A 116,897-nucleotide genomic window follows, 5' to 3' on the forward strand; every position below is an offset into this window, starting at 1 on the left:
AAAAGTCTTGAGTCCGGTTTACAGAAGTGGGAGATCGTCCAATGAGATAAAGCGTCTAACAAAACACTACTATTTGACAAAATGGCGACCACAAATCAACTCGCCCCGCCTCTTTAACGATTGTCTGCCCCTTTTTCATGTCCATGTCTGGTATTGGTTCTCTGTTCAATTTCTTTCTTCTTTTTAACCCGAGCTTTAAGCTGATCTGTCTTGTAATTCTTTTGTTTTATAGCTATCACTTGTCTGTGAAATATTGAGAGCTACTGTAATCTAAGGATTTTGCGAATACTTCAGACCGTAGACAATAATTCGATTTTTTTAATAAAATTCGACGCTTGTTTTTGTAACGGGGTTAAAAGTGTGTCGAAGTGAGCACAATTATTTCAGTAATATTGGTAATTTATGCAACAAAAGCATGAATTTGCAGTTTTCTTCCACATATTTATTAACTTGTTATTATAAAATTAATTTATGTTATAATGAGACAAGAGATCATTTAATTTTTTTTAACGGTTTTACCATAGGTCATGCAAACTAGGGAAAATCTTGTAACTCTATGAAAGTATTAAATTATATAGCTAGTTGTGTAATTAAATTTACATAATATATGTAGGTACTAACATATTTAAATGGTACAATTTAAGTACAATTTTAGTTGCATACAAAAATACATATAAAAGGGTAAAATTTCTGCAAACATTTTGTTTTTTAGGTCAATGCTAAAAAATCTAAAAATTAATTGATTTTTTATCTATCGCAAATAGTACAAGATAGAAACACACCCAAAGTTTACTTTTTTTTTAATGTGGGCACAATGCGTCAAATTTGACAGTTTGCAAAATGAAATAAATTCTAGTATAGCTATAGCTGTCAAGATAATTCAGTTGGAGCCTTTGAGTTACAAATACATATCTACCCATAAGAATAATAGTGTATTTTTTTCACGCCAAAATAAATTATTTTTTATTTGAGTAATATTATTCTGATTCGATGTGTTAAATAATTTTACAAACACGTGATGACCAAAAATCCATTAAATAAGTTTGATATAAAATCAATATCCTCCAACTAAATATTTTATGTTTTCTGAATTTTACGTCTTTATTTATACATAAATATGAAATAAGCATCTGACTTTTATAAATACATATAAAAATACTCCAAAATATGCGGTTTCAACAGGATGACGCCATCGCACACCAAAAACAATTTGCAAATTATTTCGCATATCCAGGACTTTTTCAATTCTCAAGGATTTTAAGGGATTTTTTAAAAATGTTGGAACCCTGAATTCTGATTCTGATTCTGTCAATTATATTAAATTTAAATTAAAAAAATTCTGGTAATATTTATAAAAATTCTGATAAAGATTCATAAGGTTCTAATAGCTATTTATGTAATAGTAAATATGTAGTAACTACATAATTTTTTCCGATTTTGCGAGCGAGTCGAATAAATAGGGCGAGTCTTCTAAGCCTAATTAAATTACTCGTATGTACGAATTACATTCAAGACTTTATGTCTTTCGAAAGAATGAGATTTGGCATCAAAATTTCTAACTTCTTTAAAGTGCCTTTTTTAGTGTTATGATTACAACAAATTTTGTTTACACTTGAAGTGCAAGTGAAAAAAACTTTAATCGTGCAAACCAATGAATCTCTTCTTCCTACCAAGTTTTGAAGTGAGTATGGAAAAATTTAGAAGGCATATAGGAGATTAAATTGTATTTTAACATTAATTTAGGTATTTCTAATTATTTGATACTGACAAACGGCCGTTTTACTTTATCATTACGGATGCTATCTATAAAGAGCCACATTATGGATGCTACACGATATCCTAAAATATAGATTATTATGCAATCGAACATATTTAAAAAAAAAAAAACAAAAAAATCAAAAAATTAAAAGTTTTACAAAGAATTCAAGAAAGTGGAAGGACATAGAAAAGACAAAAAAACGAAAACGTAAAATATCTAGAAATAATTCTGTAAAATAAAAAAAAAACAGCGACAGAACCAACGAAATCCAAAAAAAATTGAAAGGTCCAAGGACTTTGAAACAAAATCATTGGAATTAAAAAAATTCTTAGAATAACGGTTCATATAAAGCTCAAAAATATACCTAAAGAATAGAAAAAACGAATTTAGAAAATCCAAAAGATTCCTGGAGAACCCTAAAAAAGTCGAAAAAATCTCAAAGAATCAGGAAGAAATCTTATAGAATTCTAAAACACTTGCAAATTTTAAAGAAATAAAAAATGATCCAATAAAATGTTTCAAAGAATTCAAAGTAAATTTAAAGAATCTAGAGATAGGCAACAATTTTTATTTATTTGAAATTTAATCAAACAATTTACAAACTCAAAGCGTAATTTAATGCATATAAGTAAGACATAATTTCACCTCCACAATAATAATTTTCAAACGCTCTCTTATCATGTCTGATCTAGTCAAATTTACATAAACTCCAGATCCAGTTTTTTAATAAACATGATTCAAAAATTATGCAGTTTTCAACGTGGCCGTCCTTTTTGCACAATTTTAATATATTATACAATAGCTATGCTACATCTGCAATTCAACTAATCCTACACTTGAATATTCATAATGAATGAATAGTTTATCAAGATCTAAGTTTATCTATTTTTAATTTGCATACATCAACGGGAAGCATTGTTTAAATCAAAATTTGTAAGAATACGGAACAACTTTCCAAACTACAAAAAGTGGTAAATTTGCATAACCACGACAATAAAGCAAAAGTCGTGGGTTGTTACTAAATGTTAAATGTTTAAATCATTGTTAAATTAGACAATATTATATTAAGTTCGCTTACATCGCTCGTAAATTTCGTGTTTTTTCATTTTAATAAACCAATTAATTTAAAATTTCATCAAAACAATATGATTCATTAAAGTTGCAATCTCCAATCTTGACAGTTAGGAAGTATGGCATTTGAGATGGTTATAATTAAGTAAATATTTCGACATCATCGGACGTTTTGTTCGATTAAAAATGAAATTACCAAGACCACGATATTATGCAAAGAGCGTTCATAAACCAATCAACAGCTTCTAATTTAATTTGGATACGTCATTATTAATAATTGCCCATTTAATTTGTTTATGAAAATAATTTCGATTTTAAATTAAGCAAATCCCCAACGATCGAGGAATTTCATCTATAGGAGCAGATAAAATCTCGATACAAATAATATTGAAAGCAGCACACATTGCACGCGTACAACCTCATCCAGCAGGTTATAATTAAGCAACAATGGCTCGGACCATCCTAAAGAATATAGAGCAAAAGCCACAGGGGCCACATCACAACATTTTAAGAATCAAATTATATGTTATTAAAATTAAAAATCGACCCGGTGCATTTAGCCAGTTCTATTCAGCATTTTGAGGGAGCGTCCTGACGATACCACCAAAAAATTGAAAAATTGGAGGATTGTAGACTAAATTTGAGGTGGTTACCTCTAGAATTTGCTCCTTTTTGGTGGCGAAAATCGCGGAAATGACAGAGAAATGAGGTCTCTTCGGCGAGTTCTTAATAAAGTTATTAATGTTCCGCTCGCTGTGGATTGTGACAAGTTATGTCCGTAAGTGGTAATGATTCAGCATTTCGCCTAATGCCCGAGAGTATTAGCTGATGTTCGAATCTTTAGTATCTATCCGAACTATGCACTAAAACTAATAATAGTCCACCGAACTACGCCATCTTGATATAATGCCTGTTATTTAGTTTGCATTCCTGTTAGAGAAGGGGGCGCAATTTTGGAGTGTCTGACACCGAATTGGCAACTTTGAAGTAGACTTGATTTTTATTTTATTTATTACCTGTTCCTCTGTACCCGTCGAAAGATAAAGTTGAAAGTTGTTGAAACGAGTGGGTGGTTTGTTTTAAGTCCGCGTCGGCTCCCCTACTTATTTAATTGCTTATCGTGCCGTCCATAAATCCGCGAAACTTTGGTGAAATTTTCGTCCGAAACGCACATAAAATAATAATTTAAAATTTTAATTGCAAACAGTCCCCCATTAGATTTATGCTCACGATTCCAGAATTCCCTTTTTTAGTTTTATCTCGTAAAATATGTTTGTGTTAAATAAATCAAAACGGTTATATATACGTGAAATTTATGTGTAAAAGAACGCGCGTGGTGCCGGCAAAAGTGAACCATGGGGTGGGTGGAACACTGCGGCTGAGCACAATAGAAACGGGGGAATCCGTTCTTTGGAAAAGTTCAGCTATTTTCCGTGGAGGGCAATTTATTTTTCCAACCCCGGCGTTCTTATCTAAACAGCAGCGAAAATAATATCGCGCTGATAAAACTCACTGTGGCATCGGTACACTCGGGGACCTCCACAAGATAACTCATATGGAAAAATTTATAACGTTTATAAACGACTACGAAAACGTAAAAAAGACACTCCGAACGGAATTTCAACGTTTCGAGGCCACAAAAGAGAATCATCAACGCACTGAATGTCAAAATTTTGATAATTAGAGTTTTAGTGAGTGATTAGAAGGAGTCTTCCTTCCTGGAGTGGTGTAGATTTTTCCCAATTTATTTCCGCTCAATTAAAACTTCCATCGTTATAAAACCGCTCGGAAAAACGTCGAGAGTGGTGTCGTGGACTGTACCGAACGTTATATACGCCGCCCCCGGAGTGTGTTTTAAAAGTTGCCGCTATAAATTGTCCCGGAGCGATCCCCGGATCTCGCTCTTATCAGTCCCAGTGCCTCTTCTTAGTTTTCTCCTCCTCACCCCTTCGAAACTTGACAACGAATCTCCCTCTGCATTCTCCGCCAACCGCCGCACCTAACAGCCCCTTCTTGTCCTTAATGACAGCAGCTTTGCTAATTTCCCATCGTCAAAATATGGAAAGTGTGATTTGAATTGATTCTTTTTTTAGTGAGGGTGCCGAGACGGTCATTGAACACGACACAAGCTTTCAGGTCAGCATTTCATCCGTAGGTACTTGGACCGAATCGTGTTCTATCAGTAATCAACAGATACAATGTCGGTCCCTCTTTTACTAGGCGTTCAATGGAATCGATACAATTTCATTGAAAAGTACTCCGACTGACAGTGGGCATGAATACCATTAAAACATTGCTTCGTTTCAAAGGGTGGAAAGCATTTTACTGATTAAATGGAGCCGGAGACAAAAAGTTCCAATATGGATAATGAAGACACGTTCGATATCGGGAAATAAAGAGTCGTAGAGAAATTCTTGGCAATTTTATTACCAACCATCGAGTGGAATACGCTTATTAGTTTTATTAGAATAATTGCTTTAATCTATTTATCTATTGCCATAAATTGTAGAGTGTTAGATATCTTTTCTCCCACAGTGCAGACCGGCGATTCCCGCAGAAACCTTCTTACATTATCCCTGCAGTTGTAATGTGTTATTACAGATTCAAACCGAGCAATAAATATAATTTGCACATTGTTATTAAAATATAGCCTAGAAATAGCTTCGCCAATCGCTTATACGTGATAAACAACTCGACATCCATACAATTAGATAAAATCATATCCGGTGATTTACAAGGAATTAGCATACGCCAGTAATAACAACATTATCTAATCAGTCTGCTAACGTATCATTAATTAATTACCAATTAATTAATATCAGACGGGACAATCTGATTTACAATTGCCCGTTGCTGTTAAATCAAATGACGAAAAGGGAGAAGAGCATCGCATCTCCTTAGACAAACAAAATTAATTTTTGAAATGAATATTTTAGAAAGTTTCCTCGCTGATATTAGCACGAGCTTAAACAGAATTTTTAAATTACTTTCGCGAAACTTTTTCATAATGAATATCATTCCCTTTTCACGATTGAAATTTTCCCCGAGTTGCTGCTGACGGAATAAGATCTTTCGGAGGTGGAGATCTGCAATCGACACTTTAAGCTTTGTTGTAATATTTCGTTACAGCAGGCACGCTTCTGATTTTAGAATGAAGATAAGATGCGACCGCAGATAGGTCAGCTACACAGGTAAAACTTCTGGTCAACTGGAAACTGCCAAAATAGGCCGATTTGTACAATGCTCAACCAACTATTGTCCCACTACAATTGTTTCACTTATCTTCGACAGCATCGATATGTGTGGATTTTATTGTACAGATCCCGAGAGAAAATTTACTCTCATCAGAGCACAACCGCACTAATGCACGAAAGGACACCTTTGGATACCTAGAAATCGAAGCCGATTGTTCGGGGATGACAGATTTTTGACCATTTCTGCACAAATTTACCCAACTTCTCATTGATTTTACATTTTTTAATCTTCCGGTGCAAAATTTAATCTTTTTATTATCCACGCTTATGTCCTGTCCCTATAATTTTTTTTTTCAAAATTTCAAAAATACTTAAATTTTTAATTATTGTTATTTTCTTCAGTTTCTCAGATTTGACTATTTTGCAGTTTTTATGGCTGTTTCAATTTTTAGGTTTCTGTTTGGCTTAAAGATTTTTGGAGTTTTCCAAGTGTTCGAATATTCAATCAATTTAAAAAAATCAGAGGATTAAGATAATCTAAAGTTAATCTAAAAAGCACTAAGAACTCTAAAGATAATCAAAGAAAAATCAAAAATAAAATTATGAATTTATAGAACATCTTGAATTATTTTGAGAAATAATCAAAGAGAATCCAAAGAAAATTCAATAACAATTTTTCGCCGTTTAGAAAAACATAAAATCCAGAAAGAATTTAGAAAATTAAAAAATATTTAAACTATATGTGAAAAAAATATGAAAAATATCTGAAGAGTGTAAAAAGAGTTAATTTAAGGAGAATCTAACGGGAATTAAAAGAATCTAAGACAAATTTAGACAATCTAGAAGAATTTAATGCTTTAAAAAGGTTAAAAGTAAGCATTCCAAAAGAAAAAAATTATATAGAATAATAAAATTGAAAATTAACTAAGATGAAAGAAAAAGATTTTTTTAAAATCCAAGGCTCTAAAAATATCCATAAGAATTTAGAGAATCGAGAGAAACCAGCAAGAAGAATCAGAGGAAATCCAAAGTGTCTAAAGAAATATTTGAATATTTAATATTTGAACTGAAAATTTAAACTGCACAGTGATTAGAAAAAAATCTGCAAAGAGAATTACAATGTAGAGAAAGTAGAAAAAAATTCAATTAATCTAAAAACAATTATTAGAGAATTTAAAGCTAATTTAAGAAAAATCAATAAAAAAAATTATTTACAAGCCAGCGAAAAGCTAAAGAGAACGTAAAGAGAACCGAGAAAATTCAAAAACTCTAAATACTCCAAAAATTAAAATAATCTAGAAAAAATATTCAAATTATATTAAGAAAGCCCAAACAGACTGGATAGAAACTTATAAAAAAAATTAAAAAAAAAATGTTTTTAAAATAATTTGTAAATACTAGAAAATTCAGACAGAACCGAAAAATTATATTGGCATTCTGAAAAAAATATAAGAAAAATTTTTAAATAATTTAAATAAAATTTAAATTTTACTTTTAATTTGGCTTTTTAAGAGGTCCAATATAAACAATATTTGTGACTCGGGACCTAAATCAATCTTAATCAGTTTTTTACTTTGCAATTTTAAATACATAACTACCAATTAGTTTTAAAATCTATTTTATTTTTTAGCTAAAAATCTAAAAGAAAATTTAAACAATAGAGTAACTAGAAAATTCAGACAAAACCGAAAATTTATAATGGGATTCTAAAGACAAAATAAATGAAAAATTTTAAGATATTATTTTTCAGTTCTCTTTTTAAAGAAGCCCAAAATAGCAAATATTTTAGGTTCGGTTCCTAAACCGACCTTAATCCGCTTCTGGACCTATTTTGCAATTTTTCAGGTTTGTTTCTATTTGAATTTTAATATTTAAATATTTTCTATTTTTTAGTTGTTTCATTCTTTATTTTCTTATCTAATTTTTAATTTGATATACAAATTTAATTTAAAATAAATTTTAATTTTCAGCTTAATTTGTGTGTGTTAAATTACTTTTTTATTTTGTATTGTTCCTTTTAATTTGTTTTTCCTATTCGTCAGTTTCTATCTTCTGAGATATCTTCAAAATATTAAAATTCGTAATGAGTTTCGCTAAATTTCCCATTAAACATTTTTATTTTGTCTGTAAAATTTTAATCTTCTGGAAAATATTTTACATAGTTCTTACGTTTTAAATTTTTATTTATTTATTTTATTTTTCTGCATAAATCTGTTTTTATATATACAATTTATAATATAGTCCCTCACTAATATTATTATATTTTAAAGATAATCTCTAATCTGAAAAAACCACAAGCTTCCCTAACGTTTTTGATAAACCTTATCAATCCGATTCATCAAAGATAAACTGCCAAAATGTAACGACATTGTTATTGTTGTGAAAGAAAGTTATCTTTGACATGTCGCTTCGTCCTGACTGTTCCAACATTTCCCGGAAACTTGTCCAATCATTGTCAAGTTTTTAATTCATTTATTCGTCAATACAATCTCTCCTGTTTTAATTCGAAATGAAAAGTAAGAAATGGTAAGTAAATATTGGATCGATGTTCCATCTTCAGAAAGTAATCTTTTCATGTCTTCTAACTCCGCAGCATTTAAGCAAATGCGTTCGCCCCCTTCAACACACATCAAACATCCATCCTATTGAGCTGGGGGATCGAGGGTCCTCCGAAGCCTGTACTAGCTAGTAGTGGCCGTCATTGTAGGGCCTCACAGTCGTTATCGTGCGGACTGTCATGCCAAAACACGGGCCCAGAATGTTATCAGAGATCTCTTTCAAATCTTGCTGAATGCATAAGGGCGGCCGTGATGTTATCGCCGTCGCCGCTTGCTGCAGGCGCGGCAGCTGGGACTCAACCATCGCCGTCCCTCCACTTCTTCGCGTCTTCTTCAACTGGAATCTAGAACGTAATTTCAGCAATTTTACGAATTTTCCGCGTTTCAAACTTGCGGAGAGTTGGAGTTGGTGTGTTTGACATCTTCATCTGCTTTAACTGCGGATAAAGAGATGTATCTGGGAGATAATCCAGAGATGGAATGATAAGGTTGGCAGCGGTGTGCACCCGGCTTCACACGGCATACACGCAGCCAGTCTTTCTGTTAGTGTTCTTTTATGTCAACTCTACTCAGCTTACAATGCCACAAATTTGTTCGTACAATGAGGACGCGTATGTTCATTATGTCGTACGACATCAAAGGGGTTCTCTGGGACGGCACTCGAGGACTTAATTTATGGAAATTTATTGTTTATGTGCGGTAAAGCTCGGAAAACATGAATTACCTGCATTTTTTCACCCAGTTCGAATTTCGTGGAGCATTCTTTAATTACGAGCCAAAAAACTAAAGTGTAAAGACGGTGCCTCATATAATTATAGACCGCGTGTTGGCCTAATGCAGGGGCGGAATGGGCCGCCCCAGTCGCGCCTCAGTGTCATTCTTAGACCTGCCAGGAGATGGAAGCGCCAGTAGCAGGTCACGACCCACAGACTTACCTATAATTAAACTAAAAAGTGATGAGAGACTTGTTAATGGCTCCAAACCGCCGGTTTTGTGTCACATTGCAGCTGTTGGACGTTTTAATCCGAATTTCACAGCTGGTAAATCCGTTTTCTTAATTATGTAGATTTTTGTGCGTGGAGAGAAGGATTGGCCCATTCTTGGTCCCACCCAGATGTCTGCTGTCTCCAGGGGATGATAATTTAATAAAAGAGTATATTAATCATCTGTCGGGGTGCTGGTGGGACGGACTCCTGTCCATAATTGCCGTATTGTCAAAACACTGACCGAACCCAGCATGAACAGTGAAGGACCACACGTAATTTCGAAGAAGTACACCCCCATGGATTAATTCATCCACGGCTGTGTTGAGTACATACAGCGATAAATACAAACTAAACCAATATGGGACAAAAAAGCAGTCAAGAACCTGGAGAGACGCTACACAAAGAAAAGAAATACCAACACATAATGGACAAAACTGTGAACTGAATTCCATCAAGCCAGCCTACATTTCACAGCTCCCTCACAATGGTTAATCCGAAGTTTTGACAGATACACAATATCTGTAATTATGTGTTTGGTGGAAAATATTCACAAACAATAACCGTTTACCTGTGCTGGTTTATTTAGCGGCGCCTCCACTACTTTTCGGGTAGCCCGGCGATGACCGGCAAGTGTAACATAATACTTTACAATACAGCTCTATTAGAGACACGTTTGCTTTGTTAAATTGGCAAAAATCAAAAATGTCGAACGAGGAACACAATAAAAGTGAAAACATGTCAGATTTTCGTCACGTTACCTTTTAGTCGGGACAATTAAGGACAATGCTAATGGACAAATTATGGGATGGACTAAGGGGGAAAACGGAGGCGTCATTTATAAAGTGAAATTGTTCTCCTCTTCGTCTTCTACCTTTTTAAGTCTCCAGTTCGTATGATTTTTTATCAAGTTCTTCAAAAGTACTCTTTTATTCTTTCATCAATAGATTTTTATCTGGCTCTAGCCAATTCTACCATGAACTTTTTTTCTAATCTTTAGCTTCATTTTTTCTATTTTTTATACATTTTACTTTTTAAACATTTCTTTTTTTAGACAACTTCTTATTTTGTCACTTTGTCACTTTTATAGTTGTTTACTGCTTAAGGAAATATAAAGAATCTAAGGAAAATCCAACAAACGAGTTTAGAGATTTTAAGAAATATTTGAAAACATTTGAACAATGTAAAAAAATCAAAGGAAAATCTACTGAAAATCCAAAGTCTGCTAAAGAAAATCCAAGAAAAAATTATAAGCCGCAAGACGATCCAGAAAGAATTTATGCACAATCTAGAGAAAATTAATATCAAATTCAAGAAAAATCTTGAAGAACAAACATTTGATTGATTTTTCGACAAATTTTTGCGAATTTCATGCTCATTTCGGTCGATTTCTCCAGAATTAACTGTTGAATCTTGATAAAACTTCGTTATTTTATGCATTTTGGTTTGCAGATACAGCTTCAAAAACCGTTTCTTTATAGAGAAAATCATTTGGTTTCAAATTTAGTTGATTTTTTGACGAATTTTAGGGATTTCAAGCACATTTCAACCGATTTCTCCAGATTTAACAGTTGAATCTTAATAAAACTTCATCATTTTATGCATTTCAATCTCTACTTTGTGAATTCAGCCTTAAAAACCGTGTGTAGATATACAGGTGTCCCAGAACTCGCGCCCCAGAGAGCAAGGGAGGGTGCCGACAGCAATACAGATGGTAAATTTCAAAACAAAAATTGACTAAATTTAATAGCATTCAAGAACTGATAAAAAGTTAACAACCAATCCCGAAAGCTTATTCGAGAAGTGGAGTAAAAGGCCATCCCAATTTCCTAGGCAACGAGAGTCTAATGTTTAACTAACCAATGGATGATAGTGTGGGTCCATAGTTACCAATTTTCAAATTCTGTTCAGCTTCGGGATTGGCTACAGTTTTTTTGTCTTATCTCGGTTATTTTTTGAGTTAGACAATTATGGTTTCAAAATTTTGGTTCAGAATTGTTGCCTCCATAAGCCCTTTCTCCCTGGGGCGCGAGTTCTGGGACACCCTGTATAGATAAATTCGTCATTTAGTATTAAATTCAAGAAGAAAGAGAATTTGACAAAAATTTGAAAAAATCTATAAATGTACAAAGAACTAGAGCGAACATAAAGAGAATCCCGGGAATCTATAGAAATTTGAGAAAATCTAAAGACAATTAAAAAAAAAACTTAAAAGAATTATACAAAAACCCTTGAAAGTCAAACGAACATTTGAGGGAAATTCAAAGAAAATTTGAGGACAACAGTCTATAAAAATGAAGAGAAAAATTCAAACAGATTTAAAGTATCTGAGAAAAATACCAAAACATATTAAAAGTAAGTAAATTAAAAGAATTTAGAAAACCTAAAATCAAAAAAATTCCAAAGAATATATAAATCTAAAAATCAAAGCAAAATCTTAAAAAAACTGAATATTAAAACTTAAAAGAATAAAAAAAAACTGCAAAATGTATCGAAAATAATACGAAATTTAACTAATTTAGAAAAAATACAAAGAGAGTTCAAAGAAACCATAGAGAATTTAACGTAAATTTAGTTAAAGTAGATGATGAATCTAAGAAAAATGTCAAAATAATTTAAAGAAAATCTAGAAAATAACGTATTTTTAATAAAAAAAAGTATTATGCATATAGTCTAGAACATCTGTGTAAAAAAATAAAAAAAAACTTGCAAAAATGAAATTAAGCCTAAAAAACTGGGAGCTCTAAAGATGAAATCTAAAAAAATAATGAAAATAAATATTCAAAAAATTAAGAAATTTCTAAAACAATCTTAGAAAATCGTAAAGAAAATTTATCGACAATTTACAGGGTAGGTATTTGGAAAATCTAAAGTAAATCAGTAGAGAATGTAAGAAAAATTCAGAGAGAATCTATAGAGAAAATTGACCAGAACCCAATTTGCTTCTACGCCCAAGACCTCAAGCGAGCTTAAGCCATCTCTGATTAGTGATTATACATTTTTATTGTGTATTGCAATCATTTTGTATTTATCAAGTAACTATAATTTTATACTGACACATTCACATTATTATTTTAGTCACTCAATGCTCTTTATCGCGTAACTCTTAAATCGTAAGTGGCAGCAACGTGTTTAATAGAGCGTCAGATAGCTGAGATTTTACCCTTTTTAATGATGTATTGCAGTAGAAATCAATACAAAAATTTAAGAGTTATGCAGAAATATATTTTAAAATGTTCAACAACTTGATGAGGAGGCAATGATTGCCCTCTTCTCCAATTTTTTATTCATTACCTACAAAAGAAAAAAGCGAGCGAATTGTGCGATGTTTATTGCATTGGATCAGGCAACCCGAAATGAATAATGTCTGTTGATTTATTTAAACCTCCTTGTATAAAAATAAAGTATGAAGTGTTTCCCGTTAATTTATCTTTTGATCCAATTGCTTGGAACGGGATCGTCGAGTCCCCGTAGTTGCGGAACTGTAGGAATAAAATCAAAACAGCAGCGTACAAGCCCGGCCATAATTCACACGGATAAGATCGATTCAAAAGCTCACCTAAAGGACCAATATCGGCGGCGCGTCCGAGTTTAAAATCATATTTACCATGGAAGAGGATGAGTCCAGAGGGATGGGGTGGCATCTACATTTCACGGGGCCCGGCCAAACTATAAAAAGCTCCGATTCCGGGTGACTTTATCTCGTCCATAAATTTGCCAGAAGCGCCACTGATTTATTCGTTCACATAAACGCGACTGTATAGCCTCGCATTTTACTCTTCCTCCCTCTCTCTGTCTGACGGCCGTTATGCACACCCCCCGAAATTAAACCGTACTAAAGACAAAAACAAATAACAAATAACCGACGCGTCGACGAAATATTGTGTTATCTCTGCCACTAAACCCGAACAGTATCTACTTTTTGTCCTGGGATTCCGATGTTGCAAAAGGGCGAACAAAAAACATGCGTGTAGCCAACATGCAATAATGATAAATAAAGGATATTCGACGCCAGAAAAACAAAAATTACGACGTCTCTGTAACCCGCAATCTCAAATCATTGCCTCATTGGTTTTACCAATAAACCCTCGCTCCAGAGGAAATGTGACGGTCGAAATTTTGGCCCCGATGGCACGTCATTTTCGCGTCACATCTTAATGGACTTTCGAAATCCGCAATCCACCTTCCAGGTAATTAGTCCTAATGGACTTCAAGGTGAAAGTCTGACCGTTGGGGATGATCCAGGACCAGACAGCACCGCCCTATTCAAACCGCATTGTTACCTGATGATGCAGAAATTAAATAGGCGCCAACAAGAAGTAAATTTTTTGTCACAACATGAATTGTTTAAATCAAATTCCAACATGGTTGAAATCCGAGCCACATTCTTAACTGACAGTTAATTTGTGTGTTCGTAGAAAGTTTTCTTATTGCCGTTCGATCAACCCTCATCTTTATTGACGTTTTAAAAACTCGTTATTGAAACGTCAATTAATCTAAGATTCGATGTGACAATTCCGGACGGACGAAATGCGCAGAGTGTCTATTTATCTGATAGATTGTTTATTTTTAATCCTTGTCCTGTTTGACTACTTGAAATTAATACCGGGTAATCGGGTTGAAGCGATTAGTGCTGGAGATTATGTTTTGATAATAATGGAAGGACCTAATTTGGGATAATAAAACTAAAACAAAAATTTACTGATTATAAAAAAACACAAAATAATCAGTTTAATTAATCGAACATTAGAGCATTATGTAAATGTCTCACACTATAATTTACACTGATGCAATTCGATTATAATGATAGATGGAAACGTTAATAACTCATTCTAAACTGTTTTGTCGCAGTGGAAAATTGAATAGTTGATCCATAGCCTAAGGCAAGAAAATTAAGTTTGTCGTTTAATTGATAGATTGTACATTTCTAGTTTGATCCGGTCAGATAACCAATATCTGATAATGACAGGTTATGTAAATTGATAATAGAGACATTTTATCATATCATACTTATTTATAAATAGTGTGTATAATCAAACTCTTGCTTATCTTTGAAAATAATTTTGTTTATTATGATTGTTATTACAATTACAGTGACAAATTTATACCAAAATAGAACTATAGTTGCGCTTCATAGCTTCAAGTGAAAATAATGCACAGCTAAATGCTTCAACAACAACGAAAATGTTAAATCTTTGTTACCTTAAAATTAATTTCTTCTTCTTCTGTTTGTTAGTTTTCCGTCTTTTTTCGTCTTTACTTTCTCTACTTTTCTTCCACGGCACAATAGTGATGCTTTTTATATAGAACGATTTTATGTGATCTTAAATTTCAAGAGCTTTCTAAATTTTATCCCCAAAAAATATACAAAATTTAAAAAATAGAACCTAAAGAAGATCAAGAAAGTCCAACAAAAATCTTTATAATACAGAATCTAAAATGGCTAAATGTATTTATAAAGAGAATTTGGAGACTAAAAAATCATAAAATGAGCTAATTGGCGTAAAAGCAAACTAAAAAAGTGAAATTTGAAAACAATTTAAGAAAATATAAACAATCTAAAAAAGCAGAAATATTAAAAAATGTATTTAAAGTAGGTATCTAAAAAAATCCTGAAAAATTTAGATAAAATTAAAGAAAATTTGATTTTGAACATTTGTAATTTATTAAAGAATCGAAAGTAAATCTAAAAAATTAAATGAAAATTTGGACAGAATTATCTAGAAAAGCAGAAAAGCTAGAGAGAATTTACAAAATTTACAAAAAAAAATCTAGAGACAGTAACAGTAAAAAGCCAAAAATATTTATAAAGACAATTTAGAGTGTCTAAAACTATCATAAAAAGTGGAGAAAAACTAAAAAAAAATAAAAAAGTGAAGAAAATCAAATTGGACATCAAGAAATTTTAAAGAAAATTTAAAGACTAGGAAAATCTAAAGAGAATCGAAGTAAACTGTATATAATAAAATTCTAGAAAATCCAATGAAAATATAAACAGAATTGTCTAGAAAAGCGAAAAATCTTGAGAAAATTTACAGAATTTACTAAAAAAATCTACAAACATTAAAGAGAATTTTGACAGAAACTAAGAAGAATAAGCGATTCTCTAAAAAGCCTCTTGGAAATTCCGGCAGATTTGATTGTGAGAAAGAATCTGGAAATTCTAAAGAAGATCGAACATAAAATTTGAGAATTTGGCAAAGGTAAAAAGAATCTAAAAAAAATATAAAAAATGAACTTAGATCTAGATCTAGACCAACGAAAATAAACAGTATCTTGGAAAAAAATCGAGAGTGAATATAAAAAAAAGATACTCACATATAGTAAATATGTAAAAAGAGTCTAAGGAAAGGAAAAAAGAATTTAATGAATTTAAAAAATCTAAAGAGAACGTAGAAAGAATGAAGTGAAAATTCAGAAAAAATCTACAAAAAAGAGCATTACAAAGAATCTAGAGAAAATATAAAGAGAATTGAAAGACATTTTCAAAGTTAATCTAAAAATGTGATGTAAATTTGAGATTTCTTGAAATTTATAATACAATAACTCCCGTTAATTGAAGAAGATACATGTTAAATATTTGTAGAAACTAGAGATTAAGTTTTCAGCCACCCTGTTGCTCTAGGATTTAGCAATTTGCAGTAAAGATCCATCTAATATTACATCAAAAGTGATAACAGCAGAATCTTTCGAATTCAGCAGGGACTAAGGTCTGGACGAAGGGAGTCAGGGGTTGCACAAGGGAGAACTTAATCTGTGCTTCTGGTCGCTTAGATAAGGCAATCGCCACGGGATCGTTGTGTGCTGATGCCCTCGCCCCTCTTGTGCGCCCAGTGAATCACACTACATTATTTAGGGGTTGACACCATCAATTAAACTGTTATCTGAAAATAGTTACAAAATATAATACCAAGGGACGATACGAAAACGATTTTTATTACTCCATTTTTACGACGTCAACCTTCTGAAGGCATTGTAAAATAAACGACAGGATTTTATGTCACATTCCAATAAAAGAAAAAAGCTTTCGATAGAGTTTTTGCCCATAGTTATGGAACTAATTCGGCTTAATGCGACTCATAACTCAAACTAGCGAGACATAATTCTGTGTTAAGCACAGGATGTCATTAGCATAACTTACATGAAATATCTCGTAAAGGAATAAAAACGCAGAGAGACGTCTTCTTGGCTGGGGTAACCCTTCTGGTAATGAATCGCGTTCGGGGCAATTAACAGGGATGAAGTCGGATCGTAAATACAAACAAAACCGATGGGGAACACGATCAAACGTGTGGGTTGTGCAAGAACACAACTTGTCAACAGATGTGGTTATTGCCAGGCCACAGAAACACTCATTACTGAGATTTTATTGCCATCACACGATAAATTTACTGGAACCGAAAAGCTGGGGCGAATCGTCAATACAAGGAAATTAAAAGTTGCCACTGCGCCCACACCAACCGTATAAATTAAGAATCAACAATTACTTGCCGAGCAATTAAATTTGTTACATGTATAAAAACAAATCATAAAAATTATCCATGGAGAACGCCTCGGTCGTTAACAGTGCCAGCGTGTAATTAGACATGACGAATTTTTGTATGGTGTAGTATGGTAGTGGTGGGCAACATCACCAACTCTACACGCACTTTATTGAAGATGAACCATTTATATTCTAACAGCGCACCGTTGATAATTTTATTGCCTTCGGTGTCGTCCGATTAGAATAAGACACGCGCCTCGTCCTGTCCCATTCCGGTTATTTATTAGTCTTCTGTTACCTTTATGTAACATGTTCCCATAGTTGCAATTCTGACAAGTTTACTTTTAATTGCGAGCTAATAAGAAAGTGTCTGCTTCTTCTGGTCGTAAATTTTTATCGCCACTTCTTTCAAATCGTGAAAATATGTTAAGTTTTGATAGATAAGGAGGTTGTCGTGGTCTGTTTATCTTGGGCGCCTTCACCCTCATTTGTATATAGTAGCATTTTATCTATTATTCCGTTTAGTTCTTTCAATGATTTTTATCTCCAATGTTTATTTGGCTCGTGTGAGAACTGGTTACATCGATGTTATCGCCATTGCCAACAACGAAATATCAAATACAAGCTCCATCCTGCCAAAACGCAATCTCAGCATGCAAGCAGCAAGGATTGCATTAGATAGGACGGAAATGCAGCAGCAGACGCTCCCATTCCAAGAAGAATCCAATCTTCTCGGACAAAATATATTAGACACGACCATGATCTCGCAAACCAATTAACCACCCTGCGAATGAGCATCCCATGGTCGGCCCCATAAACTCGTTTTAAATAATCCTAGATCGGTGCGATTTTCAGGATCTTGTTCTGACACTGGCGTCTTGCTGGTTGCTTTGTCTGTTTTCGTGATCAATACTGGGAGGAGGCTGTGACGTCATATCTCGGCCATCTTGTCATATCGGCCTCCATTCCGGGAGATGCGATGCGATGTGATCTGTGCTGAAATGTCCTGAAACCGCCTCCCACCTCCCTTACTCCTGGCGGCGACTTTTCAGACCGCAATCAACGTTCTGCTGAATCATCTCCACTGGAGAGATAAGATTGCAAATTGTATAATTGAAATTCGAATATTTATTGTCCTTAACTGATAACGAGGAGCTTTTGTTTGTATTTTGGGAAAGATGGTGATGTGATTATGGGCTATTGTACGACAGGATCAGGATCGGGTTACCACACGCGCCAAAGAACTAGCCACAGAACAATCCCAATAATTGGATCAACCACCAATCGTTGGGTGGTAAATGATGCCGGGGGGTCTCCTCTTGATAATAAGGATACTCCAAGCACGCGTTTTTAGACAATGCATGAGACACATTGTTTTATAAGTGGTATGGATTGCGGCCACCTCTGCAGCTGCCTCTTCATAATGTTAAAAAGATACGGCACGCGAATGCCAATATACATTTATGCCACTTTTGTCTCGAATGACGCCTCTATAAGAGCCGATTTTTCACCAGGAAGTGCTGTTTAGGGGTTTCGAGTAAACTAGAAGCGCGCTCGAGCAGTTCCTGAAACAGATAGACATCTATTTTGTTCAACATGAAAAGAATCAATCATAAAAGTAATTTACTTGGAAAGCCACTTGAGGCTAGTCTCGTCATCTATTTTTATCGCAGCTGGGGATTTTTGTTTTATCATTACAAATAAGTTGTGTTGGACTCGAAATTTCAAGAAATTGCCGGTGTGTACAAACTGTAAAATTTTATCAATCGATCGCGAACTAAAATTCTAAATTGTCTGTTGTATTTCCGTAGTTGCGTGTAGCCTTAGGCGACTTCACCCTACCACTAGGCGCAATAATTGGTAAACTAAAGTCTGTTAACATATTACACCAAATTATGGGTTGCAAAACAATTAAATTAAGCATATTAAAGTTACCTCGCAAATTAACTTTAGAAACGTAAGGGAAATATGTTAATTGTGACATTAGCATTGCAAAGTAATAACTAATAATTGTTCTTTTACTGTTTACGGAGTGATTTATGTCCACGTGTATTTGACATTTTATTAATTGAATTGTTGCAAAACGTCAGAATAAAGGCACTCCTTTGAAGACTCTCACGTGCACAAATCATGGTGTCCAGATTAGAGATCTAATCAAAAAATTCAAAGTACGGAAGATAAGAAACTCATTAATGAGTAACGAATTAAATGAAATCTGAAACGGCCCCCCAATAAAATAAAACAATTTATTTGACGTCGTTGGTGCACTTTGCTGTGATACATGTCAAACTCGTGTCCCGCTGAGACATCCCTAATAACTGGTAAACCCCCCACTTAGAACACCCTCCGACTCTGGGGACACATTCTCCCAAAGATTATACATTTTATTTGGGTAATTTACCCCGAGCTGGCCACTTGATCTACTGAAAACAATTGCACGACGGAATACATTTTCCCGTCGCTATTGTAGCTTCAACTTATAATTACCCATGTTAACAGCGTATAAATCATATGGAGATACATTTTTAATATCGCTATTAAAATTCTGTAGTTTTTATCTGTCCGGGATCCCCCGCGTAAATCAATTATGATACGTCGAGCGGGGTGCACGGGTGACGTCACAGTCGTTTAATTCTTATCAGTGGCCCACTAAACAAACGCTATTCATATAACGGCGCTTATCAGGCCTCATGCATGACTTTTTACAGATATGTTCTGAATGGAATGGGGATGAGCATTTTTCTGCATGCACTTAAATGCGAAATTAAAACATTCGGGGGTAAAATATGCCGCCAAATCATGGTTTCAATACACCAAATTTACGCAAATTTTTTAAATAAGTCAAGTACTTACAGGTAGGAAAAAAAGAACTCCATAAGCTCAGGGCGTGCATGCAAGTATTGAATATGCAATCACCTTGTAGACTTAAAACATTTTTTTTTTTTAATTTCACACATGTATTTGAATTAAACCCTTCATTTTTGCATCTACCTAACAGATCCTTTAAATGATTTAATTTTTTTTAGTCATTTAAATTTATGGCTTTGGACTTGATGGTAATTCTTAAATTCTCGTCATTCTTTTGATTCTTCACATATTTTAACAATATTATTTAGAATTTTCAAATTTAGATTTTCCTGTCCATTTTTTTACGTCATCTTGATCCTGATTATGATCCTGATTGAATTTTATACAAATTTATAAAATATTTTCATCACTAATAGGTTGAAAACATGTCATTATTATATCATCTGCTTCTGAACTGTGAAATTAAATTTCTCTCCAACAAATAGATAAAAAAGGCGTATTTAGGTTTGCCAGTTTTGAGTTGAATATTTAGTAGGGATGAAATCAAACGTCATGTAATATACGTCAAAAAATATGCTTTTTGGTTTTAGTTTAGTTTTTTTAGTTTCTTTGCTTTTTAAGTTCCTTTTTATAGTGTTATCCTGATCCTTGTTAAAGGATTCATTCTCAAATAGTTAAGTAATTGGATTTTATACGAGTTTACTAAATATTTCATTGCTAGAATTAAAGAAACGAGCTAAGATGAGTGGAGATTAGGAAAGGACCTTTATCAGTACCGACAAATCTAGAACAGTTTCAAAAGCTGTGCTCCTTTTATTTTGCAGATTTTTCTAATTCCATATCATCAGATATTTTCAGATAAATTGACATCTTTTTCTGATTCTCTAAGTTCTTCGAAATTTTAAGATCTGTTGTTTTGAGACAACTTCCTCAGATAGGTACTAAAATTTTTTAGATCATTTGAATCTAGTAGATCTGTTAAATTATTTGAGGTTTCTTCTTTGACTATTTTAAACTTTGACCTGTTTTAAATACATTTAGAATTTGCTGTTTCAAATTCTCTTCAGTCTCCACACGTTACGAAAAATGTTTGACTTTTTCAATCAAAATTAGTTTTTTTCATTAATTTTTTTTGTTGATTCTTCAGATTTTTCATATATTTGCCTTCATATTTTCGATTCATTAGGATTTTTACGTCCTTGAAGCTTCCATATTCTTTAGATCTCAAAATCCTTCAGATTCTTACTACGATTTTTTAGAAGTTTCGAAACTATTTGTTTTTTTAGATGCCCCAAATTTGTTTGAATCTCTTGGATCCTGCTGATCCTTCTTGATCCTTATGGTCATTAGTCGTTTCGTATTTCATAATCCTTGAATTTGTTTGATCAAATCCCTTCAAATACACCGGAAAGTGTGTCCTTCAAAGGGTGGAAGTTCGGAACAAAGTGTTATAAACCATTTTGCCCCAAACTGCGCCCTTTTGAAATTCATTTTTAACTTTAAAACCACCGGTCGTCCACGCAGCTCGGTTTATTAATAAAAGCGATTTACAAAGTTAGTTCACACGAGTGTATAAAGCTGGGGCGAAATAGTAGGTGTGTGCGAAAGCACAGTGCACGCGTGGTGTATGCAAAGCTCAGCCGAGCGAAAGGGAATGGGGATTAGGGCGATATTAGTAGCCACGTCCGCGTATTGTCGTGGTTACTGGTGTGAAAGTGAAACTACCGATCCACGTTCACCCTCTGCAAAAACTTTCTAACCAGATTAAATAAATGAGCCGCAGCATATGCTTCTCAACGGAGACGGGGTTCAAGCTAATCCGAATCGTTGACCGAAATTCAAGTATCATTTTTAAGATTATGGTAAATTTTAAGATTGATTAATTGGGTTTGGGAATTTGATATTTGGTGGCTGTTTTTTGGAGGCGCTTCGCGCCTCGGTTGTTGGTTTTATTACCCTCCAGGTTCTAGTATTACATGCGGTACAAATAACACTTTACATTAATCTTCAATGAAAACTGCGTCCGTCGATATCAAATTTCAACTGGATCGAGCTATTATGCGGTAAAGCCCCTCTATTCAAATCATATCAATATAGGAGCAAAAAGCCCCGGATTTTCCTTCTGGTACTGTTAGGAAGTGTGAATTTAATCCAGAATTAGCCATTTCGCGAAGTCAGTGGGGTAACACGTGACCTCCCCCTAAAGTCACATAAATAGCAGATTAAGTGACCGACTTATGCCGGTCACGTGGCAACGAGCAAAGGGAGAATTGCGACGCCAAATCGCTACATCAATATGGATTAAGGTCGAGTACGTTAATAACAAATGGTAATTCCAACCATAATTTTTCTTGCGTTACGTTTTTGCAGTAAACAAGGCTCGTTTTATCGCATCGACGGAAAAATCGGAAGGATGGCGCGTTATTTATTAAAATTTGATGGAAAATGCCCTCTAGATGGCATCGTCATGAAAAACCACCACTAGTCGGGGTAAAGAGCGCCATGCAATGTCGTTATGTGTGACGTTGCGTCATATTAGGGTGCTGAGCACACGCGCCGTTGGCGACTGAGCAGCGACTATATCGTTAAGATAACGCTAATCCGATAACCGATTGCCAGCCCCCGGATAAACAACACCCCCGACAGCAGATATGACGGGACCCGTGACAATCGCTGCCTCACGCTGATAAGGCCGACGGCCCGTCTTCCCTCTTCAAGACGACGGAGAGGGCGCGACTTGGGCATTGTCTGGCGGGAGATTAAGGGAGATTCACATGCTGCATATTGTTGCAGATATTGTACTTTGGAACCTGCGCAAAATCAAACAGATCTTATAGCTTATAGTTGCTGAAAACTGCCCCCATTTTTTACAATCAGAAAAAAGCTCGACCACAATGATGGGGATTTTCTCAAGAGTCTATAAACACCTTCGACTATTGTCAAACGCAATCCATTATTGCCAACCTAAAAGAACCCACTCGGCTACAGAATTGATACGTTTTGTATGAAGATAAAGCATAATGTAGTTAAATAAATATAAATAGTAGGCGAGAGAATGTGACAAGTGACAGGGTTGTGCGACCCCCTGGGCCTATTGTGGGGAACCTTCCCCGTAGAGCTCCGGTAGCAGACCAGTTTCACAAATAAATCAACCTTTTATATTACTCACGGCGCAGGTAGGTTGGTGTGTCTTTGCCTATTTCACCATAAGCGAGTAAAAAATTTTGTCGAGAGAAAAACATCGTCTGCACCACAGGAATAAAATTGTACATATTCATTACAAACAATATAAATTTCTCTGGATTAAAATTACAACGTCTGTCTTTGTAATGTTGGAATAAAAAAGTATCGCCACTAGCAACGCTTTTGTGGCTCGCTCGGAACTTTCTAAAAATGGAGCGAGTTGTGGTCCAAATGACTATAAATTATTATCGGTCGTAGTTTGTCGTCGATATAATGAAACAGCTTTTTTAGTGACCCATCATTTAGGGGTTTTATTCCACCGTTCAATCTGGCAGTTTATCGAGTTTGACGTATCTAGAAATATTTATTAGGAAATATTTAATATAATTATGTTGAAAGTTGTTGCCCGTTGGCGCCACATTTCAGATAAAATGGCGAAATCGTGAGCATGTCTTATCGCGAAATGTATGCTTTCTCGCATGAGCTTTTTCCCTTTTCCAGAGTTTGTAGTATCATATAATTAATTTATTAATACCTTGTAAAGTTCTTCTGAAATTGAAACGTAACTGAAGCCCTAACACAGTTTGAAGTGAAAATAGACTCATTAGCTTTGTAACTTTTCAAACTGGTATTGTTTATTTTGAACAAAACGAGTTAATCTCTATTGTACCCGAAGGGTTGTAAATCCGGGGGTGGCGTCGTCCAAACTTTCACACACATACTCGTAGCACGCGTTAGTATTATGTCAAGCAGTCGATCAATCACCCCGACATGCGACATACGTTCACTTCGTTTTCACGACACCTCCCTTTTAACAAAAACCGATTTAAATATTCCCTTTTTTAATGTTCACATCTTAATCAGGCATTGTTACATTGTCGTGATTTTAATTAAAGAAACATCAAAATCTCAAACTGGCTACATAACAAGGGGGATGAGAATATATAAGCATTAAAACCAGAAGAAGCGCTTCGGGGGAAACAGAGTGTGCTATGAATATGGCTGAAGCGCACATTAGAGCGCCGAAAGCGGAAATAGGCCGGAGATGAAACTGCGGCGTCATTTCCTCCAGACGCCTCCAGTTGGCGCGTCTTCACCACGACGCCAGAGGTGCTGCTGCATTCACCTATTGTGATGCAAGCCGCGTTAAGTCTTTACAGCTTCATTCCATCAATATTATCTTATTTTAGGCTTTGTGCTAACGCAGCTATAGACTGAAGGATTAATCGACAAAATTTTTACAACAGGGTGGTTTGTTTATGGGGGATTAGGAGGATGATTCTCACTGGTTTGGCTAAGCGTTAAGTCGGGAAGATTTATGGGCTCTTGGGTCACATGGGAGGGAGTGGACAACGCCAAAAGTTTCAATAATAAAGGACAATTGGTACTATCATACTTTGTAATAATGGAGATTATTGAGTGAAGAAATCCCTACTGACCCTTACAAGGAAGTATTTCTGTTTCTATTTTGTTTGCTTGTTAGAATGACTTGTTGATAAATACTGTCTGAATTGAATGGTAAAGGAAAAACAGCTGTACTAGACGAAACCACAAAAAGAAAAATAGATAAAAATCAGAGGACAGTTGGTTTCAATTGAATCGTTTGATTTACTCTGATTGAAAGATCAGATAAATTTGTGCGTCATTAATTGTACCTACGTAGAATTTCGAGCTTCTCACATTTTGTAAGTAAGTTAATTACGATTAATTTTAATAATTTTTCAGTTCTACAGCAAAATCTAATTTGCCAGAGTCTAAAATCTTTCGGTTTCCAGATCTAATTAATTGTACGTAATTGTTCTCCTGTGTCTTTTCAAATTTTTGTTTACATTTTTGGGAATTACTTTACATCCAGCGGTCAAATAAAAACTCATCCTTAGTTATTTTGAGAATTCCATAGCGTGCCTTAATTATCACTTTGACAACTGTCAATTTTGAAGTTATTAGATGAAAATCGTCTTGTAATGCAAAAATGTAAAGCAAATGTACAGTTATGATTAATTTTTCTTAAGAGAACTTTCCAAAATTCGATTCAAACGATTCAAATCTTGTGAAGATCTTTCATTCAAAATTTCACAAAATTTTCAATTTGACAACGTCAAATGAGTTGACTGAAACAAACAAAAAACTGTTTCTTTAATCAAAGACGTAACTTGAAATTTTAAAGGCAACTGAGAATGATATTTTCTTAATTGCATAATAAATCGGAGTAAAAATTGGATAGTTTATAGTTAGTTTTCGTCTATTAAGGCAGCTTTTCTTTTAATCTTTAAAGAAATTTGTTGGATCAAATCTTGGTGTTGTCAAAAATTATCAAAAATATAATTTATTCCCAAACACCAAATTTTGTCAAAAATGATAACGCGCGTTTTGATAGCAATGCTATCATCATCGATCAGCGATTATAAAACTGAGTTAATGGTAGCATTGCTACTATTGCATAATTTGGTGTTTGAGAATAAATTATATTTTTAATACTTTTTAATCTTTAAATGGAACTCTCAAGATTATTCGATGCAATTTTTTGAACATGCAATGCGCAGACCATAAAATAAAAAATGTAAACTAAATCTTTAAAATAACGAGTGAAAGTAGGAGAGAATGCCATAGAATTTTGAGTTCTCGCGATAAATTTTGGTTTTTCATATTTTTTTCTGATGATGTTACCAATATTTTCACTTCGACTTTTCACTGACGGGAAAAAACTTTTTCCTTTAGGTAACTTTTCATAAAAAATAAAAAGAGCATCATTTTTGTATTTTTTGAAACTTTTTCATTTAAAAAAAAAATTTGACATGTCACTTCACTGATCAGGAGTAACTAATTATTTGTGTTTTTAAGAGTAAGTTCGGATGGCCAGCGAAAATTGGTTTTCAAAAATGCTCTGTCGAAACAAACTACAAATGTTCGATTGTATAATAATAAAATCTATGTTTTACAATATCGTTTAGCATCCATAAAGTGGCTCTTTATAGACGGCCTCCGTAGTGATAAAGTAGAACGAACGCTTGTCAGTGTCACATAATTCTATTATAAATAAATTAATGTCAAAATACAATTTAATCTGCTGTACGTGAGTGTTGTAAATTTCTTCAAACACACTTCTGAAATTGGTACATATTTTTCAGCGACGAGTTCTGCCACAATGCATCAGTTCAATTCTTTGCAATAATTTTAACAACACCCTGCACACAAACTAATTTACAGCCGCGAGCTAAAAATTTGATCGTCAACATGCCTGATTTGACGCCAGATATTATAATTACTTGGCGATAACTGTATTTCAATTATTATTAAAAACTACACTAGAAAAACAGACAATAAATTCTCGAAAAAATATCTCCTGATTCTGAATCTCTATTTCATCAATCTCTTGACACTTCAAAATGGTGAGACAGAGGTGGGTTGAGAAGGGTTTGATGGTTCAATATGAAAGGTTATTTAAAAGTGCCATTTTTTAAGTAGATCTAAAAAATTGATTGCTATTATTTAGTAGGTACTAAGAAATTAGTACAAAACTGAAAACCAAAATAAAATTTGTGCTTTTTTAACTAGATAGAAGCTTTGTTTTATAAACGACCAAACTCTGTTTGGATGAATTTTTAATAACAATTTCGTCACATTTTTACAGTTAATGATATTCTGTATCAAAAAAAAGACAAAAAGTGCTTTAAACCAAGTTTCTGAAACTTACCATTTCTTTCTTAGCTTTGTGAAAAAATTTTCAATGTTGCAACATTGAAAAGCTCTTAGTATTAGTTGCTTAGTTACGGAGACTGCCGCATGTAAAATTTTATTAGAAAGAGTTAAGCAGCATTGCCAAGTTATTTCTTAAAAAAACCCATATTGTGAAAAGGAATGGGTTTAAAATTTTGCTTTGATTTTTGAGATGGTTTAACAGAAAAGAACATGCTACTTCTACTCATGGGCACCTTTTTTCATCACCCTGCTGCTTTAAGAGCTTTTTCAATTGTTTCCTCCTCTTTAAAGCAAGTTGTCTTCTTAGGATCAATGTTGCTAAGTAATAATGTAAATGTAAACTAATAAAACTTCTATTCGAATATTGCTTAATAAAACATTTGTGATTGGTTAACTTTAAATTGCTCTAATTTATTATTTTTTTCACAAGTTCACACTACTTATGCAAGACAGAATCTGTGATTAACAGGCTCTTAGTGAGTTTTGAGCCACCCTGTATATTTTATTATCAAAATCTCTCAACGACTTACTTTGCGGTATGCACGATATGTCGTAAATAATTTGAGATATTCATCGGAACAATATTTCTTGATTTTTAAACATAATCTTTCTAAACAAATTCAAATAGAAAACAGTTTTTTGTTAATAATTTTTTTGGAAATTTGTTATTTTAAATTGTTTAAATAGGATGATGTTGGCTGATGTATTTGTTTGTTTGAAATATTACTAGTATGTACAAACGATAATTTTCTTATTGTATTGTGCGGCATGAAGTGCAAGCGGTAAGCATTTAAAAATGGCCACTGGCTTTGTTACAATAAATTGTGAAGCTAGAGGTGTATCTGGATCGTAATCTATTGGCATGCCATTAACATATTTAAAGGAAATAATTATACACTTAACACCACGGTCCGAATGATTTACTTTGCCGTGGTGGTATCTGGGCATAATTTAATGGACAGCCACTTTCGGAGTGAAGAGGTCGATCCGCTAAGTATTCCTCGCCAAAGAATCGCGCAGAGAACTCGAGGCCTCCATTGCAAATTACGGCAATAAATAAAAAGAACACGAGAAATAAACGTGTAAGATAAATGAAATGTTAACCGCGTTGCGGAGAGGGCCTAGCCAGGACTTGATCCACCCACCCCCACAGGGCATAACTCACAACGCAACCCTGTATTTTACGGCGCAACAAAAATGAAAATAAATTAAAGCGGTAATCTACAGCGTGGCTCGTGGCTGCGTTTTTTATATGTGCGGATAAAACTTTAAAAATCTAATACGTCATTTAGATTAGATCTCGAGTTTTAACGCGAGTGCATGTGCGCTGTTAGCTGCTCGTATACACCGGATCAGAAAACGTTCTTGATATAAATACACGAAACGTCAATAATTCACCCAGAACATGGAACGGTCACAACAAAATTACACCCGACAACGCGCAATTATGCTATTGGAAAACTCCAAGGACATGGATCCTTGGCCACTACAAAACCAACTCTTGTTAAAATACTTTTTATTTTGTTTCACACTCAAATTTGTTCACTCCCACTTTATTACAACCCGAAACTCTTATAACACGTAGCGGGAAAAACATGGGGTAGTCGGCTCTCCTTACATATATTACCAACTTTAACAGCACTTGGCGATAAATGGTGAATAGATTAGCGCCAAGCACTCACCCTTGTGTTACTTCCAACACTTCTGGTATTTAAATTAGCACAAGTCTTAATAAAACTTTTACTTCATTTCCTCTGGTTATTGCAGTTCTGCACTTACCAACACTCACGCGAATTTTGAATAATTTACGACTGATAATTTCATCCAATTGCGAATTACATTAAACGGCTATCTTGTTCCTTGCAATCTGGGGCACAATTATGATTGGAATAGAAACGTAGCGACTAGAGAGTCTTGAATTTTTTCACTATATTGGTAGCACTGGTGTAAGATAGATCTGTGTATCTCCATCAATGTTTGACATCAACATGTCGAAGACATTTCGACATAATGAGAAGCAACCGTTGGTACTCTCCCTTCAAAAAAAATGGTCTCGTGAAGTTTGCATGTTGTTTGCGTCAAACAAAATTTACCAGAAGTACGAATTTTCGTAAATGATGCCGAAAATTTTTGGTTTGTCTTAAAAACTAAAATGTCTAAAACTTGTGTCTTTTGCTGTACAATTTTGCAATTTGGTAGTTAATACATGACTCAAAAATAGTAACTTACCCAAATTTCATAGCTGTAACACTGAAATTTCCAAAATGCCAATTTTTTTAAGGCTAATGGAAACTTTTGGTTCGTCTTGAAAGTTAAAATTTCTAAAATTTGTATCTTTCGCTCTAAAATTTTACAATTTGGTAGATTTAATGCACGACTCAAAATTAGTAACTTGCCCAAATTTCATAGATGTAGCACTACAATTACAAAAATTACAATTTTTTTTGAAGAATCTCGCAAACTCTTGGTGCGTTTTGAAAGTTAAAATTTCAAAAATTGATAGTTTTTGCTCTGCGATTTTGTAATTTGGTAGAAATTATATACGACTCAAAAATAGTAATTTGTCTAAATTTCATAGCTGTAGCACTCAAATTTTGCTTCGTTTTTGAAATAAAAATTTCTAAAATTTGTGTCTTTCGCTCTACAGTCTTTCAATTCAATAAAGTTAATACATGCCTCCAAAATAGTAACTTGCCCAAATTTCATAACTGTAGTACTAAAGTTAGCAAAATTACGATTTTTTGGATAATGACGGATTTTTTGGTTTATCTTAAAAATTAAAATTTCTAAAATTAGAGTTTTTTGCTCTATAATTTTGAAACTTGGTAGAGTTAATACACGACTCAAAAATAGTAACTAAAATAGTAATTTTTTTAAGGATGTCGAAAACTTTTAGCGCGTCTTGAAAGTTAAAATTTCTAAAATTCGTGTTTTCGGCTCTACAATGTTGCAATTTGGTAGAGTTAATACACGACCTAAAAATAGTAATTTGCCCAAATTTCATAGCTGTAGCACTCAAATTACCAGAATTACAATTTCTTGTAGAGGATTTCGATAACGTTTGCTTCGTCTTTGAAACAAAAATTTCTAAAATTTGTGTTTTTTGCTCTACAATTTTGCAATTTAGGAGAGTTAATACACGACTCAAAAATAGTAACTTCCTCAAATTTCATAGTTGTAGGAGTTAAATTACCAAAATTACGAATTTTGAAGCTGTTTGTTGCTGTTTTCGTACTTTTTTAGGTTTTTCTTTTTTCAAATTTCTATGTGAAATCTCAAAACGAATTTGGCAATTTGGTAAATTTTTCTACTCAATAATATCGTTAAAAATCCGAATTCGAGAGAATCCGAGAATTCCATCCCATGACAAATTCGTATGAATTAAATAGCGCAAAATATAAATTCGATATAACGCAACTAAATGATAAAATCAGCTTGTAATAGGAAGTATCGAAAATCTGAGCTTTTTCCTTTTGTGTCCATAATAATTCAATACAAATTATCGACTCAACTATCAGATTCGAAAATTTCTCGTAAGGTTTCCATGTTTAATTGAACTCGGTCAAATTAAATCTAAATTACAATCGATTTCAATTATCCATCCATAGACGTAGTCTCTATCTATAAACTGTTTTAATGTCAACAGTTGAAACTGTCATTAAAAATGTAGGCAGTCAGGAACAAATCGATTATGGTTTCACGACTTTATATCTTACCAATTTTCCGTCGCGTTAAAGTAAAATTAAAAATTAATTTTTGCGTGGAAACTCGATTGCCTGTGACTGTACAAAAAAACGTAAGTGAAATAAAAAATCTGAAACAAAAGAAGAAATTCTTCTTAGCAGAATGTTGAATAGGTTTAAGAGAATATAATCTCACTCATCATCTTTGTTAAGAGTCTACACGTAATTTTCTCTGACACTTCTTTAATCCAAAAAAGAAATATCATGAGGTTGTAATAACGCTGTAATTCATGCAAATATAAAGTTAGCGAACTGAGAAATGATCATCAACGAATGATTAATGATGTGGGTATTTTCACACAATTTTAACATTAGTATCCAACATATCTACAACAGCGATCGGTCAATATTAATTAAGAAATTATCTATCATTATAAAAGTCTCAATAAGTAAACAAACCTGACAGTGAATGCTTATAATGCAAATTAAGTAACAAACATCCATTCATAGGGCCTGGGCCGCGCTATGATCCAATATGAATAGCAAATGGCTGATAATCTGAAAATCAAAATGCAATTAATCAAGGACCTCACCATTATTAGCATACGCTATAGCAGAGATTGCATAATTCATCCATTATTCAAAGTTCCCAGTACTACAACACATGACTGATGTGTAATGACTTACTCCGGCCCTGTCTATGAATAACAATCTCTCAGATAATAATTGTTTATTGACTCGATTAAACGCGATTTTTACAACGAGTTGTACAACCAACTAAAGGGGGCTAAATCACGTAGACGGGCGCCGCTTTTTGGCGCCGCGTTCGTCTAAGAGGGTTCCGCAACAATTTTTTATACCTTGTCTAATTATGCGTTGGAAAATTGTACACACAACATTTGGTGTTAACCGAGCATTTGTCAAAGACGCCGCGACTTCTCTACATGTGTTCCATGCAAGTGTGTGCTCGAGTTTGCCACATTATAACATTTAGAACTAGACCACCCACCGTAAATGCTTAGTGCAATTATGCCATTTAGATCAGAGCAATGATAACGTATTATAATGAATAAACTCATTACGGGACAGAAACGGAAAATTTTATTTTAGCAGTTCTAGACTGTCCCGCGGCAAATGCGCTAATTTACATATTATTTTATCGGACGTTTGGATGACAAAGCGCAATTCTTTCTTCAAAAAACTCTTCATTTTTAGATTTAATTTACTAAATAAGTTATTGGATATCAATTTAATTTATTTAAGAAACGAATAATAAAAATTAAATTATAATTCCCAGAGGATTTGGTTCAAATATAAGACGTTGCGCCATCTAGTAGGCAGCGGTCTTACCTCAACAGCGACCAATAGCTGGGGTGTGTTCATAAAGTGAGACGTCTGTTGAAGCGTATGACGTCAGAGTGATGTGGTTAACACTCTAAGATTCGCCAGAGTGTTGTTGCATTTATATGGTTATTAAATGTTCGATAAATAGGTACATCACCTACATACAAAACGCAATTTTCGCAAACATTCGTGACTAAAACTATGGCCAAACTTTGGACATCGATATCTCGCTTATTTTTTAGAGTAAACTTAAGTTGTTTACATCAGTGTACGAAGAATTTTTCGCAGATTCCAAATCTGGGATTTAAATTCAGATCCGACAACTAATAACTGAGTTATGGCCGATCAAAATTTCGGAAAGTTGATTTTCATTTTTTCTCATTTTTCGTAATTTTTAAAGTTAAATATCTTGGAAACTATTTGAGATATTGAGATGCGGTTTACGCCATTCTTTTTCTCGGCTCTTTTTACGTTAGAAAATGTTCTCAAAAGCCAAAAATTCAATAGTCAATTTTTCGCAAAAAAAAATTGCGACTCAAACGATGAAAATTTTTCATTTTTTTTATTTTTGGCCATAACTCGTAAACTATTTGTCCGATAGATCTCAAATTAACCCTGTAGATAGATTTTGAGCTCCTCTTTCGACCGATGTATAATGCAATGCTATTAAACGTCCGTTTTCATTCTGAAAACATTGATTGAAAATCACCCTAAAATGATGTTTTCAAAACAGTTTTGGCCAATTTCTAGTTTATTTATAAAGCAAACTCAACAAATTTGGGTCTTATTTTACGCAGAATTTCACGCTGAATTCAAAAACATGATAATTTTTTAATATTTGTCAATAAATAACCGAGTTATGGCCGTTTGAAATTTTGGGTTGTCGCCAGAGGGCCAAATTTTTGACGGTTCAAAACAATTCGTGCTCGATATCTCGGAAACTATTTCAGATATTGAGATGCGGTTTGCGCCATCGTTTTTCTCGCGATTTTTTACATAAGAAATAGTTCTTTGATTTTTCTACAGTCGAAATTTGCAAATTTTCGCAAAAAATCATTACTAAAACTATGCCAAATTTCTGATATCGGTATCTCGCTTATTTTTTAGAATAAACTTAAGTTATTATACATCAGTGTAACGCAGAATTTTCCGCAGATTCCAAATCCGAGATTTAAGTTCAGATCCGACAACAAATAACTGAGTTATGGCCGATTAAAGTTTCGGAAAGTTGATTTTCATTTTCGTAATTTTTATGAACGCAGCCTTGCAGATTTGACCTCGCGGTACTCGTCAGGCCAATTTCGAAATATGAGAATTTTTTCCAGACAGACAGGTAAAAACAAAAAATTTCAACAATCAGAGTATCAGAAACTTATTACTTTAAAATTACAACAACCGATAAAACTAGGCGTAAATAAATATCTCTTCCTCTTAAAGTCAAAACTCGCGGTGATCGCGGTCGGTAAGTCAGCGCCCTGCTTCGCCTACCTTGCGTGTTGTCCATTTGACAGATTGTCAAAAGTGACAGACGGAGTTGAATAATATGTTTATGTGCCAAAATGTTACAAGAATAGTCGACGACTCGTAAATTACACATTTGTTCGTGTCCAACAGCCGAAGAATGAGTGAAAAGGAGCGAAACTGTTCAAATGAAGCGGTGGAGAAGATCATTGGGAACATGACTGCAGAAATGCAGACTGCTGATGGTCAGTACGCTCCGTTGAGGTTTTCTTCGCCCCCATCAGAACCTCTGAACTGGAATCAAGCACCGTACGTGAATAATTTCGGGTCTTACCATGCAACGCCTGACATCCAAATGGGTTATGTGCCCATTCAACAGTATCCTACACCATACAACTACCTGCAACAACCCCATCATTTTGATATGAATGAGTACAACAAAAATTTGGATCCTCTTAACTTGAAGTACAACATGTATGAGCCCGTGCAGAATGGTAGTAACGACGTTGGAGGCTTTAGAAATGAATTTGCGATACTGAACTCGAATCTGCATCAGCCTGAACGTCACGTGTTGCAGAACCAACATGAGACAGTCCCTCAGACGAGCAACCACACGCATTTAATCGAGAATTTGGTGGGGAATTGGGTGCCCAACACCACAGGCACGTATTCCCCGTTTGGGAATGTGGAGCCTTTCAAACCCAATGTCAGCGTGTTTGAACAACTCTCAGAAAAAGAGAACAATGAACAAAATCTGATCCTGGAACAACCTCTGGAAGACAAGCAAATCAACTTCAATAGAACCAACCGCAAGCCAAGAATGGTGGCTGAAGTCAAACCAATGAGACCCAGCTATTCTGATGTCCTCACAAAACCAGTACCCCCAACCATCAGCAAACAGGCAAAAACCGATACTAAAGAAACCAAGCAGAAGAAAGAAAACAACAAGAAGAACGGCAAAACTGAGAAAACCCAGAAGATTAACAACACTCTCAACAGAAGCAACACAAACGCTGATATCAAAGATATTCCAGTATCTGAGAAAACTGCGTTTATTAAGACCAACAATGATAAAGATAAGCGCGTCAGAAGCACGCAGTTGAACCGTAAATGGGCGTCACTTGATAACATTAACGAGCCGGTTAACAACGCGAAAGTTGATGATGCCAAAAAAAAGAAGAGCGACGACGGGATTAACAACAAGAATTTGATGCAGAAGCCCAACTTCCGCAAGGTCACCAAGAATAACGGAGAGACAACTGAGAATGAGGCCAACAACAGCAGGAGCGAGACTTATGTCAACAAGAATGGCGTGAAAAAGGTCAATAAGTTCTCCAGCAGACCTAAGAACAATGAGTCTTTCGGGAGCAACGAGAGACCTGTGGGGAAGAGGAACCAGCGGACGCGAAAGCGGGAAAACAACGTCTTCTTTGGTGAGTTGGGTCAATTTATGAAAGAAAACTCCAATGTTTACTTAAGGCTTATTTATAACTGATTGCATTATCGACAAAATATATTTAGGTTCAGTTTGGAATTGTTCATTAAGTGGTCATATTTATAAAAACCATCTTACCACCACCGTAATCGTCTAATTCCCTAAGAACAGAAATGTTAACACGTATCACATAGATAAAAAATTTATAGCTTTGATAAGGTTTTTTCAACAAAATATTTTATTGGTACATAATTAATTTTATCAGTGATATCTCGAAGGTCTTGTTTGATTTAATTTAATTTTTTCTTCCTCTCGAATATCCACAAAAACAAAGAGTTTAGATAAGTCAAATCTCCTTATGATGGCTCTTTTTCAAATCACAACAATTTAAACTTGCTTCCATTACAACCATAATTATGGTAATTTCTTGTTGACATGAAAATGCAAGGTTGAAGTGCAAATTCCCTTGCAATTGCACATATTCGGCGTCGGCATTGTTATAAAACTAAATTTCCAGTAGCAACAAAACCATAATTCGGTGCTATATGGGATCCAAATGAGTAAGATTGTTATTCTAATCCTAATTAGTTTTTTGCCAATCAATGCCTTCGCGCTCTCTTAAATATTTTACGATGTTATTGCAGTAGCCTTGATCGCTATAAAAAAGGTCTTAACGAACAATAAAGTGTAAATTTATTATTATGACTGTGTCCATTGTATAATAATGGTTCCGCTGTTTAAACAAAAAACCAGAACCTTGTAAAAACTTCAACGTTTTTCTAGGTATCGCCGGTCAGAAGTTGAAACAATACATGAAAGGATGGTGGAAAATCATCACAGTGTTCCTGTTCTGGCTAATCCATTTGATCTCAGATATCTGCAGTTTAAGCGCTCATATCAGTCGCGACATGGCTTCGAATTTCTGGCTTTGGTTGGTGGTCCATTGGGCTCTTTTCCTAGATACTGTCGTAACAATCGTCAAACGCATTCGTGTATTATCGTGGATATGGGAGAAATTCAAAAAGCCTGAAAAACCGGCGAAAGAAACGAACCGGAGTTTTCTACACAGTGGTCTTCAAAACAATATAAATATGCCGACGACAGGGGAAGAAGCAATGAAAAGACTTTTAGCGTGTAAAGGGAAAGATCCGTATAGTATACTGGGTGTTACGCCAACTTGTACAGATGATGATATAAAAAGGTACTATAAAAGACAGGCTTTCTTGGTGCATCCAGACAAGAACCAACAACCTGGAGCGGAAGAAGCCTTCAAAATATTGGTGCACGCGTTCGATATGATAGGAGAACCCGAAAGGAGAGCTGCCTATGACAAAGGTACCAACTCATATCCGTTTTATGACCACTAAACAATTTGTTTCAGGTGTGGTGGAGTCGGTGCAAGTGGAGCAAGCCTGGAGCGAGCTGACGGAACTCTTAGCCCAATTGCAACAAAAAGTAGAAGCCGCCGCCAACACAATCCGTTGTAGCGCGTGCGGGCTTCGCCATAAAAGAATCAAAGTAGATAGACCATGTTATGCAGCAAGAAACTGCTCATCTTGTAAAATTCACCATTCGGCCCGAGAAGGCGATATTTGGGCAGAAGCTCGTTGTTTCGGCTTTTTATGGCATTATTACGCTTGCATGGAAGGAAACGTTTATGATATCACGGAATGGGCGGGTTGTCAAAAAGACAGTCTGAAACATCTCAGACCTGATTCTCATCAAGTACAATATCGTATCGCTTTAGGTAAACAAAACAGTCAACCGCGTAGACACAGTGGATCTCTGCGAAACGAAAAACCACCGGATCTCGAAAATTTACTTAATACTTTATATGGACAGACGGATATGCCACCAGGGACAACAAAGCGTAGAAATAAAAAAGCTAACAAGTGATTTGTCTGAATTACTACTATGAGTTGTGTTATTTTACTTCGCTATATTATGTGCTATCAGATTTATAAAGTCAATGCGCTTAAAAAGAATAAAAATGTTTACAACACGTGTTACGTAAATAACCATTTCCCGTTTAAATCATGCGGGAAATATTAATTTCTCTTTTAATTAATACTGGAGCGACGATGTGGTAAAAACTAATTACCTAACTGCAGACTCCTTTAAATTGTGTAATTTATGGATACAAAAACCAAGAAAAACTTTTTTAATATTACTCTAAGGCGCCATCAAGGAAACATAAACTCGGGATGTTATCAATAGCAGCATCCACGTCCTTTTTCTGCACTGTTTTGCGTTTACTGAGCCCCATAAACTTCGAAGATTCTTTAGCTAAATGCTCCAGGAACAACTCCTAAAAATACGATTACAGTCGAGTTTAGCAAGTCTTTTACATTACCGTTGACTTTGTGACTAGGAATAAAGCGTCCTGGCTAATTAAGTTACAATCAGGGTCGAGTTTCATGATATGTTTGACTCTAGTTAAAGGCAGTTTTACTAGCTTTAGTTTTTCAGTTGTGACTGCAGGCTCCGTCACCACAGCTGCAGAAACTGAGACTTTTTCACTCTCAACATCTTCAATATCTACATCATTTACTTCTTCCATTTCTGCTGAAAAAATTAAATGTAGTAAAAAAGTAACAACACATAACCTCAATGGCGGGTTTTTTGAACTCATACTACCACAACCGAAAAAATAATTTCCCTACATCAGCCCAAAAAATCGAATTACCTGGGTCTTGAACTCCAGTAAATATCCTCAAAGGCGTAATTAGATCACGTTTAAACCCCCTTTGGAGGTCTTTTATTTGATAACTATCTTGTTAAAAGCGGATTTGTGAAAATACCGAATGTCAAGGAAATTGGCAACCCTGCGCGGCCATAACCTCACACTATGGACGCTGGTCGTATGTCATTATCGAAATAAATACAAAAGGTACCACAGTGAAGTTCTTATCGTTTGTTTCATTCATTGTGTTATAGATGGATGATGGAGCCCCTAAAAGGGGGCGCGGTCGGGGTCGCGGCGGTCGAGGTAGGGGTCGTGGAAGAGGCAGAGGCCGAGGTCGTGGCAAGAAACCCATCAAAGTCATCGAGAGCGACGAAGAACTTGATAACTCCCAATTACAAGAATCCTCAGAGGAAACAGCCCCAAATGAAAACGATTCAAATGAAAATGTGGCTCCCAAAAGTATGTTTAATTTAATTAAAGTCGGCCTTGGATAACAATTGGTTGTTTTAGTTGACTTGGAAGCTGACATTTCGCAGTTAGAAGCGCCGACTTTTACAACAATTAATCGAGGCCCCCCTGAACCAATGCTGCGTTTAGACTGGTCCCACAAGGTGAATCTGATTGGGGAGAAAGTGTTGAATCCAATGATTCATTGCTGTGATAAGTGTTTGAAGCCCATTCTAATCTATGGACGAATGGTACTGTTTTTCTATTGGAATTGAACACAATTTAATTTTTTTTTGTAGATTCCGTGCAAACATGTCTTCTGTCTCTCCTGCGGCAAACAGGAGCAGAGCAAGTGCCCGCGTTGTCTGGACAAAGTGTCAAGAGTGGAACAAACAGGTTTAGGAACAGTTTTCATGTGTACCCATGGGGGCACCCGCTACGGGTCTTCCGGTTGTCGCCGTACTTACTTATCTCAGCGTGATTTGCAAGCCCACATCAATCACCGCCACGTCTCCAATACCATACAACCCATGGAAGTACCAGTAGAACCGGAACGAGTGTCTGTTCGCACTAAAACTAACGATCCAAGATCAAACATTTCAATCTCGTCAAATGTGAGACAGCGCCCCACTTCCATACAAAGTTCTGGAGTTAGGACTAATTTGATTACGGTGCCTATTCAAGATTCGGCACCAACAGTGCACGAAACCACGCAACATAGTTACTATAATTATCAACAGACTGCCACTTATAACCAAGGACTGCCTCCTATGCACATCCCGCCGCCCCAACAGCCCCAATATTACGCTGCACCACCTGCTTATAGCCCCGCTCAAAGTTATAATTATAGTGGTGGGGCTGGGGCTGCGGGGCAGTATGGAGGACAAGGGGCCCCTCAAGGGAGGGCTACTCAGTATGATTATAGTACAGCCCCACCTCCTCAATGGACGAGCAGCCAGCAATATTATAGATGAGAATTCTATGCATGTAGAATATGATCTAAATAAGGACAATTTTATAAAGTATGTATATGGATGTGTAGGTTTTATAAGCTAGCCATTATCACTATAGCTATAAATAAATGTTTTACCTTTAAGGGATGAAATTAGTTGTTTTAGTTAGGGTCCGGGGAATTTTAGAAAATACTTTATTAAACATAACCAATGATTTTTTTCTCTACACAATACCGAACAGAATCATAATGATTTACGAACTCCGTCTATGTCTCAGTTTAAACGAATTAATCTTAACATCTAACGTTTAAATTGCTTGTATCTAAAAATAATTACAACAAAGGAACAACTAAAACAATTATACTAGTAATATTGAACTAAACTTAAAGAAAGACCTTACAAATGCACATTTTGGAGCTGCTTACATTAAAACTCTTTTAAATTACAAACAATAAAAACTGTCAACAGTAGAATAGACACCCCCTCGATCCATCTCCCAGGCGTCATATTAACCCACAGCCATGTTTCTTCGTGATAACTTAGAAGAGCTTTAGCGTAACTTTAGAATCATCTTGGAAAATAAACAAAACTATGTACAAACAGAGGAAATTGTTTATGCAGTTACGGTGTCAGTATCACTAGGAGGCAACGAGTACGGTTTCTGTTTACGTTGACGTCTGCGTTCGCGTCTCTCCCCCATGACGAGACGCAACTGTTCGAGTTTGCCGCGGGTGCGTAGGTTTTGGTCCTCACTACATGTTGACGACGACGGTTCGTCTTCTTGCTCGGGGACAGGTACTGGTTCTTCGGATCCTTTCCGACTTACTCTTCGAAATTCGGGCACGGAGCACAGGAGATCGTTTAGGATGTGGACGATGGTAGCGACGTCGCGACGAGGTCTACCTTTTGGATCTTGTAAGGCTGGGTTCAGGGCACCGCTGAACGTGCCGGAATACACGCTCTCTCGCCGGCCTGGAACCAAATCTAACGCTTTATATTCCAAAATATCCCACTAAATCAAACACACTACTTAATTATTATACAAAAAATTTGTTAAGGTAAGTCGGGTTCTTCCTCGAAAACTGGCAAATCTCGCAAATAGTTTTCATACGTGGTGCTAGTTACGACATGAAAGCAAATGAATTATTGGTAAGTTATGATGGGGAAAAGAAGAAGGAAAAAACAAGTCCTGACAAAGCAAAAACCAGGAAAACAACAAAAGAAAGAATTATTGAAAGATTAAAGATTTTAAAGAAAAAATAGATTATTGGGATTATTGAGAGATGAAGTACTAATAATCCAGGCAAAATAAACATGAACCTCGGAATAATTTGCATAAAGCAGATTTTTTGTGGACTAAAAGAGTTACGCAATGGTAAATGTCAAAAAAAAAACAAATACAGTAGACTCTGGATAATTTGAAGTTTTTTCCCGATCCTCTCGACAAATTGAAAAATGTCAATGTATTTTGGTCCCCTCGTTAATTTGAAGTATAGAATTCCCAGTTTCTTAAGGTTATATTGCTTACGCTATTGTTGTGGAGTCATTCCTCTTTCAATAAGCGAAATTATCCAAACTACCCCCATCATAAATTAAAAATTCTTGCCTGGCTACCTAGTTTACATTTGGCTGTTTCCCCGGATTACAGCAGGCCTTTGATCTACAAGCGTCCCCATCATTTTAACAATGGTACAAATTATGGTGGGTGGCTACCTCTTAAGGGCCCCACAAACCTCGTTCTTGGACGACGTGTTTGAACGACGTTTTCGGCGGTTGGAACGAAACGGTCGGAAAAACCGAGGTCTGTGGGTAAAACTGTCGGTTCAACACGACGGTTTTTGCCCACAGACCTCGGTTTTTCCGAACGTTTCGTTCCAACCGTCGAAACCGTCGTTCAAACACGTCGTGCAAGAATGAGGTTTGTGGGGCCCTTTAAACGAAGTTAAATAGGTTTATGGGGGCCATATAACCTTATTCCACTGGGAATACAATAAAATCGACAACTTTTTCCCCGTCAACACTATAATTTAAATTTTTCCCTCACGAACTCTCGTTAATTTGAAGTCCTTCGCGAGAGCGTACAGGAAAAACAAAAGTTCAAATTCGCAACAAAAAAAGCACAGCATCTTCAAAATAGAGTACTTTGATCGCTTTTTTTATAACAGAATTTATCGAAGAAGTCTAATCCACCAGATTTTCTAACATCACATGAAATTAATCTTCTTCAGACTGAATTTATTTGTGTATATTTTCTCCAAGGAACTTGATATAGTTTCTGAAAGAAATAAAATGGATAATTGTATATCTTCGTTGACATCTCACACAAGTGTTATTTTCATCGGATTTGGGCTAGATGAATCTCGGCATTACAACATATTGTTAAAAAAATTAACTTAACTATCTAATGTGTTTAAATAAAAATATAGTTCTAACTACCATTTTAAAATATAAAATTGAGTAGTTTATCTGAAAAATGATTATATTTGAAAATTGATTATCTCCAAAATGTTACATTTTAGTCTCCATCACTGTAGTTAGAGTCAATTTTGACACTTAACAATATTACGATCTGCCGTCTATAGTGATTTAGTTATCTAGAACGATAGTTTGAAGTATTTGAGCAATTCTTTGTACACAAAATGACAGAAGTGTGTTTCACGTGTACGGAAACGTTGACCGATGGTAAGTTTCTTAATGTATAACAGATAATTTTAGCTTTTAGCATTCACAAACCTATGAAAAATTAACATTTTATTCCAATTTTCGTCCACGTCGTACTGTAACAATATTGTTGCAGCAGAATCTTAAGTAAATGAGTCTAAATTGTACGATTTCAACAAAGATACACATAAAATCCATGCTGTTTTTTTGAGGACTCTCAAAAACTAGAAGAAGTTCTTGAAGAAAATAAGTACCATGAAAAATAATTTGAAGATTATAATTTCATATAAGTTGCTGGAAAATTTCGTGGGTTAAGTTCACTCAATGCTTCCTCAATCTAAAAAAAGGCACTGTGGTGCACAAAAGAATAAAATACTTGAAATTTTGAAAAATACTTATAGGTACATAATGGTAACTCCTACGAAAAATATTATCTTTTTTGTGGGAAATTTGATAAGGTATAATTTTCTTAATAAGTATTTTTGCCATTGAAATCACCAGTGACAAAATATTTTCTAATATTTGCCTTATGGGAATTATTCCGAGCTTTTGAAATTTTTGTGTCTATTTTGCCTGGAGTATAAAAAAAAATGCAAAAAGTAGTTACGAAATTAGTATTCCCAGACAAGATGCTAATTGAAGAAATGAAGGAAATAAATATGAGAATGAGAATTCTGGTTATAAACTCTTTTATTTTCGAGCGAGAAAAACCCCCAATTCGAATAACGTTCATTAATTTTGAGGACTGATTCGTCACTTTGGTTTCACTGTACCGATAAATTAATCGGACACAATTCAGCAGGCACAGTTTACATAAACTGAGACAGTTTCAAAAAATGCGGAAATTAGATAATTTTTTATTCATGCACGGAATGGAAATGCTTTTTACACAACTAAAACACTTTTTTCTCACATTTTTCTAGTGATCAGATTTCCCGGCGACCTTGCAGGCGAACTAAACCTCTAAAAACTTTAATGAAAAGAAAAAAAATCCAATTCCAATTGACAAAAGGATCTTGATTATAGGCAAAGCCGCAGCCTAATAATAATTAGAATGTCTCAAAGATAAAACTTATTAGAAAAGATGAGAGTAAAAGAAGCAAGAAAACTGAAATGAGCAAAGGATGTTGGGAACGGACGGGAGCAAGGCGAGAAACCATAAAGACCCCAACAATGGCCCACAGTGCTGGTGTGCGATCGATGAATCAATGTAAAGTTTCCAGAGTAAAAACGTGGAGTTCTCAATGGCAACGAACCAAAGCAAAAACTGTCGTCTTGTAAATCTATACTTGACCGGTATGAGAATCAATCATGTCCTTGCATAATTTAACAAACAAATATAGAAGACAAACCAAAGGGGAAACGTCCATAATAAAACGCCTTCAATACAAACAAAATCACTTACGCAAAATACAAAGTGCCATTGATTAATAAGTTTATTGTCAGGTTTTATTTATGCAAATGTGCAACAATGGCGAGTGGTTAATAAACAATTCAATTGGATTTTCTCTTTCTTTAATTTTAACGATTCTCCATTTATTGTTGCTGATGAGTGCTGCTTTTAGTCCTTTCTTTAAACAAACAATTCCTCTAGTTAAAATAATACGTGGAAAGGTACTGAAACGGCAACGTATTTTCCTTCGAAATTAAAAGTCATACTTGGAGTTGCATAATCTACTAATATAAAAATTGATTAGTCCACGACTTCAATCACATAAAATTAATTCGACGGTACTAATTCCACCATTAGACCAGCCTAACAAACAAACTCTCAAGTTAATAGACGCCATAAAGTCCCAACAGTTTAAAATTGTTATCACGTCTGTTAACGTGCCATAAATCAGTTAATAAAAAAATTGGTACGAGACTTAAGTAACTCACTGTGTATACACAATTATTTGGTTCTTTGCGTCAGCCTCTCGCCCACTCACCCACTCACCCATTCGACACTGTCCAAATAACAAATTACACGTCTCATTAACTACAGAAACTAAATGTCAATAAAAATCTTAACTAATATACCTTTATCGCGCCCTGAAAATACGTCGGCTGATAGCCTTCTTAAAGTATGTTGAAGGTTCCTAGAAGCTTGTAATAAACTCGGAGGATTTGTAGCTTGAGGTGGTGGCCCGGAGACCACTGGTGGTTTTGTTCCTGAAACGGTGCTCAGTTGCAACTGGATCAACATCATGTGATCCCCCAAACGCATGCTGAGGTTTAATGGAGCTTTCCCACAAAGAAATTCATTCACTTGGGTGTCATTCAGAGATTCTAAGGCTTGCATTATTCCGATTTCAGGACGCTGGGTCTGAAACAACAAAAATTAGTATTATTGGATAAACTTGGCACCTGAATTTGGGGCCACTTCAAGCTTTATTGATTTAAGAAGACTAATGAAGATGTGAATCACGTCAAATTTTGGGATGATAGAAAACTCAACTGCTTGTAATGATAATTATAGAAATTGGGATAATATCGCTGTTCAAACATCTCCACAGCAACGTTCGGTAATACAACAAACCACCATAATGGTAATAGGTTCATTTCCGAGACAAGCGAAACATTCAAATTAGAAAAACCGACGCGTGAAATTCTATCGTTTGATTTTGATGTCTTCTTTTATTCGCAATTGCGTCACTGCCTTTCACCTTTTTTATGTTAAAATTACGGATTCAATATTTCGTCTGAAAATAGCAAAGGACCAGCTGCTTCATGCAATTATAAATTATTACAAAAGAAACGAGTTTTGGTAGAAAAGGACATTTTTAACGCCCGTATTAGTAGCGGTCCAGTGGCTAAAAAGTGGACTTAGCAACACGAAATTTTAGAAATAATTTCAAATTAAAAACACAATTATTTGTAGTACCACGTAAAGTAAAACCATGAAGGCTTTAATTTGGGTTTATCGATATATTATTAAATACGACCACTGCTATTGATTGTGCTTGGAGCTTCAGAGTGTATAATTTTGACGGAATATGAATTGCTGCTTTAATGTTGTGTAAAATAAGTTGTATTGATATATCGAGATGATTACTAAAATTGTAGGATATTTTAATGGTTCCACGTAGTTTTCGTGCTTCTAAATCACAATTTATGAGTCCGAAAAATGAACTACGTGTTGTCACCATTTAACGATTATATAGTCAGCTTTGCATATCATATTTATGTTGGTAGGACTGTTATTTACAGACTTTGACAACAATCAATTAATAAGTGAGGAGTTATTTTTCAAAACTCAATAAATCCAATTTTGATTGACACTGGGTTTGATGTAAAATTGAGATAATTTTGGGCAAATCTAACAATGTGTATTGTTTATTCAGTGAAAAACATCTTGCAAAAACATTGTTACCCTCTTATGCCAAAATAGTTAAAGTAAATTAGAACTTTATTATCGTTTTAATTATAACCCTCAGTCAAAATTTATGACATGGATTTATTGAGTTTTGAAACATAACTCCTCAAGTAAGCTCAAACTGTCATAAAACACATTTCAAATCCAAAGGCCACTTCGTCTTAGCAATGCTTTAAGTGTCTGAAAATGACACTTTTCCTATAAAAGATCTATTTCTTTCAATTTCAGCCGATAAATTGCTTCTATTTATAAGCTATCTAAAGTGGTAACCCTGTTTTAATTATGACAGTAAGAAATGTCAATGATTGGGTAAAAAAAAGGACTACCAACCTATTACATTCCAAAGCCTGCTTGATGTGATTTTTTCCACGAATTTCAGTGGAAAGTACAATTTTTGGCACGACGTAATATTTACCTAATACCTAATACCCATAATAAACATAACTTCTCGACATTTACATTAATTCCTAAACAAAGGTTTAATCCTATTTCTAGGTCATGGACTGGATAATCGTTTTTTACACCTGCAGTCAACACAAAAAAGGAAAAGTACTGCACCAACTTGCAATAATGTAAAAGACATGATTACAATATTACACTATAAAATTATGTAACAAAAACCTTTTTAGGCTCTCATTGTACCATATGAGAAAAACCGCATTAAAGGAGGCTTTGGAATTTGAAATGGGTTGGTAGCCCTTGAATTTGACATTTTAAAACTGTCATTTAGACTGTCGAGTTGACAGAATTTGTTTCAAAGCTCAACATAAATGTCAAGTGACAAGCAGAGGTACCAACGCATTTCAAACTCCAAAGCCCACTTAAATGTAACAAAGGTAATCACAGAATAGCCAAAGATGAGGGTATAAAACCAAAGACCCCATAAGAGACAGAGGGAAACAATACATAATAAATTTCCCTTATTTCTCGAGACAGAAAAGAACAATGGTCGCGTTACACGTTTTTCTTCTTTACGTAAATCCAACAATGGATTATTGAGTATCAAAAACGGTATGGAATTGAAATAAAAAAAAATACGCATAAACGGCCTATAATGGAATGAAGCAGGCTTTGGAATTTGAAACTGTTGGTAGCACTGTTAAGAGGTTTATACGTAAAATGTAAAATTTAGAGCGGCCACTAATTGCAGTGATTTCTTTTGTTATTTAAGTACAATTTAACGACCCTTGGCAAAGGGGAGACAATGGCTACATCCAGTTTTGACAAAGATGGAGATTAGCTAAATAGTTAATTTGGTGGTGGATCAATATCTATCCTACAATAACATTGTAAACTGACAAATTTTAGAGAAAACAGAACGTAATGACAATGATAATGTAAAGAAAACAGTAGTAATGATGTGTAACTAGGAGCAATTATAGTGAATATGAAAGATGGTTTGCATATACATGGTACATTAGCCCCACCCTTGACAATCTCCAAAATGGTAAATTATATAACCTTTTAACATGAGAAGTAATAATAATAGTTTTCTTCATCCCTTCCCTTCACCTCTGTTGTCAAATATTAAAAGTGTTGTAATGAATAATAACAATTAAGTAAACAAAGATTGATGTGGTTAAATGGAGTGTGTGGTTTGAAACAATAATTAACACATGCAGTGTATAAAAATAAAGGTAAAGAAAGTGTAATTGAACATACAATGAGCCCCGTTTCGACATTGGGCAGTAGAGTAACTCTGGAACCGTCCGAGATGCCATGTTGCAATAGACTCCCCTCCTGTAGTTGCCTGAAACACAAAACCACCGAAATAAATCGTAACTGTAAAAATAAAACGTTCATGTCACCCACTTATCGCGAAACAACAAACATATCCTGTCCCTGGGCACCTTGAGTCTTTTCGAGACAAGTTTCTTGAAATTATCGACGCTAATGTCCGGCTCCACAGTGAGGTAAAAGTCGCCCCCTGTGGTGGGGCTCACATGGATGGATATCTGCGAATGTGGGCCACACCCCTGCGAAATGGGGTTAGCGGCCGAGTGCGAGCTGTTCTCCATCGGGGGATTGTCCACACGCACACTACACGGAACACTATAACGTTGGGGTTGCGTTGCAGGGGGCCCAAGCTGCACCAGACACCATTTCAGAACCCACGGATTGCACACACCGACAAAAAAACAATACAGTGATATTACGGTACCAGCAACTCCGGATTCTGACAAGTTTGGTTGCGCTCCAGACCTAGTGGGGGAGTGAGAGCCATTGATGCGAAAGGATATTTGAGTGAGGAAGACGGACTTTGCCGAAGGTCTCCTGTACCAGTGGCCACAAATAGAACCACGCTCAGACTTAAAAATGCAGGTACAGGCTCTGCATCGACCCATTTCATGTGCCACCTCAAAAATTCATTACCTTAGACTTCTTCTTCTTGCACTTCACGCTTCGACACAAAGAAAGGCGCATTCTTATCTCAACATACTAAATATACAGGTGGACCGGCCAGTTTCAAGAATTCGCTTAAAATAATGGAGCAGTGTTTCAATTTAGCTCTGCTAAGATAATAATTGTTAAATTGTAGGGTAAAATTACCCAAAATTAAGGGTTGTCAAGTGTAAATTGACCTTTATGTTTATAATTAGAAAAATTACTTTTGAAGTCTTGAAACATTAAGGACAATTAAATATGGTTCACACTGTTTTTTTCCTTGATTTTTTTCGAAAATATAGAATTTTTAACAGGATTTTTAACTTATGTCAAGAAAAACTAATGTGAATTACACTTTAGTGTCACTGTTACTGATTTTTATGTTACATAACGTCCAAGTTAACTTTTTATAGGGGACATTAAGGTCATTTCACATTTGACGGTAAACATTGTTCAAATTTCATTAACCAAAAAAGTACCAACATGTATAGTAAATCCAGAGAGTAAATAGGATGATTTGAATTGTATGGCATAAAACATGGCAACTTGAAATACTCTAGAATTTTCCGTCTTTTTGGGGATATTAATCTCGATTTAAGTTGGTTATGCAACTACGCCTTCCCGCCTTTTTTAGAAATTTGTCAATGATTTGACATTCACTGACATTCGTCATTTTTTACCACTTTAAGATCCACTTTCCTGGCGGAAGGACTTACCTGACACACAGCTTTAAAGTGTGTAAAAACTGAGGGTTTTTGAGGTTTTCTCTACGTTACCAAATTAATGACAAAACACCGAATTAGTTAGTTTGTTAATTCCCTTTCTATAATCAAGTAATAGGAGCCATTTTTATAGCAGTCAATTTAGTAAAAATAATGAATTTTAAAATTAGCATCATGACAACTATTTTAAATTTGGCGGTTGTTGATACTAGTTTTTATCGCGCAGATTTGGTTAGAAAACTGTCATCTATCTATTCGTTGGACAGACTATAGAAAAAATTACCCGGCGCATTCACCATTTTACAGTCAGGGATGTTTTTTAAAATAATTGGCACAATTTTAATAATTCAACAGAAATGACAGTTATTCTGAGTTTACTACGATGCAAAGAGTAAAAAATGAAATTATTACCATGTCAGTAGGTATCTCTGAAGTGGATTTAAAATTTCTCAATTCTTGAAGCATATTTTTGCATATTTTTTATGTCAAGGCAGAACTTTTGGTCATAGAATTGCAGACAGGACTTTTACGTTATGTCAAAAAAAACTTATGAAAACCATACTTTATTGTCATTATGATTGATGATTCAAAACTTCAAAGTTGACTGTTTATGACGAACATAAATGTCGTTTCACATTTGACGACTGACATTGTCCAAAATTCTCTCACCGTTCTAAAACCGTCAAATGTGAAACGACCTTTATGTTTTTTATGTTCGTGAACTGTCAACTTTAAAGTTATAAACAATCAATCATAATGACACTAAAGTATAGTTCACATTAGAATTTTCAAACATAACGTAAAAATCTAGACAAAAATTGAATGACTGCAAGTCTTGAACGCTCTATTTTTTTCAAAAATTCGTAGTTTATTTATTAATCGGGAATTCAAACATGAACGAAGTAGGCATAATAATTTATTACTGTAGGTTTAACACATTAATAAAAAAAATGAAAATTGATACTTTTTTCAGGAAACTGATTTACAGTCGCGATCAAATTATTTTGGAGTCATTTTTTTGACATTTTGAAAATTTGTGTAGTTTCCGCATTACTGTTAATTTGACATGTGAAACTCACGCAATTTTGTCAAAAGTGACAGTAACAATAAAATAAATAGAAGGTGCTTTACACTTTATAAAATGACTTTGACGTCCAAAATAATTTAATCGATACTTTTGGTCATAGAATTTTGGACAGGATTTTTACGTTATGTAAAGAAAACCAAATGTGAACCATACTTTAATGTCATTATTTTAATTGATGTTTCAAATCTTCAAAATTGACTTTTCATGGAGAAAATAAACGCAAGTTTACACGTGATGGTTGACATTGTCTAAAATTCTATGACCAAAAGTGGTCAACCTGTAATAATACCAGAAAATTATATCAACGAAAATTAAATTAATTAAACTCTGCAAATTGAAAGTTATCTTGACAGAAGTGACATTGACATTACAATTGTCAAAGTAATTAAAATTTATTACCACTATCATAGCATAATTTATTCAAGCAAAAATTAATCATTCTCGAAGTCATAAACCAATTTTTAAGTGAACAAATGTCATTATACTGGAGTATAATACAATATTTTATCCAAAACCTCTGCTAAATGCAATTAAAGCAATAAAAGAATTGACTGAACTGGACAAACTGATTACCATTCAAAAAGCAATATCTGTGTAGCTGTCACGACAATGTGACATGATTTTACTTTATGTCTGAAGAGAGTAAAGAGCACTTTATCTATCTCAAATGGGTGAGTAATGGACCACTTTATTAGTGCATTTTTGTTAATATTATATTTGTCTAACCAATAAAATCTAGTTGAAATTAAGTCAATAGATAATGTCAAAGAATTGAAAATTTATTGCACCCAACTGTAGAAATTTTATAGATTGCTCACTTAAATTGTAATTATTATGTTGCCGCAGTGAGTTTTAAATTTATCGACATGATACAGCTGCGAGCAATAAAGTTCGGACTTCAGTTTATAAAGCTTTTGATTGCTTCAACACTGAAATAAAAACAACCAAAATGACAGCAAAGCTTGATTCCCATTATTTTTAAGAACGACTACTTGTATAAACTTATTCATTTCCATAAATTCGTGCTGTAATAACTCCTGCAGAATAAGAATACAATAATGACCCCTATTAAAATTCAGCGCGCAGATTTGTCTCAACTTAAGTAGCAATAAATTAAGTTTAATTAGCTACTCGTAATATTTTAATGTAATAAAAACAACAATAGCAACGGTACTTTCAGTAAAATTACGAGTACTCATTAATGCTTAATTTAGTGAAACTGAACCATCAAAGCACTCTTTATTTATCCCTCTTCCTCTCTTTTGGGAGCCACTGTTCAAACCACTCGTCCAACTTCGTTGACATTTCGCAGTCCTAAACATGGAGGGGATACTTCACAAGGCCCTGTAATTTGGGTTGCCTAAACAACGGGTTCAATACTCGTAAACTTGACAGGTTCGCCCCCGCACATACTCCACACGCATTTATCTTGAAATGTTTTTTATTCCACCTGGACTTCTCAGCCGATTATTATTTTCGGCTTCGAACGATTCTCTTTGTTTAGGTTCGCGGAACGAAAGCAGGTAGACTGTTGAAGCGGGTTTGTTGCCTTCACCTACCAATGCTAAACAGCACACAATAATAATTGATTTTGGTGGACCTGGCCAATAAAAAGTCGCGCGCAAAATATCCGGCTAAAAATATTTGTTTTTGGTTAAAAACCGAAAGGAAATTTTCAATTTTGATTGTGAAGGTGGTGGGTCGAAATGGTAGGTGAATGAACCACGAAAATTGATAGAAACTATGCGGTTTTGGTGGGAAAGTACCGCATTTACGTTTGTTTTCAGTTTTATCAGGGTTTTACTGTTGTAAACACTGTTAGAAAAATATTGTTTAGATAATAGGAAAATTGCTGATTTCGAGTTAACGGCGCAAAGTTGCGTTGACGCAGTTTCAATGTAAAATTACCAAAATTACGAATTTTAGCCAAAGATGTCAATTTTTGCTTGTTCTAAAAAATAAAAATTAAATTTGAGTTTTTTGCTCTACAATTGTGCAATTTGGTAAAGTTAATAAATTATTGAAAAAAAGTAATTTCACTAAATTTCGTAGCACTAAAATTACCAAAATTACAAATTTTAGTTAAGGAAGTCGAAAATTTTGGTTTGTTTTAAAAATTAAAATTTGCGTTTTTTTGCTTTACAATTTTTGAATTTGGTGGAGTTAATATACGACTCAAAAATAGTAATTTCTCCAAATTTTATAGTTGAAGCACTGAAATTCCTAAAATTAGGAATTTTAGCCCAAGATGTCGTCAATTTTTGCTTGTTCTTAAAAACGAAAATTTCTAAAATTTGAGTCTTTCGTTCAACAATTTTGCAATTTGGTAAAGTGAATAAGCTATTTAAAGAAAGAAACCTCAAATTTTATAGTTGTAGTTCCAAAACTACCAAAATTACGAATTTTAGCTAAAGATGTCGTCAATTTTTGGTTGTTCTAAAAAATACATTTTTTTAAAATTTGAGTCTTTTGCTGTACAATTTTGCAATTTGGTAGAGTATAAACTCTACCAAATTGCAAAATTTTGTGAAATTACTTTTTTTGAATAGTTTATAAAAACTATTCAAAAAAAGTAATTTCACAAAATTTCATAGCTGTAGCGCTAAAACTATCAAAATTACGAATTTTGGCTAAAAATGTCGTCAATTTTTGCTTGGTACTCAAAATAAAAATTCCTAAAATTTGAGTCTATCGATCTACAATTTTGCAATTTAGTAGAGTTAATAAACTATTCAAAAAGAGTAACTTCCTCAAATTTCATAGCTGTAGCACTAAAATTACCAAAATTACGAATTTTAGCCAAAGATTTGCTTGTTCTTAAAAAAATAAAATTTTCTAAAATTTGGGATTTTTGCTCTACAATTTTGCAATTTAGTAGAGTTAATAGACGACTCAAAAAGAGTAACCTCCCCAAATTTCATAGCTGTAGCACTAAAATTACCAAAATTACGAATTTTAGCCCAAGATGTCGTCAATTTCTAAAAAATTCTGTCTGATTCCTAATATTCAATAAAATATGCAATAAAAAAATGAACGTCTGGGTTTCTTGCGTAGATAATAAGTACATAACTTCAATTTTTTGTTAATTAAAGATAACACTTTCAATCTCAAGTACCAATTAAAATTTTAATTAGGTAATTAATATTCAATTTACACTCGTAAAAAATGAATTCTTACCAGTTTCAAGATACGTCGAATCTAAAGGAAACGCTTGACTTTCGTTATAGTTTAATGGTACATTTTAATGACATGAAATATAAGTTAACTTATTAGCCTGACATTTTCAGTTGCGACTAGTATAATTTATCCCCTAAGCAAAAGGCAGCTCTCTTCCGCCGCTCCTGTCTGACCGTACGGTACCTTCCTATTTGGTATTCTAATACAATGCATCATTCCGGAAATAAAAGCCCTAACCCAGCCCATGTGCTGTGGCCCCAATCCATACCTCATTATCATTAATATGGCCGTGCTTGAGTTCGCACGCGACCGACCCCGAACTGTGACCGCACCTAAACTATGACTTCCCATCTAAAACTAGAAAAATTTCGAAGTCTCAGTACTGTTGAGTCCTTCATTTCGCAGTCTAGATAAAATCGGGCGGTATATTTCCGGTGCGAACGGTAAGATCATTCCACGTTCTTGGATTTCCCCATCGAGAATCATTTTCGTGGCAATCGCGGCGGGATATCCCACAGTTTTGGCCATGGCAGAGTATCCATTGTGGTCTCCGTAAACCACGAAGTTGACTCCTCGGAGTTCTTTCTTGTTGTCGGGCCAAGTGATGCCGATTTCGTGGCGGAGGATGACCAAGTCACGTTCGTCTTTCTCTGAAAGATACTCAAAAGTTAAAGTTTCTTTATTGTTTTTGGTTTACCTAGAGCCAGTTTCGTCGATAAGTAATGAGTGAGAGTGTCCAAAGGCGATCCGCACTTCACGACGCCTTTTTCTTCCAACAGACCTAATTCCTCCAGTAAATCGACGGAGAACTCCGAGCCTGTTCGCTCCATAATCTGGTTCTTCAAATTATCGTAGAAAATGTTGTGGTTCTCCAAACCAAGAAGGTTACAGATGAGGTTCCTCCACGTTATATCAGGCCCTTGGTCGTGAAGAGCTGGATGAGGTTCCGGGTCAAGTAGCCCCAAAAATTGTAACATTCTAGCAGCGTGAGCAAAGCCAGAGTACCTGATGGTACCCCTTAACACAGTTAACGCGTCTTCAATTCCGTAGTATTTCGCGTAAATCGTACTATCTCTATTCGGGAACCCTTCTAGATTAAAACCCGGAAGAAAATCTAAACCTTTGGTGGCATTCATCAAATCTCCTCCTGCGCTGATTTCAACAATTTGCCCTTTTCTGAGATACCGAGCTGACGACACGGTATTCAACAACGCTCCTCTTGGAGACCATGAAAACTTATACCTTAGAGGATTATCACTGAACTCCGGTGCTGGAAGACCTCCACAAAAAGACTCAAATGACGTGACTCTTCCACCGGTTGATTGCACCTCTTTGATGCACTCTAGAGCAAGTAAATGATCGATTCCTGGGTCTAAACCCACTTCGTTGACCACAGTAATTCCGGCTTCCACTGCGTTTTTGTGGAGATTTTTCATTTCTTGGCTCATGTAGCTTGCGGTGACCATATGAGTGCCTTCTTTGATGCATGCTTGAGCCACCACATGGTGGAGATTTGCAGGAAGAATGGACACAGCAACATCGGCGTTCTTGACCAAGTCTTCGAGACTGGAGGGACTTTCCAAAGCGTTGAGGTAGAGACTTTGGATTCCAGGAAAAGCACGAGCTAGATTGTCACTTAAGTCTTTCTTTTCGCACGCGACTGTGATTCCAATGGAACTGTTGCGGTGGAGGTACTCTACTAAAGGTGCGGCTACACGACCCGCGCCTATTATTACAACTCGTTTTTCAATTGAAGTGGATTCGTTGCTGTCTTTTTGCCTGTTTTTACTAGAATTTAGTACTTAATTCATTTTTGGCCACGGATTGGTACTTACATTGTTGCTTTTCTTAATTCTTGGATGTACTCGTAGTTTGGTGTTAACTTTCCATTGCTTGCGATGATGGCCTACAAACAAGATAAGCGTTATCTGAAAGGCGCCGGTTATACTTACACCATGCACAGCTGGACTAAACTTGTGGTTCTCTAGAGGCTGTTGCGCATGAGATTTCATGATATCGTGAACAAACGGGAATAAAAGATCCCCGAAGAAATCAGTACTTTCTCTTGGAATTTGAGTCGGCATGTTGTCAATACTACAGACTAGAACTCCCGGACCGTTGAAACTCTTCGTGTCTTTATTTCTATCGGCGTCATACAAACAAAATGGCGTGTCTATGGTCGTACACTCATTCATGAACTCTATAGAACCTCCGGGATCTGCAGAAATATCACAAATTGCCAACATCCGGTGAGGCAGCGCCGGTGCACCTACTGAAGTTGGTAACCATGGAGTGTGTGCAGGTCTTAATAAATATTTAGCGTCTGGAATTGTTAGAAGTTTGGGGCTGTTGACCGCCCAGTAGATCCCGTTGATGAGGATGGAAGCGTACGGTGCTATCTTTTTACTGAATGTTGAAATGTATCTTTCTGGGTGTTCTTCGTATTCTAGAGGGTCGAAACCTCCACCTTCGGCTCGTTCTAAGTAGTGTCTTCTTCTGACTTCACATGCATAAACTTTGTTGAGACTTCCATGCTCTGCTGCTTTTTTAAGTAGCTCAGGAGTGACGTACTCGTGGGGAAGCTCTTGGAAGACTTCTTGGGAGCCTTGGGAGACGTTTCCAGACCCCGTGAAAACCACAGTTAACGGGCCAATGGACTTGGGCATTAGTCCAAGAGCAATTTCGTACCCTGCGTCTCTCACTGCCTGTTTAGCCATGCTAGAGTTCCGATAATTGTGCGCTGGCCCTATATGCATGAAGGGCGTGTGGTGCCCTAGCGCCAACAACCTCAACCCCAAACCATGGAGAATATTGACAGTCCCAGCAATCCCTGCCATTTTCCCAAAAGCAACAACTCTTTGCCCTTTCTCGTCCATTAGTTTCTCGTAGTCAATCAGTCTGATTCTCTTCTCCAGAATAGCGTCCAACAACGGCATGTTGGTTTCTTGTGCTTTGATCGTGTGAGAAAAGATACAGAAGGTTTTGTCAGGTATCAACTGATCTATTGGGACTTGTTTGACACCGAAGATAATGTTGGCTTCGGAAATGTCTTCTTGGACAATCGCTCCAGCGTTGAGGTAGGATTGCATGGGATAAGAACGTCGATTACTGGGCTGAACTATGACTTTAACGCCAGATTTGACCAGTTTACGGACGTGCGAGGGAGAGAAGGGGGCGCGGCGCTCCCAGACGCTCTGGTCTTCGCGCCGGATGGCGATGATTTTTTTGGTGGCCTAGCAAATAGAAATTATTGCAACAGTTGATAATGTTTGATGGTAAATACATATAATATTTTCCAGAATTTGATTAAATTTATTAATAATAATTAGAATTAGATAACTTCCTAAAAATTTAAATTTTGTTTTGTAATTTGGCATTCAATAAATAAGGAAACTATTTTTAGACAACCTGCGGAGGAATCTTTTGTTATTGATAACATGATAACGTTATCAGTTGTATCTGTTTGCATGAACTTGACAGTTGCAATGTTTCGTTGACAATAAACCTCTTATCATGGATTTCAACGACTTGTCATGCAAATACTATAATGACTCGAACTGATGACCCTAGTCTATTTTTAGAAGGATTTCTGAACTAGTTGACGCAAATTTTGCTGACACGACTGAAGTAATGACACTTTTTATTATTCTGTTATTTAACACATATTTAAGTAATAGTTGGAAACTTGATATTTTCAACTGATTAGTGACTATGAATAATAAAAATGTGAAATCAAAAATTTTGAGAGTGTTATAGGAAACTTAGCAACAAAATTCTGCAATGGTTTGTTAAACTTAAGGTCAGTGTTAATTGATTGCAAATTTTTTGCAAACTGATAAGCAGTTTTGGTGTCATCATAGTCATCTGACCATTTAATCAGTTACTAATTTTGTTAAAATGAATAAAATGCAGAATGGGCGTTAATTTTATTTTTAAATAATTGTGTACTTACATAGCACCGAGTCGAAGCTGCGCGCTTCAAACAAACTTTTCCAAATCTATACATTTTTCTGTATTATATTTTTTTCGATTTATTAACTTTTTTAACTTTATTCTCTTTACTTCCTACGTTCACTTCTTGTGTTGGTAAGACAGAACAGCTTCCACCAAGCATTTTCAAAGAACTGACTCTGAAAAATACTTTTATCTGTTGTTGAGTAATTGAGAGTAAAATCAGAAGATAACTCTCGGCTTAACTAACTTGACCTAACATTGAATACTTTAATTGTTATTGTACTCTAATCGATAAGATTCTAATTAGACTAGTGTAATAAACACTTGTATTACAACATAAGAATAGCAACGGGCTGATAGCAAAAGTAAGAAAAATATGATATTAACTGATAACAGCTATGGAAAAAACCAAAGTCGGAATTCCAAGCTCCGCAATAGAAGTGGAAGCAAAATCAGTTCCGGCCAGTCTGGTTCCGGCTCCCGGAAGATCCTTTCAATCAGCGACCTAGTTTACCACTTCTTAGACAGTCATCGTTATTATTTAATGGTCCCGCCGTCAATAGTTTGGAAATGTTAAACGAAATCACCATTTCACTTTCATTTCAGTAGCCATTATCATTTCAATGCGTTTTGAAGAAGTGCGATAATTGGAGGCCCAATTTGTGCGGACACGTTTCTTTGTGAGCACTATACAAAAAAGAACTGTTTAATTTCAACCTTTTACCTTTATCGCGACTTTCGAATTACTCTTGTTTTATAGTTTTGCTGTTTCGATTGACGCAATTTTTTGGTGTGAAATGACACGTGCTTTTGGAAGCGTGTCGGTATTACTGGTGGACTACGTTGTTGAGTTCTCAGAGCTATTTTCACTTGGATTCATGGCTTGTAACCAGTTTTTTTAAGACGAAATATTTCCGAAGATTATAACCCCACACGCTATTATCGGATTGGATTTCGGCATTTCGGTTAACACTTTGGAGAGGAAACAAATAAAATAAACATTGTAACTAATATAACTCGATGGTTGAAACATTAGCAAGTTGCGTGACTACAATAGATCCTACTTTTGTTTGGATCTATCCTTTTCTTATGCTTTCTAGTATTTTTTTTTAAGTTTCTTAAGTTTATCCTCTTTTGGATTTCGAAACATGATTTTTTTTTGGGAAAATTTGTTTCATTATTTACTTCAGTTCCCTTCAGTTTGTATTTTTTTTTCGGTTTCTCTAGTTCTGTTTAGTTTTTTACCTTCAGTTTTTATTTTTTTTTATCTTTTGAATTTTTTAAGTTTTTCATTTTTTTAGTTTCTTCAGTTTATGTGCAAATTTCTTCAGTATTTCAACTGCATAATTTGATTAAATCCTTTCTTCTCTATTTTATTTCTTTAGTGTTTAAAACCTCTTGATGTTTTTTTTTGGTTTCTTCAGTTTTTCTAATATCTTTACTTTAAAGCGTTGGTAATTCACTTACAGTTTCTCTAGTCTCTTCTTTTTCATCTTCACCTCCACCTTCTTGATTTTCTTCAGTTTTTTTTTTTAATATCCACACTCTTTTAAACGTTTTCTATTTCTTTTGTTTCTTATTTTATTTCATTTGATTAGTTTCTTTATTCTCTTCCATTTCTTTAGTTTCTTCACTTCTTATTAATCTTGAAACTTAACCAGTGAAACAGACAGGGCTACCAACACAGATTTCGAACATTTTTTTGAGTTACTTCAGTTACTTCAGTTTCGTTTTGCTTCTCTAATTATGGTTTTCGAGACAATTTTTTTTTAATTTGAAGCTCAATCTCTTCATTTTTTGCTTTGTCTACATTTTAATTTCTTCAATTTCTTTGTTTTTTTTTTATTTCTTGAGGTTGTTCGTTATTTTAAATTTTTGTTGGTTTCTTTAGTTTCTTCAGCTAGTTTGTTTCTACTTTTTTTAGTTTTTGGGTTTATTCACATTTAGATTTCAAAACATGAAATTTTTCTTGGGAAAATTTATTTATTTGTCAGTTTCGTCACATTCTTGAATTTATTTAATATTTTTACTTTTTTGATTTAATTATTAATAGAATTAGTAGTTGACTTATCTTTGGTTGTATCCTTTATCGTAAATTCTTCTTTCTTTGATCTTTCATAGTAATGTTTATTTAAACAAAAGTGTCAAAAATTGCTACAATTTCTGTATTTTCTTCAGAATTTTGTCTTTTACTTACTTTTCTCCATTTTTTGCATATAACTCATAATAATCCTCCACATTGTTTTTAGAACTCCTCCGCAATCTCCCTCTTCGCCCAAACTTCCTCTCCTTTCCCCATAATTAGCGCAATCTCTTCGAAAGTGGCAGCTATGATCCGGATAATGCGTCGTGAGCGCGCCTTTAAATAAACAAAAATCCATTAGTAGGTCTTATTACTGACACATATGTTGGTAGAGAAGAGCCCACCCACGTTCCAGCTGTAACAAATTTACCAACTTTTGTTACAATAGAGATGCTATCACTCCATCGCACTGCTTTGTTCCGCGAATAAAATATTCATAACTCCACTTCTGACTCAGTCCAGTCATGATGGCCGCCCGAAAACCCTTCAGAAAAATGTTCCCCGAATTCGTGAAATTATTTTTCAGCCACAGCACCATTCACGGATTTCCGCATTTAGCGGTAAAAAACCGACACATCGTAGAGATGGTACTGTGGGTTGGAGTCATCGGGGCTGCAATTTACGGAGCTATGGTACTAAGTAGTACGACCCTGAGGCGCTATATTGAAAATCCAACGGTAATTTCCATGGAAAGAGACCGATTTTCTTGGAACACGTCGTTTCCGGCGGCCACCATTTGTCCCGCGACTAAGTTAAACGAGGAGCTTTTGGATTTGTATGTTGAGAGTTCCACGGAGAAGAATAAGACGCTTTTGAGGGAGTTTTTGGTGACTTTGTCGGAAGCCGATTACACGAATTTTGAAACTGTGGTGGAGTACGATGGAATAACTGAGGAAAATTATTTGCAAATTTTATTGGATCTCAGTTTTGATTTTAAGCCGGAAGTTTCCAATTCTGCAGGGAGCGACACGCAGGATTCGCTTCAGAAAATTGTTTCCGAAGCAGGAATCTGTTATAGTTTTAACTCGAAGTTAGCAGTCTACAATTCGCCTGAGTACGTTTTTCTTCGCAGTTCTTCAGTTTAAGTTGAGTTTTAGCTACTGGGACGAAGGGCGATGGGATTTGGTTAAAGGAAACGAGACTTTATTTGTGAATCCTTTAGATGGGGAGGTTTTCACAAACGTCAGAGCCCTGTCAACTGCTTATGATGTACAAAATTAATTGTTGAGAATCACTCTTAAGAGTTCTTGCAGATTTACGTCCATGGTCCGTACGAAGTTGCTGACATCGCCAGTAAGAAGACACACTCCCCGGAAGGTCATTTTCTGCAAATGTCCATGTCGGCTTTAACTATTTTCAGCAGTGACAACATCAAGGGTTTGAGGATTACGCAAAGGAAATGCAGATTTCACGACGAGAGCGATTTGCAACACTCTCCTGCGTACTCCTTTGTGTTGTGCAGAATGGAGTGTCGAGCCGCGATGGCGCAACGGCTCTGTGGATGCGTCCCACATTTCTACAGAAAAACAGGTGAAGACATCTTCGTTTGATTCTAATTCTTCTGATGGTTTTTCAGAAGGACAGAAGGTTTGCAACGTCCGCGGTCTTCACTGCCTGGCTCAACACAAAGAAAAACTCATTCTTTTGGAAGGAGAGTGTTCGTGTCTCCCAAACTGCAACGATGTTAACTACATCATCGTCGATGCGGATTCCAAGGAGTGGTTCTTAGGCACTGATTTGCAATGGGGAATTAGAGACTACCCCGACATGCGTCTCCGTCGCGACATAATTTTCGGTTTTTCCGATCTGCTGGGTACTAATAAAATTTTAGCTTCAAGTTCTAACATTCAGATTTAGTCTACATCGGCGGCATGGCGGGTTTATTTTTGGGCTGCAGTGTCCTCAGCTTCATCGAAATAATTTATTTCTTCACTCTGCGACTTTACTGGTTTGTGGTAAAATATGGTAAAGAAAGAAACTAGGAGGTCCCGAGCTCGAGTTACAAAAACAAATAGTATGTAGATCAAATGAATGAAAATTTTTGCGGAAGATATTTTTTTCAGGTGTAGTCTGGGTGGTCGATGGAGTGACATATGTGATGCAACAATCTAATGGACTTGTGTTTATTTAACAAACTGACAGTAATACGTCACACATCGCACATTGAGACTGTGCTTTCAGGGTACAGCACCACTACTAAAACACTGAAAAATGCACATGTGGAGTTGTAATGAGCACTGAAGAGTTGAAGCCACGTCCACGAATTAAGAAAACTGTTGATAATTCACCCTAATAATACTAAATTGTTTGTTTACTGGTTTAATTGGAGGAAATTTGGGGTTTTTAGCACCGCCTTGTCGTAGTCGCACTGTTCCAAGTAACAGAAGGATTTCTGAAATTAGACTGATTTATTTGTGAGTTACACAGTCAATTAGTGTTACAACCAATGTAAACCCTTCAAAAACCCGTCAAATAAATCACCCATGCTGACTTGCAATTTTTCCGCAATCCGCGTAATACGATTGAAATAGCTCCACCTGAACTTATGAAAATCATGTTTCCCTCGATGCATTATTTTTGTTTTTCTTTCCATTAGGGCGTCGCTTTCAGCAGCGATTGGTGCTTTCAGCATCCTATGTAGACTTCGGCAGGATAACGCTTTATCCTATTGGCTGTATCATGATGCTGTATCTTTGGCATGACTGAAATCTTCAGCTCGTATCTATCTATTCTTGTATTCTTTTATCCTCAGATTGTTATCCGTTCGAGTGTTGCAGTTCTGTTTGCAAATGTTTATTACTGAATAATTTGGAGAAATGTTGGCGAATAGTCGGTCTGCTCGTGTTCCTAAATGTGCAAGATGCAGGAATCATGGGATGATATCGACGCTGAGAGGACATAAGAAACAGTGCATTTATAAAAATTGTTCGTGTGCGAAATGTGGGCTGATTAAGGAGAGGCAGAGGATTATGGCTGCACAGGTTGGAATTGTAATTTGTTTTATATTTTTACAATTTTTGCGTTTTTTTCTTAATTTTTAATTTTTTATTCCTTCCAATTTTACTGTTTTATACTTTTAACTCTTCAATTTGCTGATTTAATTCTTTTCTAATAACTTAATTTACCTAAAACACGTCCAGCATTTTATTCTCAGACGCTGAAACTCAAGCAAATTAACAAACATGGGTTTTATTAATTTAATTAATTAATTAATTAATTAATTAATTTTATTAAAAACACGGGTTAATTTAACTGTTGTAACTAAGCACAGATTAGAAATAGATCGGATCAATAAAAGTAACCAAATTTCATAGCTGTAGCTATAAAATTACCAGAATTACGATATTTTAAGTAAAATTTTAAAATTTTTTATTCCGCAAATAGAAAATTGTAAAATTTGTTCTGTCTGTTGTATAATTTTTTAATTTTGGACAATTAATAATCAGATTAGGAACAATTAACTCTCCAAATTTCATTGCAACAGCGTTAAAATTACCAAAATTACAGGTTTTGGTAAAATTTTTGGAATGATTATGTTATTCCCTGAAATTAAAATATCCAAGTCGTCTCTTTTTCTGAATACTGTTGTAACTAAGCACAGAATAAAAATGGGTCAAATCAATAAAAATCACCAAATTTTACCGCTGTAGCTTTAAAATTACCAGAATTACGATTTTTTAAGTACAAATTTAAAATTTTTAGTTTGTTCCGCAAATAGAAAATTGTAAAATTTATTCTGTTTGCTTTAAAATTTTGTAATTTTAGACAGATAATAATCAGATTAGGGATAATTACCTCTCTAAATTTCATTGCAACAGCGTTAAAAATACCAAAATTACAGGTTTTGGTCAAATTTTTGGAAATGTTTATGTTAATCGCTGAAATAAAAATTTCTAAAATTCGTTTCTTTTGGTATATGCTGTTGGAACTTCGCACAGTTTATAATTGGATCAAGTTAATAAAAATCACCAAATTTTACAGCTGTTGTTTTAAAATTACCAGAATTACGATTTTTTAAGTAAAAAATTGAAATTTTTACATCGTTCTGCAAAAGAAAATTGTCGAGGAATTGTAAAATTTGTTTTGTTTGCTTTACAATTTTGTAATTTTAGGCAGCAAATAATCAGATTAGGAACAATTAACTATCCAAATTTTATTGCAACAGCGTTAAAATGACAAAAATTACAGGTTTTAGTCGAAATTTTGTAAAAATTATGTTGCTGAAATAAAAATTTTCAAAATTCGTTTTTTTTTGTGAATACTGTTATAACTAAGCACAGTTTAAAAATAAATCGGATTAATAAAAATTACCAAATTTCACCGCTGTAGCTTTAAAATTACCAGAATTACGATTATTTATCATTTTTGAAGTTTTTATTTTGTCCTGACAAAAAAATTCTAAAATTTTTCCTGCTTGTAATTTTGTAATTTTGGACAGGTAGTAACCAAAAATTTATGATCAAAACTTTAGAAAGATTGTGTTAAACTTTAGGTACAGTTTATAAACGAACTGAATAGATGAATTTAAAGATTCAGTTTTACTTTAAAGTAAATTGGCGAATGGATTCAATCCCAAAAACAAATCGATTCATTGGTTCGCGTTGTTTTAATCAAAGTAGTTTTTATAACAAAAAACGCACCTTTCGACCAACACGAGCACTTATTTCTTGCGAGACTTTTCGTTGGCTTGATAAGAATAGTTTAAATTGGTAAGGTGCAAAAAAAAGAATCAGTTCATTGGCTTTTACTGCGTTTATTGGTTGATAACAAAATAATTAGCCCAGTGAGGGCCGAATTTTAAGTCAAGAATTTCAACAACGATTTTTTTTTAAATAATAACCAAAACCCTGCACCCCCTTAAAAATCCACTTGTCCTCTGTTTATCCCTCACAAAACATCCCCTGACCACCGATCCACCACCATCATTTAGAACAAAACCATGTAATTCAATATTGTGACAGACTGAAGTGTTTGATCGATATTCCATTAACCAAGTATCGTATATCTCTTCGACAAACATCCACTCATTGGTAATCATTGCAAATCTGATATCACCAAACCCTCACTATCCGATCAATAATTAAATTATTTCTCCCTCTCCCCCAGGTGGCCCTAAAAAGACAACAAGCAGCCGAAGACGCCATAGCCTTACATCTCGCATCTGCAGAGAACGGCACAACTTACGATTACCTTCCTCCTGGTCGTATCTACGGCATGCAGGTAACATCTCCAGAACCAGAAGAAGAAAAACAGGTTGGAAATCAAGAACAACATGATGAGATTTTGGTTAGTCCGGCTTCGATCGACATGTTGAGCAAACTATTTCCTAACAAAAAGAGATCTGTCTTGGAGTTGGTTCTCAAGAGGTGCAATCACGACCTATTGAAAGCAATAGAACATTTTAATCTTAATAATAAAGCGAGTTCTTCAGATTCTGAAACTAGTAGCAAAGAAGAGAACAGTTCGGCGTTCAAACCTGTCGGAGTTGGAAAAACTAAGACGTTTCCGGCGTCACATCAGAGTTCTTTGCCCATGATTTCCGGAAGTAAAGTTTTTATGCATAGTTTGTACCCTTTTTTACCACTTTTTAACCCACAACCGGTTTTACCTAGTCCGGTTTATGTCCCAGGATTTTGCGAGTGCGAACAGTGTAAACATAGTTTGTATGGTAGATTAGAACCTAGACCGTGAATTCTCAATGTGCAATTTAATAAAGTTACCATTAAATTAGAAGTTAGGAAGTGTTGTTTGTCTGTTTAATTTTATCAATTAGCTATAATTTCGTATTGTAGTGATGTGTCCAAAGTAGAACCAATAAAAAGTGTTGTTGAATTATTTCTCGTCTTATTGACTGGTGCGACCTTTCCACTTAAAGGTTACAACAAAAAAAAGCTCAAGACTTCGATCAGCAATAACTAAAGTCAAGGCCGGTTTTTTGAAATGTTAGAACGACGTAAAACAGCGGTACAGTTGAATTTTTTCAACCTCCTTTGGGCACGACTTTCAGTAAAATAAAACTCTCCCTCGAAAGCTCGGAGTTTTTATTAATTCCGAAAGCGTGTCAGTATTGTGTTCATCGCAGATGGAGGTAAATGGCAAATAAACACAAGAGCATCCTTCTTAACTTACAACCCAAACAAAAAGATCGAGTTAGTCGGGTGGTGTGTTACTATAATGAAGTTAGCGAGCGTCACTCGGGAAATAACTAAACCCTTAGTTAAACACCGCCACTTTATTACATCAGATTTTCAACTCTTAGAGAATAAATTGGGCGAATAAATTCAAATTACAATAACACAGAGGAGATATAGAGCGCCGGGGGCGGCGCGTTGAACACTGAAAGCCTCGATATTTCATTTTAATCTGCTTCTTCGTCTATAGAGGAGTAAGTGTTATCTAAAGTAGAGTACGATCGGGGAGTTTTAGCCTCGTTGTCTAGCAGAGCCAAATTCTGATCCTGCAACACGTAATTTGTACCAATTGAATTGAGTATTGATTGTTACCTTCTCTAACTCCAGCAAAAAGGGGCAGAAAATCAAATTTAAAAATCCCATCACTCTCATCAACCACGGGAATCCGAAAATGTGGACAGCTTGTCCTCCTAACAGCGGCCCGAAGGCGTAAGCCAAACTCACAAAAACCTGTTGGAGGGCGTAAACAGGTCCGTACTGGTTGCTACCTTTTTTGTCGACCAAATTTGCGAGAGATGGAACCAGAGCTGCGTCCACAGCCCCCACGCTTAGGCCCAATCCGAAGTGTGGTAACGACAACTGAGACATTGTGGTGGCTAAAGGAAGAGCGCAACAGCTCAATCCTGCAAGAACCAGAGCGCTGAAAGCTATCCTCCAAGACGCAATGGGCAATAAACCTAAAAGATACTCATTTAACTTAAGATAATTAAATTTTTGAGAAGAACCTGCGAAGTGGGAACCGATAAAATATCCAACACTGTCGGGGATGAAGACCGCGCCGAGCTGCCAACGCGAGGGTGGAGGGTTCAAATGGGCGAGCAACCACATGGGGACGCAGGGTTCCAAAATCGCCATACTCGAAGTGCAGATGCAAATAGTGAAAGTTGTAATAAGCAGCTGCTTGTCTTTCAGTAAAGTTAGGAAGTTGCTACACGTGATTTCTTCAGGGGTGACCTCGTTGTTGCTCTCTTCAATGTACAACAACTGAAGAACTAAAATGGGAGTAGCTTGGAATTCAATAGATGTACCTACCTATGTTGATCAGAATAAGAAACGCGATGATGAGGAATGGTGCTGGTTTTCCAAGAAGTTGATACGCCGCTCCTCCTAGAGGGTACCCGATTAAGACGCCGAGAGCGATTCCTCCAAAGGCCAGAGGCATTATTTTCCCTCTCATCTCTTGAGAGACATTTTTGGCCAAGATGGACATGCCGCTGACTGCTATGGCGGCGGAGGAGCTACCATGGAGAGCTCTTGCCAACACCAAGACACCGTACGAATTACCATAAGCAAACACTACAATCACAGGGGTAAAATCTTTTTTTTTCTTTTTTGCGACGTACTGAAAGCTGCCAACAACATGTTGCAAGAACCCAATAAGAGAGGAATGCAACACCCCATGATCTCCGTCAAGTAGCCCATAAACGGGGTAAAAGCCAACTGGACGAAAGCCTTTGAAGCTAGTAAAGCTCCGAGAGGACCATTATCATTCTCCAAAGTCTCAAATTTCTCTTGAAGCGGACTCAGCGACTTTAAACCCAATCGCGTATCCTTCTTGCTGATAATTTGGTTCGAAAACAGATAATCCGGAATGATTGGTACTAAAAGACCGTTACAACACCAATTTGTCTTAATTTAACACTTACCAACGACAGTAAGAAGCACATTGTCTAAGAAAAACGACAGATAAATAATAAGAAATAAGAAAAAATTCGACTGGCGCAACGATTGGACCAGGAACTGCATTCCGGCTCAAGTCTGCGATGACACTAAACTTTTCCAGGGGATGTTAATAGTGGAGCATCTGTCGTAAGAGTTACCGGGAAATTGTGTAAAGTGATTTTCAATGAGAAATTTAACGCTTGGGTTGACCACGATGCTAACGTTGTTATCGGAACCAAGCAGACGAAGCACAGAGTTGGACGTAAAAAATTTATTGACTAGTTCAAGAGCAATACAATAAATTAAAATCAATGGTATACAATACAGGGTGATTAGGAAAACGGGACAATGCAGAAAAATGACACGCGCTAAATGTGAAACTTGCAAATTGCCAGTTTTCACACAGAAACTCGGTCTTAATCAATTTTCAGAAAATCAGAGACGGATTTACCAAAAATTCCGACCTTTTCCATGCAGTGTCGCACATTTCCATTCATCACCAAGCACAGGATGTACAAATAAAATTTCACCTATTGTGAAAACCTAATTAAATCTGCAAGCATCGAATTTATTAAACACCTAAAAACTGAGCCGTGTCCGGAAACTCCGAACAAAACCAGCGACCTTCCACTCTTCACATTGTGCAAATCTCGTAACAAAACAACGACCTCTAAAATCTGGTCACTTTGTCATCAGCAATTGGGGAGTCGCACCGGACGTCGTAATCATCTTCTGGTAAATTCGGACAGGTGTAAAGATCTGGCCGCTGAAGAGACGTGAGTCCGGCCCTGGCCACCGTGACTGCGTTAATCGCGGCCACGTTAACACAATCATACACTGGCTGCAAAATAAAGAAAGTGGAGTATGTCAAGTCCCGTTCATAGAAAGTCAATTACCTGCGTTCCGGCCCTGTAAATATCCATTGCGCTTGTGGTTGCGGCTAACGATGGTATCGCGCTGGTCATTTTCTCCCGAGCTGCGGCTATCGTCATTAAATAGGTGCGTGGTACGAAGATGGTACCCAAAAGAGCACTAGCGGTGGAAACCAAACCGAAACAAAGCGCGGAGTCTTTGTATTGTTCGTCGACGAGAGCGTAGGCTGGGACCCAAAGGCACCAAAGAAGTGAAATTGTTATTGCGGCGAAAGTGAAGTACTTTCCTTCTTTGTAGTTTCTTTGACATTTTAGGATGAGAGGAGAGAGGCACAGGAGGAGGAGAAGCAACATTGCGTTGTACGACAACAGATAAATAAAAGAATAATTTTTGAAGACGTCACCACAACGATTTATCACTTGTAAGCTCAGCGCGGCTTGCACACCGAAGATGAAGAGGCTCAGGAAAGATTGAACGGGACCGGCGACGTGGGACATGAAACCAATTTCTTTAGAAGCAGTCGCTAGAAGAATACTCCGACTCAAAATAAGAGAAAAAGCCGCAGAGAAACTCAGAGTTGTTGATAAAGCGCGGGCTAAACAAACTGTGTCTTTTGAATGTTTGCCACTCTCCAACGACAATGGAAGAATTGAGCAGTACATTAACATCACAGTAATCAAAAGAAGTATTGTCAGAACTGGGTTACCTTCGAGAACGTTTCTTCTACAAATTGAGACCAAAAGAAAAATAAGAATTGCGATGCAAAGTAAGACACCAAGAAGAGACAACGATAAAAACGCGAAAACCCACGACTCTGTCCTGATTCTAATCTCGCAGTCTTGTGGGGCGATATTAAGAGCACCTCGACTTTGAAAGTTTTTGCATCTTTTGCCACAATCACTAACAGGTGAAAAACAAGACACTGTTGTATTATTGTCGGGTTCTACAATAGAAGACAACTGGGTCAAATTGTCAGTAAAAACGTTGTAAATAAAGACTTTAGACAGCAGCAACGAAGAGTTCACAGACTTGTAAATATAATAGTTAATACTTGAGGTTTCAATTTTGAGCAACTCGAAAATCTCCGTTGATTTTAACACAACGGGGCGAAGCCTTCCTAGGAATTTCAAACAGGACTTGGAATTGTTGCAACTCTCGCTAAGAAACTGTTTTAAACTTTGGGCGTAGCTCACCAGAGGAATCGCAATTTCGAACAGTTGAGGGTTTGGGGTGTAGTAGTTTAGCTCTTCATCTGAATTGTGGATGTGATGGCTACTTATCATGTAGCTATTTTCCGGTAGCTCTAAAGAAATCACTTAGTCGTTTAAAAGTTATTAAAGTGAAGAGGTTACCATTTAAAACTGACTCGTCCAACGGCACTAAAATTGCATTTGTTGTGTCCGAGCTCCTTGCAATAGTTGTGAGAAAGTCGCTGCTGCCAAAAATCACGACAAATTCTGACGAGTTTCTTGAGAGTTTGACGGAGCTGGAGGACAAATTTTTTTTTGAAATTCTGGAAAATTCTGATAAAATCGCATACTTACTCGTTCGTAAAATATTCGGTGACACAAATCCCCTCCTTCCTCGAGATCTTCAGAAATTCCTCCAGTGTAACTCCATCGGGGGCAATTAGTGCCACATTTTCCCAATTCAAAGCTCTCAAGAGTGCAATCGTGGCCTTAACTAACGGTAAGGTGCATTTAACGGTTTGTTTGACATTAATTCCTAATGCTTCAACAAACTTTTGAATTTTTATCGATGGTGATGACGTGCTAACTAGACCTAGTAATACTTCTTCGTCCTTTTTTTGAAACAGCTCAAAAATGGTGTCATACTCTTCTTTCTCGTTGCACGTTTTGTAAACGGATAATCCTAGGCTTGTTGGTAAAATATCCGAAGAGTTGAGCTGATGCGTTGTCCATATCGCCGAATTGATGACCGATTGTTCGGTTTCAGTGAGGGTCGCGGTGTTATTACACTCGTTACGTAATATAAGAGCGACGTTGGCGTCGCCGTCTCTTCTAAAAACTTCTTTAGCACCGTCTAACTTGAATGCACTAATACTGATGAGGACGAGAGGGATCAGACGGAAAGAACTCATCTCACTGGCACCTTTTTTCACGTGTGTTTGTGTCGTGTAAATAGAATGTCACACACGCGTTTTCCGGTTCCGTCGAACGCATCAATGCACAATTTCTTGTTTTTATTTTTTAATGTTTGGACTAAATAGAGGACCTTGTTCAAACCCATCCACAACCCCACTGTGTGACTCAGAAATAATTTGCTTAGCAACGAATCGATACAAACTTGTGGGTATTTAAGGATAATGTTGAAAATCGATGGACTTTGGAAGCCCCGTAAAAGGTGGAAAGCTGGGAATTTTTCTTGCTAGATCTCACAGCAAGTACCGTTTCTCTTAAGGAAAGCTAAATATAATGATGTCGTTGACTTTCTCTCCATCAGTACGTTGTGAGAATCTGCACGATGATTGTCTACCACGCGTATCTTAAGTACGTTGCTTTTGCGGTGGCGGCGGTCACGCTTCCAGTTCTGGGGTTGCTTATCTTGAAGATTATACAGAAGTTAACGACTGGCAGATGCAAGAGCTTGGTTTGTTTGAACGGAAAAACGGCCATTGTCACCGGGGGAGCCTCAGGTAATTTTTAACGTTTCAACGGCGCGTTCAAAATTCGCGGAATTTTATTACTGGCCATAAAATCAGTTATAGTTTTATTTCCACACGTGGATTTTTGAGCAGCTATAAAAATAACACGACTGCGGTTATTCTAATCTTGTGGTTTATCAGTTTTATTTCTAAATTACACTCTTTTTAAATTAGCATTATCAGTGGTGTTTAGAGTGTCTTCTTCGCTATTGTCACTGGCAGAAAATTACTTAATTTTTTGCAAGAAAAAAATTTATGTCCAATGAATTTTGCAATGTCAATTTACATAGGTTGTAACAAAGTTTACTTAAAAATTAAATTATTAACAATCATGAAGGGTTTAGTCTGTAATTTATTCTTTATTTTAAAAGTTTATCCTTTTCAATCATTGAAAGGATAAATAGAAAAGCGATAATAAAAATATATCCTTTTATTAGGAACTTTCTCTCCAATTATTGATTTCCATTTGTATCAGTCAAGGATTTCATTTTCTAAAAAGGTCTTTCGCGGTTGATATTACTATCTAAGCATGCTAATTAAAGTTCGTTTTCTTTGCTTTAATTGTTTTGTTAAAATTGCGTGATGATATTAATTTTATTATCGACAAAAAATGCACATATTTAAGTAGAAATAAACACATAACATTGTTTTTATTAGACTATAATTTGTATTTTCTATTTCTAATTTTTTAATTTGTTATTTTTTTATATGTTTATATTTTTTGACAAATTTTCTCTTTTCAGATTCTAAATTCTGGTATTTAAAAATTACATAACCTAAAATTCAAGTTGACCTAATATTTCTCAGAGTCTTAGGACCAGTTTACACCACAATTAAGTTAAATTTGTAACTAATTTAATGATTCCTGACATTTGATTAACGGAAAAACACTTTAAGGGCCGGTTTAAATCTTTAATTTCGATTAACTATTTAACATCATGTTAAAGTGACATGTGATCGTTTATCCGCCAATCAAATGTCAGCAATCATCAAATTACTTGTGGGATTAACTTAATTTCAATCAAATTATTGTGTAAACTAATCCTAAATAAGTGTTGAATATTTAATCTAGGTTCTGTAACTCGGGTCTAATTTAATCTGATGTTAAAGATTTAAGCTAAATTAAAGAAATTATTAACTTCTGTAAATCGAGCTTAGAAAGAAATTTTGAAATCGACACTTTTATTTTGAGTTCTCGAATTTTTTCATATATCATATTTTAATTTTAGAGATTCCTAATTTAAAGATACATGCCAAATTTAGACAATAATTTAGCTGAGATTAAGTGAAGCCCAAATCAAAATAATTTGATGATTGAGTCGATAACAGGCACTTTAACACTGCGTTAAACATTTAATCAAAATTAAAGACTTAATTAAGCATCAAATTTCTGTAAACCTTCAAATTTCTTAGCATTTTACTCGTATTCCTAATTAATTAACGGTTTAAAATCTCTTTTTTATTTCGGAATCCAGACTTAATATAATAATAAACTCTCAATTTTAGGCATCGGCTTCGAGACCGCCTTGCTCCTCGCGTCTCGCGGCTGCCGCGTCATAATCGCCGACAAAGAAGATGCTGCCAAAGCCAAAAACAAGATCATCGCTGTAACCAATAACACGAACATTGCCACGAAGAATCTCGACTTAACTTCTCTCCAGTCCATTCGTAAATTCGCCAAAGAAATTAATGAAACGGAAGACCGATTAGATATCCTGATTAACAACGCAGGAGCCGCAGCCGTCGGCAATAAACACACTGACGATGGTCTCCATATCACCATGCAAATTAATCACTTCGGTCCATTCCTCTTGACTCATCTCTTAGCAGGTCTGTAATCATCTCGTGTGATTGAATTAATTTAAAGGTAATTTGTATTAGATTTGTTGAAGAAGTCGGCTCCTAGCAGGATTGTGTTTGTGAGCTCAGCTAGCGCGTTCTTTTGGAATAATCTGTCGTTGAAGAATCTGAACTACCCGAAGAACCATCCTTTGAACTTCTTGCGCAAATCTTTTATCTACGGGAACTCGAAATTGTGCAACGTCATCGCGGCCAATGGCTTTGCGGAGAGGTTATTGAAGTTTGGAGTTACCTCGAATTCGCTTCATCCGGGTCTTGTCTATACTGATATCTACTGGAAGTCGATGAAGCTCCTAGAGCTTCAAACTCTCGGGAAGATCATCAGAAGAGTCGTTTTGTTCCTCTACGGAAAGGTAAGGAAAGATTGTGTTAAGAACAAAGAGTAATTAAATTGTGTAGACCCCCAAGGAGGGGGCCCAAACAACCATCGCTCTCGCCGTCTCCAACCATTTGACAAACATCACCGGCAAGCACTTCTGGGACTGCAAGACTTTCATCCAACCTCCCAAAGCCTGGAACAAGAAGTTCTGCGAGGAAATCTGGGAGAAGAGTGAAGAGTTTGTCAAGCTGAAACCCGAGGAAAAGTTGCCGGTCGAGGTCCTTTAAATCGTTTTGTTTTTAACTTGTAATATTTTAAGTTGTTGTGTATTGTTTGTTAATTTATACGTCGCCAAGAGAGGTGTTTAGTTATAAAATATCGCAAAGATGACACAGACAGCGGGGCTAATGGTCTCGGCAACGACCTTCTCATAGGTTCCGACCTAGACATCAAGAGCTACTCGTGATTAAGTCTTCAGTTCGGAAACGTGCGCGGTGCCGTAACCAGCCGTATTGCCACCGTTCAAGAAGTGACTTATCGTGAGTAGTTTTCTTGTTCTTCATCCAAAAGGTCGCACCTCCTCGTCATCAATTTTGTTGTTGTTTCCCAAAAATAATAAATTTTGTTATCAAAGTGTTCGCATTCCTCGCCGCTGATTAATTAGTAATTAGGCAGTTGTTGGTACCAAGTAACAGTACCCGCCGTCGAAAATAATTGTCTTAACTGTTAACAAATCAGGTATGGTAAGAACCCCATTTACACCCAAACCACGTATCAGTTTAGATTATGAAACCGAAAGTTTGTGGCTGAATTTCAATAACAATCGCCCTTGTTAGAACAATTCAGTCACCATCGAAAACCTAAAAAAGTTACTTGTCTGTCGCCTTCGGCTGCTGATTAACATTAAAATGTTTTGAGACCTTGCTGGGGTCGATAGACTTTACCAAATCAACAACGGATTTGTAAAATACGGATTTTCGGTGTAATTCAGTGCTCATTTGCCGATTGTTGTTCGTCCATAAAAAGTGGATTAATTTCGGATCAAACTACTGGCATTTCGTCGAGGTGTGCCCAGTTGTTAAGGTCATGGTTACTTGTTATTTACATTTTTAATAACTGTTAGTTTCAATCTATGTGCGAATTTTTGGGCGGGATATGTCAAACAATTGGAGGCTGATGGACCCGGGTTGGGCACCAATCAAACTTTGATTGAACAGTGGCGTAACTTGAGGAAGTCGTAAACGTGTTCTTAAACGAGCTCTTTGTTTTATATGTAACGACTTTTTTATGGTAAATTTTAAGTGTGCACGATACGGCATTCATAAATCTGAAAGGTGTTATACACTTTGACCATTAACGATATCGAACAAGTCGTTATTTAGTGGAAAATTAATTGATTTAATTGAGCTGACGTCATCAAAACTAACTTGTTACAAATTATGGTCATTGTCTGAAGATATTTTAATTAAAAAATTTGATTTATGGCTACATAAATTAGTAAGGTTTTGAAAAATTGAGTGTCAGAAGTATGGAAGGTATTTCAGGTGTTCGAGTATCACTTGCAGTTTTATAAATTGGCTTCAACAAAAAATTTATATCTTAGTTTCAATAAAAACGAAATTCCAATCCCACAGCGTACAAACAAGTTTTTACATAAAGCAATAGCAGGTCAAAATCGTTTTTTAAGTACGGTCATTGAACAAAAATTTCGGATTAATCATATTTAGCAATGTCACAAAATCTTCTTTAGAAATCAGAGCACTTTTAGTGCAGTAGAGAATTTTTCCGATAAAATCATGACTAAATTAAAATTGTTCAAAATTTTTGTATGTTGAAGTTTTTCAACATTTAATGTTTTTTATTTGATTTATAATTTTTTTATTCTTTGCATGTTATCTATCACTTAAACTATTTTAAATCTTCATAATTTAATATTTTGCTTAATTAAACTCACAAAATTTGGTCTAGAGGCGGTAAATTTTGAAAAAAAAATTAAAAAAAGTACTCTCTCAAAAGGTTAAAAGTTCAAAGTAAATTGCAAATTTAATTTTTAAATTCCTTCTAGTGTTATTTTGTTTGGATTTTCTTTATCCTTGTCTTCAGACTTTCTTTACGTTTTCTCCCATCTTCTTCAGGTTCTCTCTTTATTCTTCAATTTCATTAAGATTCGTTTCATTCAAATCTTTGAATTCTTTCTAGAAACTCCTTAGATTCTCTCTGCAGATTTTTCTGTCATTCTATTTAAATTTTTTTCACATTATTGCTACCCTCTTTTCTTCACTACCCTTACATTCAATCCATTAAATTACTTGGAATGATTTTTTAGGAAAATACAAATTAGATTATTTATTTTGCCTCGTTTCTATTTTGTTCATTTTGGACTTTCCAGACTACCTTTTTTTTAACTCTATTTCTTTGTTTCCTCTGAGTACCCTCGTACTCTCATTCAAACCGTTTTTTAATTCCCTATTTTCTCTTAAATTTGCCTCAAATTATTTTTTTTAAATTCTAGATTCCAGTTGGAATTTTTACAATTTTTACAAATAATATTTAAATCAGCATTTTGATTCAGTATCTATAGCATTTTCCACTTTTTCGATGTTTTGCGTTCTTTTAATATATAAAATTTTGATTTCGAAAATATTTGTATTTTGTGCATTTTATTTTCCTATTTGTTAAATTTGCCAACTACAAAGTTTTGTGTTTGTTGCAATTAGATATTTAATCTTGAATATTTTTTCTTATATTTTTTTAAATCGCTTTGGAATATTATTTGTAGGTATGTATTAAATGCAAATTTCCGATTTTTCCAAGTCTTTAATTGCTAATTTTGGATTCTTTAAATTATTCAAAAATTAATAATTTCCAGATTTGGCTGGGTTAGGTTATTCAGATGATTTTTCTTTATAGTCTTCGCATTTTCCAAATCATGCTTTAGATATTTTTGTAGATTGTTTTGTTTTTATTTGTAAAATTATTTTTTTGTACTTTCTTAACTTTATTTATACTTCAGTTAATGTACCAATTTACAAAAGAGAAAAATTTGAAATCTGGATTTGAAAGGAATAAGTTAGATACTATTGGTTCCAAATAAAACGGGCAATGACTATATTACTTTCCATATTAATCATAGAATAATGCTTAGATGATTACTTTTCTGATTCGTTCTTCTGATTCTTCTTTATTTCAATGAAGTTCATATCCATTTACCATTTTCCGGTTGAACTTCTAACATACCAGAAAAAAAAATTGAAAAAACAAGTCATGCCCCGCGCAAAACAGTCGTGCTTTGTGCAAAAACGTCACTAATTGGTACTCTGGCCATTCCGTACTATTTCATCCATAAAATAAACGGTATTTAAAAAGTACCACCCATGCAGGTACGCTTAACTTAGTTTTTGGACCATGACGCGATGAGCATCCTACCGAAATTGATCACAAACTATCGATAATAAATTACAAAATTATCTAATAATGAGCGGTTCATTTGTCATTCATAATTTGTTTTTAATAATTCTGTTTATATCACTTCCGAGAATATTTTTCCATTTTAACCATTATGAGACACTTTTTCTTGTCAATTAGCAGGTGAATCATTGCTTCAGAGAATTACTCAATTTTGGAACAATGGTTAGAATCGTGATTGAGTGTTTTCGCAAACACGTTTAACGAAACCACAAAAAAGAAATATGCATACTAGAATTCCATCACAACAAATCTAAACCAGACGTGAATCTACTACTCTTGTAGCATCTAAAACAGTTACGAAAACTGTAAAAATCGAACGAAACAGTGACACGCCACTGTTCTTAATTCAAACTGCCAACCTTGAGGTGCATTTATTTTATATTTCTTTTTGGTAAACCTCCTGAAAGTTGTCGATGCAGTTTCTGTCGCCTCGCTAATGAAATCCCCGGAAATTCGAATCTAATTCGCTTATCCCAGCTCAAGACCTTGACATTTCAATCTTTTATCAAACTAACAAGACAATACATGCCATCATAAATCTAACACCTGCTTTCAAAGGGTGAAATACCGCAATTAAAATTCAAATCGTCTCCGATGTGTTTATTTTTAGTTTGTTGACGCTTTTGCAGAAAGTTCCTCAAGATGCTAGTGCCATTATCACGACTGTTTGTTTGTCTGTGCTTGTGTAACGTAGTGAGAGGCCATGGAAGGCTCATGGACCCACCAGCTCGAAATTCGATGTGGAGGTTTGGGTTTCCGAATCCTGTTAATTATAACGATAACGAACTCTTCTGTGGTGGATACGCTGGTGAGTTCCAAAGTGTTATTTTTAAGTTTCTTTCGTAAATTCTTAAGAATGCAGTACCAAACAAATTAGTACCGGAGAGACCGGATAAATCATGTGATTAACCAGGTTCTTTGTCGATTGAATGCTAAGTAGCAGCAGTTTTTTGTATCGTAGGAGGAACGAGGAATGCTAATGAATTATTATGTTCATAAAGAACGAGGAGGAAGGAGGGAGCTCGGGTCGCAAAATTCCGTTTTTTTTTCGTACGAAAAGTGACTTAATTAAGATGAATAGCAATAAATAAAACTAGCAGAGACGTGAATTTATTGTCTAATTTAATAGGCATAATTTAGTTGTTGGAATATTTAACGCAGAACTTTACGTAGAATCCAAAACTAAGCGATTTTTTATCGTACGTCAACAAATAATTGAGTTATGGTCGTTTGAATTGGGTAGTCACCAGAGCGTCCAATTTTCGAAGGTTCAAAAATATCTCAGAAACTCGAACTGATACGGTTTTCTTCATCATCGTTTTACTCGCAATTTTTGAGTTGAGAAATCGTTCTTAAATTTTTCAAAAGTCAAAAGTTTGAGTTGTTCGGAAAAATTCATGATTACAACTATGTTAAATTTCTGCGGGCGATATCACGCTTATTTTTGCGACAAACTTGCGTTATTTGGGCTCATTTTTCGCACAATTTCGCGCAGATTCCGACAAATAACCGACTTATGGCCGTTTCAAATTTTGGATTTTTATTTTTAAAATTTTTAATGCTCGATGTCTTCGAAACTACAACAGATAAATAGAAACGGTTAGCGCCATCGCTTTTTTTGCGCGGTTTTTCTTTAGAATTCGGCCTCAAATACCCAAAATTTGATAGTCAAATTTTTCGCAAAAAAAAATCCGATGGAAATTCCGAATAAATTTTTTGATTTTTGGCCGCCACTCGCAAACTATTTGACCTACCAATCCAAGATTTGGCCAGTTGATATATTTCGAGTTGCTCTTTCGATTGATGTAAACTCTAGGTATTAAACGTCGTTTTTGCCGCCAAAAAAATTATTAAAATCACCTAAAAAAGTCTTCTTGAAAACAGATTTGATCAATATCTTGTTTATGTGTGAAGCAAACTCAAGTTATTTGTACTCATTTAACGCAAAACTCTACGCAGATTCCAAATCTGGGTGAATTATTAACATACGTCGACAAATAATTTAGTTCGAAATTTTGGGTAGTCGCTAGAGACCCAAATTTTTAAAGGTTTGAAAGTATCGGTGCTCAATATCTCGAAAACTACGACAGAAAGAAATGGTTTTCACCATAGTTTTTCCCACACTTTTCTTCTTTAGTATTCAATCTCAAACACCCAAAATTCGTTGTCGATATTTTTGCGAAAAACATTAGCGATTCGGTCAATAAAAATTTTTGATTTTTTTGCTTTTTTGGCAGCCACTCGCCACTCGGAAGTGAATTTGAAATTTGGCCAATTGATAGATTTCGAGCTGCTTTTTTTTTATTTGATGTATAACTCAATGATATTATTTTTTTTTTCATTCCTCTTCAGTGCAGTGGGAGCAGAACGAAGGCAAATGCGGTCTCTGCGGCGACCCGTCCCACGTGAAAGAACCCCGACCTCACGAAGCCGGAGGTCTCTATGCCAAAGGTATCATCGCAAGACATTACAGTGTGGGTCAAGAAATCGACATTGAAGTAGAACTCACTGCAAATCATTACGGAAGATTTGAAATTTTTCTCTGTCCCAATAACAATCCCTACCAGACAGCAAGTCAAGAATGTTTCGACCGATACCCTCTTTATCTGAGTGGTACCCGAGATTTCGCCTACCAAATTCCTGAAGATGGTAAAAAGAAAGCAATCTTCAGATACAAAGTCCAGCTACCACCGTACGTCACTTGCACGCAATGTGTGCTCCAATGGAGTTACTACACTGGTAACCAATGGGGGAGTTGTCCCAATGGTACTGAAGCTCAAGGTTGTGGAAAATCGGAGACTTTTCGAAACTGTGCCGACGTGGCTATTCATACAAGTGCTGGATCAGCGATTCCTCCACTTTTCGTGGGGGTGAATAATCCGTACTTATTATATTATAGAGATTCGTCGAGACCCGCGCCTTATAATGTTTTCCCATTGGTTGTCAGGGAACAAGTTTGTGTTTCTCATAGCTTGTATAAGAGTATACCAGGAATCAACGATTGGTGCCAAAGTAACTGTCTGAGATACCCACCCAACTGTCCTGGAAAAATCTGCGAGTGCCCGTAAGTAACTCAAGTAACTCTAAATGAAAAAACTACAAAAAATTTGACAGGTCTACATGTGAAGCTGTTGGTGAATACGCGGGAAGAATTGGAGCTGATGTTCAATGTATGGATGAGTGTCTGGTTTATCCTTCGAAATGTCCAACTGACAGATGTTCCTGTTATGAAGAATACGCTACGAATTAGTTAAATGTGTTTAGGACAGTAATTAATACGCTGGTTGAAAAACTGACGGTTTTCTATAGTGTGAACTTAGAACTACATAAATAGGTCAAGTTTTAGCTTAATAGATGTATTATAATATCTCCGTCCAAATTTGAATAAACGAATTTTTATTGGATTTTTATTGTCCTTGGCTCTGATGATGGTGGCTTTGCTACCGAAACACGCGTCAGTTTAGTGTATTAATAATGTGGGAGTTCTTCAGGATATTCAGACTTCTCATAGATTGTCCAAATTTACTTTTATATTTTCTTGCTAGGTTTTCTAAAGTTTATTATTATTTGCGATTTTCTAGCATTCTACTCTCCAAGATACTCAAGAATTCTCTTGAATTTTTAGGTTTCCAAGAGTGTCTTTAGACTTCAAGGTCTCAGGATTCTCTACAGTTTTATCCTGGATAATTTAGTATTCTAAGAAGTATTCTGTAGATTTTTTATTCTTTCTTTTTAGAATTCTTTGAGATTCTCTATAATACAATAAGACTTTCAACTTTGTGTTTTTTTGGTTCATTGGTTTCTTTTGATGTATAGCTTTAGAATATGATTTTTGCTATTATTCTCTGAGATTCTCTAATGTCCGAAACTCCCACCAGATTTTTTAAAACTCTATTCTCTTAATAGTCGTAAATTTTTCAGAATTCTTTGAATGTCTCCGCAGCTAAATAATTGTTTAGAACCAGTAACAATTCTACAGGATTATTTCGAATTGTATAAGATATTCTGTTATTGACAATAATTCTCTATATTTTTGAGAATCTTTTGATTTTTTAGAATCTCTAAATTTCTCTGAAATTTTCGAAAATTTTCTGGGACTCCAGGATTCTTTGCAATTGTATCCAAAACAATTTAGTATTGTAAAAATTTTTTGTTTCAGCAGATTCTTTAAATCCTCTCTATTTTAGAGATATTTAAGAAACTCCAAAATGTTTTTGAATTTTTTATAATTCTGTTAGATTCTGTAGAGTGCTATACGACTTTCAAAAAATTTTCGGATCTTTAAGCAAATTTGTTTTTTTTTTCGGTTTATTGGTTTTCTTTGATAAGTAGGTTTAGAATCTGTTTTTTTTTTCGATTTTTTTAGTTCTTTCTAAAGTCCTCTGGAGTTTTCCAGAATTTTCAAGAACTCTCATCAGTAGATCTACTCATCACATTTTTTAGGATATTATTCTACTAAAACGTCCTGATTTTTTTCAAATTCTTTGTGTCTATAAATAAGCTAAATATTTTTCTAGAACTAGTAGAAATTTTACAGGATTTTTCAGATTATAAAAGATATTCTGTTTTTCACAATGGTTCTGTCTATTTTGCAACCTTTCGATTTTTAAGAATTTTTAGGTTTCTCTGAGATTTTCGAAAATTTTCTGGGACTCTCCAGGGTTCTCTATGATTATCCAGGATAGTCCAGAATTCTGTGAAGTTTTAGCTTCATTAAATTGTTTAAACTTTTTCGATTTATAACATAATTTAGCTTCTGTCTATTTTACAAATTTGCAAGAATTAATCCAAACTTTCCTTGAATTTTTTATAATTGTATGATATTGAAAATTTTCTAAGTAACTTTGGGTTTTCTCAGTTCATCAGGTTCTTTGGTAAGAAGACCTAGAAAAAATCTGGATTCTATTCTTCAAATAGCTTTAGAATCGTCCTAAATATTTTAGAATTCATTGTGTGTCTCTACAATTGGATAGAATGTTCTAGGACACGCAGAATTCTATAAGATTAAATAAAATGCTCGGAAATTTACTAAAACTGTTTGTATTTTTTCGATTATTTGGGAAGACGTTCGAAGATTCTCCGAGGCACTGTAAAAAAAAGTCATAGGGTCATAGCATTAATGTGATTATTAAAAATTTGACCAAAAAATGTTAGTCGCATAAAACGAAAGTTTCGAAAATGTATTACTGGACTATTTAATTCAGAGATTTTACACATTGAGTAAGGAAATCAAATATCAGATTTTCCTAATTTTAATTAGCATAACGCTTCAACTATCAGAACTGCATTAGGTAACGTGGAAATAAGAAATTTTTTACTATTCCTCAAACTTAAAACCCTAAAAAGCAAAATCATTCGGAAAAAATATAATCATTTAGTTCTTCATTATCAAATTGAAAACTCATCGTAAGTATGCACATAAATTAGTTCCATCACTTGCAGTTTCCTGTTTTTCTAACATTATTTTCAATGTTATCTCTGCAAATAATATACAATAAAAAATGTATGAATTTGAAACAGTTGAGAATAACAGACCAATAATTGCATTTCTAATAACTAGGATTTCTATTCTTGTCTCAATTACGCCTATTAGCAAAAACGAATCGGGCACTACTGCGGTGAATTAAGTCTATTATTGTTTCCTTATTAGTTATTACTACCACACTGTAATTAGCGTTTCCATTTTCGTTTGAATGCTTTCATTAAATTAACAGTCCCAAAATAATGTTAGAAATTTTATGACACCCACATTTATTTGTGTAGGCTAGAAAAACGAAAGTGAAATTATTTAACATAACAATAAGTAGGTCTGTGTACTTAATTATGTACGCAATAAGTAATTTAAAACAAATACATTATACATTCAGATTACATTGACATATTCCGAAATTATCATGTTGGAATGTACTAATGTGAAAACTAGAACGGATAGTGTATTTCTGGTTGCATACCGAAGAGAGTAATTGAGTTGTAGTCAATTAATCGCGGCTGTTATCCTGCAAGAAACGGTTTATATGACGGGAAAGTCATTGCTTCAATGACATCATCACTTTCGCCTCCTCGCTTAACGGTGAAAAAGATGCACATTACTAAAAATGGTGCGTCTGCACCGTTACAGCATCCAGTACTTCCAGTTTAGGAAAGTTGCAAGAACCCACACACCCGCTAATAAAAATCGTTCTCAACAATCAATCAATTTCACTAATCGTATATTTACAATGAATTTTAATCAGTTCTCTTTACAAGCTTCAACTTTTAGAATTTACAAATTTAAAGCTACAGTTAAATCGTAAAGCTATTGTTAAACTGGATACAAATGGACGGCGTCGTTACACAGCTTATCTCTCAACAATTATTATTTTTCTTGTACAAAGTACGTCGTATAAATATCGCTTATCGTTACATGGTAATTGCACTTATTATACTTATGCTACACTTGTCCGATAGTTTTTTAACGATGAACACAACGATTATTTCCCACTATAATGGCTGCCGACGTGGGAGGGTGGCCCCCTATGCTTGTAACGACTTCCAGGTCTTGAATGCACTATCGCGTAGTGATCACTATGTGATGACACTGATCTGGTCGAGTTCATCGTCGAACCGCCAGAAGTGTAGCCTTTGGGGTTCTGAGGAGGCCCGTTTAACGAGTACCTGAAACACTGCTGTGTAATACAAACGTTTAAGATTTTTTCAACCCTTGAATTCGAAGGGTTAGTGGTTTAGTCGCTGGGACTGACGAGGGGGTCATCGCATGAACATTGTTAACTGACTGGGATGAAAGGAGATTTTACGATTAAGATTTAGAGCTCGAGCACGATTTCATGGTTGTTAGCCTGTAGCTGAAACAATTGCGATTCTCTAATGGAATTGTTTACTTTTAGCACGAGCAACGATAAAATTAATTTAATTAAAAACAAAACAATGAGAAATAAATGAAAGGACGAGTTGAAGCGGTTATTTTGTTTTACCACAGTTGGATTAAAAATGTTAATTGATTGCCCCTCACGCCGTGTTTACCTCGATCCATACTGACTTCCATGCCAGGACCTGTACGGATCATAGTCCTCAATAATACTGGGCTCCTTCTCTATAATTTCCGTCCTGGCACAGGCACACGTCATCGCCGAGCACAAGAAAATATTAATAATCAACATGATAAGAAACAGCACTCCTAGAGCAACACAAAGCCACAGCAGCCACGCTGGATGCACACCTCCCTCATCGCACAACTCTTGAACAATTGGGGGATCTCCCGGATCCAACACAAAGACGCTCGTCGCCGCCATGAGAATCCCCTCATCCGTCGTCAAAGCCCTGCAAAATAAAATTAGAAAAGACTTTGAAAGGTTTTGTGACTACCTTGAAGTAGCTCCATCCACACACACCGGAGTCGGACACGACCCTCTACACAACCCAATGTCACACTGGAAATGCACCTCGGAACTTTCCGGGAAGCGGAACATCGACCGGAGTTGTGCGTCGGCAATGCCCTTCTTTTCGTCGTAAGTAAAAGGGCCGATGACGTCGCCGTTGGTAGGGCATCCCTTATCGTCGATGAGCGGGACGCTACTGTTGAGCTTATTGAATGCAAAGCAGGATTTCACTCGGAAGCCGTAAGTTCCATCAGGACGAGAGATCTCGGCTCGGAGAGTGTAGGGTTTGCTGTAGACAGCTTGGGTGACTTTTCGAGAGCCGTCTAAGAGCCGAAGGGAAACGAGGGAAGTTTCGTTCCGGGCGTTCCGGAAACCCGCTTTACCGCATGTGATGACGTAGGACTTGTCATCGGCGAGTTCGAGGGTTCGATGGATGCGCACTGAGATGGGGACTGAGCGCTCTTCGGTTTTCTGTAATGAGAAATGATTACAGGATGTGAGAAAGTTGAGCTTTTTGATGGTATTGACAAATTGATCATTGTAATTTTGTGGGGGAATGCACAGTCACGCCTTGCTGTTATCGCATGTTTGCACATAATGCACACCTCCAACACAATAGGTAATCTATAGGCTATAGTTAGAAAGAATAAACATTTTATTTTACCTTGAGACTGTCAACGGGCACGAAAATTTAACACTTTACACAAGAAATTTGCCTGAACAAATTGTCCCAATTAAATCAATTAGTAAGAAAGCGGCACGCGGCGCTTTTATTATTCTTCACAGATTGTTTGCAAAAATTAATACAATTAAACGCGCCGGAAACGAAAGTGATCGAAAGTTTAAACGAATAACCGACAAAGGAAGTAGAAAGCACACAACAAAATAGTTTTCAGTTGGTACAAAAATGAAGGAAGAATAAACGAAAATAGGTCAAAGAAAACAATTAGGAAGGAGGATAATCAGAATCGCACAAACAACGCAGGTATAACATGTGGAACGAATGGAATGTGTCGGTCCGGAAGTGTACTTTGTAAAACTGGGTTTATTAAATGACTAAGCAGACCGAGAGCAAAATAAAGTCGAGGTAAGTTACACGTTTAATTATTTCATTAATGCAGACTAATGAGAGTCGGTTCTACAAATCGCTTCTGGAAATTCCATTATTGTTAGTAATACTTCAGTTTTGTTAATTTTGTTACCACACCTGTTAAAATGTTATTACCTCAACAATAAACTAATACATAACTACTGTTGTTTTCCTCCTGTACTGACTGGTTCGTGATTTTTGCGTCAGGTTATTACAAACGCGTAAATTAAACTCATGTGTTTAAGTACGCGGGATATTTATTACCAATCTGCAATTTTTGTGTGTTTGCAGAAGTACAAATATGGAAATTCTGAGACGTTAGAATGGAAGAAAATTTCTAGGATTAATTTCAATAATAAATTATAAGTTTGTCGCTTTCAATTACAGAAAGAAAATTTACATATAAAAAGAAAGTAACAAAACCCAAAGAAGATGGCGAATGGAGGGCCCATAAATAAGGACAAAATTAAAATAACTGTAATTATAAGCAAGATAATGTTTAAAACGATTACCCAATATTTTAATGTTTTCTCTTTTTCTTCACTATGCACATAAAACTGTTTGTTCCAAGAAGTAAATCATGCCGTAAAATTCATGAACATGTAAGTTTAATTACCTCTCTTGTTATACCTTAATCCGTGAACTTACAACTCATTTACGTGCGAAACAAAGATTGAAATCTGAATTAAAATTAGTCAGCACATTTCAAAACATTTATTCACAATAGTACAAAAAATTTCTAGGACGTAGGTAAATGTCTAGATAAAAAATTTGGTAATTTTTAAATGAAAGTGAAGTCCTCGTATAAGTTTGCTCGGAATGTATTCTACTCCAATTAAATTGCTAATGTGCGGTTATGTTTCGTTAGGTTTTGCGAATTGTGGTTCCCCAAACTTTTACTTCACGCGTTTCGTAAAAAAATGGTGAAAATGGGCTAAAGAAAGTTAATTTATTTGTTTATTATAATTGTTTCTCTTCGTTTTATTCAAAATGCTCCTAAACAATTTTTAATATCTTTTTCTAATTTTTCTCTTTAAATTCTTCATGTTCTTCGAAATTTCACTTTCGATTTTTAAGCAAATGTGGTAACTTTGTGGGATGTTTCTTGCAAGTTTCTTTATTTTTGATCATTCATAATTTAATGTTAAATTTTCTGCATTTTTTACATCTTTTATTATTTATCCGTTTATCTATTTTTTTTAATGTATTCTCTTTAAGTTCCTGTTATGCTTCAAGTCCAACTTCTTTGGATTTATTAGATGTTTCTTTAATTTTTGTTCTTTATATTACGTACTGTATTTTTTTTCGTTATTTCCGCCTATTTGTGTTTTATATTTTAGTATTTTAGTCATATTAAGTTTTTGAAATTTTAAATTTTACATTTAATTTTTGCATTTTTGTATGTATGTAGTTGTTACTTTTTTATGGACAATTTTGTAATTGTACAATCAGTAAACACGTCTAAAGTAACAAGTTCACTAAATTTCTTCGCTTTAACTTTAAATTTGCCGCAATTACAGAATTTAATATTTCGAAAAATTTGCTATGAAAATGAAAAATTCTAAAATTGTTGTTGTTGTCTTGATAAAAATTCTGTACCAATTTTCATTGCTTGAACATTAAAATTTTACGAATTCTACAATTTTATAAAAACAAGTTCAAAATTCTAAAATTCTTCATTTTTGTTCTTCAAGTCTGAAATTTGGTTCACTAAACAAATGTTTTTGACGTAATAAGTCCACTAAATTAAATTGTTGTAACGATAAAATTAAACAATTTATAGAATTTAATACAAAAAGTTTAAATTTTGAAATCGATGTATAAAAAAAAAATTTTAAATTTTTACTTTTTGATGAAGAATTCTGTAATTTAATACACTTCATAATTGCATCTAAATTAGCAAGTTCACAAAATTTTATTGATTTAAAGTTAAAATTGTAGGATTTATAAAATGTAATAAAAAAAGTTTGAATTTTGAAATCGACTTTAAAATAAATAATTCTAAAATTTTTACTTTTTGACCTAAAATTCTGTAATTTAGCACACTTTATAAAGGTCTCTGAAGTAATAAGTCCACCAAATTTCAATGCTTTAATATTGAATTTGCCGGATTTACAAAATTTAATATTTAAAAAATTTTTGAAGTGTATTTATTTTATTTGATGAGGAAACGTGTTCTTTTTGCTCCATATTTGTAAAATGTCAAAAAACTGAAAATACACTTCGCTCGCCAAGGTAAACAGAACGATTTTCTCAATTCCTCTCCGTTTTAATTGTGAAAGCAATTCCTGCAAGGCCGTGCTCAAAATTAGTCAATATTTAAACAAATTGAATTCCGGCACGAACCTAGCGCAAAAATTAAATTTCGCAATTATTTTTTATTCATTAAATTCGCAAGCACTCCGCCTAGTTTATAACCCGTACTTGACTCCGTAACCTTTAAAAGTATGTTATTTTCCTATAAAATTATAAATGATATTATAATTTTCCTTCAATGTTAAACTATTTTAAAATTAGTGTTCTCCTGTTATTAGCCATGCACATTAACTTGTCGTCTTGTACACAAATGTGCAATACCCCAAGAACGTGCGCCATAGAAGTGTGACAGAGGAATGGCAAAAACAGTTAATAACATCAACAGTAAAGTCACGAGCATGCATTCTAACTAATTCATAACTGTGCTCTTCAAACTTAAGTCTCTCCGCCCTGTGACAAATTCACGAGGGGTGAAAAATGTCTCAACTTCCTCGAGCTTTAAAACAAAGACCATTAGAGAAACTATTAGCCCATGAATAATGTCATAGTTATTGGCATGGACAATGCTGTTATTATCCACCGAAGAAGATTTGTGGTAAAATTTTCCGGTTGGTCTGCCTCGCAACGTTTATTGAAAAAATACTCGTAGCCGATGGTCTTCATTGTACGTAAATAAGCCGGAGGGACGCAGGTGTTGAAGCAGGAACGGCCTTTATTGATAGGGGTCACATCGCAAGACAACTAATTGCTTCTTTGCAAAACTCGAAACGAGTAGAAGCGGCTACAAATCAGTTTTATTTTAATATTTAACGGTTTGTTATTACAGGCCGGTTTACAATTTCATAGGCATTAGCATCGATTTAACCAAAGTGGATATCATAAACATCGAAAAAAGAAAAACACACTCAGGTTCGTCTTAATAAAGTCTTTAATATCACATTGTTGTAACGAGAAGCCACTCTGATTTTCTTCATAATGTAAATACAAGTTTTACTGATCCTGTGACATCTTAATCGCTGCTCTTATGTTCATTAGAGGGAAACGTACGTTGTAAAGATTAGTCTTTATCTGCCGTTTATTGGAGTTACATAAATACAGGGATGAAAGAGAAACTCTTTAATCAGCGGCTTAAGAGCACGCTTAATTGACATATTTCATGCGTTTTTATAGACACTCGAAGATTAGACTAACGATTACAGCGCTCCAAAAATTTCAGGTGATACCGTTCAACAAAACTGTTTAGAACACGAAGCAATTATTTACTCAAAAAAAGGTGTACCAACCGTTTTCTGTATTCTCCAGCCATTTAGCGTTGGTTAGCGCTCACATCCACGGGTGTTTTCAATTAGAAAGTTGTTTATTTGCTTTGCCAGATGTAAACACTGAAGTCTCAAAAAGTGAAATCAAAGCTGTCGTTCCCAAGATACTCAAAGAAATTTCTGAAAGGATGCTTACTAAACCATGGTAATTTCAGAAAAAAGAACAGAAACTAAGTGGACATGGAAGTGTGTTTCTTACAATTATACATGAAAAAACTAAAGGCAAAAGCATTTAATATCAGTGGTAAGTTTTGCTCCATTTAACTAGCTGATCTCATGAAGGAGATTGTTATTCATGTAATAACCAAGTTTGCTGTACCATTTTCATTACCTTATTATTCTAAAATTACTACAAAGCTGAAATTAACTTCCTCGTTTATACGAGATCTTAATGTTGATCTGTCAGTACGTTTCATACTGCAACAAAGGAAACTAATCCAGAAAATCTGGTTATGTAAATCTAAATTAATTTCATTTAAAGCGGTAAATCGGTGGCAAATTTTTCCGAAGATTTTTCGCCCCGCAGCAATAAAACTGTCTCTAACTCACAGGTGATTTTCCCGGATTCTCCATTGTGTGTTAACAAGTCAGAAATGGAGATTTTTCCCCACTCAATTAGACGTCAAAAGTGTAATAATTACATCCAACCTTGCATCTCGGCTCCTATTGACTTTTTACATTCTTTCCTCAGAACATCAATTACTTTTATTGTTAAATATTTCGAAAGTCGGCTCTTCTTGCACAGTTGAAAAACCGACAGGAATTAATCGCCTGCTCAGTCTGAGATATTTCGAGGCAATGTCGACTTTTGTCTGCTTCATTAATTATTTCGTTGGCGATGAAATTACAGTGATCGCCGTCTAAACATCATCAAATTGCGATATGCAATTAAAATTGAACGCAACGGATTTGAGCTAATTCTTATTAATGGAATCTCCACATGTTGTGCCTTCCAGAAGCTGTATTATCTCATAAGCAAACAAACGGCAGCTTAAACAAACCCAACAATCATTTTCACTTCTCTCGTCCATCTCTGTAACAATAAGCGCAGCACGTTATCAATCAAGCAGCATATCCAAGAAATCGATAGCAACTTTGCTTGTGATCTCATATTGACATGTTATTGTTCAAGTTGTACCCACTGATGACAACATAGCGTTTGTAATTATTTTCAGTCGGTGTGCATGCCATGCGATTATTTATAGAGCCAGGAGTTACATTATTAAGCCATTTCATTACAGGGCGTGGATGTAAACACCCAAAGCTGAAGTTATGCGTATACGTCATCAATGACTTGAGCTTGAAGCCTACGCGAGTTGCATATTTGGACAAGAAGCATGAACGCTGGAGAATTCTAATGAACTCGGCAAATTCGGAATGCACCTTATGCAGTCGTCATTTTCACGATTTTACACTGGCCAAATGGAGGTAATGTCTTCATGGATGCAGTTATTCAGCGTATAATAAATTGTAAAACCAATTTCTGTGCTGGATTACTCAATTTTCTTACGGTGCCGACCAACCTTAATTTTTCTTAAAACTGTACTTTGCGTTTGCGTTAAATATAATAATTACCGGTATAGAGCTTCCATCCAGCAGCAGGAAAAATTCTTCTCGTGTTTTCTTTGGCATACCGGCAGACCGGAGAACTCATTCTCAATCAAATTATAGAATTTTTTATTCCTTTCTAAAGCTTTTAGTGAGTGCGGTCTCACATTAATCCAACTATGAAATAGAAAATTTTACAATAAAGTTTACGCTGTGTGAAGCGACATTTTGTAATATGTTTATGATTTCCTATTCCGTAATCTTTTTGTATGCCAGCATATTACACCATTTTTCTAGGTAAATATTTGTGGCGCAGCACAATTCTTTGTTTTAAATTTATGAGCTCTGAGCTATTAAATTTATTTTATTCTCGGGGAAATTTACGTGAAACATGAGTTCGCTTTTTCGTATCATTTCTGTTTGGGTGGATATGATGCAGCCACTTGGTGTAATCTAGCGTTTCATGTAAAGTGTAGTCATTTCGTGAAATGTCGGCACTGTGTGGTGGTAAAAGGCAAGAGCTATTTCATTGCCAGTAAAAATAGAAAATGGGAAGTTTAAACAAATATCCAGATTTCCCATATGATTTCATTTTCGTATAAAAAATTATTCCGTTTTGGTGTTCTCCACATCTTTGTTGTTCAAGTTCTCCAATTTTATTTCTTTATCTTATTATTTATTATTAAAATTTTAAAAAACGAGACCGACTTTAGAATTTTTATTTAGATTATTATTGTAGGTGACAAAAACTTTGAAAATTCGTAAAAAGACTAAAAGTAAATTATTTACTATTTGGACTCCATCTTTGAAATTTGTAGACAATAATACCTTAAAGTGCTTTGTTAAATCTGCCAAATTATTGTTGAAAATAAGAGAAATTTTGAAATTTTACAAAAAGGCTTGTAAATTACTTATTAATTGAGCTAAATCTTTGAAAATTGTAGACAATACTACCTTAAAGTTGTTTTTTAGATCTGCCAATTTTCAACGTTTTTGAAACAGCCAGAACAATTTTAGAATTTTTTTTATTATTGTGGGTAAAAATTTTTTAAAATTTCGTAAAAAAGCTTGTAAATTATTTATTAATTGAGCTACATTTTTTAAATTTATATATATTATTACCTTATTGTTGTTTGTTAGATCTACAAAATTACAACATTTTTCAAAAAGCGAAACTGATTTTAGAAATTTTTTGATTATTGAAAGTGAGATTTTTTTTTTAATTTCGCAAAAACTGTTGTAAATTAGTTCTTAGTCATGCTACATCTTTCAAATTTGTAGGCATTTGTAGGCACCCAAATTACAACACTTTTCAAAGAGCGAGACCGATTTTAGAAGTTTTTTGATTGTTGAGAATGAGAGAAATTTTGAAATTTTGAAAAAACTCGTGTAAATTAGTTTTTAATTGGGCTACATCTTTGAAATTTGTAGACATTACTACCTTAATGTTGTTTGTTAGATTTGTCAGATTACAACATTTTTGAGAAAGAGAGATCGATTTTAGAATTTTTTTATTATGGAGAGTGAGAAAATTTTTAAAATTAAATACGAAATTAGCTCAGGTTGTCAGATGTTTGCCGCTTGCATTTGCATGAAGTTAAAAACTTGAGATATTTATTTTCAAATGGATGTTAAAAAATCCAAGCCTGACTAAAATGCGAAAAATATTTGAACCCTTTGAGATTTTCTGCATTTTCTGGACTTTCTAAACTCTTCACTTTCCTCTCAATCTCTGCGTACATATTTTTTATATTTTCTTATTTAGCAATGCGTGCAAGAATTATTTTAATTAACGCAAATCCGCTCTTTGATCTTCACATAAACACGTCTTTAACCGAGCTGAGCATGTTACCAGACTTAACATTAACAAATTAAAATATCTGCATACTGATGACAAAAACAATTATTTTAAGAATTATGTCATACACGCATAACCAGAAACTCCATTAATTTTAGTTGTAAATTATAAAAGAACCGACGTTTACTCACTCCGGCCGGTATATCATTAAAATAAAATTAGTTTCGTTTAAGAAAACGTAATTAATGTCACTGAGTGAGTTTCTCAAAAATCATTATTTAAAATTAAACTCAAAAGGCTTTTGGTTTTTTTCCAGACACGTTTAATAAGTTTTACTTTTAAGATGAAACCTATTCAGATCCACATGAATGAACATTAGGCAGAATACATTCGCAGAAATGTCCGTTGGTTAAATCCATTCACATTCCGCAGGTAGGTTGGACGTTACATTACCACAAAGGCACATTCCGCATTGTTAGTAATTGCATAATATTGTGAAAAGAGTTTTGGAAACGCCTCTCACTAATTGTGTATTCATTATTAATTAAAAATTTTACCTAATTTTTGATTCGATCGTATCTAGACACCTTTCTAATAATTAGCGATCGAAGAAGAATTTACTTTCTCTTACGTAACGGAGATAGTAAATTTAAGTCTCTTGAGAACTTGTAACTGACCGGTGACACATGGTATAATCGAATCATAAAACTGGAAGTCATTACGAAAGACTTCCATATTTGCTCCGATCATTGCCCATTAATTACCGTCGTTTTTAGGATGAAAAATTGTTCTGAAGGAAGCGTGGTAATTTTCACAAGCAATTACGCGTGGCTCAGCAGTGTGGGCATTTTCAATTTTGTCCGGTAAAAATGCGAAATTAAAGGAATCTTTATTACAGCGCTGTGAAATTAATTGAATTTTCAAAGGCTAAATTTTATGTTAAAGGGGGCAATTTGTTGAAATTCGGAGGATAAGATCAATACTCATTTTAACTACTTTCCACCTTCAAAAAAAACTACCATCAACCCATAATTAGGTATCCTTCAACCGTTCAATTATCATCTAATTCTACCTTCCACCTTCTTTGAATTGGCTACCACCTAGACCCAGCATCAAACAATCCTCCACGTCAATATCGGTGTCACAGAAAAGGATGAACCGCGCACCCATTGTGGAACGCGACTCATCCTTGACGCATTTATCCAAGTATGTATCAAATTGTGATGCAACTCACGTTGTTGACGAGTAGTCCGCAATAATCACTAGCCCCAGGCTGGGCCATGAGATTGATGTCCAATGTGACAACTTTACCACCATCCCCATGGACCATACAAGACGGAGTTCGATAGTCTCGTGCATGTACAGCCCCAGAGAAACTGTTATTGAACGCTACACGAATGTTCATTAAACCAGCTTTGCACGTGGCGGAGACTTGGGGGTTGAAGTCGCTCTCGGTGAGCTGAGCCCACATCTGGAAAAAAAAACAGATTAGTCAGTGGGAAGAAATGTCATTGTCATTGGATGAATTGAGTGTTAGCATTGTGTGAGTTAGTAATTTGCAGCCAATTTTGTGCTGTTGATTCATGTATGCACCATTAAAGTAGCTGCTTGAAGGTCTTATGCAGAGGTGCTAATGCGAGATCTCAACATATGATTTTTTGAGACGCGATGGAGATTCGGGCGTTGGGCTTTTTGGAGCGAAAATATTCGCATGAACTTGGCGAAAATGTGAAGATTCGAGAAAGGTCTCTTTATGTTGTGTAATTCTATTTTGCGCACTTTTTATTCGTGCTTTGATTTAATACACTCTAAACTCTAAATTATTAATGGACCAAGAGAGTTGCTATGATGATGATGACGAACGGAAGGCAATGGAGTCAGGGATGGATTTTGCCCGATCTGCATTATCATCCGGAAACTCCCGTGCTGAATTCGGGCCCTCGGGAAATAACAACGCTTGGGCCAAAAAAATATATTTTCTTCCTTGGTACATAATTACTCTTATTTGAAAATGCACATACATATTATTAAAATTTAGCCGGCGTTATGACCATAACGCCCTCCTTTCAAAAAACTTTCAAAATTACGGAATTTAAACAAGAATAAACTTATTTAGTTTTCCTGAGAATAAAAAATTGTCAAAAATTCTTCCTTCTTTTTTTAAAGTTTTAAAATTAGGCCAAATTGTGAAGTGACTCTTGAAATGTCATTTCTCAAAATTTCGTTATTTTCTAATTTAAACTTCCACAGTTACAAAACTTATACAAAAAAATTAAAATTATTTGGTTTGGCTGAGATTACCAAAATATCTAAAATGTTTCCTTCTCTTCCTAAAATTTTATAATTTGGCTCAATAATAAAGTGACTCTAGAAATGTCACTCCCCAAAATTTTATTATTTTCTTGTAAATTAAAATTTTGTTATTTTCATCTAAATTACAAAATTTATAAAAAAAATAAAATTATTTGGTTAGCCTGAGATTAAAAAAAATGCCTAAAATTTTTCCTCCTTTTTTTAAAATTTTATAATTTGGCCCAATTGTAAAGTGACTCTAGAAATGTCGTTTCTAAAAATGTTGTTATTTTCTTAATTAAACTTTCAAAATTACAAATTTTATAAAATAATTTAAAATTTTCTAAAATTATGGCTTTTCTTTCCAAAATTTTGTAATTTGGCTTAGTAAGTAAAGTGGCTTTAAAATTGTGGAACCCCAAAATGTCGTAATTTTTATAATAAACAAAATTACAAAAAAAAAAATAAAATTACAAAAAATTTCGTTACTTTCTTTCACAAAAATACATGATTTATAAAAAAGTTAAAATTATTTGTTCTGCTTGAAACTAAAAAATTGTTAAAATTATTCCTGGCCCAATTATCCCTAAAATTTCGTTATTTTAGCGTTAAAACTTACAAAATTACAAAATTTAATAAAAATTTAAAAATATTTTGATTTGCCTAAGAAAAAAAAAATAAATAAAATAAGAGAAACTAAAATAAATAAGTATAATAAAAAATTAAAACCCTGAAATTTGGAAAAACAACTAAATCGTACCCTCCATTCAAAGAATCTAAGATCACATTGAAATATCTAAAAGAATTTGGAGAAAAATCGAAAAAACCAAAGAGGATTCTAAGAAGCGATTCTAAAGTCTAAAGATGCCAGAGATTCGGAAATTAAAAAACTCGAAGAATTTAGACGATGGAAACTGGCAGGGGAGCCAAACGACAAAAAGGTTGAAATGGATGCTTAAACTCTTAATTGAAAAATCCAAAGAATCTGAAGGATTAAAAGGATATAAAGAATACAAAGAATTCAATTTAAGAAGCCAGATGGTCTAAGAACGAGTTAAATGGGAAATAAAAAATGGAAAAGAATTTAAGAACTCAAAAAAGTTCATTATTTGTTGCATACTTTGCATAAATCCGAAAATGCGCTTTAGAAATTCCGTACTTAATTCTCATTAGTCATTAGTAATTTTTCTGTTCGTTCCCACATATTTTATAATTTTACGATTATTTTTCCTGTAGATGCTCTTTAAACGTCTTGTTTTGATCCCAATTTACAATGCTATTAAAGTTTTCTCACGTTTATAAGCGAGCCAGAATTAAAAACGTAATTTTCATAATTTTCCTTATTATGACTAATGAACGTAATTGGATTCATTGGAACCACATTCTTCATTAAAAAAAGGTGACGTATCTTGATCCTCCGCGCAAAAAGACAAGAACTCAGCCCCCAAACCAATTTCTATGACGCTTACATCACGCCTTTTATGACTTGTGCAAGTGGTACTTCTACATAAACATTAATGATATTGAGGATTATGGATCATTAATCATAATTAAAATCGCGCGTACTAAGTATAACATTTAGTAGACTTTTACGGGTACAAAAAACATTTCAAAAATAATTACCCACCTTGAAAATTTATCATGAATGCGCTTAACTTTCAGTGGGCAGACCAACTGGGCAATTATGGTATTGATAAACATTTTTAGTACCACGATCGCTAGGCTGGGGACCTTCGAATTTCATTAGAATTTTTGGATTCATGTTCATCCCACAACACTTTTATGAAAAAACGGAATTTATTTGTTTGCTTAATGCGAAGCTCATAAAATCCAGGTCAAACATTAATTTTAATTGTAGCCTCATAAATTGCGGTTGATTCTATAAAAATGAATTTTATACGTTCCAAAGTGTGTGGAAATGGTCCCCCGTTTGGATCGCTTTCGATTTCAAGACCAAACGTACGCAAACAAACGAAAACTGTTAATTTCCATCTCGCTGACCTTCCAATTTCGTTATGTCAACCTACACGATTTTCGTCACTTATGCAAATGAATGTCCTACAGGTATTTGACATTGGTCAACGTATTTACATCTTTGCAAGTGCTCGCACGTGACCATTTATTAACCGTAAGCTGCGCCCATAAGCACCAAGGATTTCAAGCTACATTCTATTGTGTTTTTGCAATTCTCTTTCTGTGAATCGTGCCAAAGGATTATCACTTCTTGGAGTAAAATGGAAAGTTCATTAGGTAAATGCGGGTCTTTGGACTGGATATAACAACTTTTCGAACACCTACAGCACCAAACCAGTTGGGCAATTTATTGCTTGTCCGGGTAGGAAAAAAATCGATGGACGATTAAAAATTTAGAGTTATGAACTTTGAATTTTCAACTTGGAATTCTATGCAAATATTTATATTACACGCCTAAGCGCCCCAGGACTCGCATAAATCAAGGTTTTCGCAAGTGTCGAGGAAAATGGACGCTGGAGGCGGACTGCTCCAGTTTTTTGTTTCCTTGAAACCAGAGGAAATCTAATTTATATAGAGACACACGAAGGTGTTATTCCTAACTATTTCCGTTTATGTAAATAACTCGTATTTTTGCTTGTTATTCGCGCAATTTATTATCTCGGAATCCCAGCTCTTGCGTAATATTTCAAAATGAAATAACATCAAACGCCGGCTAAAATTATCAGCTAAACGAGCCAAGGCGCAGAGTTGCACATCTAGATGCAGCTATTGTTTCCAACCATTGTTTTATAGCTATCATTATTTAATATCGGGTTTCAGCGGGGTCAAGTTGAAGAAGATATTTGACCAAAATTATATCCCCCGCGAGGTAATTTATTCATCGATGGATCATCGGAGATGTCACGGCTTTAAACAAACCCATACAAACATCCTAAATGGTTAAACTAGCCATAATGGGTTATGCCAACACTGAATTTCCTTAAAATTTTTCTCCAGTGTCATCATAATCAATTTTACAGTCAATGATACAATACACAATGATTACATCGCTTCATCCAAAGAACAACTCATGTAAGTTAATTGGTTGACCTGCTCGTCAATCAAACTAAAATGGAGATCACTCTCTAGAGTATGATATAATGCCTCCATTGTGAGACCACAGATAATTGCACAAACTATATTTTCTCGTCCAAAGTGAAGAAACCGCCGTCCGGAGTTATTCGGTTAATATATGCACCGGAGCGGATAAACGAAGAGAAAGAGTAGAAAACCTCATCTTTTAAATACCATCAATCACGACTCAAAGTTCCCACACTTTATCTAAAGTAAATATTAAAAAAGTGCGGTTAAAAGTGAAACGAGCATTTTTTCATCATCTTTACTTTCATCTAACTTCCGTATCGCTGTAGCAACAAGTCTATTATCTCGCGTTAGAATCGTGATATTATAAATTCCACTATCGTTCCGTTTAATCTATCCCCCTAATCTTCTGAAAAACTCCGACGTGTTACGTGTTATATTCAGGGCGCATCGTCACCTAGACATACACTTCTGAAGAACAATGAAGCCATCTCTCATCTTCTTTGATCTTGTTGACAGATAAAATCGTCGTACGACTTGGGAACATTCTTTTTCGCTTTCGTTCTTTGTTATCAATTCGTTCGTGTTAAAATAATCTTGTTGATATTTTATGCGTTTTTCAAGGAACAAGTTCAAGTGACATTTTGTGCTGATAACGGGATTTTCTTGCTAGGATTGTGAAAGTAGCGGATATCGAAGGATTATGGAAGCTTCAAGGAAAAGGTTTCAATTCTTAGGATTTCAGACCAAGTTAACGACAATTCAAAGTGGTTGTTGACCCTCAATAAGACAAGTTTATGAAGAGGTTAACGTTTTCTAATAAGTACCGGATGATGACACTGTCGATTTTATGGAAAAAGTGTCATCTGTACTTATTATGTTCAATTTATTTTGTCTGACTTTGCGAAATTTTAGTACACGAAAATGTTTAAAGAATTTCTTGTTTCCGGGAGATGAGATCTACAAAAGTATAGGCGAGTTTTATAATGGGCTGTTATTTCCATATTTCTTCACATTCCTGAATTAATTAACGCCCTGTGGCGCTTTGTATCAAAAATTACCTCGAAAAATGCGTAAATCTCTTAGTTTTAATGCTAAAGCAATTAAATTTTGCGAAGTTACTAATTTATAGACAAAATTATAGAACAAAAGATACTAATTTTAAAAAAAATTCGTTTTAGAGTGAACTGAAACTTAAAAAATTTTTGAAAGGATACAAATTTTGACTCAATTATTAATCGTGCAAATTTACAAAATTATAAAGCAAAAGATACAGATTTTGGAAATTTAATTTTAAGTATAAACTTAAATCCAAAAATTGTCAAACAACACATGTAATTCTAGTAGTCTTAATGCTACAACGATTAAATTTTGGGAAAGTACTAATTTTGATTTATTTATTAATCGTGCCAAATTACAAAATTGTAAAGGGAAAATGCAGATTTAAAAAATTTTTCTTTTTAGGATACTCTAGAACCAAAAAATTGGCGAATAAAACATGTAATTCCCGTCATTTTAACGTCACAACATTTGAATTTTGGAAAAGAACAAATTTTGAGTTGAGTATTAATTCTACCAAATTACAAATCATAAAAAAAACTCCTATATTTTTAGGACGAGCTAAAGCAATTTTTTTTTATTAAACTCTGTAACTCTCGTAGTTTCAAAATTTCAACAATTACATTTTAGGAAAATACTAACTCATACTTAATTATTAATTGTGCTAAATTACTAAATTATAAAGCAAATGATGCAGATTTTAGAATTTTTTTATTTTTAGGATAAACTAAAACCAAAAAATTCTCAATAAAACATGTAATTCTAGTAGTTTTAATACTATAGGTACAACGATCAAATTTTTGATAAGTACTAATTTTGACTTAATTATTAATCATGGCAAATTACAAAATTATAAAGCAAAAGGTACAGATTTTAGAAATTTTTATTTTTGGATAAACTAGAATTCTAAAATAAAACATGTAATTCTCGTAGTTTTAATGCTATAACGACCAAATTTTGGAGGAGTACAAATTTTGGCTTGATTATTGATCGTGTCCAATTATAAATTTATAAAGCAAAAGATACAGATTTCAGAAATTTTTATTTTCATGATGAACTAGAACTCAAAAATTGCCGAATAAAACTCTTGTAGTTTTAATGGTACAACGATTTAATTTTGCAAAATTACTAATTATTAATTATAGATTATTAATCGTGCCCTATTACAAAATTATAAAGCAACAGATAATAATAAAAAAAAAATTTTTTAAGATAAACTAAATAGAATCTAAAATTTTGTCAAATAAAACATGTAATTCTCGTAGTTTTAATGCTACAACGATCTAATTTTGCAAAATTACTAATTTTGACTTAATTATTAATCGTATAAATTTACAAAATTATAAAGCAAAAAATACAGATTTTAGAAATTTTTATTTTTATGATCCAAAAATTGTTGAATAAAATATTCTCGGGCCGTTCTAAATTTTGCCTACTTAAATTAGCCTTTTTTTCTTAAATATACCGTTGTAATTTAAATTAGAACAAAGCTGATTAATTTAGATTAATTAAACTAACGTAATGAATTAAACTCAACATAATTAGATAGCTGATATTGTAAAGTAATAAAATTAAATTAGTCTAATTACTCCAACCACAACGATAAATCAAACTTAAAGTAATTAGACTAACACGAGCTAAGCAACTTAAATTAGACCAAAGTCCTTGTAAGGCAGTTTTAACTTGACTATAAAATTGGCCCTAATTGCACTAAGACAGACGAAAAAATTATATCTTCGTTGTAGACTTAATTAAAGCAGTAAAATAAATTTAATTAATCGGGAATGAATCAACTGAACTGGATCAACTAGAATAAGACCTACTAAACAGGTGAATCAAAATGGTGGAAATTTTAATAAAGTCGATAAATTGGACTATAAACTAATTAAACCAGTTTAAAGTAATGAGTCTGAAGTGGATGACGATAGAATAAGTCGAAGTAATTGATATTTGGAAAATTGGAATTAAATCATTGGATTTCTACATCCAATAAAACAGTTCGAATATGTGGAAACGTGGTAAACCTAAATCGTGTTGGAACATTTGCATAGAAATTAAAACATTTAATTGTTAATTATTGCACAATCAGGTCTCTTTTGTAAGAGCTTTAATTTCCTTACAAGCAGATAGAATTTATAGTTCGGAGAAGATTCGATTAGACTAGAATTGATGAGATAAAATAGATTAACAAGTGGACCGAATTTGAGCCTCGACAAAAAGAAACTATTCAAATATTTCACTACGTTGCAATTGCACCAGACGAGGTGTATTTCCCACCCGTAAAACTCCCCTTTTGTCATCATTACAAAGAAAAATAAATAAATCCTCCGTGATATTTCCCAACCCTTATCGATTCTCAACCTCCAGAATTTCCCTGTACACAAGCGCAGCTGCAAATCGTTCGCACCACTAACTCCCATTCAAAATTTCCTCCATCTCGCCTTTAGCACGTGTATTCGAATCATATCTCCACCTCCGACATTTCCTCAGAAAAGTTGTCTCATTTATCATGCAAATATTTCAACAATACGAATCCGAGCTGAAATGTCGTTCGAAAAAAATCGGTGAAAGTCTCTCGAAAATGTCATTAACAGAACCAGTTTCTTAGCAGGGGCGTCAAATTGGAAATGACATTGTGTGCAGATATGGGCATAATAATTGACATACGGTTGAAACATGTGACTATTAAAACCATCACGTTTCAATGCCTCCACCGTAGCGACTTTTAATTGGTTGTTCATTAAAGATGTAGATCGTTTCTGTAATTGCCGTATGGATAGCGGAAGAACTTCGAAACGCACTACGGGATTTAATGCACCGAATGCACAAAACGTTAGATGTATAATTCAAGATGCAGAAACATTAATAAAGCGTAGAGAAAAATGTGTCACTGTTTTCAAAGAAACAGTTAAAATTACATCGCAGGTCAGTGCTACGGTTATTTGGACACTGTTGCATTGTTCGCTTTTCTACCCTTCATTCGCGACCGGTGAGAAGAATCGGATTATCCTAGGTCAGTAATGCAATCGTATTTCATGGTATGATATGAAAGGCTTCTGCGGATTTAAGCTGGGAAGTTATGGACGGTTTACGCTCAGCCATATGTTACTGGTTTAAACAATGCTCGGTTTTCGTTTCGTGTAAATGTCATCATTACTAATGAACAAATTTAGGTCGTTTATCCATTTTCGAGCTGAATACAGAACACTGGATTACTCCGGTGTGTTGTGCATAGGAAATAATCCAGCTAATTTAAATTTATAGGGACACGCAGCAATTGAATAAAAAGGTAACACAACAGCGCACTTAAAGTAACGGTTGATGAAAAAATATCATCCGGTGTGTAAAAAATTCCAAACATGGTCTTCTTCTGCTGTTCCACGAATGTACTAAAATAACAATAAAATTGTAAATCATTACCAACAAAGAACCATTCATTCTAAGAACTAGTAAATATAATCCGCCGAGGATAAAGGTGAGGCATATGGCATTTAGAAGAAAGTTGCGCTTCCCATATGACCGGAGCAAAAGCCCAAACCGATAAAAATGTCCCTAAAAACACATTAAGGAGATGAAAGCCGACTGGTTTTTAATCTGACGTAAGAAAAAGAATGCCCGTGGGATACACTTACATAACAAAAGAGGTACTATAATGAAATTCAAAGCTAATTTAAATAAAATAACAAAAAATATTGCAATGTAGATGTGGACTAGTTACGCCTACGGTCTTGGATCGAAGTCTTGAAGGCTAGGCGATTTTATTTTAGATTCTTTTAGTTTCAAAATATTGTGGCTTAAAAAAACTTATGCATAGAACGAATGTAAAAACCTTGAAAATGATTTTCCTAATAGCAATGCAGATTTTTAGTATTTGAAAGTTCCAAGAAAATGACCAATTTTATAATATTTTTAGAGGTGATGATTTTAAGACCACAACAATCAAATTTTATGAAGTTAGTTATTTAAAGTTGTTTATTAACTGTGTCAAATTGCAGAATCGTAAGTTAAACAACATAAATTTTGAAATTTTTATTCTGAAAATGGTCTGAAAACTTTCAAAATATTTATTAAAGCTTATAACTCTAGTGATTTTAACTCAAAAGCAACGAAATTTTAGAAAGTTACTGATTTAGACTTGTTTATCAACTGTGTTTAATTGTAAAATTTTACATAAACCAGAAGTGAAAACTGAATTTTTTTCGAAGATAGACCAAAAACTTTGGAGAAAAAATGTGAAGTGCTGTAACTTTGATAATGTTAACACCAAAGTAATAAAATTTGACAACGTAAGTCACCTGGAGCTTATAGACTGTGACAAATTTCAAAATTATAAGTTAAACGAGATAAATTTGAGAACTTTTTGTTCCGAAGATAAACTGAAAATTTTCAAAAAACAATATAAGATTTGCTAATTTTAACGCCATAATAATCAAATTTGGGGAGATTAACATAGACCTACTTACAAACTAAACCAAATTTCAAAATTATAGAGCCAAAGTAGCCGTTTCAAAAAAAATTTATTTTTTGAATAAACCTAAAACTGCGTATTTTTTAATATGGTTTGTAACTTTGGTAATTTTAACGTAAAAGCAATTAAATTTTAGGGGGTTACTAATTTAGACTTGCTTATTAACCGTGCTAAATTACTAAATTACATAGGCCAGAAAAGACTTGAAAATTTGAAATTTGTTTTGAGGATAGAAAAAAAATTCTATAAAATATGTTATATGTTACAAGCTGTAACTCTGGTAATTTATCTAAGTATTCAAGTTTGACGACGCTGGTGACATGTAATTGCTTATTGACTGTGTCAAATTCCAAAGATGTAAGTCAACCGAGATCAAGTTTAAAAATTTTTGTTGCAAAATTGCACAAAAAATTTTGAAAAAATTATATTAAAGCTTGTACCTCTGGTAATTAAGGCTTTATGGCAATCAAATTTGAGGACGTTACTAATATTGAGATTAATCTATTAACTGTGTTAAATTTCAAAATTATGAAACAGAAGCGACTGATTTTATTATTTATTAAATTTTAATTTTTTGAGAAGCCATAAACTTCTAAAAAATATTTTAAAAGCTGAAACTTTGTTAATTTCAAGAACCCATCAATCAAATTTAGCGAGAATGGATATTGCGTATTGACTATGTCAAATTGCAAAATTGTATACGTCAAACAAAATAAATTTTGAAATTTTTTATTCCGAAGAAAAACGAAAATTTTTGGAAAATAAAAGGGTTTGTATCTCCGATTATTTAAACGCCACAGCAATCAAACTTGATAAGTTTACTAATTTTATAATATTTAAACTTTAATTAAGAATCCAGATTTTAACAAAAATATCTTGAACTAATTAAAATTAATTCGTTTTGCATTTAGGACCAGTTTAAAATTCTTACTTTCTTAACCCTGTGAATACAAATAAAACATCTTGTTTTAAAACGAGTGTACTAAATATAAAAAATAAGATCATTGCGGAAAAACTAGCAAAAAATCGAAGGAAAAGAAAGTGTGAAAACCACACTAAACTTTAGAAAATAAAAAATTCTAACAGCACCAATTAAGAGAAAATCGTCGAAACCAAAACCAATTTCTCCGCCCGAAAATTTCTTTTTTTCCCATAGAAAAATTCTAGCTTCCTCAATTTCAACGCTTTATCAAAATAAATCTAAGACATTTATTACAGTTACAAAATTTTGATGCAACCTTTACATCACTTCCTTGTATAGTAATATCCACCTAATTAAAAAACTTGTCAACTGCGATGATGAATCGTGCATTCATAAAGTAAAGAATGTGATATTTGTCATTTTTTTAGCTTCACATGTTGAATTTTCCATCCGTTTAAATTCAGTAACACTTGACCGGCCTCAACTGATTTGTGAGAAATGCAAAGTCTGCCCACGCGGCGGAAATATTTTCCAGAACTGATCTCAAAGAAAGAAATTAGAATGAGGTCACATTCATGAAAACAATTTGTAGTAAAATGCACCGTGACGTAGTTTTATTACGTCCGCAGTATTTTAACCGTTTCACCCAGATCTTCAATAATCTAAACTGACCAAAGAGCGTTGTGTAACTGTTCCTCAGTACTGTTCCAGTGCTTTTTTGCAATGGAAATTTAATTAACAATCTAACTTGCGTACATAAATTTAATAAAACTGAGCACATAATAAATCAGATTTCTTCTAATTATAACAATCAACACGAATCAACATCAACAAATCATACCCTGGCGCACTCCTGGCATGTAATAATTTCACAAAGTAAACGTAAAATGCTTAACATAATTATCAGCCGTCTACCAAAGCTACTTTTTATCGTAATTTATGCGCCTTAACAAACTTTAATGTGAGTTATCAAGAGTTTGCATCAATCGCGTCCGAAAATGCAGTAAATGTCATGTAAGCGCACTGGCTGCACCCATCTTGATTAGATTTCCTTCTGAAAAAACAAAGTGAAGGGTAATCTGAACCGTTTATCTTCCAAACTCTCGGAATTCTCGAGAGAATTGATTTCCATCAAACTTTGCATGTATAATCCTCGCAGCCTTGAGCTGTGTTTGACAAGTATTAGTAATCCATCCTGGTGTGGAAAACACAGTTCTGGGAATTCTTTCCGGACAGAACACAATTTTCAAGTGTCAAAGGGAGAGGGCTTAATTAAATCCTCGACGTGACTAGGGTTGTTACAAGAGTTTTGCAAGCCCCCACAATTAAGCAATCAGAAAATAATCAGCGTGTGTCAATATAAGTGGAAAAATCGTGGCTCTTCTCTATTTCGCAACGCATTGTCACGAACATGGTAAATAAAACGAGTAATTCTGATAATAACAACATGAGAAGAGACAATAGGTCATCGCGTCTTCCTTTATCTAGAATTGCAAGGATAATAAGCTATGCAGAGTGTCCTTAAAAGGTGCGGTCCGGTAGAGTGTGCTACCCACAAAGAGTTTTTTTATTATTATTTTAATTAAACGATTGCCTTGTGGCAGTAACGAATGATCCTTTCAATTCGAGTGTTGTTGAGATTGTATCAGGAATGTACGCAATTACAATAAATTCGAGCGTCTCGTGATCGAACACCATTAACATATCGAAGCAAAAAAAGGACGAAAAAAACATTTTCTAAGAATTTAAATCAATTTGTACCCCACATCATAAAGTCTATTTAATTAGATATAAACTGTGCATTTTTCAGTAACGGTATTAAAACCAACCGGCTCTAATTGATCATCGGGCCGGCAAATACAAATACAGTTACGCTTATCTCATTTTCGCCCATCGAAAAATCACTTTCTCCGGATCGACTGCGACAATTAATTATTACAAGCTGTCACTTCTCACGATGCTATTGTTAGGTCATTGCGAAAGTAAGAGTCGCCCTTTAAAAATCCGTGATCACGTCCGGATTTCCGGCAACCGGAAAAATTGCGCATCATATTTTAATGTCACAACGTAGAGAAAGTCAAATACGCACCTCGGGCATCCATAGCGCAAAAATGATGATCCCCAAAACACGCGCCGAATCGTTTGTAACACCCATTTTGTATTATTAAGTTTGCAAACAAATCACATGTTCAAAAACAGCCACCGATTACCACAACACACTCAGCACCATTCTCTTCTGTCAATTTAACTGGAATGAAAGTTAACAGAGTTGCTCGTCTGTGCTAGCGTTGGGATCTCCGGAAAGTGGTTTTGATGGCGTGCAACCGGCATGCTTACCTCGACTATCAAAACTGCGTTTCCTGCGAAAACTTATTACTCACTCCTGCATGCGTTGTCTTCTGCGAAAAAGAAATTCTTTTGAAAAAAATTTGTGAATTTTTGTCAGTGACTCAGAAGAGATTTGAAAGTTTGGCGCTCAGGGTAACTACCCCCATAGCCGTCAGAGGCAGCGCAGTGTCTATCGACCGCCAACTTGTCGATTTCAGCACTGAAAGGCGCCACTATAGCCGCCCTCTAAAAGTCCGCACGCATTTCAGTCGGTTTCAGAAGCTCGTTTCAGTAACTGAAAACCATCGATTTCAGCACCGAAAGTACGTATAATAACCCCTAGATAGTAGACAATTTTTCGTACACTTGCGTTAAGTTAGTTGCATTTATCCACCTCCAGCTCCCGTTTTCGTTGATTTTCTTTGAACATTCAACTAGTTAGGTTAAACGCACGATGTGGATCAATAGAATGTGTCTTTCTTCGTCTTTGCGTGGGCGCTTTTTGTTCCTCTCGTATCCGTTGACCCCGATCTTTGTAAAATTGCATGTAGCGCTACTTGCTAAAAAATGTGCTTTCATGAAAATTTTTATGTCGCGCACGTCTGTACACTGAAAGCTGTAAGGCTTTCGATGCAAATTACCGGTAAAAAATGCAAATGTGTCCTGAGGGTAGTTTAAAAAAGGATATTCATTGATTTGTTGCGTTTTAAACCCTCCACACAAAAAACACGAGCGTATAGTTGGTTGCGAGGCTTTACTAACCCAGTTTCTTGAACCATAAACTTAACTTCGAAATTTCCGTTCGATAAAACACGCCCGAAGACTTTGATTAAAATCTTTGAAGGGATAAAACAGTACATGAAAAACACATAATCGCGATTCGACCTTTATTGTTACAACCCCTATCGTTCCCCGATCAATATCGGCTAAATTTTAAGAATGAAGAGATTTTTTGAAAGCTCTCCTAAATAATTTCAGATGTGTGACTGGAATATAATACACCCTCCTAATTGAATAGCGGTTGTCGAATTAATCCGGTATCAATAGCGTTATTCCCGGCGCATCCACCATTCGTGAATCACAGAACGTCCTCTTGTTTTGCAAGAATGGCGTCTGAAATTCAAGCAAGTCGTAACTTTTCCGGAAGGAACGCTCTCGAGAGACCACCTTTAGTCAAATTAAACAAGTTTGAAGATCGATTTGCGCGAACTAAAAGAGCATCAAAATTCTCGTTATCAAATCTGCTTTGTTGCAAAGGAAGCTTTTCTTAAATGAAATTTCATGTTTTACCGCTTTTCAAATTATACAACAAGTTGCTAATTAATCTGACTCGCAGTTTCACTTTTTCAAGACCTGTAATTAATTCGCTCTTCTGCGGGTTGTCTTGTACAGTTGGAAATTTATAGACAGTGGAAAAAGGCGAACGTGTTGGTCGCTTGCCAACGTGTTTTACCTTCAATTTTGGACTCAAAGGAAACGTATTTTCATTGCGATGAATCCGTCTTTCATTCATAATACTCTTAGTTTTCTTTTTCGAAATTAATTCCCATTGTTTATCTCGTTTTGCCGTTCAATGTTTCGGGATCATTTCCTTTACGGCTTTTGTTGCGTGTTATGTTTTACTTTCTCCAGTTCCCTTGTGTTACCAACTCGATATCAAAGTGCTTTGATCCAATGCCTACCCCTATCACTTCGTTACGTTCGATCATTGGTATTCCTGGTTTTACGTGCGGTTTTATTTTCGTTTCCATTATTTTTGCCCGCTGAAATGTGGCGGCTCTAAATTATTTAAACGACTCTTGTCTACTACATTTTCGCATGGAACTACAAGCAGATTTTCTTGAGTTTGGAACTAATTTGTAAGATCATAGAAACACGATGAACTGTCGTAATTCGCATTAAACTCAAACTAATTTCACAGTAAATTTCAACAGACAAACAACGAATTCATTTAGTTTAATGTCTGCTTGTTGGGCATTTCTGTTTGTATTTGTGTTTATCTATGGTGAACAGATAAACACCTCTCAGCTTTGGGCAAAGCCACTTGCATTACGTCGGATTTTAGTGTAAAAATGCTTTTGCATTCACAATTAAAGCTGCAAGTTTGCAAGAAAATACAAACAAGTATATTAATGTGGGCAATCCAAAATACGCTTCTCATTACCTACTGGGAGAACAGAAATTTAATTTACAGTTCAGAAGCCAACTACACAAAGTAACTAGTTATTTTACACAGTGCTGTTTTAAGTCTAATAAACCTTGAATTGCACTCATTTGACTAAATTTTAATCATTTTTCCACATGACATGGTTTTATATCAACATTTTGAACACAATTATTTGTACGGAGCGTTATCAAATTAAACACGAGGACCGTTATATTTATTTACTGTTGACTCAAAACGTATTTCAACTGTAAAAACTTCTCATATTAATGCCAAAAACATATTAAAAGCATTAAACTAACCAATGTAATTAAAAACTCACAATGAATGTCATGTGGTCGACATCCATTAATTATAAAATGTGCTCGTTTTTTTGAAACTTCTCCCCAGTCTTCATGAGTTCCCTCTCATCGATCTTTTTCTTTCCCACGTAATTCGAATTACACCCCTCATTACTTCAAGTGGAACTTCTAATATTTGATCAGCCCCCTCACACTCTGTCGCCTTTGTAGTTTGGTTTATTTCAACTTAAAAACATCCCCAAAGAGCTTCCAGCCTTTGAACCATAAAAAGCGCAATATCCATCCCTAATGGGATTCCCAAAGTTGTAACACATGCTTTTTAAGAATTACTCTGTAAAATAAACCTCGACTTAAAGGAGACGGTTCTTACCCTTCTGATCGTTTAAACCCCGATTTGGGTATGTAGTAGCAGGGGGCGATAATTCCCATTTCAAATTGCTAATTACAGCCTTTATGCCGGCGTCGAGCTGCGGCTTATTGTAGTCATATTATCATAAAGGTCACGGGTTAAACTTCTGTGGCACTTTCTTAATTAATTTTTGCGGTAAATGGACGGCTAATTTGTTGAACTTACAGTGGGTAAATGTGGGTGTTGTATCCAAATATATGTTAAGGCTTGAAAAGCAAAAAATTTATTGTGGGGCTAAAAGAGAAGAACTCGACGCAAACAAAAGTAATGACCTGGATTTTTGTAAAAAGGTCGAGTTCCTGGTTCTTGTGCAGATTATGAGTATCTACGTAATTACGGGATATTATTCAGAACGTTGGAAAATAAAGTGGTGGTCATAAATAAAACTTGGATTTAAGAGAGGGGGCTGAAATAAAGAAACTAAGTGAAATTCTACTTCGTTTATTAGTTTTCTTATGGTAATAAAATGCTTGTTTCATGGTTATAGTTGGTTAAAAATTGGTTTTATAATAAGGTTGCATTTATTGGTTAATATCTCCAAAGTCTTTGGTAGCTTTAGTGCTACGGTAATAAAATTTGAGGAGGTAATTTTTTTTGACCTTCTTATTAACTGTGCAAAATCTCAAAATTCAATAACTAAAAAAACACATTTTAAAAATTTTCTTCTTAAGAAAAAACCAAAGAAGTTTCATTATTTTGCATTAAAATCTCTCTTTTTAGTAGTTTTTGCACCATGCCAATAAAATTTGAAAAACTATTTCTCTTTAACCTTATTAACTGTGCAAAACCTCAAAGTTCAGTAATCAAAAAAACATATTTTAGAAATTTTCTTCTTAAGAAGGTAAAAAAACCTTCATGTCTTTTATTAAAATTTCCCGTTCTAGTTCTAGTAGATTTAGCGCCATGCCAATAAAATTTGGAGAAATGACTCCTTTTAACTTGCCTATTAAACTGTGCCAAATCTCAAAATTTTATTACAAAATAAAAACAAATTTTAGAAATTTTCTTCTCAAGAAAGAACTAAAGAAATTTCATATTTTTGCATTAAAATCTCTCTTTCTAGTAGTTTTAGCGCTACCATAAATTTGGAGAGATAATAATCATTGACTGTCGTATTAACTGTGCAAAATTTCAAAGTTCTTTAACAGAAGAAACAGATATTAAAAGTATTTTTCTTGGAAAAAAATAAAAAAATATTTATGGCTTTTTATTAAAATTTCTCGTTCTAGAAGTTTTAGTGCTACGGCAATAAAATTTGGGCTGGTAATTCCTTTTGACTTGCCTATTAACTGTGCCAAATCTCAAAATTTTATAACAAAAAAAAAAGATTTTAAAAATTTTGTTCTCAAGAAAATCAACGAAATTTATTCATATTTTTGCATTAAAATCTCTCTAGTAGTTTTAGCGCTATGCCAATAAAATTTGGGAACATAATTTTCTTTGATCTTCTTATTAACTGTGCCAGATCTCAAGATTCTATAACAAAAATAACAGATTTTAGAAATTTTCTTCTCAAAAAAAAAATATTTCTTCCATTGCAATCTGTCTTTCTGAAAGCTTTAAGAGTGCGACAATAACCTTTGGACGATGTAATTCTCTTTGACCTTCCTATTGACTGTGCCAAATCTCAAAATTCTACAACAAAAGTGTCAGATTGAACGAATTTGACATCCTTTTAGTTAATTTTATTTTTTTCCTTTTTTCGGTGTTATTTATCCAGCACAAAATCTTTCAACAAAAGACTAACATCCTTCCTCTCATGAGCTACCCCCTGGCGCTAACGATGACCATTCTTTACCAACTAACAAACCTTCCTTTGATTCAAAAGCTCGGATTAACAAACCCAAGCTTTGTTACACCATTAAGCTCATTCTGTCACAAACAAAGCGCTTTTCCGCTCTTTATCGACAGCTTAACACTAACAGATTCTTTTTTTTTTAGATCGACGGCGTGTAGAGGGGGCGGCTAGCTAGGACGGCAAGATTTCCGAGTGCGGCAAGTACTGCGGCCCCACCGCAAACGGCCCCACCATTTCGTTCAGCAGCTTTAGACAGTCCTTCACTTCAAATGTCAATTACCTGAAAAGACGTTTCAGCTCCGGGGATTTATCCTCGGAGTGTGAAGATGGCGAAGCGCCGATTGACCCCTACACGAAATCGCCCCCCGTCACTTCGCAACCGCAGGTAAGAACACAACTCTTTTTAATTAAAAAGTGAAATTTGTCGAGCATGAAGACTAATAATGTTAGGAGAGTCCGAGCTTTGAAGCAGTGCAGAATGTGTGACTTCCACTCGTGATGCATGCACTAAAATTGCAGTGCTAACGAAGCGTTTCTTTCATTGCGGGAGCTTCTGGAATGTGCAATAATGCATTTATTCAGTTCTGAAGAGATTTTTAAATACTGTTACATTCGTTAATTTTAATTGCAGCAGAAGGATGGTTTGGAAAATTTGAATATAAACTACTGAACCGACAATATTATTGTTTAATTAAAACGACCCGCAGTTTGCTCAAAATTAACGCCTAATTAAATCCGACGCGAATTATTTCTCCCGAGATTATTGACAAACTGGGGTAATATTTAGAATAGTTCAGTAAATGAACTTTCGGAAGGCTGAATCTACGCAACCAGATATACACAGATCATGGAAGAGTTAAATTAGATCGCTGTCGCAACGTTAAAATTTCAACTAGTTCTTCTTTATTTAGCTTCTCTTCGCCGTTTTTAAGAGCTGAAGAAAAAGCAAAGGGCGTCTCTCGGCTGACCATATTTTCTGCAGATAAAAGCTAAAAGCCTCAAGCGACTAATCAATCGAACTTGCTATCAAAGAACATTTTTGCATCGCATCAAATGGATCTCGAGTATTCAGTGCGATAAACGTAGAAATTTAACAGTGAATAATTCGTCGTGATTTATTTCGATCAATACGTCATTAATAAACAATGTCACAATTAAATTTGTATGTTTGTCTTCTATTAAATATATTATTCAATTAATTACCATCACTATTCAAATTAGAGTTAGTGACATTACGTCAATAATAATTAACGTACCGGTTATGTGGTGTAAGCACCAAAAAATTTTTAGCATCGTCGGCCTATTAGCAATAATTGTCGCACCATATAGGGCTAATTAGCGGTATCTTAGACCAGTTTCCAGTCACTCTCATTAAAGGTGACAGGAATAATTGCGTCAGTATCCTAATTTTTGTGGAAACTACCTGTTGGTACGCTATCATAACTTCATTATTCACTGTTTACTGGATTATTACTACAATTTCCTTTGAATTACTACTGTAAGAGCACCGTAATAGTTAAAACAATGACCTGCATCTTACCGGATAAAGGTTAACTTAGGTCAAGTTCAAGTAGAACTCATATTCCTCGAGATATTCTATTCATACTCGTTACAATACCATCGATTTTCTTTCAATATAATTTTAGATTTTTACACCGTCTCGCTTTCATTTATCTTTAAAATAAATTTCCTCGGAGACAGGAATAATATTAACTTCGATTTTCTAAATAGAAGATTGTATAAAATTTGAGGGATATAAGTGAAAATAATGTGGAAATTTTCGAGCGGCTCGTAATGTTGACAGTGGAATTATGAAAATGGATTTTTTATGTGTGAAAATATAGAGGGAAACATAAAGGAAGCGATTGATTTCTCATCAGCTTTTACTGGAAAAGCTTAGTAAATAAATAATTAGGGAATGGTTGAATGACTTTGGATTTCTAAGAATTGACAAACTTGCAATAATTTGTCATTTGTCGTATTGTGTTGATCGACGTTATTAAGGCAAAAAATTACAAGTTTTAATTGGATTTTGAATGCTGATTACACTTTTTAAATTCTTTCCAGACTCTGAAAGATTTTAATTTCGTGCAATTTAAGAACTTCCTCAATGGCAATAGATATTTTCTTCGTCCTTTTTAAATGCAGCGCCCTGAATTTTAGACTACTTTTAAATTGCAGCTTACAATGGCATAAATTAAATCTAATTTTTATTTTGTCGTGTATTTGGCCCTATGGAAGTAAAATTTGGGGCTGTAATTCTCTTTTATTTTCTTGTTAATTGTGCAAAATCTAGAAATTCTACAACAGAAGAAGCAGGTTTTATTTTTTTGAAGATAAACCATAAAATGTTCATTTCTTCCATTATAATATGTCTTTCTTTTAGTTTTGGGGTTCGCCAATAAAATTTAAGAAGCTAATTCTCTTTGGTCTTCATATTAACTGTGCTAAATCTCAAAATTTTACAGCAAAAAAGACAGATTTAAAAAAAAATCTTAGTAGTATGGACCACAAAATTTTTACTTTGCCCATTAAGATAACTTTATGAGTTTTAACGCCATGGAAATAAAATTTAGAGAAGTAATTCTCTTTGATTATCTTATTAACTGCAAGATCTAGAAATTCTACAACAGAAGAAACAGATTTTATAATTTTTTTTTCGACGGATGATCCAAAAAATTTTCTTTTCTTCCATTAGAATATGTCTTCCTCGTAGCTTTAGCGCTACGGCAATGAAATTTGAAAAGGTAATTCTTTTTGGCCTTTGTATTAACTGTGCTAAATATCAAAATTCTACGGCAGAAGAAACTGATTTTAGAATATTTTTTTTTAATTTTTTTTATTAAAATATGTCTTCCTGGTAATTTTAGCATTACGGTGGTGAAATTTGGGCAGGTAATTATTTTTGTCCTTCATATTAACTGTGCTTAATCTCAAAATTCTACAGCAGAAGAGACAGATTTTGAAAATTTTTCTTAACATAAACTACAAAATTTTAATAAAAAAAAATGTCTTCCTAGCAATTTTAGCGCTACGGTAATGAAATTCCGGGAGGTATTTCTCATAGATTTGCTTATTAACTGTGCAAAATTTAGAAACTTTACAACCGAAGAAACATATTTTAGAATTTTTTTTGAACGATGAACCGCCAAAAAAATTTTTATTTTTTCCATTAGAATGTCTTCCTAGTAATTTTAGAGGTATGGCAATAAAATTTGGGGAAGTAATTTTTTTTAATTTTCTTACTAACTGTGCATGATTAAGAAATTCTACAAGAAACATATGTTAGATTTTTTTTTTTGAAAAATGAAGCAAAAAAGGTTCATTTGCATTAGAATCCTTCTACAACAGTCATAGTCAGCACCCTGTATATCAGTCTATTTTTTAATTACCGCTTAACATAAATTAATAATTTGAAAAAAATGACCTGCACTCTCACAATATAACTCTCACAATATAAGTGCAATAAGATAATATTTTTACTGCAACTTTTTGAAAGCATTTTCGGTTCTGCACCGATAAGTTATCCCCTGCATAAATAATTGAGATATCTACATATCTAAATCATTTCTAGCGTAATACTTCAAATATAAGTCGCACCCCAATTTCCGCGATTCAAAAACGGGCAAAAAGTGCGTCTGATATTCGAAGAATTACGGTAAATTTGCCACGCCTATGAAGACAGGGTGCAGCAAAAATGGTAAATTTGGATACAATTTATCAAACCTTTCGTGACCGTAAACTGGAATTTAGCCCAAGCAAAATGTTTCATGATTCATGAATCACACAATTAGTATTTTATATACATATGTTATTACCGAAAAAAAAAATTATAATTTAAATTTTCTCATTCAGAAAGTGAAGTTCAATTTCTAACTTTCTTTCGAGATCTGACTACACAACCATGCGCATTTTCATTTCTCAAACTCATTAAATCAGTCTATCGCATGTCAAATTTACAATGTTCAAACCGCGAGAACATTTTCCCCGTCACAGTATTCAAAGTAATTAAAAAATTAGTTCTGGTACGATGGATTTCAAATAACTTTCTCCAAAATTCAAATATTGCGAAGGATTTCTATATCTTATTGTAAACATACGGCTCCATCTTCATTTTCGTGCTAATTGAACACCTTTGTAAATTCGAGACGCAACCATCTCCTTTGTTCAAAAGCATCCAAAGTGTACTTCTGACTACTTTTCTTCGCGCTCTTCTTACAACTGAGGAACAAAACTGTTTAAAATGTCGTTTTAATTGGTTCCACAACACACAAATTCCCAGGAGCTGTTACAAGCCGATTAGAAGAATTGTTTATACTACAGAACCCCTGTCTTACCACTTTCACGGTTGTTTCAAGTTGTTTTCATGTTTGAGTAGAATATACTAATTTGTTTCATTAAAGATAGAATGTTTATGCATTCTCGACTTTATTTCCGTCGAAATGTGAATCAGCTTTAATTTGGAGTAAATCCAAATACAGAAAAAATATTATTACTGAGCGATTACAAGTTAAACGCATCCAAAAAGCTATTTCGGTTAAGTGTTTTCGTCTACCAGAAATAGTCTCATTTACACTTTACCGAATATTTCGTTTGGCTCATTTCAAAAAGAATTTTGTATTCGTTGTTTGTGGAAGAATGGAACGAGTTTTGAATTAAAATGGATTTTCTCATTCATAATTAATCACCTCCCTCTTTTCGGACTGTTTCATAATTCAAAAGAGCTCTCAACTCAATCAATACGTTTGTTGATATTTAATAACTCCATTTAGAACCAAAAAAGCGTATTTATATCAAACAACAAAATTTTTACTGCACGAAATGGAAGTTCGAATTTTTCCGTTAAAATCGGGGTTTATAGATACGGAGGCGTAAAGTGGAAGGATAAAACAGAAATGCACCAGAAAGTAACATTAAATTTTATGACAACGTGTCATAAACCCAACTAATTATACCAACTTTACAATGTCTAATAATACTGAATGAACACAATAAAGATTAATAGAAAAGTAATTAGGCGAGACTCAAGTGGGTATTACACCACGATCAAAACAACAAATAATAACAGAGTAGAGGCTGTAATTATATATCGATCATTTTTCCGCTAAATATATTCATGAATGATGAAGAATGGAAACGAGAGGTGTACCATTAGGTTTTAATAACTCGGTATATTACGACAAACAAACAAAATTCTTGAGAAGAAGACGCAGCTGTTCCTGAAAGAGCGGCCAAGTTATCAATAATAAAGTTATCCATTGATCGATTCCTTTCACGTGAGATAATGGATTGGAACTTCCCGTGAAACTTGCGTCACCAATAAATCGGACTGAAAGACTTGCAATACTTAGAAGTTGTCATGCTTGAATAGAACCGGAAGGAACCTATAGATCCTATTTTTTTCAAATAAAATAGCAATTTCTTGTAAGGTTTTTCTTTCGCATATTCAAACTAAAACGAAGCTTGTTCATCACTAAGATATTCCTCCGGAAAGATAGCATTGGCATTCTTTGATTCCAGCGTGTCATCTGCAAAAAGGAGAGTCAGAAGATTTAAATTTCAAATTTCTAAGTTGACTGAGGGAGACATGGATCAGAAATTTTTAAGAATTTTATTTATACACTTCTCGACTTTCACAATCCATAAAAGATGAAATGTACGCAGACGAAGTTTATTGAAATAACAGAAATTTGAACAAGCAGATATGAAGTAATGAGAGAATGAATGCTAAGGGGTAGATTGGCTTCTTTAGATTCTCTTCTTTTTAGAGCTGTAAGTTTTTCTGTAATTCCCACAGATTTTTTTTTGTTTTTAGTTTTGATAATCTTAATATTGTAATTTATTTGTTCTAATCAATTCATAAATTCTTCTTGATTTTTTATTTATTTTTTTATCCTTTACACACAATTTTTTGGACAGATTTTCTTTGTGTTTTCTTAGTTTTTTTAATTACGAGATTATTTTTTAATTTGTCTTCAATTTCTCTTTCGTTTTTTGCCGTTTTTACACTTTAAATTCCCTTAAATAAATATTTTTTATATTTCCTTAAAATTGTCTAAATTAATCATAATCTTCCGAAAATACTATTTTTTTAAGTTTTTTTAAATTTTCTTGGCCACACGTAACTCAGTTATTTGTTGACGTACCCGGAATTTGGTTTCAGCGTAAAAAATTACGTAAAATGAGCTTAAACAACGCAAGTTTGCTTAAGAATTAAAATACATGTTGACCGAAATAAGTTTTCAGGTCTTTTTGGGATGATATTCAAGAATTTTTTTCAGGACGAAATCGACGTTTAATGTCTTTAAATTAAATATGTACCAAAGAAAAGCTCGAAATCTATCATCTAGCTAAATTTGAGATCGATAGGACAAATAGTTTAAAAAAGGTGGTCATAAAACAAAATATTCAATCAATGCGAAAAATGCAATCCAAAAATGTTGAGAGAATTAAAGCAAAAAATATAATTATAAAAAAAATAAAAAGCCTTACTATTAACTAAATAAAAAAACAGAGTATAGGAGACGAAAATATGGGGAATTTAAAGAGTTTCTTGAACATTTTTGCTCACTTTGAACTCAAATAACAGAGCTGTATTCAAGTATTCCAGTTGCATGGTTGCTTCAACTGCTTGTTTAAAAAATTCACGTACAGTTGAAATGAAGTTATTAATCCTGTAATTTGTCATGTTTCTTATCGTATGAATATTCAAATTAAAATTTTTCATTCAGCAACTAGGTTATTTAGAAATGTCAAACTAATTTTCTCGTACATAAAACATTGATGAAACTGGGACATTTGTATTTGTTTTGATCCTACAAACAGATCGTTATCATTACATCTATAAACATGCGTGTTATGGAACTCGAATTTTAACTATGCATGACTTTTCGCCCAAATTGAAACCTTTGGATTTACTATTCGAATTTAAATTTTATTACATAAATATTAGCGAACATCTCTAAAGTTTAAAGACCTGGTAACCGCTAATTAAGACCGGCAATTTGTGTGCTATAACCGCTTTAAATATTAATAATCTCGCGGAAGTTCATTATAATCATCCTGTGTTTAATCAAGTTTCGGAAATATAAAATCGCCAGACATCTTATTCTTTTATTCATTTCCGCGAATTTCGACACATTTTTCTGCAATTTCATTAGAATTTTCTGTATTAAAATGACTCTCAAAAAATTCGTGCGTGAAATCGTTAAAAACTGGTGAAAACCGAATCACCCCTTTATGGCTTGTCTTCTTAAGCTAAACTACGACATATACCACCATTTTGAACATTAATAGGTTGTCCGCTTTAGCTATTCGATTTTCCCTTCCAAGAACCACCCTCAGCCCTCGCGTGTCTCCAACGACGCGATTAAACTAGAGATAAATTAGCCCCAGCACGCTTTATGTGCTCATGTTCAAAACGACAAGTAAAAACTGCATTGTAACCACAAATTTAATTTATTTAAACATGTAAAACTCAGATCTGACATTTTTAAGATTCC

General features: G+C 34.6%; 12 protein-coding genes across 21 annotated transcripts; 6 read left to right on the forward strand and 6 right to left on the reverse strand.

The window, feature by feature from the left end:
- The first annotated feature begins 33,235 nt into the window (after nucleotides 1–33,235).
- LOC148168765 (uncharacterized) lies at nucleotides 33,236–36,663 on the forward strand. Its single transcript, XM_088046809.1, has 3 exons — nucleotides 33,236–34,659; nucleotides 35,445–35,996; nucleotides 36,043–36,663. Exons 1-3 carry the CDS (start codon nucleotides 33,387–33,389, stop codon nucleotides 36,555–36,557), a joined length of 2,340 nt encoding a protein of 779 aa, XP_087902935.1. The 5' UTR covers nucleotides 33,236–33,386; the 3' UTR covers nucleotides 36,558–36,663.
- LOC148168766 (DNA polymerase epsilon subunit 4-like) lies at nucleotides 35,444–37,469 on the reverse strand. 3 transcript variants are annotated; one of them, XM_088046815.1, is made up of 3 exons: nucleotides 37,348–37,469; nucleotides 37,015–37,223; nucleotides 35,444–36,969 (listed from the first exon to the last, which is right to left on the reverse strand). In XM_088046815.1, exons 2-3 carry the CDS (start codon nucleotides 37,219–37,221, stop codon nucleotides 36,829–36,831), a joined length of 348 nt encoding a protein of 115 aa, XP_087902941.1. In that variant the 5' UTR covers nucleotides 37,222–37,223; nucleotides 37,348–37,469; the 3' UTR covers nucleotides 35,444–36,828. The 3 variants fall into 3 exon arrangements, with proteins under 3 accessions (XP_087902941.1, XP_087902942.1, XP_087902940.1); XM_088046816.1 differs by having other exon boundaries at nucleotides 37,015–37,226; XM_088046814.1 differs by lacking the exon at nucleotides 37,348–37,469 and having other exon boundaries at nucleotides 37,015–37,299.
- An 11-nt stretch (nucleotides 37,470–37,480) lies between these two features.
- On the forward strand, nucleotides 37,481–38,899 carry Hakai (E3 ubiquitin-protein ligase Hakai). The gene is made up of 4 exons (XM_088046813.1): nucleotides 37,481–37,551; nucleotides 37,599–37,806; nucleotides 37,858–38,045; nucleotides 38,094–38,899. Exons 2-4 carry the CDS (start codon nucleotides 37,599–37,601, stop codon nucleotides 38,766–38,768), a joined length of 1,071 nt encoding a protein of 356 aa, XP_087902939.1. The 5' UTR covers nucleotides 37,481–37,551; the 3' UTR covers nucleotides 38,769–38,899.
- A 25-nt stretch (nucleotides 38,900–38,924) lies between these two features.
- stx (ubiquitin-like domain-containing protein stuxnet) lies at nucleotides 38,925–46,968 on the reverse strand. Of its 2 annotated transcripts, none has more exons than XM_088046810.1 (4): nucleotides 46,579–46,968; nucleotides 46,429–46,516; nucleotides 43,431–43,716; nucleotides 38,925–39,731 (listed from the first exon to the last, which is right to left on the reverse strand). In XM_088046810.1, exons 1-4 carry the CDS (start codon nucleotides 46,782–46,784, stop codon nucleotides 39,361–39,363), a joined length of 951 nt encoding a protein of 316 aa, XP_087902936.1. In that variant the 5' UTR covers nucleotides 46,785–46,968; the 3' UTR covers nucleotides 38,925–39,360. The 2 variants fall into 2 exon arrangements, with proteins under 2 accessions (XP_087902936.1, XP_087902937.1); XM_088046811.1 differs by having other exon boundaries at nucleotides 38,925–39,719; nucleotides 46,579–46,965.
- A 5,526-nt stretch (nucleotides 46,969–52,494) lies between these two features.
- On the reverse strand, nucleotides 52,495–56,279 carry LKRSDH (lysine ketoglutarate reductase/saccharopine dehydrogenase). Of its 2 annotated transcripts, none has more exons than XM_088045665.1 (5): nucleotides 56,090–56,279; nucleotides 54,090–55,370; nucleotides 53,973–54,043; nucleotides 52,835–53,916; nucleotides 52,495–52,787 (listed from the first exon to the last, which is right to left on the reverse strand). In XM_088045665.1, exons 1-5 carry the CDS (start codon nucleotides 56,141–56,143, stop codon nucleotides 52,495–52,497), a joined length of 2,781 nt encoding a protein of 926 aa, XP_087901791.1. In that variant the 5' UTR covers nucleotides 56,144–56,279. The 2 variants fall into 2 exon arrangements, with proteins under 2 accessions (XP_087901791.1, XP_087901790.1); XM_088045664.1 differs by having other exon boundaries at nucleotides 52,835–53,925.
- Nucleotides 55,751–60,736, forward strand: LOC148168770 (pickpocket protein 11-like). Of its 2 annotated transcripts, XM_088045667.1 has the most exons (7): nucleotides 55,751–55,936; nucleotides 58,701–59,228; nucleotides 59,272–59,383; nucleotides 59,428–59,704; nucleotides 59,751–59,987; nucleotides 60,032–60,188; nucleotides 60,238–60,736. In XM_088045667.1, the coding sequence occupies exons 2-6, from the start codon at nucleotides 58,759–58,761 to the stop codon at nucleotides 60,154–60,156; spliced, it is 1,221 nt and encodes a 406-aa protein (XP_087901793.1). In that variant the 5' UTR covers nucleotides 55,751–55,936; nucleotides 58,701–58,758; the 3' UTR covers nucleotides 60,157–60,188; nucleotides 60,238–60,736. The 2 variants fall into 2 exon arrangements, with proteins under 2 accessions (XP_087901793.1, XP_087901792.1); XM_088045666.1 differs by lacking the exon at nucleotides 55,751–55,936 and having other exon boundaries at nucleotides 58,182–59,228.
- Nucleotides 60,737–60,830: 94 nt separating this feature from the next.
- Nucleotides 60,831–63,945, forward strand: LOC148168771 (doublesex- and mab-3-related transcription factor dmd-4-like). Of its 2 annotated transcripts, none has more exons than XM_088045769.1 (2): nucleotides 60,831–61,164; nucleotides 63,281–63,945. In XM_088045769.1, exons 1-2 carry the CDS (start codon nucleotides 60,991–60,993, stop codon nucleotides 63,863–63,865), a joined length of 759 nt encoding a protein of 252 aa, XP_087901895.1. In that variant the 5' UTR covers nucleotides 60,831–60,990; the 3' UTR covers nucleotides 63,866–63,945. The 2 variants fall into 2 exon arrangements, with proteins under 2 accessions (XP_087901895.1, XP_087901896.1); XM_088045770.1 differs by having other exon boundaries at nucleotides 60,831–61,155.
- Nucleotides 63,946–64,391: 446 nt separating this feature from the next.
- LOC148168772 (synaptic vesicular amine transporter-like) lies at nucleotides 64,392–66,190 on the reverse strand. The gene is made up of 6 exons (XM_088044832.1): nucleotides 66,012–66,190; nucleotides 65,709–65,966; nucleotides 65,398–65,661; nucleotides 65,091–65,357; nucleotides 64,678–65,042; nucleotides 64,392–64,631 (listed from the first exon to the last, which is right to left on the reverse strand). Exons 1-6 carry the CDS (start codon nucleotides 66,109–66,111, stop codon nucleotides 64,533–64,535), a joined length of 1,353 nt encoding a protein of 450 aa, XP_087900958.1. The 5' UTR covers nucleotides 66,112–66,190; the 3' UTR covers nucleotides 64,392–64,532.
- Nucleotides 66,191–66,358: 168 nt separating this feature from the next.
- boss (G protein coupled receptor bride of sevenless) lies at nucleotides 66,359–69,175 on the reverse strand. Its single transcript, XM_088044830.1, has 4 exons — nucleotides 68,445–69,175; nucleotides 68,253–68,386; nucleotides 66,924–68,203; nucleotides 66,359–66,868 (listed from the first exon to the last, which is right to left on the reverse strand). The coding sequence occupies exons 1-4, from the start codon at nucleotides 68,999–69,001 to the stop codon at nucleotides 66,698–66,700; spliced, it is 2,142 nt and encodes a 713-aa protein (XP_087900956.1). The 5' UTR covers nucleotides 69,002–69,175; the 3' UTR covers nucleotides 66,359–66,697.
- Nucleotides 69,176–69,238: 63 nt separating this feature from the next.
- Nucleotides 69,239–72,101, forward strand: LOC148168774 (retinol dehydrogenase 11-like). The gene is made up of 4 exons (XM_088044833.1): nucleotides 69,239–69,556; nucleotides 71,072–71,395; nucleotides 71,447–71,778; nucleotides 71,825–72,101. The coding sequence occupies exons 1-4, from the start codon at nucleotides 69,385–69,387 to the stop codon at nucleotides 72,029–72,031; spliced, it is 1,035 nt and encodes a 344-aa protein (XP_087900959.1). The 5' UTR covers nucleotides 69,239–69,384; the 3' UTR covers nucleotides 72,032–72,101.
- An 18-nt stretch (nucleotides 72,102–72,119) lies between these two features.
- On the forward strand, nucleotides 72,120–78,616 carry LOC148168775 (uncharacterized). 3 transcript variants are annotated; one of them, XM_088044836.1, is made up of 4 exons: nucleotides 72,120–72,283; nucleotides 75,823–76,020; nucleotides 77,565–78,276; nucleotides 78,327–78,616. In XM_088044836.1, exons 2-4 carry the CDS (start codon nucleotides 75,855–75,857, stop codon nucleotides 78,460–78,462), a joined length of 1,014 nt encoding a protein of 337 aa, XP_087900962.1. In that variant the 5' UTR covers nucleotides 72,120–72,283; nucleotides 75,823–75,854; the 3' UTR covers nucleotides 78,463–78,616. The 3 variants fall into 3 exon arrangements, with proteins under 3 accessions (XP_087900962.1, XP_087900961.1, XP_087900960.1); XM_088044835.1 differs by having other exon boundaries at nucleotides 75,842–76,020; XM_088044834.1 differs by lacking the exon at nucleotides 72,120–72,283 and adding an exon at nucleotides 72,290–72,482 and having other exon boundaries at nucleotides 75,842–76,020.
- Nucleotides 78,617–81,404: 2,788 nt separating this feature from the next.
- Nucleotides 81,405–104,678, reverse strand: LOC148168776 (uncharacterized). 2 transcript variants are annotated; one of them, XM_088046817.1, is made up of 5 exons: nucleotides 104,484–104,678; nucleotides 91,834–92,070; nucleotides 82,575–83,059; nucleotides 82,233–82,529; nucleotides 81,405–81,866 (listed from the first exon to the last, which is right to left on the reverse strand). In XM_088046817.1, exons 1-5 carry the CDS (start codon nucleotides 104,547–104,549, stop codon nucleotides 81,683–81,685), a joined length of 1,269 nt encoding a protein of 422 aa, XP_087902943.1. In that variant the 5' UTR covers nucleotides 104,550–104,678; the 3' UTR covers nucleotides 81,405–81,682. The 2 variants fall into 2 exon arrangements, with proteins under 2 accessions (XP_087902943.1, XP_087902944.1); XM_088046818.1 differs by having other exon boundaries at nucleotides 81,833–81,877.
- Nucleotides 104,679–116,897: the final 12,219 nt, after the last annotated feature.

Source organism: Gnatocerus cornutus, chromosome 9, assembly GCF_029298725.1.
Source record: "Gnatocerus cornutus isolate USDA-ARS CGAHR chromosome 9, icGnaCorn1.1, whole genome shotgun sequence".
In the NCBI taxonomy this organism is placed as follows: domain Eukaryota; kingdom Metazoa; phylum Arthropoda; class Insecta; order Coleoptera; family Tenebrionidae; genus Gnatocerus; species Gnatocerus cornutus.

Excerpts from the sequence above, each read along its gene's own strand:
- LKRSDH (XM_088045664.1), bottom strand. The coding sequence starts at position 56,143 with ATGTATAGATTTGGAAAAGTTTGTTTGAAGCGCGCAGCTTCGACTCGG. Across the intron at positions 54,044-54,089 it reads TTAGTCCAGCTGTGCATGGT|GCCATCATCGCAAGCAATGG; the intron begins GTAAGTATAACC and ends TCTTGTTTGTAG. Across the intron at positions 52,788-52,834 it reads ATCGACGAAACTGGCTCTAG|AGAAAGACGAACGTGACTTG; the intron begins GTAAACCAAAAA and ends AGTATCTTTCAG.
- Hakai (XM_088046813.1), top strand. The coding sequence starts at position 37,599 with ATGGATGATGGAGCCCCTAAAAGGGGGCGCGGTCGGGGTCGCGGCGGT. Across the intron at positions 37,807-37,857 it reads TGAAAATGTGGCTCCCAAAA|TTGACTTGGAAGCTGACATT; the intron begins GTATGTTTAATT and ends TGGTTGTTTTAG. Across the intron at positions 38,046-38,093 it reads TTCTAATCTATGGACGAATG|ATTCCGTGCAAACATGTCTT; the intron begins GTACTGTTTTTC and ends TTTTTTTTGTAG.
- LOC148168766 (XM_088046814.1), bottom strand. The coding sequence starts at position 37,293 with ATGAGTTCAAAAAACCCGCCATTGAGGTTATGTGTTGTTACTTTTTTA. Across the intron at positions 36,970-37,014 it reads TCCTAGTCACAAAGTCAACG|GAGTTGTTCCTGGAGCATTT; the intron begins GTAATGTAAAAG and ends TCGTATTTTTAG.
- LOC148168776 (XM_088046817.1), bottom strand. The coding sequence starts at position 104,549 with ATGGGTGTTACAAACGATTCGGCGCGTGTTTTGGGGATCATCATTTTT. Across the intron at positions 82,530-82,574 it reads GTGGATGGAGCTACTTCAAG|GGCTTTGACGACGGATGAGG; the intron begins GTAGTCACAAAA and ends TTTATTTTGCAG. Across the intron at positions 81,867-82,232 it reads GGAAGTCAGTATGGATCGAG|GTACTCGTTAAACGGGCCTC; the intron begins GTAAACACGGCG and ends GCAGTGTTTCAG.
- LOC148168771 (XM_088045769.1), top strand. The coding sequence starts at position 60,991 with ATGTTGGCGAATAGTCGGTCTGCTCGTGTTCCTAAATGTGCAAGATGC. Across the intron at positions 61,165-63,280 it reads TGGCTGCACAGGTTGGAATT|GTGGCCCTAAAAAGACAACA; the intron begins GTAATTTGTTTT and ends CCTCTCCCCCAG.
- stx (XM_088046810.1), bottom strand. The coding sequence starts at position 46,784 with ATGGAGAACAGCTCGCACTCGGCCGCTAACCCCATTTCGCAGGGGTGT. Across the intron at positions 46,517-46,578 it reads TGTTTGTTGTTTCGCGATAA|GCAACTACAGGAGGGGAGTC; the intron begins GTGGGTGACATG and ends TTTGTGTTTCAG. Across the intron at positions 43,717-46,428 it reads ATGTCGAAACGGGGCTCATT|ACCCAGCGTCCTGAAATCGG; the intron begins GTATGTTCAATT and ends TTGTTGTTTCAG.
- LOC148168774 (XM_088044833.1), top strand. The coding sequence starts at position 69,385 with ATGATTGTCTACCACGCGTATCTTAAGTACGTTGCTTTTGCGGTGGCG. Across the intron at positions 71,396-71,446 it reads CTTGACTCATCTCTTAGCAG|ATTTGTTGAAGAAGTCGGCT; the intron begins GTCTGTAATCAT and ends AATTTGTATTAG. Across the intron at positions 71,779-71,824 it reads TTTTGTTCCTCTACGGAAAG|ACCCCCAAGGAGGGGGCCCA; the intron begins GTAAGGAAAGAT and ends TAAATTGTGTAG.
- LOC148168775 (XM_088044836.1), top strand. The coding sequence starts at position 75,855 with ATGCTAGTGCCATTATCACGACTGTTTGTTTGTCTGTGCTTGTGTAAC. Across the intron at positions 76,021-77,564 it reads CTTCTGTGGTGGATACGCTG|TGCAGTGGGAGCAGAACGAA; the intron begins GTGAGTTCCAAA and ends ATTCCTCTTCAG. Across the intron at positions 78,277-78,326 it reads GGAAAAATCTGCGAGTGCCC|GTCTACATGTGAAGCTGTTG; the intron begins GTAAGTAACTCA and ends AAAATTTGACAG.
- LOC148168770 (XM_088045666.1), top strand. The coding sequence starts at position 58,639 with ATGATGGCCGCCCGAAAACCCTTCAGAAAAATGTTCCCCGAATTCGTG. Across the intron at positions 59,384-59,427 it reads CCCTGTCAACTGCTTATGAT|ATTTACGTCCATGGTCCGTA; the intron begins GTACAAAATTAA and ends GAGTTCTTGCAG. Across the intron at positions 59,988-60,031 it reads CGGTTTTTCCGATCTGCTGG|TCTACATCGGCGGCATGGCG; the intron begins GTACTAATAAAA and ends ATTCAGATTTAG.
- LOC148168772 (XM_088044832.1), bottom strand. The coding sequence starts at position 66,111 with ATGCAGTTCCTGGTCCAATCGTTGCGCCAGTCGAATTTTTTCTTATTT. Across the intron at positions 65,662-65,708 it reads CATGTTGTTGGCAGCTTTCA|TGTTTGCTTATGGTAATTCG; the intron begins GTACGTCGCAAA and ends CTGTGATTGTAG. Across the intron at positions 65,358-65,397 it reads TCTTATTCTGATCAACATAG|TTCTTCAGTTGTTGTACATT; the intron begins GTAGGTACATCT and ends CTCCCATTTTAG.
- LOC148168765 (XM_088046809.1), top strand. The coding sequence starts at position 33,387 with ATGAGTGAAAAGGAGCGAAACTGTTCAAATGAAGCGGTGGAGAAGATC. Across the intron at positions 34,660-35,444 it reads GGAAAACAACGTCTTCTTTG|GTATCGCCGGTCAGAAGTTG; the intron begins GTGAGTTGGGTC and ends ACGTTTTTCTAG. Across the intron at positions 35,997-36,042 it reads GAGAGCTGCCTATGACAAAG|GTGTGGTGGAGTCGGTGCAA; the intron begins GTACCAACTCAT and ends AATTTGTTTCAG.
- boss (XM_088044830.1), bottom strand. The coding sequence starts at position 69,001 with ATGAGTTCTTTCCGTCTGATCCCTCTCGTCCTCATCAGTATTAGTGCA. Across the intron at positions 68,387-68,444 it reads ACCGAATATTTTACGAACGA|CTCCGTCAAACTCTCAAGAA; the intron begins GTAAGTATGCGA and ends TTTGTCCTCCAG. Across the intron at positions 66,869-66,923 it reads TTTACAGGGCCGGAACGCAG|CCAGTGTATGATTGTGTTAA; the intron begins GTAATTGACTTT and ends TTTATTTTGCAG.